This window comes from Notolepis coatsorum (genome assembly GCF_963971535.1).
Source record: "Notolepis coatsorum genome assembly, chromosome: 17".
Classification (NCBI taxonomy): Eukaryota; Metazoa; Chordata; class Actinopteri; order Aulopiformes; family Paralepididae; genus Notolepis; species Notolepis coatsorum.
The window spans coordinates 43,496,926-43,605,291 of NC_140181.1; the positions used below are offsets into that span (position 1 = coordinate 43,496,926).

The following is a 108,366-nucleotide window of genomic DNA, read 5'->3' on the forward strand; positions in this document are numbered from 1 at the left end:
CGACCAGCGAAGCAACAACATTTGAATGTGTTCCCTTAAGTGTCCGACTGTCTTGTCAAAACTATCATCTGTGCAGAAAGGTCACCGACACAGAACTTTCACATGTGGCAAATACCCGATTTTCGCCTCTCTCTGCCTGAGAATGAGAGTCCCAAGGCCGCGAGGATCAAATACAACAAGAGAGCATTATCAGAGGAGAGGGGCGTTAAGGCACAAGGACTGAGCCCTGCTATCTGAATGTGTGACGCAGGCAGGAACAGGCAGACTCCACGCTCTTATCTCCTCTGTTACTGTGTTGCTCAAGCCACCTCCATCTCCTCTGGCTTGAGAAGGCATCTTTCAAAGAGCCCAGCTGATATTTGTCTGGTTGTCTGGTTTGGACTGGCTCACACCTGCTCGGGTGTCTGTCCAGGGGTGGGAGAAAGCTGGATTAGGTGGATGATTGTGTACAGAGTTGCTTGTTTGGGCTTTGGGTTCGCAGGGGTTGCTTGTTTGAGCGCTGGGTTTGCAGGGGTCGCTTGTTTGGGCCTTGGGTTCGGCGGGGTTCATTGTTAGGGCGTTGGGCTCGGAGAAACCTTTTGGCAGTAGGTCTAAAAGCCTATGTTCAGATGACCTACATTAGTATCACAGTGTAGCTGAATTTCAGTAGGGATAATCTATGGATTTACTTTCAATGTTGAACTATGAATAATCTAATAACCATTCCCAAATGTAATAACTGTGGTTGTAATCTCATAGATATGGGGACATTATAATTATAATCTCAGACATGAAGAAAAAAACACACTTCTGTTTTTTTTTATAAAGTCTTTATACCACTCATCCTTTCTGGCCTTTAACGTTTATAGTCTTTATACCACTCAACACCTCTGGCCTTTAATTATTAGAGTCTTTATACCATTCATCACTTCTGGCCTTTAACTATTAGAGTCTTTATACCATTCATCACTTCTGGCTTTTAACTATTAGAGTCTTTATACCATTCATCACTTCTGGCCTTTAACTATTAGAGTCTTTATACCATTCATCACTTCTGGCCTTTAACTTTTAGAGTCTTTATACCACTCACCACTTCTTGTCTTTTGAGGTGCATCCAGAATGGCCAGGCTATATCACTACTGCCCTCCGGCCCAAGCAATGTCTGATAAAATCCTACTAATATCCGGCCTGAAATCCACTTTGAGCACCAGACGCAGCTCTCGGAAGGCCTTTAAATGCACTGAGAATATGTTTATAGTGCCTTCGGATCCCAGCTGGGATTTTCAAATAAAAAATGCCATAACAGATCTAAGGGGAGTGCGTGGAGTAGGCTACATGCATGGCGAGGGGGACGGTGGTTTGTGTGAGACATTAAAGGCATAGTTCACCTTTTTTCTTTTATTATAATTTGTTTTAACCCTAGACCTATTTGCTACTTACCAGTGATGTCATTATATGAGTCTTTTCTCAGCTCAATCCATGCTGTTCTTCATACTGGATACCCGCAGCTCCGCTTAGTTAGCCACAAACTAAAGCAAAGTCAATGGGGTCAAGCTCCTGTCTGTACAAGTTGACTGAACGTAACTGAACTCTACTTTGTGAGCACTGTGTAGGTTTCAGTTACTTTCCGTTGGCTTGTACAGGCAGGAGCTTGACCTCATTGACTTTGCTTTAGTTTGTGGAGAGCTATGGGTGTCCCGTATGAATGGCATGGATTATGCTGAGAAAGGACTAACGATCAACATCAACATCATTATTTGCAAGTAGGAAATAGGACTAGCTTAGCACAAACAAATGACATCAGATACGGACCACTATACTAGATTAAACCTCTGGGAGAGGTGTTATTGGCCAACAGCTAGGCTAGCTTCCATGCATGTGTGCTAAGCTGGATACCTTGCTACTGAACACAGAGAAAATTGGTATCCCATCTTCTCGTCTGACTCTGGAGAAAACGCTGTTGACGTGTTCCTTTAATATAACCGTCCTTTACGGAGAGAGCAGGAGGAGCCAGAGAAGCCAATAGTTTACAATACTAGGCTTGTTGAAAGGTGTCCTTCAACCAGACCATGCAGAACTCCCCACACAATAACCATCTAAATGATTGTGAATGAACAAAAACATGTGTATATTCTTGAGGAATAAGATCTCTGCAAGAGCATGTGTCTGTTATGTATGAAAGAGGAGTTTACTTCTATTAAACTGGAGTAGAGAGAGGGTGACAAAACAAAGAGGTCAAGGTATGGGATTATTGTATTGTACCCAGATGGGACTGAATCCAAAACAATTGCATATAGGCCACAGGTGCAATGAGAAAATTAACTATTACAGTGATCAATACCTCAGATATACATTTCAGCCATAAAAGTAGCTTTCTTTGTTTCACATGCTTCAATTCATACAGTACAATCTAATGTTTCAGCTGTTCACCCTCTAATAAATACCCAACATACTTATTTGATATATATACAAAAACACATAATAAACATACATAAACATAATACCAAGAGTCGAGTACTTTTGTGTCAGATACATTATTATACTTAACGGAATAACAAGATGTGGCCAATTTGTTACAGGGATAGTCAAATTGGATATTATACTTCCTGGACATTAAATGTTCATCTGCAAGTCCCAGTAATATTTGTTGTTACTGAAGTAGTAGGATTAATAAAGGTTCAACGTAACTTAACGTAAAAAGCTTATCGTTAAAAATATATATACATACATATAATTTACAATAAAATAATGATATAATATTTGATATGAGTGCTAGAGTGCAAGAAAGAAAACTTCTAGAGAAAATGTACATCAGCTGGCAGGTTTCTTCAGGGTGGTCTGCACCGTCACCAAGACATCTAGACCCAAAGAATCAGGGATACTATTTGCAGTTGGGCCAAATCTATAGTAAGACAGGGGCCAGAGCTTATGAGTGTATGTGTGGGGGAATCCAATTCATTATGCTCCCTCCACCCCTTTCTCAACATGCACACACACACACACACACACACACACACACACACACACACACACACACACACACACACACACACACACACACACACACACACACACACACACACACACACACACACACACACACACACACACACACACACACACACACACACACACACACACACACACACACACACACACACACACACACACACACACACACACACACACACACACACACACACACACACACACACACACACACACACACACACACACACACACACACACACACACACACACACACACACACACACACACACACACACACACACACACACACACACACACACACACACACACACACACACACACACACACACACACACACACACACACACACACACACACACACACACACACACACACACACACACACACACACACACACACACACACACACACACACACACACACACGGCAGAGCCTAATAGGTTAGGACTACATGTTTAGCTATGGTCAGGACTGGAGTGATAAGGATATTAGTGAATCTTATCTGTGTGTGAACCATATAGGTCAGTGGCGAGGACAGATGCAGTGCATCCATATTAAATAAATGTACCCCAAATCTGTCAAAACACTAGTACCTGTGCACTTGTATTGTTTAAGACTCTAGGGCTACTGTGGAAGAGGGTCTCTACTTAGTAGAGAACGTAAAGTGCATACTGTGACAGTCAAAGTCTCGCTTTAAAAAAAAAAAGTAAGGTATTTTACGTAAAGGGTCTCTCGCAAGCTTGGAAGGTCCATTCGAGTAACTATAAAGAAGTAACTCTTAAGTTAAGTTGAGAGCGTTTGCGTCGTTCCTTTCAGGGGGTTATGAGAGGTCACAGGGTTCTGAGAGGGAGGCCTGCTGGTTGACTGCTGAGCATGCGTTCTCTTGCGTGATGGTGACCCCTTGGTGTTCCTCCTGTTGGAGTTGTGCGTTTTCTTCCTGAGGCTCTGCCTCTTGTCGCTGTCGGGCGCCCCCATGTGTTCTAGAAGTCTCTTCTGGAACACGGTGCGGAACTGCTCTGCCTGCGAGGAAGAGGAAGAAGAAGAAGAAGAAGAAGAAGAAGAAGAAGAAGAAGAAGAAGAAGAAGAAGAAGAAGAAGAAGAAGAAGAAGAAGAAGAAGAAGAAGAAGAAGAAGAAGAAGAAGAAGAAGAAGAAGAAGAAGAAGAAGAAGAAGGAGGTTAGAAGATGTTTAGATTAGATTCAAATGTATTGTCATCATGCAGCACAAGTACTGTACAATGAAAAGAAGTTTGGCATCCAACCAGAGTGCAAATGTAACAGTAAAGTGCAATAGAAATATACAATGTACAGGTGATTAAACTGGGTATAATAATAACATATATAAATGAGTACTACTGAGTACTGAGTAATAGTGCTAATCTGATGTATGTACAGTGATACAGGTATAAAGACACTATGGTAGCGAGTCATACTGGCCACCAGTTTAACTAGTTGGTATAAGAGTAGATAAGGGATATGTACAGATATAGATATAGTATCACTATCTACAGATATGTACAGATATAGATATAGTATCTACAGATACTGTATGTAAAAAGGATTATTTGCAGGTATATTCAGACAGATGTGGATATATATATATATATATATATATATATATATATATATATATATATATATATATATATATATATATATATATATATATTAGGGCTGTCAGTTTATCGCGTTAATTAGATTAATTAATTACACAGAAAATAATCGCGTTATGAAAATTAACTCAAAATTAATTCCTTTTTTTTTTCTTTTTTTTTTTTAATAATATTTTTTTTTTATCTCATTCATTCCATAAGCATGTAGAATACACATTTACAGATTTTTTTTTATATGGTCCATTTGCATGTTCTTGGTATCTGATTCTAGGGACATCTATGAATCTCAGGGAATGTATTCCCAGTGTCAGAAATACTGTGGGCTAGATCCACAAAGAATGGATTGCACGGTGCAAGTTGCACCCTTACTTACAATTCATTATGAATTGAAAATGGGGGACCCTGATGTAAACAAGACGAAAGTCTTTCTCTGGTCTGCATTCCCTTAACAATTGTGTGTATTGAGCCGTACTGTATTGTACCCATTCTGCAATCTGTTAATAACATTTTCATTCAATCAATCAATCTGCGCGGTGATTGATTGAATGAACATTTTATTTTGAGTAAATTGTAATGAACCAAATGAGAATATCAATAATTTTTTTTTATCTTTGACTGTGAATAACACCATGCTCAAATTGACCAGACCTGAAAAATCTAAGCAAATTAATAGATGGAAGATGATTAAACAGAAGGTTTTGTAGATACAGTACTGAATTCTGCCATCCGGACACATGCAATTTGAAATATGATTATAGAATATAGAATATGAGGCATAAAATGGTAATGCGATTAAAATGCGATTAATTAGATTAATTAATTACAAATCCTGTAATTAATTAGATGAATTTTTTTAATCGCCTGACAGCACTAATATATATATATATATATATATATATATATATGGTAAATATAAATGTATACAGTATATACAGCATTATTGTACATGATATGCAGAATTATATGGTAACTACTAGTAAATGTACTACAGCCTTAATCCAGGATATAGCGGGGATATTTTACAGCCATCAACTTTAAAAACCCATCTATTCTTCTTCACTGTGAGACCACAAAGACCAAAACCAAGCGCTACAGACAGGGCTAGCGCATGGCTTACTCACACACTGTCAAACTTTAAAGTCTTTGAGTAATGTTTGCAATATCTCTCTTGAGAGATCTCAGCAGGCTCTCACCATGACTTGCTGTGATGTGGTGGGCTGGGGAGTGGTGGGATAGGCCGTGGTGTGTCGGCGGCCTCGGGCCTTAGGCTTGGCACAGTACATCTCCAGGTGCAGAAGGTCGCAGCCGGCTGGCTGGCAGCAGTGGTCCACGATACCTTTGCCTTTGGGCCGAGAGCCGTACCCCGACCAGGTTCCTCTTCCTAGGGCAGAAAAAACAAAACATTGAAATTGGGCGATCATGGTTTAGGTCTATCCAATAAATGAGTAGCGCAGAGTTATGACTCTGTCTGAATAATTTGATTAGATTCAAATGTATTGTCATCGTGCAGCACAAGTACAGTGCAATGAAAAGACTATTGGCATCCAATCAGAGTGTAAATGTAACAGTAAAGTGCAATAGTAATATACACTGTACAGGTGATTAAACTGGGTATAAACTATATTAATTAGTACTACTGATTGTAGTGCTAATCAGATGTATGTACAGAGTTGTAATATTAATATGTATAGTGATACAGGTATAAAGACAGTGTGGTAGTAGTCATACTGGCCAACAGCGTAACTAGTAAGAGTAGAAAAGGGATCTGTACAGATATAGAAATAGTATCTACAGATATGTAAAATGATTATGTGCAGGTACCTGTAAGTAGTACAGACAGGTGTGGATATACGGTGAAGATAAATATATGTATATGATATATACAGCATTATGGTACATGCTATCATACAGAGTTATGGGGTTATATGCTGGTGTATGAGTAACTATATAGAAGGATTATATGCAGAAGGAATAATGCCAACTTGATAGATAGATAAATCCCTACGGTTAAAGCAATATCAGTAAGGCTGAGGAACAACAAGTTGCTGACTAATTATTAATCCTGCAGTGGAGAAGATTACAGTGGAGAAGATAACTTTGTTTTGTTTGATAAAGTTAAACTACACTCATGTCTTTGATAGGAAACAGAAAGGGAGGCTATTTTTCTGCAGAAATGAATACACTTTTTGCAACCTTTTCCATTATACATTTTTTTTTAAACAGCGTCAGATAAGAATTGTTATAACAACATGATTATCACACTCCACATAGTGGTGGAGCATTCTCTGCCATCTTGGCAGAAGAGAAAACACATTGATACCAGATGGTGACAGTGGCCTTGGTTGGAACAGGGGAAAGGTGATTAGGTGAAAGGCCTTATGGGTAGATTTGTCAGCATATCAGGTGTTTTCTTTTTTAAATTATTATTATTATTATTATTATTATTATTATTATTATTATTATTATTATTATTATTATTATTATTATTATTGTAAATGGATGGAAAATCCACCCTGAAGTACAAAGCATACAAGCATCAATATCTCCTCAAAGATCTGATCGCTTGGTGCTGCACTGTGTCATTGGCTGGGAAGACCAATAATGGATAATGACTGCATTTATATAGTGCTATTATCCAAAGCGCTTTACAACTTATGTCTCATATTCACTCACACACTGACAGTGGAGGCAACCATGCATCAGGAGCAGTTAGGGGTTAGGTGTCTTGCTCAAGAACACTTCGACATTCGACATGGGAGGAGCCGGAATCGAACCGGGAACTTTCTGATTACCAGACGACTGCTCTACCTCCTGAGCCACTGTCACCCTGTGACCAAATGACAAATTATATCAAATGAGGATTCCACCATCTTTATGTACCATGTACATTGAAAGCTTAATTTGTTCCAAGGACAGGCTTATTGTGTTGTAATAATTGGGACTATTTTATCAAGTGCCCTTGTATCAAGTAATACCTATAGCAAACAGCAGTGTCATAAACATTTCAACAGGCAATTAACCCATTTAATCCCAGCGGTCACAAAATCACCAAACAACAAGTGACCTAGCAAAAACATCTAAGGGCAGACTTACCTAAATAAAATCCACGGTCACCACACACAAATATTAAATCTGCAAGAAGATCACTGCCACAGCGGAGTCTGGATTCTGATGGACTGGGCAGAACCACCAGGACCAGCATGGAGTACAGCAGACAGATACTCCGAAAACACAACACCTGAAGAAGAGGAAAAACCATCAATACACACAAGAGAGAAAGCTGCTTTAAACACAGAAGAAGAAGAAGAAGAAGAAGAAGAAGAAGAAGAAGAAGAAGAAGAAGAAGAAGAAGAAGAAGAAGAAGAAGAAGAAGAAGAAGAAGAAGAAGAAGAAGAAGAAGAAGAAGAAGAAGAAGAAGAAGAAGAAGAAGAAGAAGAAGAAGAAGAAGAAGAAGAAGAAGAAGAAGAAGAAGAAGAAGAAGAATTATTTACCTTGGTATAAATTAAGTGTACATTACATAAATTGGGATTGAATATGCACTATAAACTATATATAAACCACAGTGAATGGAACATACACTTTATTTTGGAGAAATGGACCACCTTGAGTCCCCCCTAAGTAACAACCACAGCTCAACAGAACACCCTGTGGAGCCAGAAGGGCACAGAGAGTAATGTTATGGTTTAGGGAATCAACCTTGATGTTAAGTACAGCCAATTTCAAAATATTGATTCATCTCTCAGAACTGCAGATGATAGCAGCCTTGACACAAATCATCTCCCACACTAAAGATCTCTGTGTCTCTGTCTCTCTCACACACACACACACACACACACACACACACACACACACACACACACACACACACACACACACACACACACACACACACACACACACACACACACACACACACACACACACACACACACACACACACACACACACACACACACACACACACACACACACACACACACACACACACACACACACAGATTATAGCTTTCCGTCTCACCTATGAATGATATAACTATTCCTCATCTACTTACCAAGTCTCTACGCAATTTGGTCAACAGAAGCGAAATAGCGGTAAAGGTGCCGATTTAAATGCATACCATTCAGAATCTTGATCCCATTCATACATTGTATACTACAGGCTGAGCCCTATACCAAAGCATATACTACAGACTGAGCTCTATACCAAACGTATACTATAGACTGAGCCGTATACCATAATGTATACTACAGACTGAGTCCTATACCAAAGCATATACTACAGACTGAGCTCTATACCAAACGTATACTACAGGCCGAACCCTATACCATAATGTATACTACAGGCCGACCCCTATACCATAATGTATATTACAGGCTGAGCCCTATATCAAAACGTATATATTACAGGCTGAGCCCTATATCAAAACGCATATTACACGCTGAGCCCTATATCAAAACGCATATTACACGCTGAGCCCTATATCAAAACGCATATTACACGCTGAGCCCTATATCAAAACGCATATTACATGCTGAGCCCTATATCAAAACGTATATATATATTACAGGCTGAGCCCTATAACAAAATGTATATTACACGCTGAGCCCTATATCAAAACGAATATTACATGCTGAGCCCTATATCAAAACGTATATTACAGGCCGACCCCTATACCATAATGTATATTACAGGCTGAGCCCTATATCAAAATGCATATTACATGCTGAGCCCTATATCAAAACGTATATATTACAGGCTGAGCCCTATAACAAAATGTATATTACACGCTGAGCCCTATATCAAAACGTATATATTACACGCTGAGCCCTATATCAAAACGTATATTACACGCTGAGCCCTATATCAAAACGTATATATTACACGCTGAGCCCTATATCAAAACGTATATATTACACGCTGAGCCCTATATCAAAACGTATATTACAGGCTGAGCCCTATATCAAAACGTATATTACATGCTGAGCCCTATATCAAAACGTATATTACATGCTGAGCCCTATATCAAAACGTATATTACATGCTGAGCCCTATATCAAAACATATATTACATGCTGAGCCCTATATCAAAACGTATATTACAGGCTGAGCCCTATATCAAAACGTATATTACACGCTGAGCCCTATATCAAAACGTATATTACATGCTGAGCCCTATATCAAAACGTATATTACATGTTGTCTGAGCCCTATATCAAAACGTATATTACATGCTGAGCCCTATATCAAAACGTATATTACACGCTGAGCCCTATATCAAAACGTATATTACATGTTGTCTGAGCCCTATATCAAAACGTATATTACATGTTGTCTGAGCCCTATATCAAAACGCATATTACAGGCTGAGCCCTATATCAAAACGTATATTACAGACTGAGCCCTATATCAAAACGTATATTACAGACTGAGCCCTATATCAAAACGTATATTACAGGCTGAGCCCTATATCAAAACTTATATTACAGGCTGAGCCCTATATCAAAACGTATATTACAGGCTGAGCCCTATATCAAAACGTATATTACAGGCTGAGCCCTATATCAAAACGTATATTACAGGCTGAGCCCTATATCAAAACGTATATTACATGCTGAGCCCTATATCAAAACGTATATTACATGCTGAGCCCTATATCAAAACGTATATTACATGCTGAGCCCTATATCAAAACGTATATTACACGCTGAGCCCTATATCAAAACGTATATTACACGCTGAGCCCTATATCAAAACGCATATTACACGCTGAGCCCTATATCAAAACGTATATTACATGCTGAGCCCTATATCAAAACGTATATTACAGGCTGAGCCCTATATCAAAACGTATATTACACGCTGAGCCCTATATCAAAACGTATATTACATGTTGTCTGAGCCCTATATCAAAACGTATATTACATGTTGTCTGAGCCCTATATCAAAACGTATATTACACGCTGAGCCCTATATCAAAACGTATATTACATGTTGTCTGAGCCCTATATCAAAACGTATATTACAGGCTGAGCCCTATATCAAAACGTATATTACATGTTGTCTGAGCCCTATATCAAAACGTATATTACAGGCTGAGCCCTATATCAAAACTTATATTACATGTTGTCTGAGCCCTATATCAAAACGTATATTACATGCTGAGCCCTATATCAAAACGCATATTACAGGCTGAGCCCTATATCAAAACGTATATTACAGGCTGAGCCCTATATCAAAACGTATATTACAGGCTGAGCCCTATATCAAAACGTATACTACAGACTGAGCCCTATATCAAAATCTAGTGACTTTTGATAATGCCCCTTGAAAACCAATGATTACAATGCTCACCTACTATACATTCAACTACCAGCAGAAACTCACTATACATTTTTACAGTCAGGAGAATGAATGTGCTGATCAGACACCTTGAAACCTGCTCTGTTCTTGAGATTCTGTCTACTGAGTTGAAACATTCTCAACAAGCTCACAGAGGAACAGAATTCCAGGAACTGCCATCAAATGCTGAAAAATCCCATTGCACTCTGCAGTTACATAACTGCCTCAGAACAAAAACCAAGATGAGCAGCAAATCCAAGTGCAGCGTGTTAACCCACTCCCTGACGTAAATCCACAGCAAGCCGGACCGTAAGCATCCTTACTTTCAGCATCAGTCCTCTCTCAGACGGCCAGCGTTGGGAGGGCTCGGAGGAGTGCATCCTGTGTCTGTCTCACCACAGTGGTGGACTGAGGCCTTGGACCGGCGGTCTTTATACTCACGGAGAGGCAGAGGGGAGGATCGGGGGGCAAGGCGGCTCCCTCCCTCTGTTGCACTCAGTCATAGTCGGGAGGCCGCAATCTAGTTCATCTGGTGCTCGTATCAAGTTTAAAATGTTGTCAGTGGAGGAAGAACCTGTCCTGCATTGTGCCTACTGTACCACCAGTATCACACGGGACAAGATAGGCTGAACGTAACACAATTGTAATAACGGATAGGAACACTACAAAAAAAACACAGCTAAGTCACAGTATATGTTGAATGTAATTTGAAATGCTGCCATAACTGCAGTGGGCTTACTTGATAGTAAATCCAATTAAATGAAATCACATTGAACATTACGGTATTCTCAAAACTTGGTGGCAGTGATTTTGCAAGTTGGGGACATTATGTATCTTATCAACAATTTTATATCACTTCCTTCAATCTGTGGAACATGTGTATTAAGTTATTTGCAAAGAAACTAGTCTGAATCTAATATCTTCCCTTATATTGAACACACCGTTTTTGGTGGGTGTAGCACACACCAACATTTTAATTCATAATTTCCTTCCCTGCCTGGCTACCTCTCACCCAAGAGTAAAAGAAACCTTTACATTTACAAATTGGGCAATACAATAGGTAGGCAGTGTTCCTGGCTCCAAAAGGCATAGCTAATTTATTAATTAAAGCCAATGTGTTGCTTGTATCCCCCTTGTGACATCACAATGAGCAAGAACTCTGAACAGCTTGTTAATATGAAGACTTCAAACCCATGTCCAAACGGCAAGGAGTACCTACTGTATATAATTTCCCCCCTGTGCCTAGATAACATTGCAGACTGACAAATCAATACAGACTATAGGCAAAACAGGCAAATCCATCATATGTCCCCTTCACTACAAGGAGAATTTATATCACTGTAATGTTAGTTGTACAGTAAACAAAGGAGACCGTTGCCAAATCAATTAGTAGCCTAATGCTCATAAGAGTAGGGCTCCATTCAGATCCAAACTAGGCTTGAGCACATTCCCTCCTCTCCTCTGACCTCTGGTGAGGAGAGACTGAGTAAACCCTTCTGGTTCACCGCCAGTACAAATCCAACAGCTCATTCAAATATTTGCAAAATTATGTTTTTTTTCTTTTTACAAACAGGTCGCCTTTAAGCATATGAACAGACATTGGATTTTACTTTAAATTAAGAAGCTAAAGCAGGGGCGTATCTAGACCCAGCACTCTACTGGGGCACAGGAGGGCACAGAAGTATATGAAGCGGGCGCGCACAGCTTTTTTTTAAAACTTTATTTCGGTTTTAGGGTTAGGTTAGGGTTATGTTATTTAATTATTTTGGGGAGCCAGCCCCCCAAACTCCTGAAATGCATAGAAATCTATGAAATAAATAAAACAATCTGACATTTATATTAAAAAGAGCTAGCCCCCCAAACCCCTAAAATACATAGAAATCTATGAATTTTGGAACAGTTACTATATATATAGTCAAGAAAGCATTTAGTCATACTTAAAGTTTAAAGTGCTTTCCTTGCATTGAACATTGCATTGAACATTTAACATTGAGGAGACATCATTAGAAAGCACAATGTATGTTTCCATAGTTACGCAGATGACACACAATTGTACATCTCCGCTGAACCAAATGATCACAGCTATAAACTCCATTTCCGCCTGTCTCTTAGCAATAAACAACTTCCTAAAATTAAATGAGGGCAAAACTGAAATCCTACTAGTCGGTCCTATAACAAAAAGAGAAATGTTACAGAGCAATATGGGGCAACTTACTCCTTGGATCAAACCCGAAGTTACAAGTAAGTAACCTACACTGGCTTCCGGTAACATTTAGAATTGATTTCAAGGTCCTCCTCCTTATATACAAAGTATAAACATTGTGATCATCTACTACTGGTCTATTGAAGGTTCCAAGCCACAATCTAAAGAAAATCGGGGATGCAGCCTTTGCTAACTATGCACCAAAGTTATGGAACACACTACCTATGGACATTAGGGAAGCTAGATCTCTTAATATTTTCAGAAATAAGCTAAAAACGTACCTCTTCACCATAGCCTTCTAATACACCCCGCTGTTGATTGTACTGTAGCACTATTTTACTCTGGCCATTCTATTGCATAATTTTACTATCTATTCTACTATTCTATTATTGCACTATTTTTCTTTTTGAGATTTATTTTTTGCCGTTTTTTTTCTACTGGGCAGTCCAGTAGAGAGAGACAGCGGGGGAATGGGAGACAGAGTGGGGGGAAGACATTCGGCAAATAACGACAGGTTCGGGAATCGAACCCGGGTTGGCCGTGTCGCGTGGTTCGCCACTGGGGCGCCCATTATTGCACTGTATTATTGGTGTGCAAACCAGTCAACTTACAAAAAAGAGCCTGTTGGAGGATTTCAACAAGATAAATGCGACAACAGTGCAAAATATTTCACTATAATATTTCAAAGCGAAGTAAAAAATATTATAATAATTATTTGATCATGTTAAATGATCATGTTAAAAAAGGGAAAATAAAAAAGTTGTTAAAAAAAAAAAAAAAAAATCAGTGGGGCACAGATGATCATCAGTATGGCACGTGCCCTACTGATAGTGGTCTGAATATGCAGATGAGCTAAAGTATCAAAACTGAAAGCTGCCAACAGGCTACTTAATATGCACGAGCGTTATGTTAGCCGGCATACCGTTGTTTGATTTGGTGCGGATTCAAGTGACCATGTGGAGTGTTGGATTGTGGGATACACTTCATGCTGGAAGCTCTCATTTTATACCCTTTGTGGAAGAGGAAGAGGAAGAAGGAGGGATGAAGGGGATGTAAACACTCACCTCCTTCACATAAATTGGAACAGAATCCCACTTTGTCTGGCAGCCATTTTTCACCCGGGCATTCCCTTTGCTTGCTGTTGCAAAAGAACATTTTGACGTTTGTTCGTCCCACATAGGATTTGTTTTGTAAAAAGCTTGGAAGGTAAACAGCCCCTTCTAATCTAATGATTACGCTACATAAAGATTTGATCTATAGCACCTATAGATAAAGAGATGTAGAGTTATTTTTGGAAAGGCATCCTTTGGGCCTTAATGCCATTCAGCAGAGCCCTGATGGATCCGACCAGATCACCTTTCACGCTCATCATGTTTCTGTGGTGATTCAGCCAGAGTACGGACATTGAAATGATGATAATGTTAGTGTGGAAATCTTACCATTAGGATCACTGGACAGAATAAACTCCTCCTATAAGTCCTAAAGCCATGATGACAAATGACCAAACATGAGCTACAAAGTTAACAGCAGCTGGAACAGTGGCCAGTCCACTTTTAGTAATTCGTTGATGAACTAATTACAATCTAGACAATATACCACCAAATATTGACCTTTTGACATCTGACTAGATCACAAAGTGATAATATTCTCTATCTCTATATATCTATGTACACACACTAAGTGCTTTGTGTTGTATATAAGACTTGTATCTGAGGAGAAGTGAGACCAGACAGGTGACCCTTGTTTGGGAGATAAGCCCAGTGTAAACATATACTCAACCCAACCCACCCAACCCCACCCCACCCATCCAACCTCCTCCAATGTACAGTTTCTACGCCAAATGTATATACACTCCTTTTCTGGACACTTTTGTATCACAAACAGTACTGTATTTGCAAATCTGATATGTCATAAATGTATAGATGTAGCAGTACTGTCTATCTGTATGTCATGTATGTCATATATGTTATGATGAATTGAAAATGGGGGACCCTGATGTAAACAAGACGAAAGTCTTTCTCTGGTCTGCATCCCCTTAACAATTGTATGTATTGAGCTGTACTGTACCCATTCTGCAATCTGTTAATAAACTTTTCAATCAATCAATCAAACAACTAGGAGAAATTTGGGCATTTGCATACAAACCACGCCCCCGACAGTCCTTATAAAGCAACTGGTGACGCAGCTGTGTGAAATGGAATGGCGGAAGTGCTTTGAGAGCCGCGTGATTACGAAACCTAGCGTCAGTCAGTGCCAATCAGAGAGCGTCTCCGAGAAATGCGGCTAGGTTTCATAATCACGCTTGCGCCCATCAAAACTAGATTAGATTAATGTATTGGCATCATATACAGCTCGCGGTACACACCTGCCGCAGCGCACACACACGCGCGCGCAGTACTGTATATGAATGAATGAATGACATATAATATATATAGCCTACGGGCCGGCGGGCGTAATGAATGAACGCAGTATGGCTTATTATTCAATAATTAAGCCTATAGGCTACTGTTCATTCGTAGGCGCACACAAGACTTGTTATGGAATATTAATGCAGTCTATTTCCACCGATTAGCTTTAGTTCTTATTTATTTGTCCACTGTCATTTCAGTGTTGGTGTATACTAGGCTATATAGTGTATTTCAATATAAGTTTAATTGATTAATGATATATTCGAAGGAATGCAGGTTTATAGCTATATCAACCCCCTCCAATGTACAGTAAATGACCAAGTATGGTTGTCAATATTCCAATGTACAGTTTTGCTTGTACAGTAAGTCTACCACCCCTCCTACCCAACCTCCTCCAACAGTTTCTACGTCAAATGTACTCTCTTTTCTGGACTCTTTTTGTATCACAAACAGTACTGTATTTGCAAATCTGGTATGTCATAAATGTATAGATGTAGCAGTACTGTCTATCTGTGTCGTGTGTGTCATATATGTTATGATGAATTGAAAATGGGGGACCCTGGTGTAAACAAGACGAAATTCTTTCTCTGGTCTGCATCCCCTTATGTAATTGAGCTGTACTGTACTGTACCCATTCTGCAATCTGTTAATAAAGTTTTCAATCAATCAATCAATCAATCAAACAAAGGTGTGTCCCATTGTATACCAATCAATGGGATACATTGCATGTTGACCTGCATTCTTTCAAATGTATATAATTAATCATTAAAACAGATGTGTAACAAATAAGAAATGCAAATTCCACAGATTAAATTATTTTTTTTTTGATCCACTTTTTCTCCCATTTTCTATATTTTCCTCCCATCCCAATTTCGTATCGTCCAATTCAACCCTCCCCTGTCACGAACGCTGTTTCTTGCCTCCCACAAGCCGGCTGCAATGTGGACTAAGTCATACATAGCACAAGTCCCCTCCGGTACTTGAGGTAACAGCAGTCGCATATTTTCACCTGCGCAGCTCAATCTCTCAGTGGCGAGGAGTAACGCGTGGGAGGCTCACGCTGCCCCCGACACTTCCTAATTCTACTGCGCAGGCGCACCAACCGACCTGTAGGAGTCGCTGTCCACAACGCCCGATCCCCACCCATCAGTTTCCCACCCCCTAATACGGCCAATGTGTATTAGTACGGACGACCAGCTAAACTGAAAGCAATGTGGAGCGCTGGGATCGAACAGGCGATCCCAGCGTCTCCGCATTCGTGGCGAGCGCCTTGCCCACTACGCCACGTAGCCGCCCCAGAAGGCATTAAATTATTATTATTTTCAATCATTTCACAATAATTGCATAATTGTGTTTGAATATCTGAGTAATTAAAGTAATTATACATTTGTCCAAAATAGCTGGTTCAGATATGGTTAATCCAGCTGCCCTGTGATCAGATGAATCCATATTATTTATTTTTCCGACATCAAATGCGTAATTTCTTATCGTACAAATATTGTCATATTTATTTTAATTATGATCAAGTAATTAATTCCAAGGAGGCCTGTAGCGTTAACATGAAGGAATCACTATGAGAACACAGTCTGTCAAGTTATAATAAGATTTTAAATTAGTCAATCATGAGAGTGGGCTGAGAGCATATTTAAGTGTGCTCCTCAGCACTCTTAGATCTGCTCTCAAATACGATTTCAGGAAAATTTGAGGACTCCCACTCCCAGCCCTAATATGTCTTAAATAGGCCGAAATCTGGCTAAGACGAAATATTTTGTCGTAACTTCGTTCGAGAATGAGACCCATGGTGTTTAGTTAATTAGCTGGTTTTAAGAGCTACATAGGCAGTGGATGGTGCAGCTTCGCTTCGGCTAAATCTGCATTCTGCTATGATGCCCCTAGCAGGGCCTAGCTCATGGAATGAACTCCAACAGTCAAAGCTAGAGTTTCTCCCCTGTAGTGTATATAAGAACCAGTTTCTCAGGAACCTAGCATGTATTTTTTTCCTTTACCATGCAGATCTTGTGTCTTATCCATTTAATTTTTTCCTATTTTATTATTGTATTTTGCACAATCAATGCTTGCATGACCACCTGCATTTCACTGTATGCCCTGGTATGTGACAAATAAACCTCTTTATTCTGTTACAGAATTAAAAACCAACCATTGTCAATCAAGTTGTACGTGTTTTAATTGATTTGTTATCCTTACTTATGCCTCGCCTTGTCTTATTGTTATGAAACCTCATTTTGAGTTTAAATAAACGGTTTGAAAATTATTCAAGGTGAAGAGCCTGTGTGAACTATGAGACCAAGCTAGCAGTGTTCTTTTACAAACCCATTCATTTTCACCATAGTGGAGCCCAACTCCCTTATTTGTGCAGAGAAATTAGATGCAGTAAGTAACAGTAAAAATACAGGGTTACTCAAACTCTTGCTTTAGCTGCACAGGTTGACATTTCGACCACGCCCACTTATCGAAAGTTCAGTGTTTTTGTAATTAGTCGTTTTTTTAATGGTTTTTAGCAACAAAAAAATTGCCTAGTAGTTTTCTTGGATTTTGGCATCCTTCCCCACTTTCTAACAAGGGTTTTTTGAGCTGCTGATTTGTAGATTGTTTGGTGTATCTGTTCTGAGGCCTGCCTTGCTGGCTGTAGCCTACTGCTCTGAGGCCTGCCTTGCTGGCTGTAGCCTATTCAGAGACCCTGGATGCCTAGCTCCTACTGCAGTGGGACTCACCTTTAGTCCAGGGCCCTCATTCATCAATGCTGCGTACGCACAGATATGTGCGTAAACCATTGTGGGATTTATCAATGAACGTGTGCTTGAGATTGTGCGTATATACACGCACAGCTCTGACCATGCATACATGGCACCAAGGGGTAGAATAGGAAGACTGCAACAGACGGAATTCGATTAGAGTTCCAACACCGACGTGTTCGGTATGACTAATAATTAATTATAGTCAATTGTAAAAGATAAACTTCAGAGTGAGATTGATCACAGAGGTCATCTAATTGGCTTTTTAAAGCCAATCAAAGACTCTTCTTCCTCCGCCAGCTAAAAAAATACAGAATCAAAAAACATCTCCTGCTCCGTTTTTACCAGGCCATCATACAAAGCATCCTCACCTTCTCCATAACAGTTTGGTACAGCAGTCTGGACATCCACTCCAAAAACAAACTGCAAAGAATAATCAATAAATCCTTCAAAATAATCCGCACCCCCCTCCCATTGATTGATTGAAAATTGTATTAGCAGATTGCAGAATGGGTACAATACAGTATAGCTCAATACACACAATTGTTAAGGGGATGCAGACCAGAGAAAGACTTTCGTCTTGTTTACATCAGGGTCCCCCATTTTCAATTCATCATAACATATGACATACAAATAGACAGTACTGCTACATCTATACATTTATGATATACCAGATTTACAAATACAGTACCGTTTGATACAAAAAGAGTCTTAAAAAGAGAGTATATACATTTGACGTAGAAACTGTACATTGGAGGTTGGGTAGGTGGGGTGGGGAAACTGTACATTGGAGGTGGTTGGGGTGGGGGGTTGGGTAGACAGGGTGGGGGAAACTGTACAAGCAAAACTGTACATTGGAATATCGACAAAAGCTTACTTGGTCCCAAGAAGAGGGTCTCGTGTATTATTGGGTTAGGTCCTAACCGTTAGGACATTTACTGTACATTGGAGGGGGTTGCGTTGGGCCAGTTTCGAATTGCAGTCTCCTGTAGGTGCTCTTTGAGAGTGATTTTGAAAGTGGGTAGTGATTCACATTCCTTTACAGCTTTGGGTAGGGCGTTCCACATTGATGTGGCATAATTGCGAAACGTGTTTAGTCCCTTGTTTGAGCCGAATCTGGGTTTAACATGATTTGTGGAGCTCCCTCTGGTGTTGTGGTCATGGTATTCACTGACCTTTGGGAAGTATTTTGACATGTACATGGGTACCTTAGTCATGTAGTGTATCTTGTAGACCAGGCCCATTGCAAGTTGCTGTACTCTTGTCATCTACTCTAAGCCATCCTAGGTAGTCAAAGTGGGCAGGGGTGAGGTGGGTTCTAGGAGTAAGGTCAAGTAGTAGTCTGACCAGTTTGTAATCTTGTTTTTAGCGCCTTTGAGGTGCTTTGGTACCATGAGGTGCAAGCATAGTCGTAGTACCCTTGAATGAGTGCTCCTGCCAGAGTCTTCAGGGTATTCTTGTTTACCAGAGAGGAGATCCGGTACAAGAATCTAGTTCGTTGGTTGACTTTTTTTTATTACATTGGATGCCATTTTGTCACAGGAAAGATTTGCCTCTAGGATGGAACCTAGGTATGTAATTTCATCTTTCCTTGTGACAATATTGTCACCCACTGTAACTGAGAAGCCATCGGTCTTGCTGAGTTAGAGTAAGAGAATAACCAGACTCTAGTCACGCTGCTCACGCAAGCGCTACCAGTCTCATGGCCAGTACAGAGACTCAGAAGGAGCTTCTATCCCCCAGCCATCAGGATGATCAACAAGCAACCCATCATCTACACTCAGAGTCATTGCACACACATCCATATGCACACACTCACTTTAGACACTTTAACACTACATTATATTTACCTATTTATTAAAGAGATTTGCACTACATTCATACCTCATTTGCACCTTACCTTAAAGGGGAACTATCTTATAAATGGCCTTTTTCAGTGTTTGGCATTGTTTCCTAGCTATGTGGACTTATATTAATATGATCTACGTCTCTAATTCTCATATTGGCGCATTCTTCCAATTCTCCTCTCACAATATTCACCCTCACTGAACTGAGTCATCTGAAAATGTGCCGATTTGTGATGTCAGAGAGACTCGGCTGCATGATAATCTGGGAGCGGGCGAGACTCAAACGGGCCCAGGCTCGTTTGATCTTGAGGTAGAAAAATGCTGTTTGAGTACTTGATTAGAAATACAAAACAATGAATTAAAAAAAATTAAAAATTACAGAGGTGTTCCATAAACTCACAGGAATTGTGTAAAAGTGCCCAAATAGTGAAAGAAATAGTAAAATAGTTCCCCTTTAAAGTTTTGTACCTCACTGTTCACTCATTTTTACTCACTGTACTTTAGATTGTATATTCCTCTTTTACTTACCTTTTTACTGTATAAAGCACTCTCAGGGGCTCATACAGAACCAAGCATTTCACCGTAAAGTACATGTATTTTATTGTGACAAACTAATAAACAAACTTGAAACTTGGAACTTTTCTTTATTTTTTCTTTAAATGTTATACTGTGAATTTTAAGAAATTGTGATTTGTAATCGTCTTCTTGGCGAGGTCTCTCTTGTAAAAGAGGGTTCTAACTTCAATGAGACTAACCTGGTTAACACTTTGCATGCCACGCCCGAGATTTCTCGGGTTTACCCCCCGCGGGTTGAATGCCCACTCACGAGAATTCTCGTATTTTCTCTTTTTTTAGCGATCTGAAATCATATTTCATCAACCAAGTCTACCGTTGGAAATTCAACTACCTCAGGCGCTCTGATGTGAAAAAAGCGCCCCCTATCGTCTCCCAGGTGGTAATTCACCCTTTTGGATTGAACTCAATGAAAATGAATGAGAAAAAGAAAAAAAAACGCACTCCACATTTTACTTCTCACTCACGCAGCCGTCATCTACCAGCTTCATGCTGGACTCTCGGAGCCGCGGGGAATATGTGTTTTACTGTATACACAGTGGATCACTAAAAGGAGCGATTTTTTCGAATGGCGATCAGGAATTGGAATAATCCATTTGGATACCATCTGATCTCAGGTAAGGAATCTATGTTACAAGTCTAAGGATAATCAGACCCGTTTTCACGGATATATAAGCTTTTATGTGATTATGTGATATCGCTGTTTGACTGTGCGCGCCGTCAGGAAATAGGAGAAGCGATTTTCAGCACGCGCCACGAGCGTGCATGCGTACACATATACTATCGATAATCTAGCATTTATTTGAAAACGATTCATAAATAGGCAGAACAATGACAACGTTCTAGAATATTCCAGTAAAAGGCGATTATCATGGAAACCTCTTTTTTCTGTGAAAACGAGGGGTTTTCTAAATGCTATGAAACGGAAATTAACCGATAAAAAAAAAACGATCTGCTTCGACAATGTTGACTGGAAATAGGTCATTGATAATGCGACAGGCAGATTAGACACATAGCCATAATTTAAAACATAGATTAGGCGATATTAACGTTAACATTGAAGTGGCCTTGGGCATTCAAGGGGGTAAAAAGGAAAACACGGCTGGCTCTCAAAGTGTTAAAGAAGGGGGGAAAAAAAAACACCGGTTTGTACAGACTGAAGCGTGGCCCCATCACATCAGTTTCTGTGTCCAACCAGCTGAAGCCACAGGTATCGAGTATGAAGAACGACATGGACTGTTGGACTCAGGGAAGTCATATTGCAAACACAAAAATGTTATTACCGGCAATGCCCTGACAAATAAAGAACTTGAACTTGAAGATTTTTAGTCATTTTAACACAACTTCTTAAGAGCAGCCTCGGATTCTCTGAGTTGGGCTTTCATGCAGTTGATCAATTCCTCTTGAGCCAGCTGGTCAAAGTCAAAGTCTGAGGTGAAACTGGGCATGTGTGTAAGCGCCACGCTGTCCTCGGTGACACCAAATACATTGTCCCCTTTGTAACGGTCATCGTAAATTGTCTTTGCCTCTTGGTGAGTCTCACCGTCGCTGGCGTCGTCCCCTACTTCGCCGTCCTCTGCCTCCTCTCCTCCGCTCTGCCAGCGACCCGCGTCATCGCTCACTTGTTCCATAGCTTGTTCCTCACTGGCATCCTCTTCCTCTGTCTCGCTGACAAGGGCAGAGTTGGAGGAGGGAACACCCGTCTCTCGGTTCACGGACTGCTCCTCTCCCCTGCTCTGCCAACGACCTGCATCGTAGCTCACTTGTTCTATGGCTCGTTCCTCACTGGTATCCTCTTCCTCTGTCTCGCTGACAAGGGCAGAGTTGGAGGAGGGAGCACCCGTCTCTCGGTTCACGGACTGCTCCTCTCCTCTGCTCTGCCAACGACCTGCATCGTCGCTCACTTGTTCTATGGCTCGTCCCTCACTGGCATCCTCTTCCTCTGTCTCGCTGACAAGGGCAGAGTTGGAGGAGGGAGCACCCGTCTCTCGGTTCACGGACTGCTCCTCTCCTCTGCTCTGCCAACGACCTGCATCGTCGCTCACTTGTTCTATGGCTGGTTCCTCACTGGCATCCTCTTCCTCTGTCTCGCTGACAAGGGCAGAGTTGGAGGAGGGAGCAACTGCCTCTCGGTTCACGGACTGGTCCTCGTCTTGAGACCGATTCCTCTTTGATGCCTGGAAGACAAATCAATAACATAATGTCTAATCTTAAAATGAACACATTTTATATTATATATACAGTACGTATATACATATATATATATATATATATATATATATATATATATATATATATATATTAGTGCGGTCAATAGATAAAAAAAAAAATACTAATTAATCTCACAATTTTCTGTAATTAATCTAGATTAAAAATAGCATTTTTCTATTTAAGACCGAAGCTTGTAACAGACATTTACTTGAGTAAAATCATGGAATTAATGTAAAATCAACACAAATAAAGTATATTTAGATTCAAAGACTATTTTAATAGCTTTCTTTGAATACAGTTTATCTCCTGTGAAATACAAATGTTCAACAAAACCATCAACATTGATTCCGCTAGACATCTTTCTTATATCCACGGCGCTAACATTAAAGATGTTTCACTCCATAGATTAATCTAGATTAATTTATTTTAATGCTTTAAATAATTTTAATCTCCAAAATTAAAGCATTAATTTTGACAGCCCTAATATATATATATATATATATATATATATATATATACACACACACACACAAGTGCAACGGTAGAATGAGCCCAAATTCTTGTATCACCAATATAATAAATAGCCAAAATGAGGAGCACAGAGGGAAATATGTCACAGCTGACAAAGTAGCGTAGCTACAAAAATAAACATAATTAATACGTGAGGTAAGTACTGCCGTTTAATAGTAATAAGAAAATTATTTAATCTAATCAGAATGAAACTTAACACTGAATTTCGATACAAAAATCTTTTGTATTATGATTTTTTTTTTTAAACTTTATTTTTTAGCGTTTATCGCTTTTCTGGTCAAGCATGACCGACAGAAACAGGTTGAAATGGGATGTAGAGCAGGGGAAGACATTCTGAGAAATGACGGCGGGTCCGGGAATCGAACTCGTGTCCCCCAGATCCGTGACGAGCACGGTTTTCCCCGACGCAGAAATAGCGCCGAGATATGCGGTGAGCTACGGGAGCTCCCCTGTATTATGACTTTTATGTATATTTTATGAACCCTAAATTAGCAAATATTTTATTTAGGGAAATGTGCAAATTTGCACGTTAGTTAGAAAACTTTTTTTTATACTAGGTCAGAGTTCATTTTTCTGTTTCAATGTGATGAATAACTAAATAGTTTGTCTTTTACAGAGGGGTTTTTCTACATTTTGTTTTTCATCAGTTATTTTGTATAGGCATTTTTTTTCTTCACATAAATTACACCATAAAATGAATGTTGCACGACAGCCGGCTCCGCATGATTGCCATCTTGTTAGGCATCAGGTTTATCTGCTTGTGCCCGAACCACAGTGGTTTGCACCAAACAACATCCTTTGAGGAACTACTGGCAGCTCTAGGCGTAAAGACGTAAAGGTTTAGGTGTAAAGACAGTGGCAGTCCTATTCCAAACAGTTTTAAGGGAAGACTTTGCAGATGGTTCTGTATAACAGACGGGTCAGGTTACCATAAAACATAAAAGCTAACCTCGTCATGTTCAGATTGACTATTTAGCAAGTAGGTTGTTAACAGGTTTCTGACATTAAAGTGGCAATTCTCATTTGTTTATTTTGGCGACATCTATTGGTGATATGTCATAGCTGTTGCATTTTGCACTCTACTGTCCAAACTATGGGAAACAGGGAAGCAAGCACAAATTTCCAGAGCTAGTGGTACCAAATCTGTTACGCTTGCAAAAATAATATTGTATTTTAAGGTATGACTTGACAGACACCCATAAAAGGTAATTTGTGTGTATATATATATATAGGCCATTCATTGTCATGTAGACTAGGGTGCCATTTATACAGTATTTGCCTCTTCTGCGTTTAAAGCTGCAGTATGGAAGAGTGGCACTTTCACCTTGTGCCTGTGAGAGGTAACTGCACCTTGTTTAAACAACATGGAGTATAGTAGAAAACGGCAATAAAAGACATATTTGAAGCAAGGTAACTTTAGGTGCTTTTCCACCGCATGGTACCGACTCAACTAACTTTTGATACCAGGCATTTCGTTTAACACTGCAGATAGTACCCCCTCCAACTGCCACGCCTCCAACTGCAACGCCTCAAACTAATTGGCAGGTACTAGGATGGGCAAAACTCACAAAATTGCTAATCGATAAGTCACCGGGAACTATTCGACTACTGATTGAAGATCCTCCCCCCATGTTAACATAATGATTTTGTTTTTACTTAATAGCGAATGTGAGATAATCAAACAAGCAAACTAGCTGGCTGCTGTCATTGCAAACAGCTAGTTATTTGAGAGTCTGACCAGGAACAAAAGTATTAATTCCGAAAGTTACATCATTGATGCTTTGAAATGTGTGACCTTCGTGAAACAAACTGGCAAACATACAAAACGTTGCTACAACGTAACATCTCCAGTCTCCGTTTCTTCATCTTTCTTCTCTGTTCTCCCAGCTGTTAACTCATTCCCCACCAACAACGAGTTTACTTGTTATTGGGAGCCGACGCTTGAACGCCAACAACGAGTATACTCATTATTTGATCGTCTTTCCTTTTTTTTTTTTTTTATATTTGTATTAATTATTCATCCAGGGACCTTGGTGTTACCATAGGGAATGAGTCTGAGTTCGCCAAAGTGCAATACCGGCCGCATCCAGCTAGACGGCGGTATCGAGCACCCTTTGAAATCTTGTATCTTGGCCTGTGGAACGGCCAAATGTCTCCGGTTTAATTTTTCCTTGTCGGGGAGGCGAGCGGTTCTCCCGGTTCCATTGAAGCGCGTCAAATATCCCCGATCCATATGTTTGTGGTGGGTTATGTCGTGGGCCAAATGGACATCGGATGTACCAGATGGCGATCAAACAATTGGAATATTATTTTTGGAATACTCCCGATCACAGGTAAGGACTATCTGACATCAATTGTGGCTTGATCATGCAATGTTTTTAAACCAATCGGGCTGCTAAGAATTTTTTGTGTTCAATAGGAATGCCGTTACTGCCAATCGAATAATCAGAAACGACCCCCCCCTCCTTTCATGCATTCATGATGGAACATAATACCTATGATATAGATTTGATCTGTGAATAATAGCGTGTACAGGCAAGAAACGGCATCGCTTAGAGTAGGATTCACGTATGAGGCTATAACACAGCCTTTCGGGAATTACCCCAGACCACGCTATAACGATACTTATATTCACCACGGTATGGATGGAAACATTTATTATTTTTCACATATTGAACGATAGATAGGTGATGTCAAATGGGCCATAGTATTGTATCCATAGCTATAATATAGAATATAGTTATAGCTCTACAAACAAGGTGACGCACTCCTATTTTTTAAAGCGTGGCAGTGCTATGGCTCCGTCTAATTCCCGGCGGGGAATGAGTTAACAGACTATTATGCTATCTGGCTAGCTAGCTCGGGAGTTGTGCCCAGCATGCCATTCAGCGGTAACAGTTAATAAGGGTCCCCTCTCAATACACTACACAGTGTAGGTGGTGGTAAAAACAAGGGAAAACCTATATATATTTTTTAAACAGTCGCATTAACTTTTTTTATTCTGGGGTCACTGCAAGGTAACTTTTTCCAAGTGTATTCCAAGTGTATTCCTATGGAGTCTGTGTCCGGCACGGCATGGTGCCTCAATGTGGATGTTACACAGTGCAGGTCTGGGTTGAGCAGGTCGTCCACTTATATATTGGCAGCACAGAAATGCCCATTGACATTTGAAAGACTTGTCAGGTTTTAAATAGTGTGGGTATCTATCAAATTTCAATAAAGAAACTTGAAGGTTTTAAACTGTGTGGCTATCAAACAGGAAGAAAGACTGTCAGGTTTTAAACTGTGTGGCTATCAAAAAGGTGAGAAAGACTAATTCATTGTATTCAATCTGTGCAAATGTATATATTTGTTTAAAATTGATCGTCAGTTTGGTTTTCAATATTACATTTTGTATTGTTAATGTCTGCATTGCTTGCCCCTTTTCTTATTTTCTGCATTGCTTTTATAAAAATAGGGAAACAATGTCCAGGCACGCACTCCAGGTTTTTCAAATTTAAGGTGTGTTCACACCGAAACGTTAAGATATGATTTATTTCAGGCTGCCAATAAATTTGAAAAACCTGGAGTGCGTGCCTGGACATTGTTTCCCTATTTTTATGTACGATATCAGAGGTTCTACTACTTTTTTCACTGCATTGCTTTTATTCCATCTCTTTTATGCTCATTGTATGTCTTGTGTATGGCTGTGAAGCACTTTGGGCTGCAATTCTTGTATGAAAGGTGCTATACAAAATCAAGTTTATTATTATGTGAAGCTTGTCGTAAAAGCGGTCTATTTTGGTCTTGTATCTGTATTTGGTTTGAATGAACTAGCCCAATTCTTACTGGTTGTGTGTCCTGGGGCTCTCTGGTGGAGTGAAGTAGATTCTCCAGGTCCTCCGACAGTTTGGGCAACATGACCTTGGCTTGGTGGGTCAGACACTGTCTCTTCAGTGTGCGTCTCCACACCTTCTCAAACTCGTCTTCTTCAGGTGAAGGAACTGCAGGAGACTGAAAAAGAGAAAAGATGAGAAACATTACTGTGCAGTGGATCCCAGACGGACACTGTCACATCGTACAATACTCGCTGAGTGCCAGACAGGGCGAATAAGTCCAAAGAAAAGTAAGTCCAAAGAAAAGAGTATTAAAAAAGGAACACGCCAACATTATTCTAAATACACTTACTGTCTTCTCCAGAGTCAGACAAGAAGATAGATACCGATTTCCTCTATGCGTCTCTGCAAGCTAGCCTAGCACAAGTTAATAGTAGTGAATACGGACAACTAGCCTTAGCTTAAAACCGCAGGGCAAGGTGTTTTTGGCCAACGGGTAGCCTAGCTGGTCCATATCCGCTTCCATTAATTTGTGCTAAGCTAGGTTAGCCTGCAGCCAGATAGCTTTCTACTGAACGCATAGGGAGGAAATCGGTATCCATCTTCTCGACTCTGGAGAAGACGGTAAGCACATTTCCCATAATGTTGGCATGTTCCTTTAAGAATGGAGGGATGCTTTCAGGATGCACCCGAGAAGGCCCAGGAGGTGGAAACATCTATAATCCATATATACCATAGGAGCATTTTAATATAATTACAGAGGCTCACATTTGACATGAGGCCGCTTTTTGGAAGATGTGCTCAGTGGTACCTGCTGAGATGGCGTGGCTTGGGCAGGGCCGACAGGTTTGGACTTGTGCGTCTCTCCCCGACCTCTGACGAGCTTGGGCTTCCTGATGGACACGTAGATTCGGCCACTGTAGATGACGACTGCGCCTTGGTGGGTGCTGGCCGGGGAGCCGTTAGGGAGCCGGGGGGTGTGAGTGAGTCGACTCAAGATCCTTCCAGCCGGTAGGAATTTAGACAGCACCTTGTAGGCCGTATAGTTGGAGGAGACAAAGGGCATCTGGAACGGGCCCTGCGCCGCCTCCAGCCCGTTCATCCTCAGTAACTCCATGTTCACTCTGGCTGTGTCTCGTGCACAGTTGAACTTGCCCCTCTCGCGTATGACTGCTGGAGAAATCCATGTGGCCTTTGGAGAGTCCTTAAGGTCACCGGACTGGGCCAGTCCTAGTCGCCTCAAGGTGTGGTTGGGTAAGCTCCACAGTGGGACGAGTTTCACCTCTGCCTCTGCGGGGATGTAGATCTCAAAGCCGGCCAGAGCGTTCATGGCCACCATCTCCCTGGATGTACACATGCAGAGATTATGACTCAAGGTAGTGAACTCTGTAACAAACTCAAGCTCCTGTTCAGCCTGGTCCAGAGACATAAATACAGTTACCGTACCGATATATTTAGACGTAGTTTCACAATATATGCACATGTTTTACTGACAGCACCTATTCCAATGGTAGTAGCCTTGTACATTTTTTGTATTATTATAACAAAACAAATTTGAATTAATTCACAATATAAATACAACATTAATTCGCAATACAAGACCTTACTAATGTTTGGTTCATATAATTTGACAAGGAAACAGACATTGTCAAAGAATATAAAACACCAATGGTTTTGGTCACTTAGCTAACGTTAGTGCTAACAAACGTACATTTAACGTTGAATGAATGAAAACTTTATTTAACAGATTGCAGAATGGGTACAATACAGTACGGCTCACTACACACAATTGTTAAGGGGATGCAGACCAGAGAAAGACGTTTGTCTTGTTTACATCAGGGTCCCCCATTTTCAATTCATAGACATTTATGACATTTATGCAGGGATTAAAGCAAAAAAATATCTCCTTTTTTCAGGCCATATTCTTATTTTAACCTCCACTGTATTTCTTTTTTACTAGCGTTAGCGTTTTAAGGGAGCCTACTTGTAGAGCCTACTGTCCTGACTGTGACTATAGACCCTACTGTTGTGGTTGCTGTGCCAGGCAGGGAGGCTGTGACTATAGACCCTACTGCTGTGGTTGCTGTGCCAGCAGGGAGGGAGGCTGTGACTATAGACCCTACTGCTGTGGTTGTTGTGCCAGGCAGGGAGGCTGTGACTATAGACACTGCTGTGGTTGCTGTGCCAGCAGGCAGGGAGGCTGTGACTATAGACCCTACTGCTGTGGTTGCTGTGCCAGCAGGCAGGGAGGCTGTGACTATAGACCCTACTGGTGTGGTTGCTGTGCCAGGCAGGGAGGCTGTGACTATAGACCCTACTGCTGTGGTTGCTGTGCCAGGCAGGGAGGCTGTGACTATAGACCCTACTGCTGTGGTTGCTGTGCTAGGCAGGGAGGCTGTGACTATAGACCCTACTGCTGTGGTTGCTGTGCTAGGCAGGGAGGCTGTGACTATAGACCCTACTGCTGTGGTTGCTGTGCCATCAGGGAGGGAGGCTGTGACTATAGACCCTACTGGTGTGGTTGCTGTGCCAGCAGGCAGGGAGGCTGTGACTATAGACCCTACTGCTGTGGTTGTTGTGCCAGCAGGCAGGGAGGCTGTGACTATAGACCCTACTGCTGTAGTTGTTGTGCCAGCAGGCAGGGAGGCTGTGACTATAGACCCTACTGCTGTAGTTGTTGTGCCAGGCAGGGAGGCTGTGACTATAGACCCTACTGCTGTGGTTGTTGTGCCAGGCAGGGAGGCTGTGACTATAGACCCTACTGCTGTGGTTGCTGTGCCAGGAGGCAGGGAGGCTGTGACTATAGACCCTACTGCTGTGGTTGCTGTGCCAGGCAGGGAGGCTGTGACTATAGACCCTACTGCTGTGGTTGTTGTGCCAGCAGGCAGGGAGGCTGCGACTATAGACCCTACTGGTGTAGTTGTTGTGCCAGCAGGCAGGGAGGCTGTGACTATAGACCCTACTGGTGTAGTTGCTGTGCCAGCAGGCAGGGAGGCTGTGACTATAGACCCTACTGCTGTGGTTGCTGTGCCAGGCAGGGAGGCTGCGACTATAGACCCTACTGCTGTAGTTGTTGTGCCAGCAGGCAGGGAGGCTGTGACTATAGACCCTACTGGTGTAGTTGCTGTGCCAGCAGGCAGGGAGGCTGTGACTATAGACCCTACTGCTGTAGTTGTTGTGCCAGGCAGGGAGGCTGTGACTATAGACCCTACTGCTGTGGTTGTTGTGCCAGGCAGGGAGGCTGTGACTATAGACCCTACTGCTGTGGTTGCTGTGCCAGCAGGCAGGGAGGCTATGACCAGGGAGCGAAATTAACTTTGACTCACCGGCCAGTGGCGGGTAGATGGGAAGAATCTACCCGCCAAGCATATTTCTTACCTGCCAAATTTTTTTGATTAAAAAAATATATATATATATTTTATATAAATTTTTTTTTAAATAAAATATATATTATATAATCATACTTGTAGTTGTATTATCTGCGAGACATCGCCACCACGCAATAAGTCAAAATGCTCGCTATCTGCAAACAGCTCCACTGTCTGTGTGTATACTTGAGTAGCCTCCAGCTCCAGCAAGGATTCTCCGGCCCTGCAGCTAGACCCTATATTCAGCTAGACCCTACATTCAGCATGCAAGGATTCTCCGGGGATGCAGCTGGACCCTATTGGTATAACGTTACGGTTCTTTTGTCAAATCACATTCAACATGCCCTCAGCTAGAATACGCATTCAATCAATGTTATAAGACATTGATATCAGGAGCTATCTGTAGCTACTGCTAGCCCGGTAGATAACGTTAAGACAATTTAGTTTACTGGGACAGATAGATCTAACGTGAGCTAGCTAACGTGAGCTAGCTAACGAGGGAACGGAGGTATTATGCACTCGAGTCGACTATTGCTGGAGCATTTGTTGATATCAGCAGCTATCAGTAGCTAGCCAGCTAGATACCGTTAGACAATGCCTCGTCATGTATTAAACTAAAAGTGAATAGTTGACTGGGTCATTGTTTAAACAGTAACGGTAGCTCATGGAGGTCCGCTCTTCTAGACTAGAGCAGACTGCCTGTGTTGACACGAGCACTGCGAGCAGTATCCCGCTGCAGGGCTGGGCGGATATGACTCGTTGCCATGGTTTCTTTCAAAATAAGAGTATCATACGAGCCTAATGTTGCTAACTGCCGGAGCCATCGATATTATGACTGGAGATGCGCTTGGGGCGGAAATGAGACCCGCACAGATTTTCAAAATAAGAGTATCGTTATGAACTTGATTGATTACACGCCACACGGCGGGCAGCCCTCCAAGTGTCAAGCGCCGATCGAGGGGGGCGGAGCTGAGCGATCATGGAGTAGACGTGTTTCACATGAGCTCCCTTCTACCGTGCAGAATATACGTTTCTCCCCATTAGTCTTTATTTTATTTTTATTTGTTTTTTGTCTGCTTGCTAATTCGTCGTGTTTCAAATACTGTCGTCGACTTTTTTCGACTTTCTGCGATGTCGGTGGTGGAAACCAGATCCATGAGCGCCCCAACCAGCAAACCAGCACCGGGCCCGGCCGCACCATCGCCCGGTGTCGGTGAGATAAGCGAAGCTGTGCTCTTGGTCATGACCAAGCTACATGCAGAGTCTGAGACACGCTCCGCTGAAGCACAAAAGAAAGTGCTGGCAGATTTTTGTGTCAACCTTCATCGAGAGATATCAGAGGAAATAAGGCTGGCGGTCGTCCCGCTGATAGACAAGATGGAGTCGCTGCACGCCGTCTCCTCGGCTAATGCTATCGAGCTAGCTGCGCTAACGACGGAGGTATCATTACAGGGCGAGAAGATGGTGGATCTCGAGTCCTCCCTGCTGGCTAGGCAGGCTTAAGTTACCAAACTACAGTCGGTAATTGAGGAAATACAGTCCCTGGAGAGACGCTACAACATCAGGATTGTTGGAGTACCGGAGGGCAGCGGGGAAGGCCGTCTCTCTGAGACCAATGCCGGAATTGCTGCAAAAAATACTGGGAAATGACGTCCTCCCCTCGCCTCCCGTCTGTGAGTCGGCCTACAGAGCGGGCAGGTCCACTCCTGGTGTGAACAAAGAGCCGAGGCCCATCATCGTCAAGCTGAACAGGCTTCAGCAGAGGGAACTCATCATGCGGTCGGCTCGTGCCAGAAGGGGTAATCTGAGGCTTGGCGATCACAAAGTGGCCATTTTCGAAGACTTTACACCGGAGGTTCAAGCACAGAGAGGCGAATACAAAGTGGTCTTGTCCAGGCTATGGAAACTAGGCCTGAGGCCAACGCTATTCGCTCCCGCGAAATTATCTGTGTTGGATAAGGTCGATGGTCGGCGTTCATTTTGGTCGTTGGATAAAGCGAAGGAATATCTCGAGGGGATACCCGAGAATGTAGCTTGATAACTATATCGGGTGAGTGACTTGGCGATGTGGGCCTGAATACATTGTTAGGGCCGGCTATTCACAAACACTTGCTGTCATGCCCAGACATGCTAACTGCCCACTGCCCATCCAACTAGCGGGGCTTCCCAATGACTTCTGTTACTTGCTAAAGCTGACCTCATGGTTGTACTTGTGTATCGCCTCTTTGGAAGCTAACGAGCTAGCTGAACAATGTACATAATAGACTAACGTGCTATCCGGATTCATCACTAGCTTACGCGCTAGCCTCGGGCTAGCTAGCGGGCTGCGTCCATCGTCTGCGCTGAGACATTCGAGACCCGTTAATATTTACGCACTTTGGTTGTTGTTGCTGTTTAAGTGTAATCGGCTCGCACAATTCAACGGTGATCGGGTCCTTAACTAACTTCTTGTATGCTGTTATTTTTATATCCAGGCTGTTTTGAGCTTTGGGCTCCGGTAGGAGAAGATCGGTTGAATATATATATAAACAAGATATGATAACAGGTTGTGTCAGGTATTGCTTTTTACCATCCCCGGGTTAATGAATGTGTTTAATTCTATTCTTACATAGGTTATGTCATTCCAGCCGTGGTGCCTGATCAGAGGGGAACTTACAGGTGTGCACTTTGACCATAACCCCCTTTTCCCCTTCTTCTTATTATCGTTGTTTAAATGACATTTGTTTGCAAAATTTACCTGGAACCCGATCCTACCTTAGACTATATGCTGGTATGCTCCAATTTAATTTTGTTTTGAATTTTCCTTTATCCATTTGTACTATAACATTGCGACGTTGATGCGCAGACTCGGAAATAGATGGTTGCAGGGTTGATGTTGAGTTGTTATATAATAATGACTTTTTTTTTTCCATTATAGTTCTCATGTTAGGGCCAAGGCTCACTGTGATTTTCGACCGATATCTTTATTGGAACAATATATGATAACAGGTTGTGTCAGGTATTGCCTATTACCATCCCCGGGTTAATGAATGTGTTTAATTCTATTCTTACATAGGTTATGTCATTTCAGCCATTATGCCTGATCAGAGGGGCTGTTACAGATGTGCACTTTGACCATAACCCCCTTTTCCCCTTCTTATTGTCGTTGTTTAAATGACATTTGTTTGCACAATTTACCTGGAACCCGATCCTACCTTAGACCATCTGCTGGTATGCTCTAATTTAATTTTGTTTTGAATTTTCCTTTATCCATTTGTGCTATAACATTGCGACGTTGATGCGCAGACTCCGAAATAGATGGTTGCAGCAGGGTTGCTGTTGAGTTGTTATATAATAATGACTATTTTCTTTTCCATTATAGTTCTCATGTTAGGGCCAAGGCTCACGGTGGTTTTCGACCGATATCTTTATTGAAACAATATATGATAACAGGTTGTGTCAGGTATTGCCTATTACCATCCCCGGATTAATGAATGTGTTTAATTCTATTCTTACATAGGTTATGTCATTTCAGCCGTTGTGCCTGATCAGAGGGACTGTTACAGGTGTGCACTTTGACCATAACCCCCTTTTTTCCCTTTCTTATTATTGTCGTTGTTTAAATGACATCCGTTTGCACAATTTTGCACAATTTACCTGTGACCCGATCCTGCCTTAGACTATCGGCTGGCATGCTTTAATTTAATTTTGTTTTGAATTTTCCTTTATCCATTTGTGCTATAACATTGCGACGTTGAAGCGCAGACTCGGAAATAGATGGTTGCAGGTGTGATGTTGAGTTATTATATAATAATGGCTATTTTTTCCATTATGGTTCTCATGTTAGGGCCAAGGCTCAGGTGGTTTTCGACCGATATCTTTATTGAATTTTATTTTTATTATTATTTGTGTTTATTGGACTAGTGGGGGTTTAATCAGGGGTTTATCTAGAGGGGGGTCGGAGTGGGGAGCGTCTTATTGGATCCATGACTCTAGTGGGAAATGATAGGAAGATGACCATCCTTAGTGGATGGGGCATAGGGTGGGGATTGGAGAGTGGGTATAGGAGGGCTTATAATAGGACGGGTGGGTTAGGGTTTAGAGTAGAAGGAGGGGGGGTTGTAACTGGGGTGGTATTTTTATGTGTTTTATGTGCTGTTGTCTTATATGTGTGTAATTGTTCCTCCTCTGAACTCCTGGGATTGACCGTCTGGGCCCGCCTGGATCAGCACCTCTGTACTCAGCCTGGCTGCACTGGTATGTTCTCTACGCATTTAGACAAACTCGACCATGGCTAGGGATGGGTACCGAATTCGGTACTTTTGAGGTACCGAACCGAAACACGTCGGTACTACCGAGTATCGAATCAAGTGAGAAACCGAAAAAAACTGTACTTTTTTTTTTTTACTTTTTTCTTTTCATGTCAACGTTGACACGCACAATATATGCTTACCTAGGATTTGACTTGATTCAACAACAAAGCAGTCAAAGCAATGACAAGCCGAAAACTGTCGAAATTGTAGTTATTTGAAGGTTGGATTTTTTTTACGACTGAGGTAGGTAAATTAAATTTCTTGAGACTAAAGTACCGAAAAAAGGTACCGTTGGGTACCGGTATCGATTCACAGGTACCGGTTCAAATGTGAAAGGTACCCATCCCTAACCATGGCTAAACTGAATATCTTAATTTGGAACGCAGGAGGTCTTAATGCCCCACACAAGCGTGCCAGTGTCCTTTGGTTATTGAAGAGAAGAAATATTGACATTGCTCTCCTTAGTGAGACGCATTTATTGGTGGGTGATGTGTCAAGTAGGGCTGCAACTAGGCCTGCCACGATAACACATTTTGCTGGGCGATTAATTGCCCCCGAAAATATCGCGATAAGCGATATTATTGCGACCGGTTAGAGAATTTTTTTTTTTTTGGAGAAATTTATTTCCCAAAACTTTTATTTTGAAGCCCACCGCTCCGTCTTTTCCGGTGTTTTAGACTTTTATTTTGAAGCCCACCGACCGGACCGGAAGTATTGTTGCGATTATCAGGTACTTTGGGTACCAGAAAAGTCACGTGAAACACTGCAGACCACTGATTGGTCAGAATAGAGACGCGTCTCTAGGATTTCATAAGCATTATGTTTGCAGCAGGCACAAGTGCAATAAACAAAGGATACAGTCACTGTGTATTCTGCCTCATTTATTGATTAAACAAAACCGACATCAACACAATTTGCCACCGAGCAGAGAGTTTAGTCTCGCAAAAAGATCGCTGACTTGTTAAGGCTTGTTGTTAGGTTAGGTGCTAATGTTGTGCTAGCGTTTTAGCATGGCTATCGTACATAGCGTGATCAATATAACTCGCTATTGATTGTTTGTATGAGTAACGTTAATGCTAGTAGAATAGACACAACGTGAGGTAATCACCATCCATTTTAAACCGGTTATTACCTAATGCTAACGTTAGCAAATAGACGCGACTGGTAACGTTAACGCTTGTAGAATAGACACAATGAGAGGTAACGTTAGCGTTAGCAGAATAGACACAACGAGGGTCTCGTTAATGTTGTTATTGATTGATTGATTGAAAACTGTGTTTACTCTGTTTGTATGAGTAACGTTAATGCTAGTAGAATAGAAAGCCAGCGGCCCGCCTCCCAACACGGACAGTGACTGACAAGGGGCACTGGGTCCGCCTCATTAAAACAAACGCGCAAATAGCAATTAATCGCGCCCGTCAAAATCATTGCATTCATTTTAATTATCGCTGCAATTAATCGATTTATTGCTTATCGCGGCAGGCCTAGCTGCAACTAATGACTAATTTGGTAGTCGACTAATCTGCCGATTATTTTTTCGATTAGTCGACTAATCGAAAACCAATGTAAACAACAAAAAAAAAAAAAGGATTTTTTTTTTTTTTATTACCTATCTTTGTGAAAGTGGCTTCTCAGCTCTGGTCCAGCTGAAGACAGAGCAGAGGAACAGATTGGACATTGAGCATGACCTCAGAGTTGCTTGTCTACCATCACCCCAGACTTTGAGACTCTTGTCAGGACCAAACAACAACATCATAACATGATGATCCCATAGCAAATTAAAATAATGACTCATGAAACATTTGAATTTGGATCTTTAAGCCACTTTAAATGAAAATGTATTTGAAGAACAATACAGCAATCACTCATAACAAGATAAATAAATTAAATAATACAAATTAAAGTGGAAGTGTACTTTAAATAACTTTTGTTTGCTGTGTGTGAGAGGAGTCCGTGTGTGTGTGTATGTGTGTGTGTCTTACTCTGATCGCTGTGTGAGTGAGAGGAGTGTGTGTACTGTGTAATTTGTGTGTGTCTTACTCTGATCGCTGTGTGAGTGAGAAGTGTGTACTGTGTAATTTGTGTATGTGTGTGTGTCTTACTCTGATCGCTGTGTGTGAGTGAGAGGAGTGTGAATGTGTGTGTCTTACTCTGATCGCTGTGTGTGAGAGAGAGGAGTGTGAATGTGTGTGTGTCCAGGGGAGGAAACTAACTTTTTGGCTTACCAGCCAACTGGCGAGTAGCTGATTTTTTTTACCAGCCAAACTGATTTTTTACCAGCCAAAAAAAGTTGCTAATTGTGATAATTACTTCTTTGTATGTCTTCGTCTAAATTGATTTTCAATCTTTAGTAATAATCACACCGTGTCTCTACTATTTAAAATATTTATTAACATAAAACATTAATAACAGTGTCTCTACTCTTCACAATATTAGCATAAAACATATTAACATGAAAGAGGGATCTATTCTGGACTGGGTTGGGCTGAACTGGGCAGTGAAAGATGCTGGGTTGGGCTGAACTGGGCAGTGAAAGATGCTGGGTTGGACTGGGTTGGGCAGTGAAAGAAAAAACCTGAAGTATGTTGTGAAGTGTATAGATAGATGTGAAATGTATAGATGTAGCAGTACTGTCTATCTGTATGTCGTGTATGTCATATGTTATGATGAATTGAAAATGGGGGACCCTGATGTAAACCAGACTAAAGTCTTTCTCTGGTCTGCATCCCCTTAACAATTGTGTGTATTGAGAATTGAGCCGTACTGTATTGTACCCATTCTGCAATCTGTTAATAAAGTTTTCAATCAATCAATCAATCAAGTTAACTTTGAACCTCGGTTGTCAAGCCGCGTCAATGTTGTGTATGCATCTGGGTAGGCATCACAACGGTGTTCACTGTGCCTTTAAGGCGGCACGGTGGGCTGGACGACAGGGGCAGGGCTGTGAAATACAGTCAGTGTTGTGGTATCGTCAGTTCGGTTGGTGTGTTGTTGTGCACTGGTTGAGCATGCAATAAAACATGTAACCTTACGTCGTAGTCCGGTGCGTTTTTGGAAACATTATAGTCATAACAAATACACCTAGCTAACATGGGGCTGGCTGCTTTGAGCACACACACACACACAGGGCTAACGTTAGCTAGCAAGCAGCTATATAGCTAAAACGCTAACTAGAAGCTAACTACTGTATACTGTTCAAATAGACTAACATACACCTCTGTGATTTAAATGTGTCCTTGCCTTATACTCGAGGGTTGTACTAGGGTTGGATGTAGTTCCCCGTTGGTCAGTCTGTCTGTTTTCCATCTTCTGCTGTGTTTAACGTTATCCGTTTGCGAGTGCTCCCTTGACTGATGGCTAGTACCGCGGGACTTTTATTCAACATTATATATGTCCGCCGCGGGTTGGCCAGTACTGCGGGAACTTTTATTAAACATTCTATATGTCCGCGGGTCTTGTGCAGTGCTCTCGTGACACTGTCAACTAGAGCGAGCACTCAGAAGACGTGCACCGTTTGCCAGTGACCGTGATTGCAGAATGTTTTTTTTTGTTTTGTTTACTAGTCGCCAGACTGGCGAGTGGTCTTCATGAATCACTCGCCAAACCTAAAAAATACTCGCATTTGGCGAGTAAAGTGGCCTAATTTCCTCCCCTGTGTGTGTCTTACTCTGATCGCTGTGTGTGAGTGAGAGGAGTGTGTATGTGTGTGTGTCTTACTCTGATCGCTGTGTGTGAGTGAGAGGAGTGTGTATGTGTGTGTCTTACTCTGATCGCTGTGTGTGAGTGAGAGGAGTGCGTGTGTAATGTATTGTGTGTCTAGTCTGATCATCATCTCCTGCAGGGGAACAATGTTTTCAATGTCCAAAATTTGCTATGGGATCATCATGTTATGATGTTGTCTGGAACCCTGAGAAGCCACTCTCACAAAGATAGGTAGTGCACCAAAAAAAAAAAAAAAAAAATTAAATAAAATTTTTTTTTAATGACTAATCGACGCAACAATTTCTCGTCAACGATTTTTTTATAATCGACGTCGTCGATTATGTCGACTAATCGTTGCAGCCCTAGTGTCAAGGCTAGCAAATCGACAATATCACGTTATCTCCTCATCCTCAGCCGATGATAAGACGAAAGGAGTCGTCATAGTTACAAGACGTAACCTTGATATCAGGGGAGGAAACTAACTTTTTGGCTTACCAGCCAACTGGCGGGTATCTGATTTTTTTTACCAGCCAAATAGATTTTTTACCAGACAAAAAAAATCGCTAATTGTGATAATTACTTCTTTGTACGTCTTCGTCTAAATTGATTTTCAATCATAGTAAATTAATCACACTGTCTCTACTCTTCAAAATATTACATCATTAAATCACATATTAACATGAAAGAGGGAACTATTCTGGACTGGGTTGGGCTGAACTGGGCAGTGAAAGATGCTGGGTTGGGCTGGTCTAGGTTATACTGAATGATGAATTGAAAATGAATTGAAAATGGGGGACCCTGATGTAAACAAGACGAAAGTCTTTCTCTGGTCTGCATCCCCTTAACAATTGCATGTATTGAGCCGTACTGTACTGTACCCATTCTGCAATCTGTTAAATAAAGTTTTCATTCATCACAGCTCAACTACTAGGAATGTGTGTCTGACTCTTAAGTGCAGGAAATATTCATCAGAAAGGGGGGACATGATGGAGGGAATGGAAAGAGCAGGTTTGACAGGAGCAGGGTTGAAGGGATTGATTGATTGAAAAGTTTATTAACAGATTGCAGAATGGGTACAATACAGTACAGTTCAATACATACAATTGTTAAGGGGATGCAGACCAGAGAAAGACTTTCGTCTTGTTTACATCAGGGTCCCCCATTTTCAATTCATCATAACATATTGGAGTGTGGAGGAAGTGGACAAGGCATTAAGCAAACAGGACTGAAATGGGGGACCCTGATGTAAACAAGACTAAAGTCCTTCTCTGGTCTGCATCCCCTTAACAATTGTGTGTATTGAGCTGTACTGTATTGTACCCATTCTGCAATCTGTTAATAAAGTTTTCAATCAATCAATCAATACTGGGTTGGGCAGTGAAAGAACCAAGCATTTCACTGTAATGTAATAGCTAAATAAAACAACTTGAACTTGACTTGTTACATTTGCACTCTGGTTGTATGCCAAATGTATTCTGGTTGTACTGTACTTGTGCTGTAAGATGACAATACATTGGAACCGAATCGACAACGCTAGGGGTTCAGCAGGTGTGTTCTGAATGCCAAATATGACAACATCACCGTTGTGAAGGGCATATGGGCGAGTGGTGATATGCTGGGAAACACGGTAATAATAAAATGTCACTCGGCTGCATTTAAGCAAAGCCGCTCAGTATAGTCGTCCACTATGTTGAATGCGCGTTATGGTAGCTTGTTACATGCTAGGTAGCTAGCCGGCTAATGCTGGTTGACTTGTCATTCTCATCCGACTCGAAGGAGACGCGTCGCGTGCTGTTGTTCGCCCCCATGTCAGACCGCACCGATATCCGAAAGCGACGACTCTACATGCAATTATTTTCATCCACTCATGTGTTTTTGTAAGTTTGTCTACGTTGTCAAGCCGGTGACAGGAGTCTGTAGGGCCGCACGCAGTGGTCTGTCCACTTCCCCTAGATGGGCGGCATCTTCTAGAAAACGAGTGTTCATTGGAGGAGCTTAGAGCGCATCTGTACAACGATGATGTTCATTGGTTATGGTCTGATTATTATGTGGCGCAAATGGGAGGAATCAAGGGGGGAGTCAGAGTTCGGTTTGTGCCAGTGAGCGAATCAGCAGATTGCAGAATGATTTTTTTGTTTTGTTTTGTAATTACTAGTACTCGCCAGACTGGCGAGTGCTCTTCATGAATTACTCGCCAAACGTAAAAAATACTCGCAATTGACGAGTAAAGTGGCCTAATTTCCTCCCCTGCTTGATATCAAAGTCCTGGATGTGTGGTCGGACACGGAGGGAAGGATTACTATAGCAAAAGTTGAGTTCTCTCATAGGAAGATGGCAATAATAGCATTGTATGCCCCCAACACATTTGATTCAGCGTTCTATAATACAATCACGAAGAATATGTTGGAACTTACTGGATACGCTCTCATTGTGGGTGGCGATTTTAATGCGTGCTGGGATGCGGAGATGGATAGGTCCGGATCCTCTGAAACAAGCGACCAAAAACGGTCCTCTAAGGCCTAACAAAATTAATAGTTGGTTTCAGGTTGGTTGTCAGTTTGGCCATGGGTAGGTAGGGAATTTATTTTATTTAATTTTTTTATTTTATTCTTTCCCACGGCGACTATGGATAGGGAATTTCTTTATTTAATTAAAATGTTCACAACAACATGGATGCATGTACTCTGCCAGCATGTTTAATATCCATAATACTAAATGTTTGACTAAGATTTCTATGAAACTTTATTAAAAAAAAAAAAAAAAAAAAGATTTTTTTTTTTATAATTTTTTTTAAAAACTCATAAAATATATTGGGTCGCACCTAAATCGGCAGGGTCGGTCGGCAACCTGAAACCAACTATTAATTTTGTTAGGCCTAAGGCCCTCAGGATGTGGGCCCAGGACACTGGGCTCGCAGACCTATGGCGCTTATCCAATCCCACCCTCAAGGATTACTCTCACCTGTCTGCAAGACACAAAACCTTCTCTCGAATAGACTATGCATTCGCATCCCCTAATTTGTTTGATAGTTTCGACGTCTCATTGGTTCCCCTGGCTCTCTCGGATCACAAGGGGATTTTCCTTGTGGCAACCTTTGGCAGGCTCTCCACGAGAGCTCCCAGGTGGCGTTTTAACTCAACCTTATTAAAGAACGATGATTTCTGCTCCGAGTTCACGAGTAAACTAGCTGAATTCTTGCAGATCAATGTTGGCACGGTCGATGACCCCAGGGTCCTATGGAACGCATTGAAAGGATTTATCAGGGGTCATGTCACACTTTTCGCCTCCAACTTACGTAAATCCCGGTCAAAAAAACTAGAAGGACTGGAAACATTATATGCGGATCTATACGCATCTTTGCAAACTAACTATAGTGATCGACTAAACACACAACGTAAGAGTCAAGAAGGAAATAAACTCCATACTTAAACAACAGTCTGAGTTCTTGATACATAGGACAAGGCAAAATTACTACTTTCACGGCTCCAGGCCTAGCCATCTATTGGCAATAAAAATACGCTCGAATGATCATTTCTCGGATATCCCCTCGATCAAGACGCGACAGGGTACAATCACTACTGATTCGAAAAGGATCAACGACACTTTTAAAGAGTTTTACTCGCAGTTAGTTATATAGCTCAGAGGTTAATCTCGACGACTCTAAATTTGAATCGTTCTTTGGCGGGCTTGAGATACCCCACATTTCTGAGGAAGAGGCCAAGGAACTGGGGAAACCGATCACTGTTATGGAGTTGAGGGAGACGATTGCTGAAATGCAGAGGGGCAAGGCACCAGGCTGGGATGGTATTCCACCCGAGGTGTATTTAGCTTTTTGGGACCAACTGAGTCCATTGATGCTCGATATGATCAATTATGCTATCGAGCAAGGAGAGTTCTCAAGAGATGTCAACATGGCGTTGATTTCCTTACTTCAAGAAGGACAAAGATCCCAATGATTGTGGTAGCTATAGGCCCTTGAGTCTTCTCTGGGCAGATTAAAAGTGTTTGCCAAGGTGCTGGCCCGCCGCCTGCAGAGATTTATGACGGTATTGGTACACTGCGATCAAACTGGTTTTATCCCAAGGCGTCTGGCTACAGATAATCTTAGGAGGCTGTTGCATGTAATCGATAACAGTAAAGACAATACAACTCCGTCCACAGTTCTGTCTTTGGATGCCATGAAGGCGTTTGACAGACTTGAGTGGTCATACCTGTGGAAGGTACTTGAGGTCATGGGTCTTGGGAAGAGTTTTATTCATATGATTAAAGTCCTGTATGCCTCGCCGTCTGCGATGATACTGACAGGCAAAAACTGTTCCACACTCTTTCCAGTCTCCAGATCTTCTAGACAGGGTTGTCCTCTGAGCCCAGGACTGTTCGCGCTTTCCTTCGAACCTTTGGCCCAATTTATTAGGCAATCGGAGGACATCGTCCCCATAATGGTCAATAATACTCCACACAAAATTGCTCTCTATGCGGATGACCTGCTGATTTTCATGGACGACCCTTCCCGGTCGGCCACAAAATTATTGAGAATAATCGACGACTTTGGTAAAATGTCAGGCTTTAAGATTAACTGGAACAAATCAGCCTGCCTACCTCTTAATGAGCTGGCCAAGGCGGTACGACTACCAGCTGATATCCCCATAGTAGAACATTTTAAATACTTGGGCATAGATATATTCCCCACGCTGAACCAAACTACTAAGTACAACTTCACGGGTACTTATGATAAAATACGCCAGGATCTAGACAGGTGGTCGCCCCTTCCTAACTCCTTACAAGCCCGGGCTTCCATAATCAAAATGAACGTCCTGCCTAGGATAAATTTTGTTAGCTCAATGCTCCCCCTGCCCCCTCCAATAGACCACTGGCGCAAGGTACAATCGATGGTATCTAAGTTTATCTGGAATAACAAACGCCCGAGAATCAAAAGGGCTACTACTCAACGTAGAAAACAAGATGGGGGCCTCGCAATCCCTGATTTTAAGCTTTATTTCTGGTCCTTTTCACTGAGACCTCTGATTTGCTGGCTAGACCCTGTAGAGGCTGTATCGTGGCGCTCCTTAGAAGCGGCGGCGGTCTCACAGCTAAGATTGCAGGATGTAGTGTACTCCACTGTCTCTATTTCGAAATGCCGGCTGAGGTATGGACCGATCATAACTCACGTGATCCAAACGTGGCGTAATGTACAGAGGTCGCGTGGGGTTAAATGCCCATGGCACCTGGACTCTCCAATTTTTAATAACCAGCAATTACTTGTTGGGCACAAGCCGGTTAATATTCCTCAATGGCAAAGGAGGGGAGTGCATACTCTGGAGGATATTTATGATAAGAACGGCCTCCGTGCGTTTCAGGACTTAAGAGAATTTTATGATCTTCCCGGCGAGTCCTTCTTTCTTTACCTTCAACTAAGGTCAGCACTGAGGGCGCATGGCGTGCCGTGGGCTCAAGCTTTGCACCCACACCCCTTCCTCAGGCTCATAGTGGACAGGACGACATCCAGAGGGTTTGTCTCAGACTTTTATATGCTCTTAATTCAATCCACGTATAAAAATGTATCATTGGATACAATCTGGCATGTGGATATCCCGGAGTTGGACCCCGAGTTGACTGGGATGATGTTTGGGCAAATGTAGCATTATCTTCCCGCAACCCCAATCACCAGCAAATTAATTTTAATTATATTCATAGGACCTATCTTACACCTAGGAAGCTATTTGCTATGGGACTGATAACCGACTCTCGGTGCACTTTGTGCTCTCAAAAGGCCACTGGCACTTATATGCATATGTATTGGGATTGCCCACCAGTGGCCCGCTTCTGGAGGTCAATAACGGACAAACTTTCAGACCTGTGTGGCTTAACTATCCCATTCACAGCTGTTACGCTACTCCTGAACGATATAACGACACTACCTGCGTCCGTTCAACTAAAAAGGGTTGTCCTAGCGGGTGTCACAGCAGCGAAGAAGCTAATAGCAATGAGATGGAAGGAGCCTGAGAAGCTTACAGTGATTAACTGGTCCCTAACACTATTGGATGTGATTTATCTTGAGATATCCACGGCGCGGGTGATTGGGGTAGGACAGGCTGGCATTGACCAGTGGTTCGCAGCAGCTGAGAAGGTAAGGACCGCCGTGTGCGGCTGAGCGGGGTTGGGGTGCTTGATCGGGGGGGGGTTCCGGCGGTCTCTTGGGAGGGGGAGGAGGAAATGTTTTGTCTGTCTTGTCTTTTGTCTTGTCCTCTTGAGTTTAGCTGGGGATTTAATGGGGGGGCAGCTATTTAACTATTTCTTCACCGTTTGGTCACTTTTACACGGTCTCTGAGAGTCTATGGAACACCTCTACAGGTTTTTGTTTTTTCATGAAGGTTCATTGCTCCGTTTTCGGGTCGTGTTCTCAAAAAGTGGTCCTTGTGGTGAATTGGAGATGTACGTTTTATTAATATAAGGTCACACGGCCGGGAATCGGGGCTGAACACTGGGAAAGACCATTTATTAGATAGTACCCCTTGGATTTAGAAATTAGAAGGTTGAACTCTGTTTTCTTTTCTCTTTGTCTGTATAAATTGTTATTCTGTATTATTATTGTTTTTGTTATTTTCTTGTGAAGTTCTATGTATTGTGATTGTGTTTAATGTGTTTTGTTTCATGTGAATAATAATAAAAAAAAATTGATCCAAAAAGAAAAGAAAAAAAAAGTCTCAAGCGCCAAAAGGTAAAAACTGAGCGCCCCTGGCGGGCGGCGGGCTTTAGTTTCGGTCCCTGGGTGCAAGCATAGTCGTAGTACCCCTGAATGAGTGCTCCTGCCAGAGTCTTCAGGGTATTCTTGTTTACCAGAGAGGAGATCCGGTACAAGAATCGAGTTCGTTGGTTGACTTTTTTTATTACATTGGATGCCATTTTGTCACAGGAAAGATTAGCCTCTAGGATGGAACCTAGGTAGGTAATTTCATCTTTCCTTGTGACAATATTGTCACCCACTGTAACCGAGAAGCCGTCTGTCTTGCTGAGTTTGTTATTTGAACCGAAGAGTATGGACTCTGTTTTGCCCATGTGTAATGATAGTTTGTTGTCGGCGAGCCATATGCAGATTTTGCCTAGTTCCGAGCTGAGGGCTTTTTCAACCTGTAACTTGTTCTTGTCAGAGACCAGCAGGGCTGAGTCGTCCGCAAACAGGAACAAGTTGCAGTCACAAGCTGACGACATGTCATTTGCATAAATTAGGAATAGTAGCGGTCCTAGTATGTTTCCTTGTGGAACACCACAGCTCACTGCACCGAATGGGGAATTCTTGGCCGAAACAGATACCGAAAATAGGAAACAGTTGGCCGAAAACCGAATGCCGAAAATGATTAATATAAATATATATATATGTTTTTTTTTTTTTTTAGCTACCTGATTATGGCAAAAGACATGATTATGGCTAAACTTAACTTAAATAATATTAATAATCACTATTATGGGCCCATAAAACATTTATTCAGCACTTTTGAATGCATACATTAATTCCAGACTGTTAAGACTAAAAGACTACAACGATTGATGACGACTTCCTGTCCTCGCATTTCCATTTCCGGTTTAACGATACATTTTCAACAACGGATTGTTGCTAATTAAACACTTCATTTAAACGGAGTAACGTTAACGTTATGTCGAGTTCATACGTGTAGTGTAGTATGAACTCGTCAATGTAGTATGAACTCGTCAATGTCGTCATAACGTTAACATTACTCAGTGTCCACTGTTGCTGCCACCGTTGCGTCGCAGATGGATGGTACACTGTTAGCTCCGTAGCTAATCCGCTCCTAGACTACTGATAGCAGTACCGTTAACGTCGGAGCTGATCAATACTCCGGTTTTTTCTAATTTAGTTTAGAACCGGGTTTCGGGGGGCAAGAAGAGTTAGTTATCACAGGCTGTAGAATGCAGGAAGAGCTGCCAAGCTGCTCACGTTACATGTTGCGCATGCTACCGGTATGTCTGTAGTCGCGTTTTGATGACGTCATCACAACAACACGTTATTTGACTTTCGGTCATATATTTTCGGTGCTAAAACCCTTTCGGCCGAAAGCCGAAAGAGCCTTTTTAACCATTTTCGGCCGATAATTTTCGGTAGCCGAATTTTCGGTGCATCCCTAATCAAAACCTATTGCTTTTAGCTTGTCAATCAGAATGGTGTGATTGACAGTGTCGAAGGCCTTTTGTAGGTCCAGCATGACCATGCCGCAGTATTTGCCCGCATCCACCTCTTGTTTGATGTGGTCGTTCAAATAGAGAAGGCATGTGTCAGTGGAGTGGGATGTTCTGAAGCCAGATTGGAATTCGTAGATTAGATTTTTTTCCGCGAGGTACTTTTCTATCTGTTCGTATACTATTTTTTCCATGACTTTCGAGATGGATGTAAGGATAGAAACAGGGCGGTAGTTGCCTGGGTCTAGTTTGCTGCCCTTTTTGTGCAGGGGTGTTACTCTCGCAATTTTGAAGTCCTTGGGGACGTGTCCCTGTTTTATGGAGAGGTTTATTATGTGTGTGATGACTGGGGTGATGGCGGCTGCTGAGTCTCTGAGGAATTTGGAGGGGATGTTGTCATGGCCAGTGGCCTTGTTCGGTTGGAGGGCGCTCAGTTTTTTGAGTACCTCATCTGTAGTTACCATTTCCAGTTTGAAGTCGTCTTTGTGGACGCCTAGGTTCTTGTAGTATGCTACTATGTGTTCTACCCCATACTGCCCTGAGTGGGAGGGTAGTTTGTTTACCAGTGTTGTGGCTATGTTTGTGAAGAAAGTGTTTAAGTAATTGGCTACATCCAGTTTGTCTGTAATGAGCGTGTTGTCCGTCCGTCTTTATGTTTATGTTTGAGAACCTGGTTTTAAGTTTTTTACTGCAGCCTAGTTGATTGTTGAGTAATTTCCAAAGTTCACGTGGTTTATTTTTGTTTCTCAGTTGTCATTGATGAATTTTTTTTTTGCAGTTTTGATCACGGAGTTTACGTCATTTCTTAGTCTGTTTCTTTCTAGTTTGAGTTCAGTCACGTGGTCTTGGAGTTCCCTGCTCGTGCTTTTGGCAAGCTTTGACTGACTTTTACGAAACTCATACCCTTGTGGGTTGGGTGATTAGCTGGCTGAAACCGTGCAAATCACAAAACCTACTGAAGGCCTTGAAGACGGGTGCACGCAGCATATCCGTGTTCCAGTCCCCAATAAGAATTTTTTCTACGCCCTCCACCCCAGCTAAACACCCATGAATGAATGAATGAATGAATGAAAACTTTATTTAACAGATTGCAGAATGGGTACAATACAGTACGGCTCAATACATACAATTGTTAAGGGGATGCAGACCTGAGAAAGACGTTTGTCTTGTTTCCATCAGGGTCCCCCATTTTCAATTCATATAGACATTTATGACATACACAACATACAGGTATTTAGTACTGATACATTTGTGACATAAGCGGTATTCAAATATACAGTAATGTTACCCCTAGATCCTGACAGAGTATATACATATGATGGGGAGGGGACTGTACATTAGGAGGGGGTGGGTGGGTGGGAGGGAAATATACATACGGCGGGGAGGGAATATATACATGCGGTGGGGTCCGGGGAGGAGACTGTCTATTAGGAAGTGTTCAAGTTTCTTTAATAGTTGTCATACAGAAGTACAGAATACTTTCATACAAAATGCTTCTTATTGTTACGCTCCAGAGACTGTGCTAGACAAGATAGTATCAAATAACATAGTATAGCATGTAATTTAGAAGAAAATGAGGTCAGTGTTCGGTATAGACATATGTACAATGTTCTGAGTTACCATATAATATACAATACTATGCAGTGTACTAATGTACAGTACTATATAGTGCAAAGCAGAAATGGGATGAGGTACAATTTAGGTACAATTTACAGTAAGGTGTACGAGTTGTAGTGCAATCCTTCATCAATAAATATAAAGTGTGGGGAGTGGGTGCTACAGTGTGTTTGTTTAAAGTGGGTGTGTGCTATAAAGTGTGTGGAGTGGGTGCTACAGTGTGTTTGTTTAAAGTGAGTGTGTGCGTGTGGATGTGTGTGCTATGTGCGTTTGGTGGTTGTTGTGTAGTGTTCATTGTTCGTTTAGCAGCCTGATGGCCTGGGGATAGAAGCTTCTTCTGAGTCTTTCTGTGCTCGCCTTGAGACTCCGGTATCGCTTGCCTGACCGCAGCAGTTCAAAGAGGCAGTTGTTCGGGTGACTGGAGTCTTTAATGATTCTCTTAGCCTTGCCCTTGCAACGCTTGTTGTAAATGTTCTGGAGGGTGGGGAGCCCCCCTCCAATTGTGCGTTCGGCTGAACGTGTCACTCTTTGTAGTCTGCTTCGGTCTTGTGCAGTGCTATTCCCAAACCAGGAGGTGCTGTTGCCAGTCAAGATGCTCTCTATTGTACATGAGTAGAAGTTCTTAAGGATCTTCTGACTGACTTGGAACTTCCTTAGGCGCCTGAGGAAGTAGAGGCGTTGTCGTGCCTTCTTCACAACACTGTCAATGTGTGTGGTCCATGTCAAGTCCTTGGATATGTAGGCTCCGAGGTACTTAAAGCTGTTGACTCTCTCAACCGGTGCCCCGTCGATGCTGAGGGGGCTGTAGTCCTTGACCCCCGACCTCCTGAAGTCCACAATCATCTCCTTTGTTTTGCTGACGTTCAGGGAGAGGCTGTTTTCCTGGCACCATCCCGCCAGGACCTTGACCTCTTCCAGGTAGGCCCTCTCGTCGTTGGCAGAGATCAGGCCCACCACCGTCAGCAAATTTGATGATTGTATTGCTACTCCGCTGAGCCACACAGTCGTGTGTGTACAGGGAGTAGAGGAGGGGACTCAGAACACAGCCCTGGGGGGGCCCTATGTTGAGGGTGATGGATGAGGAGGTGCAGTTGCCTGCTCTCACCACCTGGGGTCTGCCAGTCAGGAAGTCCAAGACCCACTGGCAGAGGTCATAGCTCAAGCCCAGGTCCCTGAGCTTGGCTCAGGGTTTCCGTTAGAAAAAATTGTTGCCGGTCTCCGTGACCTGCAAGATTTCAATCTACCGGACAAATGAGATTAATTCCGGTCATAGTTTATTGAGCTTTAAAACAATTTATAGGCAGACTATATAAAGAATGTCATCCTCAAGGCATGTAGATTTATAATATTATTATTTAAAACTAGGCTACTTTTGCGTATACAGTCATTAATATATTCCAAATAAAATAAGTCCCTCGATACTCCGTGCTGCTGCTGACTTGAAATAAAATAGACCGCGTATGTGGGCAGTCGGTCCGACACTAAACAGCAGTCTGTTATAATCACATTTTTATGAGCTAACGAATTCCGTTATATTGGACATTTGTATTAATTATATCAAGCGAAGAACTGAGAAATTTTGCAGAGAGAGACGGCAACACTATCGTGGCCGGGTTTGCGTGATGTATATCTCCACCTCCCAATGACTTGGTGCTGGTCATAATGTCCGGTGAAAACAACTCCCTCCAAGCACAACTTGACCACCCGAACCGTACCAAAACAGGCCAAAATTAAATAGCCCATGCGACGAACGATTCATTACATTCGTTTCATCGTTGCTCCACCAAGCAGCCGGTCCAACAATGAAAGCTGTTATCAGCGCGAGCCGGCCGCAGTTAGTTTGCAAGAAGCATCCAGCTGCAGACCCGCAGAGCAGCTTTCCAGGTCTGGGGACCGCACTGTGCCAGCAAAGCTGGTGGGTTCTGTGGGTCTGCAGCTGCATGCCTTCCGCAAATCCAGCAGCAAGCTCTCGCTGAGCGAAGCAACGACAACAAACGCAATGATTGTTTCGTTCATCGCATAGGCCACCCAACTCCAGCCCATCCAAATACAATTCAAATAATCAAACTGTGCCCAGAGGGAACTATTTTCACCGGACACTATGACCGGAGAGATTAAATATGTCGGACTTCAACAGATTTTGCCAGTCAAATACCGGTAATTACCGGCTAACGGAAACGCTGGCTTGGCTATGAGTATGGAGGGGACTATGGTATTGAATGCCGAGCTGTAGTCGATGAATAGCATTCTCACATAGTTCCCCTGCCTCTTGTCCAGGTGTGATGCTGCTGTGTGCAGCACATGGGCTATGGCTAGGGGTGGACGGTATGGTCTAAAATTTATATCACGGTATAATTTGAAGCATAGACGGTAACGGTATATATCACGGTATCATCGTTTTTGATAATTTTTTTTTTGTATATATATATATATATATTTTTTTTTATAAAATATATATATTATATAATTAGACTTGTACTGGTATTATCTGCGAGACATCGCCACCACGCAACAAGCTCCACTGTCTGTGTGTACTCTAGTAGCCTCCAGCTACGGCCAGGATTCTCCGGAGCTGCACCTGGACCTATACTCGAGTAGCCTCGAGCAGAGCTACGGCCAGGATTCTCCGGCGCTGCACCTGGACCCTATTGTATTGGTATTATAACGTTAGCAAGCCCTCAGCTCGAATACGCATCGAATCAGTGTTATAAGACATTGATATCATGAGCTATCTGTAGCTACTGCATATATAACGTTAATACAACGCCTCAGTGAATTATTTAGTTCAATGGGACATTTCGTTTTGAACGGTGAACTAACTTGCGTTAACGTGAGCTAACAGGTAGCATACACGTCTCTAGTACTAGACTTTGTGGAGCGTTTGTTGATGTCAGGAGCTATCGGTAGCTGGCCGACTAGATACCGTTCGGTTAGACAATGCCCCATCATGTATTAAACTAAAAGTGAATAGTTGACTGGGTCATTTTGTAACGGTAGCTAAGCTAACGTTAGCTCAGGGAGACGCCGACAGCTCCCGTGTCCCGTCCCACTAGACTACTAGACCCGTGTTTACATGCGTGCGGTAGGGGCTGGCACGCCCACTGCGCGAAGCCTCCTAAATAACTTTTTCCAGTTCGCACATATCTATTATCTATGACTAATTCTATCTATTTTTAGGGGCAAATGCGAGTGAAATAGTCGCGCTGTGGTTACATGACGTCATTGCTATTTTAGAGCTGCACTACCGGTTACACGGTATACTCAAAATCCATACCGTAGAGCAAATTCATACCGTATACCGTTTATACCGTCCACCCCTAGCTATGGCGTCCTCTGTGGACCTGTTGGGGCGGTATGCAAATTGCAGGGGGTCCATGTTGATGGGGAGGGAGGAGCAGATGTAGCCCTTTACTAGCTTCTCAAAGCACTTCATGGCTATGGAGGTAGAGTTGTTCCGATACCGATACTAGTATCGGAAATGCCGCCGATACTGCCTAAAATGCTAGTATCGGTATCGGCGAGTACACGTAAATTCTAGCCTCCGATCCCATGATGTAATTTATCTCCTGCCGAGTCCTGCGGAGAGTGAGGATTATAAAATGAACATGTTTTAAAGTGTGATGCTGTGTCATTTTAACAGCAGATACACTTTCTTAAATTCCATTGTCCCCGACAGTGCGGTGTGACGGGGAGCTCGGACGGGAATCGGGATGTGTTTGGCTGGTGTTATGATAGCATTAGCTGGAAAGATAGCTAGTTGGAACAACATCCGCTTTTAACGTTACATCAAATCAGATGATCGCCTGTCCTTTCTCCAGGACCTAACACTGTCCGTGACCGTCTATCAACAATAATGCACCCACGGTGAATTGTATTTAAGTTAAGTAGCTACGGACTAGCGTTAGCTGACTATTACTAACGTTATCTTAATGTCGATGCGGGAAGGCGAGCTAGGTCAGTTAGCTTAGCTTGATAACGTTACCGTGTCTAAAGTTGGTGCTATTCACATAATCCAGCAATAATGGCTGCAGACCTGCAAGCAAAGTACAGCAAGTGCCAAAGGATAAGAGTCTGAGGCGGAGTTTCAAAAGAGAATGTTGAATATTTATTTTGCATCAAAAATCACAACATGAACGTCTGCCACTAGCTTACAGACTGAATAGGGTATATCTGCAGAGCCACTGAGTAGCGAGTGCAACACCGTTTAATGTCCGTGTGGATCATTGGAGTAGGGTATATCTGCAGTGCTGCAGCCCATACTCATTGATTAATGATACTAATACAAATCTATACAATCACCTGTTGTTGAATAAATACCATACGTTCTAGTTATTACTAAAAAACAGTATAACAGTATCTGAAAAAAAAAAAAAAAAAAAAAAAGTATAATTTATATAAATTTTTTTTTTATGCACTGGTATCGGATAAATATCGGTATCGGCCGATACCCAAAGCTTAGGTATCGGAATCGGATCGGAAAGGGAAAAATGGTATCGGAACATCTCTATATGGAGGTGAGAGCTACACTGGGTTTCCGTTAGAAAAAATTGTTGCCGGTCTCCGTGACCGGCAAGATTTCAATCTACCGGACAAATGAGATTAATTCCGGTCATAGTTTATTGAGCTTTAAAACAATTGATAGGCAGGCTATATAAAGAATGTCATCCTCAAGGCATGTAGATTTATAATAGTATTACTTAAAACGAGGCTACTTTTGCGTATACAGTCATTAATATATTCCAAATAAAATAAGTCCCTCGATACTCCGTGCTGCTGCTGACTTGAAATAAAATAGACCGCGTATGTGGGCAGTCGGTCCGACACTAAACAGCAGTCTGTTATAATCACATTTTTATGAGCCAACGAATTCCGTTATATTGGACATTTGTATTAATTATATCAAGCGAAGAACTGAGAAAGCAGAGAGACGGCAACATTATCGTGGTTTGCGTGACGCCTCTCTCCACCTCGCAACGACTTATTTGCAAAGAGTATGGCGCTGCAGAGCAGCTGATCCAGCTGTTATTGGCTCTTTTCTGGGAACCGCACAGCAGCGCCCCCCACCCAACATTGGCTGAAAATGGCTGAATTGGAGTACTGCTGGAATACTGCATTGGGCTGCTGGTGCTATGGCTCTGCAGCTTCACAAAAGTTCGCACACCCAGCACTAAGCTCTCGGTGACAACGTCGTTGTTATTATTAGAAGCAACGAGGAAACAAATGTAATGATCGTTTCGTTCATCGCATAGGCTATTTAATTTTAGCCTATTTTAATACAATTCAAATAATCAAATTGTGCTTAGACTCAGGGAATTATTTTCACCGGACATTAAGACCGGAGAGATGAAATATGTCGCACTTCAACAGATTTTGCCGGTCAAATACCGGTAATTACCGGCTAACGGAAACGCTGAGCTACAGGGCGGTAGGTGGTGGGGGTTTTGGGCATTTACGGTGGCCAGTTTCAAATTGTAGCCTCCCGTAGGTGCTCTTTAACTCTTTCAGTGCCACTCACGAGATTTCTCGTTTTTTTTTATAGGTGGTTGCATGCCACTCACGAGATTTCTCGGAATTATTATTATTATTATTTTTTGCGATCTGAAAAATTCTTGCATCACCCGAGCCTACCCGAGTATAGCCGAGCTGCGCCGGTGATCACTGTGGAAAAAAGCGCCCCCTGTCGTCTCCCAGATGACGTAAGTGATTTTGGAATGGACTCAATGAAAATGATGGGGAAAAAAATCCGGTACTCCACATTTTCCAGTTCACTGATCCAGCCGGGGTTACCACAGTTCATTCTGGAGCCTCAGATCCCCGCGGATCATGGAGATCTATCGTGTCTAAGGCTGAGCCCGAACCCTGTTTTTAGGGTTCGAACGTTCGCCAGGGTTTATCGAACGAACGTTCGTTTTTTTTAAATTTTTTAATACATTTTTCTTTTAATAATTTTTTTTTTAATTTTTTTTAATAATAATTTTTTTTTTATTGTATTATTATAGATCCTACGGAGGGCGGCATTGCATAGTCTATTGGTGAAAAACATGTTGTTTACAGTGGTGGCTGTTCATGTAAACATGTAATTAAACAAAGCACTCAGAAGAAAATAAACAAGCTACTGAATCAAAGTATGATAAACAATAGCCCTTGCAGTCACGTAAGGGGCTAGATAAACAAATGCATTCGTTTTGTGGCATTAACGTTATAGTTAGTGTTACACGTTCAATAACAGGTATTCACTCTTGGACGACGGGGAGGGGAGCCGGGAGGAGAGGCGCACGCCTCGGCTCAACAGACCCGTCCACCGTCTACCTCGGAACGGCCGGGCTCCCAACACGCCTGCCGCCCGTCCGCCCTACCACCGTTCCGAGGTAGACGGTGGACGGGTCTGTCCACCGTGCGCCTGCTGTTGTTTCCAACGCAACCACCTCCCGCCATGAAGCTCGCGCTCCGTGGCCGAAAAAGGCTGGTATGATCCTTCTGCAGGTTCACCTACGGAAACCTTGTTACCGATTACTTCCTCGGCGGGGAGCTAACTACGGCTCCCCGGTAGCTACGGTAAGTCTGTTGAGGCTTGCCGATTGGTGGTAACAGCAGAGGCGGGTGCAAGCGGTGTGACGTAATTGGCAGAATCGCCTGTCAATCAAAATAGAGCTCTGGTTGAGAAATAGTATCCCGCTGCAGCCCGGCAGACCATACTGGTTGAGCCGAGCACCTCGCATTCACATCACCTCAACCCCGTGCGCATCCTTTATTTTTTTTTCACCGAACGTTCGAACCTATTAATTAAAGTCCGAATGTCAGCGTAACGAACGAACGTTCGAACGTTCGGGCTCAGCCTTAATTGTGTCGCGTTGGATCCATACACGTATCGATTTTTTCGAATGGTGATCAGGAATTGGAATATACCAGTTGGATACCATCTGATGTCAGGTAAGGACTCTATGTTATCAGTGGTAGGATAATCGGAGTAAGTTTGATGAAGTTATAAGCCGTTTTGTGAAATGTCTTCTTTCGGTTTCACTGTAAAAGTCTGTGAGGAAATCAACGGAGCGATTATCAGTGCGCGGCCGTAATGTGCTTGCGTGCACGTATAATATTGATCATCTAGCGTTTATTTGAAAACGATATAAAAAGGCCGACGAATATCAACGTTGTGGAATATTCCACTAAAAGACGATTTTCATAGAATGCTCCAGAATGAGCTGTTTTTTATATCAAAACGGGGGCTTTTCTAACTGCTCTGAAACGGAAACGACGCGATAAAAAAACAATCTGTCTCCACAGCACTGACTGGAAAATAGTCTTTGATAATGCGATGGGCAGATTAGACACATAGCCATAATTTAAAACATAGATTAGGCGATATTAACGTTAACATTGGCGCCGATGGTGGCATTCAAGCGGTAAAATGGAAAACCAGGCGTGGCACTGAAAGAGTTAAGAGCGGTTTTGAATGTGGGCAGGGATTCACATTCCTTTACAGCTTTGGGTAGGGCGTTCCACATTGTTGTGGCATAATTGCGAAACGTGTTTAGTCACTTGTTTGAGCCGAATCTGGGTTTAACATGATTAGTTGAGCTTCCTCTGGTGTAGTGGTTGTGGTATTCACTGACCTTTGGTAAGTATTTTGACATGTACATGGGCACCCCGGTCGTATAGTGTATCTTGTAGACCAGGCCCATTGCAAGTTGCTGTACTCTGTCGTCTACTCTAAGCCATCCTAGGTTGTCAAAGTGGGCAGGGGTGAGGTGGGTTCTGGGGTTCAGGTCAAGTAGTAGTCTGACCAGTTTGTTTTGTGATGTTTGTAATTTTGTTTTAAGAGCCTTTGGTGCTTTGGTACCATGAGGTGCACGCATAGTCATAGTACCCTTGAATGAGTGCTCCTGCCAGAGTCTTCAGGGTATTCTTGTTTACCAGAGAGGATATCCGGTACAAGAATCTAGTTCGTTGGTTGACTTTTTTTTATTACATTGGATGCCATTTTGTCACAGGAAAGATTTGCCTCTAGGATGGAACCCAGGTAGGTAATTTCGTCTTTCCTTGTGACAATATTGTCACCCACTGTAACTGAGAAGCCGTCGGTCTTGCTGAGTTTGTTATTTGAACCGAAGAGAATGGACCCTGTTTTGCCCATGTGTAATGATAGATTTGCCCATGTGTAATGATAGTTTGTTATCAGTGTGTCATAGAAGCCACTCTGTTCTGGCGGTCTATAGATTGTGCCTATTAGTACTGGTTTTGCCCTATCGAATAAGATTTCAATCGAAACAGTTTCAATTTCGTCATGGTTAAGGTCAGTACGGTTGATGAATTTGGTATCTTTGTGTATATACACACAGACGCCACCTCCTTTTTGACAACTTTGATGAACATTGTTACTCAGCTGAGAGTTGTCCCCTTCCTGATGACTTGTCGTACAGAACTTGTATCGCCGTGACGTTAAGTCGCTTTGGATAAAAGAGTTTCAGCTAAATGTAAATGTTAACTGAAGAGTTAAAACCCGTAATTGTTGCATCATCGTCATCTACTGGGCTGTCGCCACTTTCTTAATCATACAATAGTACACAGGTAACGTTATATATGAACATAATTGTTGTGTGCTGTGTGCAGTCCTCTTAATCCCGTGTCTCTCTACTAACGTTACCCAACAAACCCCTTGGAAGTCTGGTTAGGGTTTCTTCTACCGTTAACTTACCTGTTGTGCTGAAAAGTACTTCCCTCTTCTTCGCTACTCTGCCAGTGCAGTTCATCACCATATAGCCGTCTTTTTACCAACCAGATACTCTTTGATTGATTTGAAACTTTATTAACAAGATTGCAGAATGGATACAATACAGTACGGCTCGATACACACATTGTTAAGGGGATGCAGGCCAGAGAAAGACTTTCGTCTTGTTTACATCAGGGTCTCTCCCCACTCCGGCCCCTTTCGTGAATGTGCGTCACAGTCCCCCATTTTCAATTCATGTCATCTCTTCATGTTCTCCTCTTTAACTGTTTAACCTGACCTGGCTCCCTATCCTCTTCTTCGCTGACTCAGCATATGATACATTATAATGACCCTGCTTTGTTTAACTTACCTCAATTTCCTGGACTTTCAACGAAGAAATCTCGCCTCAAATGCAAACAAACATCAGCGGCCGAGTGTTGCTAATGCTTTGCTAGTTTGCTCAGCTGATTCGTTGATATGCATCCTCTGACGGAGTCACAACCTGCGGAGCCCCATCCGGTCGGGTATTTTTCATAATAAAAGCACATATTTTGCCTGAAGAATATTTGATTTAATTTCATTTTCACCACACAGTGATTTTAAGAATGCAATTTTCTAAATCGTTCCATACATTCAACCAGCTCATACTATATTGTGTAACTACACTTAAAGGATAGAAAAACATTTAAAACTATTATTAAAGGTCCAAGACTTTGTAGGACAATAGTCGATTGTCGAGTTTTTTTCCACCAGTTCCATGAATTACATGTGATGGTTTGGTATATTTTTGGGGTCCCGAAGGTGAACGGATCCCTGAGATAATTAATGTGTAGTTTCCATAGACAGCCTTTTTGTTGACAGTACTAGTAGTCGAGATATGAGGCTAGTTACTATAGCATTTTACAATAATTTAGATATTATATATTTTATAATAATTTCAAATGATTCATACATTTTTGTTAATCTGCCACATGGGGTTGGCCACTGGCTGATCCCACATATCTCAGAATGCCAGATATTTGCCCAGTTAATCAGTCACTAATTGACAGCCATCTGTCGCTTTCCAATAATTTCCTACACATTTTTCTATATAATTCATAAATCATAGGTGTCGCCAGTGACAAATCTAAGGGCTTAAGAGTGGAAGCAGCAGCATGTCTATAAATTACATCTCCTGAATATACCTGTACACCCCTCTGTATTACTGCTGAATGATGTTTTTGAGTGTGCAGTACATCCACAGCTAAAGAGATTGGTTTTATCGGGTATCACAGTGGCTAAAAAGCTGATAGCATCACGATGGTTCCAACCGGAAAAAATTTGCCGAAAGGTCTGGATTATTACATATCTCGATGTGATCTATCAAGAAATATCTACAGCAAGAATTTTGGGTCTCAATGAATCCAAAATTACATTGTGGTTAGAAGTGGTGGAGAAAATAAAAACTAGCATATAATGGTAATGTCTGGTTAGGAGCGAGGGAAAATGGATGGATTATCCAATGGGGGGTCGTACGAGCTAGAGCATATGTGTGTAGGTTTTTAGATAACAGGTATTAAGGGTATATCCTATATAAGACAATTAACTAAAATGTGATTTCATTGGATGTGCACTGTCAACTAATGCTTGTATATCTTATCGTGTGTTGTCATGTTTGTTTATGTGTTTGTTTAAGAAATTATAAAAAAAATTACATCTCCATAATCCAAAACATATGAAAACTTGTTCAACGACCCGCTTCCTGCTCATCATTTGGAAGCTGGTTCTCTACAAGCCAATTTTTTTTACAGAGAAGATTGTCTTCATGGTATTTACATTTCTCATCAAGCCAGATGCCAAGATATTTGTATTCTGTAACTCTCAATGTCAAGACCCACTCAGTGGATATGCTAATTATTGTAAACAATACATCTGGCTCTAGAGAAGAGCTTGAATTTTGTTTTATTTACAAGTACAAAGTCTTGTAGCCTATTATTTTTCAACAAAAGTATGTTCATTGCTCATAGTGGAAGGGTGCCAGTAAGATGGGTTGGGCAGTACCCTGGCCTACCGACACCAAGCAGGGGTGACTAGAACGGCAAAATGGTGGCTCACACAACAGGAAACTAAAAAATAAAAGAAACACCATCAATTGCCACTATATCATAAATAAACACAAGAAAAGGGTTCCAATTAATAACTAACCCAGTTAGGGCTTAAGTGTCTTGGCCGGGAGGAGTGGGAATCCGGATTACCAGACGACTGCTCTACCTCCCGAGCCACTGTCGCCCCAGATGCATAGCCTATGCGCCCGCAGTAGAGGGATGGATGGATGACATGTCTTCTGCCAGGAAGAGTCTGCGATGTTGACTGTGGGCTCACATTATAAAGCCCGGGTGTGTCTCCACGATCTCATCAAGCACCTATAGAAAACTAGCAGAGCTGGGGGAGACGTCCGGGGGCCACCAACAGCCAATCCCCAGGTCCCCTCCCGCCATAGTCGTTTGTCCACAGCTGTGCCCAATCATGTATCAATTAGTCAACAATGTCCCAAATGTTCTGGGCACAGCTGTGGAATAGATAGATGTTGCAACACAGTTAAAAGTTGCATCTCAAGTTATGTAATAATCGACAGCATATATAAATGTTACTCCACGGCACTGGTAATCCAAATGGGGGCATATTCCAGTCTTAGGTGTCAAAAGAAAAAGCGCTCACTGGGAGGCTCACGCTGCCCCCAACACTTCCTGATTCTAATGCGCAAGCGCAACAACCGACCTGTAGGAGTCGCTGTCCACAACGCCCGATCCCCACCCATCAGTTTCCCACCCCCTAATACGGCCAATGTGTATTAGTACGGACGACCAGCTAAACTGAAAGCAAATGTGGAGCGCTGGGCTCGAACTGACGAGCCCAGCGTCTCCAGCATTTCGTGGCGAGTGCCTTGCCCACTACGCCACGTAGCCACCCGCAATTTGAATATATTCATAACATTCAAAATTGCAGTGCAAAATACAACTCTTATCATTTTAAATTACAGATGTTAGATGAGTACAAACACCTTGGGATTCAAATGGTTTGTATATCAATGTAACTATGGTAAAATCCCCTTTAATTGAGACTGCTCTAGGTTCACTTCCTATTTGAGAAAGGTCTAAAGATATTTTATATTTATCAATGGAGACTTTCGTCAGGTGGTACTTAGCTCTGGCACATTTACATGGAATGGATCCATTATTTATGTTATCAATTACAGCTGTTTTTATCCATCTATGTATGACATCAAAATGTCTGCTTATGGGCAGTTCCAGAAAGCACACATGCAGAGCTGCCTACCCCAAGTGCCTTATTACTGTAACAAAAACTGACCTCTGCACCAAATTAGTTTGAAAGAAAATGTGGTAATGACTTTGAACTGCATGTACACGTATATCACAAATATTAAACGGTTAGTTCAGAATTTTGGAAAACTAGCCTTATTTATTGTTTATCGATGGTGTTGATTCCTTTCTAAACACAATCCAGGCCAGACTGTTCCTCATACTAGCTCTGGCTAGCCACTAACCAATACAAGTCAATGGGGTCACACTCCCGCCTGTACAAGCTGTCTGAGGCTCACTGAATTGTTGTGTGGCACAATGTAGCACATTTCAGTGGGCTTCGGTCAGCTTGTACAGACAGGAGCATGAACTCATTTAATGTTTTGAGCTCCACCAATCAGTTAATGTGTATAACAAGCAGCTGGGGGCAGGGGCGGCTATGTGGCATAGTGGGCAAGGCGCTCGCCACAAAATCTGGAGTCGCTGGGCTCGCCTGTTCGAGCCCAGCGCTCCACATTTGCTTTCAGTTTAGCTGGTCGTCCGTACTAATACACATTGGCCGTATTAGGGGGTGGGAAACTGATGGGTGGGGATCGGGCGTTGTGGACAGCGACTCCTACAGGTCGGTTGGTGCGCCTGCGCAGTAGAATCAGGAAGTGTCGGGGGCAGCGTGAGCCTCCCACGCGTTACTCCTCGCCACTGAGAGATCATGCTGCGCAGGTGAAAAGATGCGACTGCTGTACCGGAGGGGACTTGTGCTATGTATGACTTAGTCCACATTGCAGCAGGCTTGTGGGAGGCAAGAAACAGCGTTGGTGACAGGGGAGGGATGAATTGGATGATACGAAATTGGGATGGGAGAAAAATATAGAAAATGGGAGAAAAAGTGGATAAAAAAAAACAAGCAGCTGGGGGCAGAAGGGCATAGAGGGTGTCGTTTCCCCAAAAATCAACCATTGTGCCTTTAAATAAAAATGAATCTAATCATATTTTCTATATTAATCACAAAAGATTAAAGTCATAACATGAATGTATAAGATCAATTTATTGGTAGGCTACATAACCAAATTTTCCTACAAACAAAATGTAAATATTACATTAGTCCATCATAAATATGACAGTGCAAATATTTTACATCTTGTATTAATACAATTTAATTTAATCGAATCCAATCTTTGCTGTACAAAAAAAAATTTAAATCGATGTACAGGTTTAGTAAGTAAACATTGCCATTCAACAAGACAGATCATTACAATTCTAAAACAAAATAATAAGTCAAAGAAAAAAGTAAAACTTGCATGTGAACAAAACTAAACGTGGCTTACTTCACCCTTATTAAGAAAAATAAGAAAAGGGCAAATGAGATTCAAAAAAAATAAAAATAAAATAAGTTAGTATAAGGCAAATATAAAAGTGAAGGAAATGAGGGAATTCTACATTCTAGGACCATGTAGATTATGTGACTAACCTTTAATAGCCTTTTAAAAATGTTAATGGCGGGAGGTTTTAAAATATAGACTAAAATTATTACACAGGTGAGAGCCTCTGTAAATGAAAAGGTAAGAGATATGTTTAATTCCCATGTAAGTTTGTTATCAATTATTTATAACCCCTAGAAGATTTGCAGAGGAAACATGAATAAGTGTATTTTGAGATAATAATTTTGTTTGTGAATACAGATCCAACTTAGTTTTTTGGTTGAAAAATCATTAAAGTATTTTTGTTTATGTTTAAGGATAGTTTATTGCTTCTAAACCAGGTGTCAATTTGAATTAGTTCAGTATTTAGATATGTTATTGAATTGTCAGCGTTATTATCTGATAGAAAGACATTAGTAGTCAGCAAATAAAATGAAAAACAGACTGCAAAACAAGATGGTTGTTAATCTAGACAAAAACAGAGTAAGACTACGTGTCCACAGCCAGCTTTTTATGAGTTGCCAGCTCCTTTCTGTCATTAATAAAATAAAATTAAGATTTAATTTTTTTTTTTAGCATTTATCGCTTTTTACTACTGGGCAGTCCAGTAGAGAGAGAGAGGAGGGACGGGAGACAGAGTGGGGGGGAAGACATTCGGCAAATAACGACGGGTCCGGGAATCGAACCCGGGTCGGCTGTGCCGCGACTCAGCGCGTTATGTGGTTCGCCACTGGGGCGCCATTCATTTTTTTTTTTTTAAACTTTGACCAGTCACCTGGTTCTTTTAGCGTTTATCGCTTTTTCTTCGCATTCATACTTGGTCAAGTTCGACCGACAGAAGCAGGCTGAAAGGGTTCAGATGGGGGGGAAAGACACTCTGGGAAAGGCACGGCTGCCGTCCGGGATTCGAACGCGCTCAGCCCCAGATCCGCGCGAGCGCGGTTGTCCACAGCGCTGAAATAGCACTCGCGGTACGTGGTGAGCTACTGGAGCTCCCCTTGTCATTCATTTCTATGCTAAAGACGCGCCAGGCGCGCTCCTTTTCCCAGCGCCGCACCTCGCGTTTTAGCGCTCTCGGCGGCTAGCGTTTTTGGGCTGAGCGCTCCCAGCGCATAAAGTTGAAAATAGTTCAACTTTTGGAGAGGAGCGCCGCTCATCAAGGTCACTTTTTTCGACCGACCAATCAAAATCGAGCAAGTGGCGGAGCCGTGGGAGTCGCTCTGAGCATGCATATTTTTGATTTTCAAAGCGGTCCACCTTGAAAAAAACGTTGTCTGTGGACACGTCGCCTAAGGGACCAAGAATGGATCAAAATACAAAAGTATTCAAGAGAAAATATAACATGTTTGTCAGAGACTTGTTAATATTCTTTCAATATATAAATTGTACAAATAAGATAAAGTATTCTAAAGATGTTCTTCGATATAAAAACTGACATTAAACTTAAAACGCTAGAAGACTTAGACTAACGCATTGGTTGTATAAGCATTTTATACACTTGTAACATTGTAAGGAAAATAATATTGCATGTTATGGTCATGTCTGAATTCCAAGTCAGAAAATATGGAAATGAAATAATAATTTCACTTAATAATTAAATAGCATATAGTATATACAACTATGAGAATCATTTGGGTAAAGGGGTTAAACAGCCCCCTTAAGAAGGATGCCATGTTTTTGTAAAATTAGAATAGAAGGCAAAGGCATTAAACCCTTAAGGTCAAAAACTCTAAATACATTATCATCATAAACGATGACCTGATGGTATCTCAAAATTGACAAAAGCATTTTTGTGGAATAACAAAATGACATCATTCAAAATGTAGTTCAGGGTAGAGCGGAGACATTGGAGCGATGTATTAAAATAACATTTGTCACAACAGTCATAAGAAGCTGTCTATTGTATAGTTATGAAACCCGACATTTCAGAATATTTTAATATAATTAACAAAAAAGAAAAAACCTGAATGAGAACACATCCAGGGGAATAGAAAATCAGACTAAAATCAGCCCATGCTCTTTCTCATCATCTCAAGAGCCGCATCCTTCTCCTTCAACAGAGCTTGCAGTCTTCTGATTTGCTCGTCCCGTTTTATTTCCTCAGAGTCCGTGGATGTCGTGGACAGGTGGTCGTTGCTGGCTGGAACCTCCCCCGGAGCTCTGCAGCTGTGCTCGCTCCTGGTTGAAAGGCACTGTATTCCCACAGGTCCACTTTTCTCCTCCCTCTGTGCCTTTGAAGACTGTCCTCTCTTTGCTTTAATTACCATTACACTTGGTGTTACACTTGGTGTTACACTATGCTTTTCCAACTTCTTTTTACCCGGTTTTATAGAGCCTTTTTGTTTAGCCAAATCCGGTTCCTTCTGCTTAGTTACAGAGTGTTTTGCAGAGTTTTTGACTGGAGTTCCAGTCGTCCCACACGGACACACTGTGCATTTCTTTCTCCGGCCCCTTCTCCTGGGCTTTGTATTTTGATCAGTGCAACAGGCCCCAGGAGAACCATCTATACCTGAAGTTTCAGTATGCAAACGTGAAGATTTATCTTGCAAGTTGGGGATGTGGTTTTCGTCTGCCGTGGAGGTGAAGTCTTCATCTAATGGTTCCTCGTAGTCAAACACATGTTCAAATTGACCGTCACACAGTGATTCCTTTGGGGGACTTTGAGTCACAAGAAACTTGCTCTCCATCTGAGGGCTGGGACTAATGAGAGGTTTCGTCTCCAATTGAGGATTTGATTTAATAAGAGGCGCAATATCCACCTGCAGACTTGGAGCGACACTGCCATCTGCGGAGTCTTCAGATGCACCAGGAACAGCTTCGAGTTTCAGTAGTTTGGTTTCTACCGGGCAGCTGTCACCGTTCCTTTCCTGTGACCCCTGTGTGAAAATACAATTTATAATGTACATTTAACAAGAATACAAAGTATTACAGATGTGAGGCATTCATAGGGACATCAAGATGCATACTTCAATATTACTGATTGCTTATTTTTAGATGGTACAATAGGTGTAGCCTAAATTACTTTTGATTTTACCGTTTAAATTGTACATAGTCATGTATATTGTGTCCTATATTTTTACTTTTGTCGTTTATATTGTCTATATCTTTTATTTATATATACACTGTGGGGAATGGGGGAATGCAATTTCAACTTTCTGTATGTCTTGCACAAATAATGAATTTACAATAAAGTTGACTTTGACTAAATATGTATAACAGTATATAACAGTATGTTGGACATACAGTGCAGTCCAAGTCTGAGTCCAGTGAAATGTTTTCTGTTGTTTTGGTTCTGTACTCAGTCTCCAGCACATTATATATGAAATGAAACACTGACTAAGAAGTTACAGTGCAGACCTTGAGCTCTAATGAGGGTGTTTACATCCGTATCAGATGAACCATGCAGGAATTGTACTTGTTTTTATTAGGGCTGTCCCCGACTAAGGATTTGGATAGTCGACTATGATTGGCCGAAATTAGCCGATAGTCAACTATGAACAAATGTTTTTGAAAAAAATAAAGTATATATATATATTTTTTTATCATTCCATTTGGGCTGTGGGGGGTGCTTAATGTCTGAAGGAGTCGACGGAAGGCTTCTTGTCCTCTGCAAAAGCATGCAATTGGTCCACTGATGGATACATCTTGATATTTGTCTAGTCTAGTCGTGTGTTCATTAGATGGGTTACTTTAAATCCTCTTTCAGTGCCTCTGTGCCTGTTTTCTTAGGCAGTTAGCCTCTGGTATGCGTGCCATTAGCGTTAGCCACACTTCTAGGCCTCTTTTCTTTTGGAAAGAATGATAAAAATACAAAAAATACAAAAAATAAAAAATAAAATATATATATATATATTTTCTTTTCTCGACTAAGAGGTTGGCAGTCGACTACGGCTCCTTTCGATCGATTATCCGACTAATAGAAGCCCTCATTATTGCTCCCGACCACATCATCCCCATTATAAAAAATTCTATTGGACCCTTAGGTCAGTGTGTCAAACCCAGTGGTGCAGTCGTGGTCACACCCGGTTACACGCCGTGTTACCAGATCACTGAGGCAGAAGTACGCGCGATCGCGCGCGGATGTGTACTCACGTGTACGCGCACACAAAAATGCGCTGTATCCATTCGTTGTGACTAAGTACCCGGCCACCGTTTTACATAACAAAAAGCGCAGGTAGACTAAGTGTCTGGGTGTTGGCTATCTGAATGCATCTCCCCCTTCATTCTGTGTGACACAGGCAGTGGAGGTGAATACTAATGTGGCTCGGAATTCGTGATGGGGTCTACCTGCTTATGATATTGAATCAAGCGTCTGTGCTGCGCGCCAGCTTTCCACGCGCACATTCACACAAATAGAGAGCAAGAAGAGCTTGTATGATAGAAAGATTGCACTTGCGTATATGCGCTTGTGTGTGTGTGTGTGCGTGTGTGTGTGCGTGCGTGCGTGCGTGTGTGTGTATAAATCAGTTCTGTGCGCATGCACGTACCCGCGCGCGCGCGTGCACGTGGCGTGTTACCAGTTCCCATATTACGACTGCACCACTGGTCAAACCTCATGTGAGGAACTTAGGTGTAATTTTTGATGACTGTCTTTTAACAGCCATGTCACCCAGCTCACACGGTCATGTTTTTATCAGCTCAGAAACATTGCCAAATTAAGATTTGTTGTTTCTAGAGCTGAAATGGAAATGATCATCCATGCTTTTATTTCATCACGCCTGGACTATTGCAATTCAATTTGTACCTGTCTGGATAAATCTGTGCTAAACCGCTTGCAAATCATTCAAAATGCAGCGGCAAGGCTTTTAACTGGGACAAGTAGGCGTGCCCACATCACCCCCATTTTATCCACTCTACATTGGCTCCCCATTAATTATCGTGTCCATTTTAAAATTCTTGTTTTAACTTTTAAAGCCCTCCAAGGTAAATCCCCTGTGTAAATTTTTTTTTATTTACTGCGCCAAAATCTCCTGGTTGTCCCACGGACCCGGTTAACACATTGACCGCCGGGCATTGTGCCCCTCTCATACCACTCTCTGCCACCACTCTAAGCATATGGAGATGTTCACCTTCTTTGCAGGGCTATAACTTTTTAAATTGTATTGCTAAATTGACATTACTATGGCCCATTCAACATCGATTTATCTATCGTTCAGGATGTAGGAACGTTATACTTTTTCATTCATAGATTCATACGAAAATACCGTCTAGAATATAAATATGTTTCATCATTTTCTGCAGTAATTCCTAGAACGCTAGTTATAGGCCTAAACGCATAATATAGATTATAGATTGCAGTTTATTCGTGATACACGATATATTAAAAAATCCAACCGAATACGACCCTAAACGTTATGACTCATGCGCGGATGAACGGGGGGGGGGGGGGGGGTCGTTTATAATTCCGTGATTGTCAGTAAATGCTTTATGTAGTATGGGTGATATATTGATCAGAGCAGTTTGCATTAATAATAATAAACAAACACGCTGAAAGTAACGTTACTGTCCTCTTACCGATCGCCGATGAGACTGGAGGAAAAAGATCCCACTTATTTGACGTGGATCGACTAGATCCATTTCCGGTTTGTATAATAATAATAAACGCCCAAATCATATCGATTAGAGTTATGGCAGCGATCCATATACACGGATGCGTGTCTAGAGTCCCGCAACAATATGTGACTGCCGGACGCATTTCCCAGATGCACGGAGATCGACTCGATCCATTTCCGGTTTGGTAACTCGCCCGATCATCCACCAGGCGGCGGTATTGAAGCGTTGCACTGTTGTGCAGGCTCCCACTGTATCAGACCAGGCTCGGTGAGGGAATTATGAATACCATGGCGAAAAAATGAAATATGATCTCAATAACGTCGTACGCCGTCGATTGGCGGAATTCGCATGACCTTGAAACACGTCGTAAGCCGTTTCCGGCGGTGGATGTGTTAATAACAAAAGGTGACCGGTCCTTCCAATTTATGGCCCCTACCCTTTGGAACACCCTCCCCCTTTCTATGCGTTCACTTGACTCCCTATCCACTTTTAAGGAACAGTTAAAAAGGTTTTTATTCAGACAGGCTTTTAATTAATTCCTGGTTGTATACGTTGTTTATTTATTTATAATTGTTGTTTTGTTTTTAGGACTGACATTTATGTTGCACTCATATTTAGTTATTTAATTGTAATTATGCCTATGCTTACGATGTGTCAGAATTGTTTTATGTGTAGTGCGTTCATCTCTATGTTGCTATGTTTTACTTCTGTGAAGCACTTTGTGATTTTATCTGTGAAAGGTGCTATACAAATAAAGTTTACTTACTACCTGAAGTCTGTGACCCCTAGGTGCTAATTTGTGAAATGTGACTTTTTCCTGTCTGATTTCTCCATTGACTTCCATAGTAAAATTTGACAGGAGAAAGTCACTGAAATTGCATACCCGCACTTTCACTTAGTGACAGGAGGGCGATTTACCCTCACAAACTGGACAATAGAACACTCAGGTCAACTACGGAAATGTGAATATAATAATATACCTTCAAATCAGGATGCATACCGATCTACATAAATACTGCACCTATACTAAATTACTTGATAAACACTTTGATTAAACAAAGATATTCACTGAAATTGCTCGCTTGCCATAGAAAGAGAATTGAGGCATACTGGCAGCCTAGCAAGTCATAGTCAGGGGGGACTCAAATATTTTTAACAGAGTCTTTGGTGGGACTTTACCCCACTATCAGCTGCAACAGCCCATCTTGCTGAGGGGAATCCTTGCTACCGTGGCTGTGAACAGCCACTAAGGGCAACAGAGTTTGAGGACCTCAAAGCATAAGCTTGAACATCAATTAACCACTAAAATGGGGGCGCAGTGGGCAAGGCGCTCACCTCTAACGCAGGAGACGCTGGGTTCGAGCCCAGCTCTCGGCGTTGCTACCGGCTGGCCGGTCGTTCATACTAACACAATTGGCAAGTGTTAGAGGGTGGGAAAGCCGTTGGGTGGGGATTTGACGTTGTGGACAGAGACTCCTACAGGTCGGTTTGGTGACGCCGGTGCGACGGAAGCAGGAAGTGACGGGGGCAGCGTGAGCCTCCCACGCGTTACTCCTCGCCACTGAGTTCGAGCTGCTGCGGTGAAAAGATGCGACAGGCTGCCTCCTCGTGTACCGGAGGGGACGCGTCCTATTTTTCTACAACGGAGTTCGGCGATTTGCGAATCCGATTGGCCACTGACGTTTCTGGTCATGTGACATGTGCGCCCAATAGCGTGACGAGCTGTGTCTTTGCCCATTTCCGCGTCGAACAGCCTGCAAAGCACCTGGCGTTCTATCGCCTAACCCTAACCAACTTCGAAAGAGTGCCTAAGCTTAACCGTCGGAATCAGGGCAGGCGTTCTATCGCCATGCTCTAAGACAAACTCTAACTTTAACCGACTTCGAACAAGCGCCTAAGCCTAACCAGTGTAGAAACTTGCGGTCCCACGATTGGGCGTACATGTCACATGACCAGAAACACTGGCCAATCAGATTCGCAAATCGCCGAACTCCGTTGTAGAAAAATAACAGGCGGAGGGGACATGTGATGCAAGGCTTCTGTCCTCACTACAACCGACCTGTGGGAGGCATAGTCTAGCAACGTTCAAGACAGGGGAGGGAAGAATTGGATATACGAAATTGGGATGGGAGAAAAATAGAAAATGGGGAGAATAAGTGGATAAAAAAAAAAAAAAATGAACCACTAAAACGGATGGCTACTAACCTGTGATTAAAACTGATTGCTACTAACCTGTGATTAAAACTGATGGCTACTAACCTGTGATTAAAACTGATGGCTACTAACCTCTGGTTCTTCATGTCGTCTCTTTTTCATCCCACACGTTGATTCCTGAACCATTTTAGGAACACCCTCCAATGTACAGTCAGATGCAGTCTGTCTGGGTACCTCGTGGATAATGTCCAATTTGATTTTAACTTCAGACGTTATCCCAAACATTTTTCTCAGCAGACGATCTGTAGAGATCTAAAACAGGGGGAAATTACAGTAATGAATGAATACAATATCTCAACAAGATAGAAATGCTAAGTTATAGTTGCCACAGGCATCCTAAAGGCTGAATTGGGTAAGTACAAATTATTTAACATACAGTATGCATGGCTGGTACAAGTGGGTGAACTAGTGTAAGAAAGAAACAAATGTGCTCTTACATCCACTGTGTGCGTTTCCCCCTCCAATTGAATGCATGGTCCACACTGGCTATTGGTGTTGTCATGTAGACTATTCTCCATGTCCTCGTCAATGGGATGTGTGTCCATGTTCTCCGTCTGTTGGGTGGTGACACTGTGGTGATTGATCTTCTGGCCATTGCCATCACTTTGAATGCTCCCCATTTCTGGACCACTAATGTTTGCTTGGGTGTTGCCTGAAGTCTTGTCATCATGCAGACTATTCTCCATGTCCTGATGAACGGGATGTGTGTCCATGCTCTCCATCTGTTGGGTGGTGGCACTGTGCTGATTGTTGATCTTCTGGCCATTGCCATCACTCTGAATGCTCCTCAATTTTGGACCACTAATGTGTACATGGGTGTTTGGAATATTGTTATCATGCAGACTGCTCTTAATTTCCTGATTGATGGAAGGTGCATTCATGCTCTCCATCCATTTGGTGGCAACACTGTGCCTATTGTTGATTTTCTGGTTATTGTTATTACTTATTACTATTGTTATGTTCTTCCTTTCTGTACAAGAAGCACTGACTGACTGACGTGATTGGTCTGTGCTCATCGGTTTGCTCAGACTGGGTTCCTTCTCTTGACCAGTGCTCATCGGTTTGCTCAGACTGGGTTCCTTCTCTTGACCAGCGGTCCTTTCCTGTGTGTGATAAACCTCTTCACTAACTTTACTGGGACGGGTCGGGCCAATGTTTCCTTCTGCATGGTGTGATGGACGGGTCGTGCCAATGTTTCTTTCTGCATGGTGTGACGGACGGGTCGTGCCAAAGTTTCTTTCTGCATGGTGTGACGGTCTCCATGCACTTCCCCGAATACTAACCACTTTCAGGCCTCTCCCGTTACCATGGCTCCTTGTGATTTCCTGGACAACCTCCTTTTCAACTTCCGGTTCAGTTACTTTTTTATTTACCTGTGCCACTTCACTCTGATGTTCACCTGATGTAGATGCAGTTTTGGGTGGGAGATACGACACAAATATGACATTGTCTTCATCACCTCTTGAATCTTGAATCTTGAAAGGCTGACTACCCGCTTGGTGCAGATGATCATCTTGAGGGTCATCATCACAAAGGTCAATCACTTCATCTGATCCATCCAGAATGATAATTTGTGAAGACTCTTGCCTCGTGTGTGAAGCTTGAGATGCAGCAGACAGGGAGGGCAATGATTTGACTGAATGGTTTGTCTGACTAAACTCATCACTATTCACTGCCCCTGCGTTTTCACTGGCCTGTCTGAATGGAAGATTGCATTTCTTGGCAACAAAATACACCTTTCCGTTGCACATCACCAAGGCATTGTCCTTCCCTTGTCCGCCTTTTGGAGGACTTGACTGAGGTATTGGTGTATTTCTTGTTGTGTTCTCATGCGGCTTGTTGGCATTTTCCCTCTCCGCAACGGCTTTAAGTATCTCAGAAGTCATGATGGGAAAGTTTGCCGGAACAAGACATGGAGCCAAGGAACCATCTCCCTCCTCAATCACCCATTTTAAGGGGCCATTAGGCCTGGGAGATTCCTTGGCAATGGACCTTGAACCAGATGTTGAACCAACTGATGAGGGTCCGAAAGATGTCTGGTCAGATGATTTGGAACGGAACTTGGGTGAACGAAGTGGAGTTGGAGGTGAAGGTGGGGTGATGCCTTGATTCCTGGTTTTCACAGGTGACACATAGAGCACTGTTGGTGGGCTTGAATTTGAAATGGAGTTAGCTGATGAGGTAAAAATCTGTCTCTTAATGGCCGGGGGGAGTTCAGATGCTGAAAGAGTTCTAACTTGGGCGTTTGGGGGTATCTCAAGGTACTGCCCGTTTGGGAGCACTGGAGATTTCACAGTCACTGGCAGACTTGCAAGAGTTAACAACCTCTCACTGTTAGGTGTGGTTGATGCAGTGTGAGCCATTTTTGACAATAAATTAGAGGCAAGAGCTCTTCCTGTCTCACCCACTCGATTAGTTGAGCCATTTGTGTAGGAATACGGCTTCTTAACAAACTGTCCATTAGCCGAGGGAGCCAAAGATGTCACGCTTTTTATCAGAATGGGTGCAGAGGCATAATTTAGAGTTATAGGCCTCTGTGGCTCAGCAACCTCCCGTCTGGAATGGCTCGTTTGAGATTGTACAAACTGTCCATTGACCTTTTGCACAGGAATCAATTTCATGATGTTTCTCCCATCAGCTCCAATAGCTGGCATTGCCTGGTAGAAGACACCAGTCCCACTGAGGAAGAGGGAAGAATGTAGTCAGTCAAAAACAAGACAGAATAAAGAAAACATAGATAAAGGAGGGTGCGAGCACAACTCAAACCGCTTCCAATAGTTTCTTACTGGGTGCATGGTGTAGATAGGTTATTTTACCGGCTATGCAGTCTAGATAGGTTAATTTACAGTTAACGGAACTGCCAGCAGCCCAGCACTCACGGAAATGTCCTTTAGGTACTTTTATTTCATGGGAATGGGCAATCAAACATACATGTTTCCTTCCTCAACATTGGCTAGCCAAACACTGATGAAGGAACCATAGTTCCGAAACATGTATGTTTCAGGCTGCCATTAAAAAATTATTGAATCTGCGAAAGTGCTGGTCCGGCTTCCTGCTTTCTTCAACTTCCTCAACATTACAATGGACAAAGCAGAAGTGTCCTCTTTATATATAGTAATCTACATGTGAGGCATCTTAAACGGTACGTATGGACAATCCATCCGACTTCTGTATCTGTAGTGCTTACTTTGATCTTTAACGTTATGCGGCTAGATTGATCCACTGTGTCTGTCGGTCTACGTTTTTTAAATACATTTTTAATGACGAGTATTGATTTGTTTGACAGACAGATTTGCTGTAAAAAAAATAAACCAACGGAGTGAACGGACAGTAATGACTTCTGTTAATTTTCTATGCGTTCATTGATGGATTAATGCAGCCGCAGCCTTATTTAGTGCTGCAGGGTTTAAATCCGAAAGATTGCCATATCCGCCATCGTTGTTGTCTCTAGTCTAGTTAAATCTACTCTAAAGGTTAAAGTGGAAACTACTCTGTGCTGCAACCTAAAAATAGCTCTGCTGTTGTCTGACTAACTATTGAACACACTTAGTATTTTCTGAATTCAAGTTTTTTTATTTGATGAATGTGGGGACAGAAATGCAAACATGAACTAAGTGGGTTTCATTTCTATTTATTAAAAAAAAACAGCAAGTAATGTACTCAGTGGACGCCTCAACACATAGTAACACCGATATCACCGCCTAATACTGGTATGTTTGATTGTTTGCTGCCTGCTTCGGTCATTGAAAAATCCATGCCGGCTGACAACTACAAAAATCAAAACTACAGTAAAAAGATACATTTCATCATTGTCCTTCGAAGCTTTTTTTGGCAATCGAAGCTTCGGGGCCGAGCTTCGATTTTAATTCGAAGCTAATTTTTTTTTTATTTTTTTATATTTTTATTTTTTTTTATCTTATGTTGTGGGACTTGTACAGCACTTTGGTAAACTTTGTTGTTTTTAAATGTGCTCTATAAATAAAGTGGATTGGATTAATGAATTAAGTAGCCCCTTTCGTGACTGTGACGCAGCCAACACGGCTGTGTGATTTAATTCAAGGTGGATCGCTGTTGTCGTTTGAACTTCAGATTTCATGGGAACTACCAATCCCCCAAATCAAGAATGTTTAAGATGAATGAAGTAAGATTTTGATTATTTGAAATATGGCCTGTGTAGACTAAACTATGCACAGAATTATGTCAGTCTACAAGGTCCGGATTCTACATGGTCCGGCAATGTAGACCTTGTAGACTCCACTACAGACCAATTATCAGTGAATGTTCATGCATTTTTAAGAAGGGCTACTTCCACAAAAAAACAAAGAACTCACCAAAACATCTCAGTAGCACCATATCTAAATGTTCTATTTCATATATGGAGATTCATATTTATTTATGTATTGCATGCATTTCTACATTTTATTTCCTATTTTGTTTATTCATCCCAGTATCTTTCTTTCTTATGTGTGGAATTCTACAAGGCATTTACATTCACATTTACATTTAGTCATTTAGCTGACGCTTTTATCCAAAGCGACTTACAAGTTCTGTACGACAGGTCATCAGGAAGGATACAACTCTATCAGCTGAGTAACAATATTCATCAAAGTGTTGCGTGTTACAGTGTAGGTTAGTTTATTAGGACAAGTGCATGACAGTAAGGTTAGTTAGGGTTAGATTTTTTTTTTTTTTTTTTATTTCAGATAATGGTTGAAGAAGTGAGTCTTTAGTCGACGGCGAAAGATTGGACGGGATTCGGCTGTCCTAACTGGGGTGGGTAGTTCATTCCACCATTGTGGGGCAAGGACTGAGAATAGGCGTGTAGTAGGGCTGGGCGATATGGAAAAAAATCATATTGCGATAACGATATGATAATGTTATCATATTTCTCGATATCGATAATTATCGAATTGTTATAAGTATTATATAAAAAAAAAAAAAATTATGTATGTTTATTTTGCAGCAATTCTTTGTCATTGCCGCCATCTTTAGTGTTACATCCCCTCACACTCCAGTTCTCAGGCTGCAGCTGGTTTGAAAGCAAAAGTAAACCGGCTTCTCTGCTGGCTGTGGCTCCAGGGGAGTTGAATAGTTCTGGCTCTGCTAGTTTTTTTTCTCTCGATATTTTGGCGCTTTTTTGGTGGACAAACCACCGCACATGTGCACCGTGACTCGTGACTGGAGTCTAGTTCTGCTAGCACACATAGCCTACTGTGTACAGATGGTTTCAAACTGTATTTTAAATTAGAAAGCAAACAAAATAAATGGACAAGAGAAAAATAAATCTCAATTTGGTCAGTATTGTCATTTGGACAAGCAAAGCCATTACTTTAAGTTGCAGGCAAGAAAGACAAGTCTGTCCACTGTCTCTGGTTTTAAAACTGCCCTGTTGCAGGTAAAAAATAAATAAAAAATATCGAAAATATATCGCGATATTTATCGTTATATCGCCCAGCCCTAGAGTGTAGGTGGTGTATATGTGTTTGAGGATGATATCTTTCAAACAGGCAATAGTGATGATATAATTTGGGCAGTGCTGAGCTGGGTTACTTTCCTCCAGTGTATTTGTCCCCCGGCTCCACACAATGGCCCCATGCCCCCCACCCACCCCCACACACACAAATCGAAGTAAATAAATAAAAAATCGAAGTTAAAAAAATATATATAATCATTTAAACTGTGCAACGTGTGGAAGGTCACACTACCTCCCTCCAGATCCTTCCCTCACTGTGCAGGCGCCCCGACCGAACTGTAGGAGTCGCTGTTTTTTTTTTTTTATCCACTTTTTCTCCCATTTTTCTATATTTTCTCCCATCCCAATTTCGTATCATCCAATTTCAACCCTCCCCTGTCACGAACGCTGTTTCTTGCCTCCCACAAGCCGGCTGCAATGTGGACTAAGTCATACATAGCACAAGTCCCCTCCGGTACTTGAGGTAACAGCAGTCGCATCTTTTCACCTGCGCAGCTCGATCTCTCAGTGTCGAGGAGTAACGCGTGGGAGGCTCACGCTGCCCCCGACACTTCCTGATTCTACTGCGCAGGCGCACCAACCGACTTGTAGGAGTCGCTTGTTCACAACGCCCGATCCCCACCCTTCAGTTTCCCTCCCCGTAATACGGCCAATGTGTATTACTGCGGACGACCAGCTAAACTGAAAACAATGTGGAGAGCTGGATTGGAACACGCAAATCCTAGCGTCTCCACACTGGTGGCGAGTGCCTTGCCCACTACACCACCTAGCCGCCCCTGTAGGAGTCGCTGTTTACAACGACCAGGACCCACCCACCAGCTTTCCCACCCCTAACACTGCCAATTGTGTTAGTATGAGCGACCAGCCAAGCTGGTAGCAACGCCGAGAGCTGGGCTCGAACCCAGCGTCTCCTGCGTTGGTGGCGAGTGCCTTGCCCACTACACCACCTAGCCGCTCCTATTTTTATTTTCTAAAAAATAAACCAGTTCAACACAGGTAACCACTTTTGCTTCATTTCTTTGATGGCTCAAATGTATGCTCTAGTCCAGTGGTTCCCAAACCTCTCCTCGAGACACCCCAGCCGTTCCATGTATTTGTTAAATTCCACCACCAGCAAGGTTGTCACGATACCAACATTTTAGTTTCGATACTATACCAATATTAATTTTGATACTTTCGATACTTTTCCTCAATCAGGGAAACACTCTCAGATGTCATATTGTTCTTTATTTTAAAACACAACAATGAACAATGACAAGCATAAATAAATTAAATTAAAAGCAATGGCATTCAAAATGCTGGAGAACTTTTTTTGCACTCAAAACAGTTGCTGTACAAGGTTTCTGAACCCAGCTTTCTCAACTGTATATATATTGGAACTTGGTCCATACAGATGAACTCTACGACTGCCCTGTTGAGCCTTTTATCATCGTTGGACTAATTTGTGTACTTAATATGCTGCTCAAAAAAAGCGGTGGTTAGGTTGCTTCTGAGTGGGGGGAGTCTACAGCAGACTTCTGTAGTTAAAAAAAATTCAAGGGATAGGAAAAAGTATGGTATTATTATACATTTGTCATAGCAGATGGCGTAATTAGTTTGAGATACCATAACCTAAACCTAGAAAACATTTTGATGAGTGAGACTGATTATAGCCTACCATAATCTAGAACTAGGTTATGTCATATTGTAGGCTGTTTAACAAAAATAAAATAGATTTCCGTTGTCTTTATACAGTAGTATGAACCATTAACACTTTCTTCGCCAGGCTTATGTACATCATTATACCATCCTCTGCCAGCTCTATTTGTCTATGGAGAAGTTCCCCTTCTTTGCAGGGCTATAACTTTTTAAATTGTATTGCTAAATTGACATTACTATGGCCCATTCAACGTCAATTATCGATCGTTCAGGACGTAGGAACGTTATACTTTTTCATTCACATATTCATACTAAAATACGGTCTAAAGTATAAATGTTTTTATCGTTTTCTGCAGCATTCTCCAGAACGTGATTTATAGCCCTAAATGCAATATATTGATGATCAAATACAGTTTGATAGCGATCTGCGCAAGATAAAAAATGTCAAATGGACGTGCTTCTAGAAGTTACTACTTATCATCCGATGTTGACCGGATGGGGGGGGGGTCGTTTATAATTCTGTGGCCAACGTTAGATGATTCATCTAGTGTGGGTGATATGATCATTAGAGCAGTTTGTATCGAACACGGTAAAAAAAAACGCTGAAACTCACCGCAGCTTCCTCGTAGCGTTGGGCGATGAGCGTGGAGCAAAAATATTCCTATTATGGGATGTTGAAATATGCGATCCATCTCCAGGTTGTATAATAGTATATACGTCCAAATCATGTTGTTTATCGAGTTATTGGTAACGGATCACTATCCATTGTGTCGCGCTCGAGTCCCGGCACCTATAGCGAGTGATCGGACCGAATTTGGATGAGCACCAGTTTCCGTTTCCGGTTTGGGCGATCCGCCGATCGGCCACCAGATGGCGCTCTTGAACCGTTGGAGAGTTGAGAGGGGATCAACAGTAGATCAAGTCTCCGGGGGAGAAATATGATTGCGATCACAGATTTTTGAAATATTGATCTCAATGACGTGTTACGGCGTCATTGGCAGAATTAGCATGGCGGGGAATGACGAGTTTAGGCGTCCTTGGCAGAGAAAGTGTTAATGGGCAATTGTCAAATGTCTCTGTATAAATCACGTTTGTGACTAAGCTATAGAGATGCAGTGTGCATCAATTCATTTCTGTTGTGGGTAGGCAACAGGGGATGTGTGTTTACTAGCTTTCAGCACGGCAGTTTAGGCTATGTATAGCTTATTATTAGGCTTTTCAATTTATTTTCCATTCTTGCCAATAGCATTGTGGACATTTTCTAATGCTCGTATAAGGAACTGTAGGTACGAGAGCTAGCATAGCTTGTCCAACGAATGTTGGCATCAATGACATGACTACAGTACTGATAGGAGCTACTGTAGCATGTAACGTTAGTTATCATAACCATCGGCAATCGCAGTGAGGATCTTTATTGATTAAAGTTAGCTAACCAGGTTGCTTCCGGTAAACTAGCGCAACGTCATCACTGACGGCAGCGCTGTGCTCCAATAGGAAGGCATTCGCATGCATAAATGAAGAAATAAATAAAAATAAAAGAAGAGTACAGTTTTTTCCCAAACGCAGTATAGTATCATTTCGAACACTCTAGTACCGCGGTACTATACTAATACCGGTATACCGGGCAACCCTACCACCAGCACACCTTGATTCAACTAATAAAGGGCTTGTTAAGTTGAATCAGGTGTACTGGTGGTGAAATTTAACAAATACATTGAACGGCTGGGGTGCTTCGAGGAGAGGATTGGGAAGCACTAGTCTAGTCGATTTTGTGTTTTGAGCACAAAGTTCATCATAGATCTAGCCTCTTTATTTTGCTCTCAAAGTGCACCAGATTGATGCATTTAACTTTAAAATGTACCAAAAAAAATCCAGGTGAGCATGCCCCCAGACCCCCCTAGAGAGATGGAGGTTCACCCCCCCATAGTCTCTGAAAATCCTGTGGGAAACACTGAGTCGAGTACTTTTTTGCTCTGCCACTGACCTATGCAGGGGGGGATTGAACTACCAGCTTGTAGGATGTAATCTTTACTGGCACATGTGCTCCTAAATTATTTTTGAAACGCTTGCAAGCCCTGAAAAGTAAACAGTATACACAAAGGTGCAGATGAGGGTCTGTCTGTATACTCTATCGGTCATAATATACATTATAGTCTGTGCAGGGTTGAGGAGTAGTTAAGAGTCAAATATTTCTAATAGTGGTCATGTTTTGCCGCTGTTAGTTCTCCAGTCCATGTCCCTAAATAAGGCTGCAGCTACACTGATCCATCAATGAACTGATAGAAATTGTACACAAGGTATTACTGTCCATTGGTTTATTTTTGAATTAGAACCCAATGTCAACTCTGTCTAAGAAATGGACACTGAAAATGAATCAAAAACAGACAGACGGACAGACACAGTGGATCAATGTAGCCACAAGATCAAAGTAAGCACTAAACAGATATTGAGCATCACTTTGTAAAATGTCCGGTGTCACAGGTTGTCATGAGTTTATTAATCATGGGAAATTACACATCACTACAAATGCCATGTGCCTGCCACAGAAGCTACCTGTTACACAACTGCCAGTGCAAACTACTAAAAGGTTTCATGTTTTTGTATTTTCATATCCTTGTTATCTGGGATAACTGTGTTAGATGATTATATGTTGATATTTCCACCAGGAAGTATTTAGAGTCTACCAGTCTATAAAGTAAAGAATATATTTAACCTAACGTTATGTAGTTAGTTAGTTAGTTAGTTAGTATGTAAGGAATCGTTCTCAGCTTACCTGCCAACCGCACCGTGACACTCCATGTCCTTATTTGTCGGATTCATGGCTGTTCTGATACACCTGTAGTTGTATCGTTACATTGTACCTAAAAGTAGGAACAGCCGGCAGTCAATCAACTCACATGAACTACAGTAACAGCAGCCTCGGCTGTAATGGTAGCACTTGTATGCCATTACACAGTGGCGTTATCAGATTGAAAGTTGGCTGGTTACCTTAGCTACCAATCTCGTAACGTTAGGTTAGTAACGTTATTAAAAAACGATAATCCAGATGAACTCCTGATATGAACGTGTAGCATTGCAGATCGAGATGTATGCATCCAGCTACATCTTTGTCTCGACAGCTGCGCCATCTAGGTCGACATGTTAAACACGCCCATCGTCCTGGAGAGTTACACACACTGGTAACGCTGCTAACGTTAGCTAACGTGCGCTGTTCTCACTAGTAAAGTGGTTTTATTTGACCGTCGGGTTTCGGCCGTTGGTTATTATAAAGGTACGCCACGGCTGTTTCGCTATGTAACAAAGAAATATACGATTTGCACTCACTAAATATTCTTTCTGACTCAACCTTTTCCCCGTCCCTCAGCTATCCCTGACTTCCGTTCTCGAGTCACGTATGTTACATTGCTCTTCCGCTCCGTTACAAGAGTTGCATTCAAGAACAATCAACCGATTCAAGTTAGGTCGATCGGGTTTTGGCTCAGGTGTGACGTTAATGTTTTGTCTAGAAGTGTCTCGATCACGGATTCTTCTTTTTTCATTTAAATACAACTATACATTATATTTATCTGCCACCATCGGTTCCCGATAATGATATATTAATAACACAAGACTTTTCACAGCGTCAACAAAACCATGATCGTTTTGAACCACCCATTTGCACATTTCCGGTTAAACATACCATCTTCCGGTGTGCATTGGTGACATCTTCAGGTTCTCTCGGACAACAACAACCGAGAATGTCGTCCTCATGCAGCCACTTCCCGAGACTGGCCATCTTGTTTTCACCATGTTCTTATAGAACTGGATTATCTTCCACCGCGTTACTAAATTCATGACTCAGTGACCAAAGTACTATTCCTCATTTGTTTTATTTAATTACAAAAATGGCAGACAAACACAATACTGTATGCAGATACATGACATACACAGCAACATTGCCAAAAAGCCAAGTTATTTTCAGGCACAATATATGGCAAGCATAATAATTTAGGTATAGTTTTATAAAAACAGTCTTTTATGTAGTCTGTCTTTTTCCCCCCACAAACTGGAAGTCCTTTCAGTGAATTCCAAAAACCGCTTGCAGCAGTGTGGGATTTTGAGATATCAGATAGGCTTTTTCTATTCCATTTCCAAAAGATGACACACTATAAATTGAACTACAGCTTCTAATCTAAACTTTGCGAGAGACTGCAGGGTATGCCCATTAATGTGTTCATGCTTTCCCATATGGAAATGGACTATAGAGATAAATTCAGAATTAATCTAAATAATACATGTGTGATAAGTCATTTTAAAATGAAAAACTATACACAAGTGTCATCGGCAAACTCATAAGAGCAATATGATTACTGAGGAGTGGTGCAGTTTTATGTATGTGGTAATAATGTGAACATGCAAAATGTCCATTTTGCTAGGTCACAGAAATGGTCATCCCTCAAAATGGGATCACCTGCCAAAAAAGGTAAGGAACGCCTGAGCGTTTGGTTTCTTTACTGATATCTCATTCCACTCCATTCTTTCATCCTCTTTCCAAATGACAATGGGCAATTCAAAATCTTTAAATCTTTTGCTTGCATCTTATTGTTCATCCTTTTCTTTTTTTCAGTTCCATAGAAGTAGTTATTATTGAAACTACTCATACTCCCACAATTTGAACAATAGATCCTCCAAGCTGGGCATACAGTAGGGTGAGAATCTCACAATTCAATATGATTCTTGGGGTCAGGATTCTATTTAAAATGTATCATGTGTCTTTTTCCTGATAATCTAATGAACAAGCTAGCGTTGGTAAAATCGCACAATATGGGTACATAATTAACATGAGTTATTACAGTAATAAGCATTAATTAACAGTTAAGTAATGCCTCAATAATAATTTACTAATGGTGTGCATGTTAACTAAGGTATACATTTATATAGTAAATAGTTGATAAAAATGACCTCTTAACACTTCCCCCGCCAATCACGTTGTACGACGTGTTTCAAGTTCATGCGAATTCTGCCAATCCACGGCGTACAACGTTATTATGATCATATTTCATATTTTCGCCATGTTATTCATATTTCCCTCACGGAGCCTGGTCTGATGCTGTGGGACTCGGCACAACTCTGCAACGCTTCAATACTGCCCCCTGGTGGATGATCGGCGAGTTGCCAAACCGGAAATGGCCGGTTAGATATCGGTGCATCTCCTAAATGCGTCCGGCCACTCGCAGTCGCATATCGTTGCGGGACTCAAGACACACACCGTGGATATGGATCGCTGCCATAACTCAATAATCGTCATGATTTGGGCGTGTATTATTACTATACAAACCGGAAATGGATCGACTCGATCCCCATCAAATAACTGGGATCTTTTTGCTCCAGTCTCATCGCCCAACGGTAAGAGGACATTGACGTTACTTTCAGCCTGTTTGTTTATTATTATCCATGCAAACTGCTCTGATGTATATATCACCCATACTACATAAAGCATTTAACGACGATCACGGAATTATAAACGACCCCCCCCCCCCTCCGTTCATCCGTGCATGATCAGTCATAACGTTTAGGAGCATGTACAGTTGACATTTTTAATATAGCGTGGATCGCAACAAACGGCATTTGATAATCTATATATGCATTTATGCCTATATCTCACGTTCTAGGAATTACTGCAGAAAACGATAAAAACATATTTATATTGTAGATGGTATTTTCGTATGAATGTATGAATGAAAAAGTAAAACGTCCCTACATCCTGAACGATAGATAATCGATGTTGAATGGGCCATAGTAATGTCAATTTAGCAATACAATTAAAAAAGTTATAGCCCTGCAAAGAAGGTGAACATCTCCATAGACTTACAGTGCTGGCAGAGAATGGTATAAGATGATCAAAGTCCGTGGCAGTTAATGTGTTAACAAGCAGGCAGAAAAGTGGCATTTTTTTTTTAACTTAAAAACATGAGGACTGCATACTTTTTTTGCAAACCAAAACAACATACTTTATACTTGGCCTGGTCTCTTTTGAAAGATGACATTCTGAAGTTTCTGATTCCAGAAAAAAAGTAAATTTTAGTGCTAACGTAATAGAGTTACATAGGTCTGAACTTGAGTTGTAAAAAAACATGTTACTCAAGTTTTTCTGTAGTAGTTAGTAGTCCAGAGGTAGTATTTGCCCAGAAGGTGGTATGGCTTACAAATCCAGACAGAGCCATAGCCTGAAGCCTTATGTAGTACATATCCAAATTTCATAAAGATCCATTAAGAAAGGAGTGATTAGGAGTGATTTTGGTAAACTGTGTACAAAGAAAAACTCAGTTTTCTCATAGACTTCAATTAATTTGGCTTCCTGTTAAATAATTTAGTTGTTCACCTAGATCCCTGATTCACACATCCCCACATGGGGTATCATTGGAAGCCACACTCATTGGCTACAACGATCCACAATCATTTTCGAGATCGGATCTAGATTGACGGAACTACTGCAGCCTGAGTCGGGAGTGGTATTTTGTGCAATACCGTGTACTTTGCACAAGCCTCAAATACCGGCATGTAACTCGAGAACCACTGAATGGATTTTGTCGGATTTTGTCGCTATTCACAGGCAACAAATAAGCCTTCAATTCTATATATATATATTGTATTACAAAATATGCAGACCGAGCCACTAGGGGTCGCCAAAGTGCCAGTCGCAAAAAGTCTGAAAATCTGCCCTGATATGGGCTGTCGCAGCTTAAGAGGTGTTGTAATTGTAAAGTTGCATTGTAGACATGTATCCCTTAACTCAATCTGCGCCAACAACGAATATACTTGTTATTGGGCACCATGCGTTGAACGCCAACAACGAGTATACTCGTTATTAGATAGTTTGATCTTTTTCCTTTGATCCCCGCTCTACAGACTCGCCCGGAGCACTCTGAATCATTTTGGCACAGCCACATACGCTGGAACTGCAATGCCGATCGAATATCACCAGATGGCAGTATCGTCTACCATTTGAACTCAGATAGGAAGGCTATGAGGGGTGGAAGTCTCATTGGCAATGAATGCACAGAGACATCGAGGCTCGCTCTGTGGGGGAGGAGCTCTTCCAAAGCAATCTAAAGCAGATCTGCTTGCCTACACGTCCAGTAGACGTGTAATTAATTACATATAAACTTGTAATCGCGATCGCCGATGGGATCATTGGAATTATTCTTTTTGGATTACCTTCTGGCTAAGGTAAGGACCCCCTGTCTATTTTACCGAACGTGAAACGTGTTTATGTAATGATCACAGTGCTTACTGTACCGGTCATAGACAAGGCTTTTTCTAACGATCGGATTTTCGGGGTAAGACTACGCCCCCCCCCCCCCCCCCCCTTGATGATTTTGTGAAGGTACATATGTACATGTTATATACCTTTGATTTGGGAGTATTTAGGGGTTCACGGAATCAACCCGAACGATTCAGGCTTATTGCACATAAAGCATCCTATCTCGCGATCTATGGAAAAAGACTGGATTATTTCGGAAATGGGCGATGTTCAGCGTGTAATAAACTACAAACTACAGTGCAGCGTTGCACATGAACTCCGGCAAGCCTGGCTCATGAAATTCAGATCAAACTGTCAAACTAGGCGTTGCAAATCAACCATTTTGTACATCATACATTTTTCACATGCACACACAGAGTCAAGGGCCGAGCATTGTCTATGAGCCCCCACTTGATGTATATGACGGAGAGGCAAATCTGAATGGCTTGTTGAATCACATGTTTGGGAGTCTAGAAAATCAGACCGTCTGATTTGGCCCATCAGAGACGCGCACAAGCACTGTAAAAAATATGGGACTTTTAGATTATATAAAAAATTTCAATATTGTAATGTAAATATAAAATATTTCCCAGCCTCTGATCAGTAGGCAGTTTTGTCATAGGTACTTTACAATGAGGAACACTTTTTGGAATGTCTGATTTACAGGGCCTCCATCTATCAAATCCAGTCAAATCCACCTATCCTAAAGGAACACAGCAACTTTTTGGGAAATTAGCTTATTTGCCATCTACCCTGGAGTTAGACAAGCAGATATACCCTTTCTTTCTCTGTGCATGCATTAGGCTTAGGGAACAGCCGCACCGTTAGCCTAGCTTAGCGTCATTCACTGGAAGTAGGTGTGCCAGTGTAGCCTAGTTCCCAACAGTCACGAAATACACTCCAAATACAACTCCAAAACTTTCCTGTGACCTGTGTATTTACCACGTGGAGATTTCTTTTGTTTGTTGACATTTTCGTTTTATAAGCAGATATATACTTGGAACTATTGCGTCATGTGTAATGAACGGATCTTGGATCCATTTTTCAAATTGTCAGTGCTCTTTCTTTTGGGAAAATAGTTCAGAAATTGTTCAATGAGCCCTTCTATGTGGCTACAGATAATGGGCTTCAAATCATTTTGTTACATTCTGTTCCTCCAAAAAGCCATCAAGCATGTAAACACCCCAAAATCTCTGCTGATGATGCTGGAGTGCCACAAACTGAGTTCTTTAATCCAGCTCTCCATTTTAGCTGCAAGTCCAAACAGGTCTGTGTCCCGACCTTGTAGTCCCAGATTCAACGTATTGATGGGGGTGGGGGGGTAACTGTACATTGGATTATCGACGAAACCTTACTTGGTCCCAAGAAGAGGGTCTTGTGTATTATTGGGTTAGGACATTTCCTGTACATTGGAGGGGGTTGGGTTAGGACATTTACAGGGGCCAGTTTCGAATTGCAGTCTCCCGTAGGTGCTCTTTGAGAGTGGTTTTGAAAGTGGGTAGTGATTCACATTCCTTTACAGCTGTGGGTAGGGCGTTCCACATTGATGTGGCATAATTGCGAAACGTGTTTAGTCCCTTGTTTGAGCCGAATCTGGGTTTAACATGATTTGTGGAGCTCCCTCTGGTGTTGTGGTCGTGGTATTCACTGACCTTTGGGAAGTATTTTGACATGTACATGGGTACCATAGTCGTGTAGTGTATCTTGTAGACCAGGCCCATTGCAAGTTGCTGTACTCTGTTGTCTACTCTAAGCCATCCTAGGTTGTCAAAGTGGGCAGGGGTGAGGTGGGTTCTAGGAGTAAGGTCAAGCAGTAGTCTGACCAGTTTGTTTTGAGATGTTTGAGATGGCCCCCCCCCCTTTTTTAATTTTTTTTAACACAGAAATGGGTCATTGACGGATAAGACTTTTCAATAGGCCAATTTTAAAATACAAAAAATAAGGATATATTTGGCCATTTTTCAAACATTTGGAATGTAGTGTATACATGCATTTATGAAAAAAAGAATTAAGAGATTTTAGTGTTTTTAAAGTTGAATTAATAGGACATGGCCTTAATAAAAGTCATTTGGGGCGACCGTAATTTATCTCAAAATTAATATATTTCCTTAACATTACTAATATTTTAACAGGTATCAGTAATTAAATATACATCTTAAGAAAGACAGGCTTGTGTGCCCTTTAATTTTTTGTAAACCATGATTTCACAAGTTTATTCTATAATGGCAGTGTCTCCCTCGTAATGCAGTTACAATACCCATATTTGCTCTAAAACCCATAAAACTGATTTAAAATGTGTACATAGTATCCACTTAAGCATAGTATACCAGTGATTAATATTTGAGCCAAAACTGATGGATATTCTATTTTGAATTTAGTACAGTTATTGACAATCATTGGTTACCCCGCATGACAAATGGTCGCCCCAAATGATGAGAGTAGTTAAAAGTCTATTTAAAATGTTACACAATGCAGTTCAGACAAAAGAAAACTGAACAATGTTTTTATTACAATCTTTTCAAGTGGTCAACAAAAATATTCTTCAATTCATTCAAATATCACAAAAGTAAAACATGTTAACATGCGAGGGCCCACATGTGGGCCCTCTTGAGGAAGATTTTCCCACCTGCACTTTGGCGACCTCTACCGGCTCGGGTGTGCATATATTTTAATACAATATATATATCGAATTAAAGCCCTATTTGTTGCCTGTCGATAGCCATTTCAGGTGACACAATCCGTTCAGCGGTTCTCGAGTTACATGCCGATATGTGAGGTGTGCGCCGAAGTACACAGTGTTGTACAAATACAACACCGACTCCCGGGGCTCTAGCTCCGTCAATCATTTGGCACGGTAGGTTACAAGCTTCGTAAGGAACATTCAAATATTACAAATGTTAAAAACATTAAACATTCAAAAAGTTAAAGTGCAATACACATTACATGCTTCAGGAACTTGAACATTTCACAAATGTCCATTTTCATGTCCTCATATCATCATTGGTTTTGTCAATGTATGAGAGCGAGAAGGTGGGTTAAGTAGCATCACTTTTGTGATGGTAGTCACATTGGACAGGGATTAACAATTTAAGTCAATAATAAAAGGTAAACACAGTTGCATGGATGAAATCAACGCTAAACAACTACAACACAGTTGTATCAGTTCCTTTTAGGGATGGCACGATACCACTTATTCATGTCCGATACTGATATCACAGCCTTGAGTATCTGCCAATACCGATACCCATCCGATACTCCCTTAAAAAACAAAAACCTGTGTTTAACCTAGCCATCTATAAAACATCAAAAACTCCGCTAAAGGAAGAAATACATACCACACATGACTCAGTTATGCAATAGTGCTGCTGCTTTTTATTTTGTTCAAATTATTTAGTTAATACGTTAATAAGACTACAGCAATTTCATGACGGCTTCCTGTCCTCACGTCTAAAACGTCTGTTTACCGGTACAATGCGTGGAGAGTTTCCAATCATTGGTAAACAAACATAGTGCTGAAAATATACACTTTGACTGCTGTGTTGATAGGGTTAGGGTCTTTACTCTTGGCTACATTTGAAAAAGAAACACAACATTGTACCTATTTAAGATAGCCGTGTCAGAGATAATGACGGTTTGGCAACATGAAGTGAGGAAACCTACATTTTCAACAACAGAAAGGGGCTGGTCGTCCAGCACAATAAATGTGGTTATTTTCTCGGTTTTCTTCAGCTTTGCTTTGTTACTGTCTGCAGAGTTTCTCTCGCTTCTGAATGGTTTCCAGCTATGTTAGCTGCTGCGACAAAACTTTTCCTCTTGGCATTCGTTGCACTGAACTCTGCATACTCCCTTTCCATGATTAATCTGCAAGTGTTGTGTGGTGTTGAAGTTTCCAGTGTTGCTGCCACCCCTAGAAATACTTGCGTCGCAGATATTACACTTGGCCGTGTCGTGTTATTCCACAAGTATACCCTCTGTATTTGTTTGTGCGTGTCTTCATTCTGTTAGCTCCACCATACAGGTCCGTTATTATCCGCTCTTAGTCTACTCTGCCCTGCGTACCTGTCTGTGACCCCAGTACGGTGGCCTGTACTCTGTGTCGTATTAATGCACACACATTAGCATAACACCACAGGCTGTTTTGCCTTTTTCTTCTTTGAGCTTAAAATAACTCCACACAGCTGACATGATCGCGGCACGCTGCTAACAAGTTGACTTACGTTTAGCTAATGCTAACGTTGTTGTCACGCTACTACTGTTCACGTGATGGCATGCTTTACGGCCTGTATCGGATCGGCCGATATCCAATCCTGTGAATTTGGCCAGTATCGGACCAATACCGAGACTGAGTATCGGATTGGTGCAATCCCTAGTTCCTTTTATATTATCTCATGGTAAACTGCAGGCATTTCAAATTGAGGTACATGTGCATGTTTTAACAAATCAGGCAACCTGAACACCTAGAATAAGAAGCACACCAAAAAACAAAACACTGATATTTTTTACATTTAGTTAAATTATTAACGTTCGGTTATGACATCATACGGTGACATCATGAATGTTCCAGAACGTTCGATCATGACATCACACTGTGACATCAGAAATGTTCTAGAACGTTCGGTCATGACATCATACTGTGACATCACAAATGTTCCAGAACGTTCGATCATGACATACTGTGACATCACAAATGTTCTAGAACGTTCGGTCATGACATCATACTGTGACATCACAAATGTTCTAGAATGTTCTATTATGACAAATAAGCCGGTTCAATGACTTTATCTAAATCCAATCAATATTCCTAATGCCGTTGTAAGGTTATAAAAATAAACATATAAACATTCATACAATACAATATAGCTTTGGCTCCTACAGTCAACATTCCCCAAAGATATATCAAACCCGAAACAAACTTTGATCAGATTATAATGGAGATGTTGCACAGTGCAATCCACTGAACATTTATTGTTGAAATATGTCACTGTTGATCATGAGCTGGATATATAACCTATGGTTTCAAGGGATGTTAAACCTACTGTAGAATCAAAGTAAATGTTAGTGATTCAAATCCTCATTTAGAGGTAGGGGATCCACCACAGCTTGCCCTGCTGCTCTTCTCTACTTCTACACCAGCCAGAACTGGTGGAGTGTTCTCCATGGATGGTGGTGTCAGGTCCAGCATCGCCTTTTCCATCTTTTTCCTTCTCCCTGTAACCTCTGGATGCAGCCTTCTCCATCTCCGATAGCTCATCTGACTTCACATGGAATCTTGCCCTGTTGTTTTCTTCTCGCTGAAACAATAGTGTATAATGTGATACTAATTCTGGTGGGCTAAATTACATACAAACTTAAGTTCAAGATATTACAGAAAAGGTCATTCCTAATCCTACTAACATGACAGTTTGAAATACACCAGAGAAAGATATACTGCATGTTACCTATAGTTTTTTTTACCTCTCTCTTTTCCTGGCAAGATAGTCTACATTGACCCGCTGTCTGTAGTGAGTGTCTGTTTGCTTGTTTGTGCCATCTAGAAAATAGGTTAAACTAGTTAAACATGACTAATACATGTACAATTACCTAAATGGAATGTCATGCTATACCGTTTTAAAAATGTTCTCATAAGATGGATGGTACAATACTCAAAAAGAAACGTTAATTCCTAAATAGGAATGAAAAATGACAGAAATGTTGAAAAATATATGTTAAAGTATACAGAGTTATGCTAAAACAAAGAACTTTATGTATATAAAACATGAATAAAATATAAATATACAGAAACTACAAATACAGGACATATATCTATCATCTAAAACACTCAGCAGTGGTCGCCCCACATGATACTCGGTCGCCCAGATGATGTTTTTAAGGTCAGTCAAATATTACATGTCTATCAAATTCATCAGCAAAATATAGATTTTCAGATAAAACGTATTATTCACAGTTTTGGGGCGGTCGTCCCACAAGACATCCAAAAGTGGCAATTACATTACAGCAGTTAAAAAAGAGATTTATTTGCCAATATGAAAGAGACTTACTAACCTGCTTGTTTCTCTGAGTCCCTCACATGTGACTGGCTGATGCAACATCCTGTCCTTGAGGTGGTTTCAAAATAAAAGTCCCACAATTGTGTTTTCTTGATGGTCGCCCCAGATGATATTTCATAAAATTAACATATGCGGACAACATTCGTTTGTATATTATGATGGAAGTATATGTGCAAATGCTTCATAATTTTGTCAATGAATGCAAAACATGTTTGAAATTATGCCAAATAGGGCAAGGGAAATATTTAAATAGATTTAAAGTGATTTTAATCCGGTTGTCCAAATAGAAGTCAATGCTGGACGGTCGCCCCATATGGACATTTGACACTTCAGATAGCAGAAAAATTACCAATAACTCGAATGTTTGGAGGAGTTAGAGTGGGTCTGTATATGGGGAAGGTATTAGAGATACATGTAATCTTTTTATGAATTTTAATGTTTTTTTTAAGGTAAGAAATTCAGTGGGACAGAAAAAATAGGTGTCACGTCATTGACCCAAATACGCAATTTTAGAGTAATTAGAGATGAATACTGAAGAACTAGAATCATTAGAGGTTCTCAAAGTGAGGTCCATGTCCATGAGAGGGATCTGGGCAGTCCCCATAGAAAATTCAAAGTTAACAGGACCAAATCAAGTTTCTTATTTATTTATTTATTTAACCTTTATTTAGCCAGATAAAACATTGATCTGGTCCAAGAGGCCACAACAGGAGTACAAATATACATATATACACACATATACATATAATATATACATAGGCCTATACTGTACATACATACACACATATACACCAATAACAAAATAAAAACACAGTTAAGAATCATACACATAAGCAAATAAACAAACAAACATATGCACAGCCTATGTACAAAAGAAATAAACAGTTCATCTCTAGTCTTTACAGCATAAACACTCAAATCAAAAGTATTACACAATTATCAAAACCTTACACTCAAGGAGCAAAACATATAAGGCCCAGATTTGCACCCCTATAAGCACAATGTCAGCCTCACACTTTTTGCAAAACAATACACAGTGATTTGCAAAACACTAAACACACTTGCATTACATTAGACACAGAATGTCAAATTACCACACATATGAGCCAATTGGTTAAACACAGCCATCAGCTGCACAAACACACCATTGCTTAATTGTAGATACACCAATCAGGTTTAAGCACTATAAAAATGCAGCAGGTGAGGTCACCTGTCTTCAACCAAAATGGAAGGAGAGTGAAGTACTGTACACAGAGAACGTGAAAATATACAATACATTCACCAAAGACTACACAAGACTACACAATGATGCAGACTGATGAAAATATACAGTTTCTCCCATTTTCCCAAATCAGTCAACATGGAGAATCGCAACAAAAAATGATCTTGCCAGATCCAGCTAGGCAAAGAGATAATGTCTAGTATTTTCTGTACTCTATTTAAATGTTTTCTAAATTGTTTTTGTTTTACTGTAATTTTAACCTGTACTGGATACAGTATTTTATGTTTGTCTGATATTTGCTGAGCTTACAGTGTTATGCACATAGTAGCATGAAAACTGGGACATGTTTTGTTGTGATTCTCCATGTTGAAATGTTGACTGATTTGGTTATATGGAGAGACAATATATATTTTCATCAGTCTGCATCATTGATTTGGGTATATGGAGAGAAAATGTTTTTTTTTCATCAGTCTGCATCATTGATTTGGGTATATGTAGATAAATAAATTATATTTTCATCAGTCTCCAGCATTGGTCTTGTGTAGTGTTTGGTGAATTTATTGTATATTTGCACATTCTCTGCGTACTTCACTTACAGTACTCTAATCACTGAGAAGTAGAATAGCTAAATGTGTTTTAGTTTAAGCACAGCAGTGTGTGTAACTGGTTCAAACAGAATTAAGTCATATGAAACGTGTGTTTCATATGGTAACAAAATGTTTTTTTTTTTTATCCACTTTTTCTCCCATTTTCTATATTTTTCTCCCATCCCAATTTCTTATCATCCAATTCAACCCTCCCCTGTCACGAACGCTGTTTCTTGCCTCCCACAAGCCGGCTGCAATGTGGACTAAGTCATACATAGCACAAGTCCCCTCCGGTACTTGAGGTAACAGCAGTCGCATCTTTTCACCTGCGCAGCTCGATCTCTCAGTGGCGAGGAGTAACGCGTGGGAGGCTCACGCTGCCCCCGACACTTCCTGATTCTACTGCGCAGGCGCACCAACCGACCTGTAGGAGTCGCTGTCCACAACGCCCGATCCCCACCCATCAGTTTCCCACCCCCTAATACGGCCAATGTGTATTAGTATGAACGACCAGCTAAACTGAAAGCAATGTGGAGCGCTGGGCTCGAACAGGCAAGCCCAGCGTCTCCGTCATTCGTGGCGAGCGCCTTGCCCACTACGCCACGTAGCCCCCCCACAAAATGTAGTTTTTATAAATTAGTGTATGGTTTTGACAAGTGTTTAATTTAGCAAAGGATCTGAGGTGTTCTGATAATTGTGTGTGGTTGTGCTAATTGTGTTTTGAAACACCGGGCCCCGTTTTCAAAATCATGCTTAAGCAAAACTGTATTGTGTGTTTCATATTATGTTTCAGTCTTCTCATAAAAAAAATATTAGATTTTTGGGTCTTTTCCTGCCTTTGGTCTGCTTTGCATTCACATCTCAAATGAACTGCAGCAGGGTCCACTTGCAAGAGTGAATGAGCTTTCACACCACCCCAAACCAACCGGACTATCCGAGGAAATGAACCAGGGTTCGATTAAAGCTTATTATAGTTTATCACAGTATCATGAGCATGTCTTTGTCAGTGGACACTGGACATGGGTATGGATGGCTCCAGGTGCTGCTGCGTTAAAGTGCACATCTTCAATTAGGGCTGGGCGTTATAACGATAACGATAAATATCGCGATATATTTTAATAATCGATATCGAATATCGAAATAAAAAAAAAATAAAAAAATCGTTTTTCTTTTTCTTTAATATTTTTTTCTTTTTTTTTGTGACCTGCAACAGGGCAGTTTTAAATCCAGAGACAGTGGACAGACTTGTCTTTCTTGCCTGCAACTTAAAGTAATGGCTTTGCTTGTCCAAATGACAATACTGACCAAATTAAGATTTATTTTTCTCTTGTCCATTTATTTTGTTTGCTTTCTAATTTAAAATACAGTTTGAAACCGTCTGTACACAGTAGGCTATGTGTGCTAGCAGAGCTAGACTCCAGTCACGAGTCACGGTGCACATGTGCGGTGGTTTGTCCACCAACAAAGCGCCAAAAGATCGAAAATAAACTAGCAGAGCCAGAACTGTTCAACTCCCCTGGAGCCACAGCCAGCAGAGAAGCCGGTTTACTTTAGCTTTTAAACCAGCTGCAGCCTGAGAACTGGAGTGTGAGGGGATGTAACACTAAAGATGGTGGCAATGACAAAGAATTGCTGCAAAATAAACAATAAAATAAAATAATCTGTTGTTAAGAATTTTTTTTTTAATACATATAACAATTCGATAATTATCGATATCGAGAAATATGATAACATTATCATATCGTTATCGCGATATGATTTTTTTCCATATCGCCCAGCCCTATCTTCAATACCTATCTGTACTATTTAAAAGCACAGTGCAGGACACACTCAAAGGTTATCGCACCTCAGAGATGGCAGTGGACATGTATGACAGGACAAAGGCCATATGTAATGAATGAATGAATGAATGAATGAAAACTTTATTTAACAGATTGCAGAATGGGTACAATACAGTACGGCTCAATACATACAATTGTTAAGGGGATGCAGACCTGAGAAAGACGTTTGTCTTGTTTCCATCAGGGTCCCCCATTTTCAATTCATATAGACATTTATGACATACACAACATACATGACATTTATGGCATAGGGACATATAGGTATTTAGTACTGATACATTTGTGACATAAGCGGTATTCAAATATACAGTACTGTTACCCCTAGATCCTGACAGAGTATATACATATGATGGCTAACCAGAGGGAAACCTAATGGCCTTGGGATTGAGGAACATACTACCAGCCAAAGGAGGAAGCAGAAAAGGATGGACGAGTATGTAGTCGAGTCATCTTGTGGCACAAGCTCAGACCTCAGCTCAGGAGATCAGCTGAGACAGAGACTGTTCTAGTCCTCGGCAGAATGCTGCAAGAGCTTGAGAGCAGGTTCTCATGAGTTGGAGAACAACTTATGAGAGGCATACAGGCATGTTATCCAGCCTCAGACCAGTTTCTCTCAGTGGAATTGCTGCAACCCCTCGCCACACATTACAATATCCAACTATTGCCAGAGGAGATCACAGTTGCAAAGTGTTTCCTGTCAGGACAGGCAGAGATGCAGTCCCTACTATCCAAAGTGTCTTTTCCCTCCTGGATGATAATAATAATAATAATAATGCATTTGATTCATAAGGCGCCTTTCAGGACACAAAAAAAAAGTCCACAAATCGGTGAATGAAAAAATTATAGGATCAAATGAAAACTACTAAAAAACTACTAAAAACCAACAAAAAATACCAACCACTAACAAACATTCAGCACAGACAATGGGGATGCTGATATCTTAAAAAAAAAAAGATGTAAACAATTTTTTTTTAAAGCTCCGGGGCTAGGATAAAAACATCCGGGGCGCGTGTATGCTTTTACCAACACGTTCGTGTTTCCGGGTTCCCGTTTTGCGCTCTGATTGGCCACTGACCTACGCGCGTACGCCCCCCTCGCTATGAGCGGCTGTGTCTGTGCGCTATTGTTTATTATTATCCGGCCACAGTGTGGGTTCCCTGGTCGGTGATGATGAGCTCAAATAGGTTATTATAATAAACACTGAATGGAGCAATATAGCCTTGTTGTTAGTTAGACAGCAGGCTATACGGTCTTCTTCAGTTGAGTTACACTTTGAAACATTTATAGCGAGTCTTGCTCTAGCGATGCATCATCACAACAACACGGGCGGCTCTACAACAACAATGGCTTATTTATCTATAAAGACAATCCCATCGCTGACAACAAGTACTATAGTCACACACAGACAGGCCTGCCGTGTTTTATGAATGAAGTAGATTTTCATTTAATCGCCTTTGGGGCGTGAGATATGAAGACAGATTTAACTGGGTATAGGAAGGAAGTACAGTACGAGCCGCAAATTGAACATGCAGTGAGTCTGCGACAACCCAATTTCAAATGTCACGTATTATAGGCTATAAGCCTGTGTAGATCTATTCGGAATAATAAACATATACACCCTCTAGCAAAACATGACACAATGTGATCCTATCTCCGATAGAGTGGCTGGTCGCAGAGACGCGAGTTGAACGAACACATCGGGAGGAGAATGAATGAATGAAAACTTTATTTAACAGATTGCAGAATGGGTACAATACAGTACGGCTCATTATACAACGGCATGCAAATTTCTCGATTCTGATTGGCCATTCACACGTCTTTATTGGCAACAATCCACGGTCCTGGGCTCAGGACCCGCCCACAACCGAATCACATAACCCTCCCCGGCTCACTCCGGGAGAAAACAAGATCGCGGACAACAAATGGTTATGTTGAAAGCACCATAACGACTAAATATGAAGCGATTCTGTCAAGGGGAATGTGTTAGTCCTTTAAACAATGTTGGATGATGTAATTGATGGGTCTTGACTCAATCTAGAACAAAAGAAAAATCGCGGATTGATTGATAGATTAATTGATTGATTTAAATTTCTTCCTTCCTACTTTCTACTGACTGCAGCGTTCTCTCTCACACACTGTCCGACGCTGGCGTACCCACAAACACACACACACACATACACACACACACACACACACACACACACACACACATACACACACACACGCACACACACACACACACTGTGACACACACACACACACACACACACACGCACACACACACTCCTGTCTGCAACAGCGGGGGAGTCAGACTGAGAGAGAAGCAGCGCTGTTTTAAGTGAGCATGGTCTATTGAATTGATTGATTGGTTGATTGCTAATTTTATTACTGTACCCCTGGTTTCCAACTGGTTAAGTTTAGGCTAAAAGAAATAAATAAAAAAATAGGGCGAAGAAAACGTTTTTTTCCTATAGGGCAAATAAAACGTTTTAATTTGTTTTACCTACTTTATATTCTGCATCTGGTAATAAAATTTTCAATCAATCATTCCAATAATACACAGTTGGATGTGTTAGTTGGTTGGATGCACTTCAAGCTGCTTCCACATGAGGCAACTTCTCTCAATCATTCCAATAATACACAGTTGGATGTGTTAGTTTGGTTGGATGCACTTCAAGCTGCTTCCACATGGAGTTGTGGGAACTACTTTTTCTGGCGGATGGTTTTTTCAATAAATCTTCGATTAATGTGTGTTTATTGTATAGAAATAAGGTTGGATGAATCTGGCAGTTGTATAAAAGCTTTACACCACGTGCAGTCGTGATTTGTGACCAATAAACCATGCCTAGGGGGGTCTAACGACCCTCGGCTGCGCCTCGGGCCTAACAACCACCCCTAGGCATGGTTTATTGGTCACAAACCACTCCTGCGTGTGATGTAATGCTTAAATACACACAATTGTTAAGGGGATGCAGACCAGAGAAAGACTTTTGTCTTGTTTACATCAGGGTCCCCCATTTTCAATTCAGTGAATTGTGACCAGGAGAATAGACCAGACGCGCATCATCCTATAATAACCTCATGTCCCCAAAGGCGATTAAATGAAAATCTACTTCATTCATAAAACACGGCAGGCCTGTGTGACTATAGTACTTGTTGTCAGCGATGGGATTGTCTTCTTTATAGATAAATAAGCCATTGTTGTTGTAGAGCCGCCCGTGTTGTTGTGATGATGCATCGCAAGAGCAAGACTCACTATAAATGTTAGCCCCGGAAGCCCAGGGCTAACGACGGCACTGCTGAGAACCACTCCTGGAGGGTCATTGAAACAAAGCAGCCTATTCTCTGTCCTGGCTCCACGGTGGTGGAACAAACTTCCCACCACAGTCAGGACAGCTGAAACCTGCCCAATCTTCCATGTTGACTAAAAACTATTTTTCAATCAATATCTCAATAAAAACAAAAAGACAAACATTCTTACCGTCTATAGTACTATGCTACTATGTCTATACACCTACTATGCTACTACGTCTATACTAGCGGCACGTCACGTGGCGTAGTGGTTAACACTGTCGCCTCACAGCAAGAAGGTCCAGGGTTCGATTCCCTCTTGGGGACCAGGTTTCCGCGATGCCAGGTACCCAGGTGGGTGATCTCCCAGGCCTTTCTGTGTGGAGTTTGCATGTTCCCCCCGATAAGAGAAACCCAATGGAAAAACATGCACAACAGATCGCTGATGCTGTCGCGTCCCTGACGAAGACGGGCAGGAGCACTTGGATTGGTCCCCAGGCGCGGTACCTCGCAGACGCCCTGTCTGCTCCCGGCAGCCCTTGGGGGGAAGGACGGGATGGGTTAAGAGCAGAGCTCAATCGCATTGGCGACCCTGAGAAAGACAATTGCATGTGTGTGTGTGCATTCCTTGCTCTGTGTGTGCCGCCCATTGCATGTTGTTGTGTCGTTGCATGCCGAATAAAGAGGTCCTGGTCCTACTACTATGCATCCAAAGTGAAGCACTCAAATTTGGCCCTTCTAGATGAACAATACCACTTACCGTTAGGCCTTAGCCACCAGAGGTGTACCCTCTTGCTGACTTATTGTACGCAATTTGTAAGTCACTTTGGATAAAAGCGTCAGCTAAATGACTAAATGTAAATGTACATATTAATGCCATTGCCCTCGACCAAGGCACTGGTATTGGAACTGGAGTTGGTCCCCAGTGTGGTTGCCCACTGCTCCTAAATAGTCAGGAAGGGTTAAATGCAGAGGACACATTCCATGGTATGTAAATGCAAATGGCAAATGAAGAGTTATATTCCTTTTCCTTTCCTTTAATAAGAATCACAAAACTATGGTTAATGTTGTTGTTGCTACATAAGCATACAAAAGCTGCAGTGGCGAATCCTTATGGAAGCCAACGGAAGCCAGGCCTCCCTATCAAAATATGAATTAATATCAAATATGAAATATGAAAAAAAATATATATATATATTTTTTTTTAATATAGTTTACATTCTTTTTCATGTGTTATATATATATTTTTTTAATGTCTCCCTCTTCTCCTTCTTACTCTCTCTAACACACTGTCAGACTCACTATGCTCACTGCAGCTAAAAAAGAGGCAGGGGGGAGGTGTCTTTCTCCAGCCTCAACCATGTGATTCATGTATGTAGAGTCCAAAACCGATACTAGCCAATCAGATTCGAGCTGACTGCCACACCTTAAAAGTTTAAAACAGGGCTGTGAGCAGAATAATTAGTCTGGCATCCCCTCTGCACACCTCCCCTCTGAACATTTTATTAACCCGTGACTGCTCCCACGGGCCGAATATTGCCCCGATCCTCGCGAGATTAAATCCACGGGTACCTCTAGGCGTGCCGAAGCTTTTCCTAAATCACTTCCATCATCGAAAACGAGGGGAAAAGGTCGGCTTGCGACCCTGAAAATGTCGCGTGATTTTAAAAACGCTGTATTAAGTGAGCCTATTATGGGATCCACGCGAGCTTTCTATCGTGGAAACATCTGGGCGTCCCGCAACTTTTACTCGTTCACATGTAGCCCCGAAAATGCTTAGAAAAGGAAAGCCGAAAGCGTGGAATAAACTCACCGAAACGGAAAAGTGTCCCACGGGCGCGCCGTGATTCCGATCCGCGTGTGTCTCGAATTTGCTCCCACGCGGCGCACAAAATCGTGCAAGGAAAAATCGGACCAAAAATGAACCAATGCTCCAGCAGTATTAACTGTTGTGAAGGGCCAGATTAACACTGAGAATCTACGTTTTATTGTTTTATATAACTTGTATATTATTTATATATATAAGCTATATCCCTTTAAGCCTCCGTTTGAATCATAGTAATATTCGCTTTCCTCATTGGATAATGCCCTTGACGTTCGCGGCGCCAAGGACCGCGCCCCTGAGTCAGGTTCAAAGGCGAGTCTGGACAAGTTGGGACATGCCTGGTGCCGGCGCATTGATTCCAGACAAGAGCTGCGGCTGGGCTCTAGAAAGCCCCTTAAGTATATATATCGTGGAAGGCGCAAACAGTAGTGTGTCAGATCTAATGCAGTAACGTGAAGTTCGTCTAAGCAAGCAGTGTACGTCTAAGTAGCAGTTGTATTAAGTAACGTCAAGTTCGACTTAACTTAATGTGAAGTAAAGAGTCGTCATTTAGTGTGAATCGTATTACAGCAGTTCGTTCGGTGTGCAGCATTAACAAGCAGTTCGTTCGTTTAGTAGCTAGTGTAAACCTTAGCAAGTGTGTGTGGACTTAGTAATTAGTGCCAGCACACGAGGAGGGCCTAGTCGCAGAACTATTGGACATGTGCATATTGGAACCTACCGCGGCGATATTGTAGAACCATTATTGGTTGGATTATAGTGATTGTGGAACGTACTACCGTGGAGAAGAGCATCGTTAATACCCACTGTCGTTTGGATTTAACTACCTTGAAGATCTTACCTCGGGCTAGCTTCGAGGACGAAGCTGGCTGGCTATCATCATTGCTATCGAGCATTGGATTACAGCTATTACCTTGCTACTGAGCACTTGGATTATAAGGACCGGATCCGTATGAGAACCTGTAACTGAGGGGTACAATTCCCTGACTGTATTGAATAAGTATGGTATCATTAAACCACTACTGAGTTATGTACATTACTACTGGCCATACAGTACACATGTATATGAGATGAACACCCCCACAATAACACGGCTTCACAAGAAATACTGTTTATAATAATATTTATTAGAAGAGCACCAAGATTATCTTACATTATTTATCAAGATTGAGAGTTGCGCTTGTAAGGCGAAGAATGTGCATGAATAAGTCAAGAGCGTAAGTCCATGAGCATATTACGCAGGGGATAATTAATACCACCTGTATCATAAGAATTATATATGGTACACTAGTAGGTCAGCTGGAGATACTAAGGGGGTTCCCTCCGGTTGTAAGCCAGCAGGGGAGAGGATTTGTCGGTAGCAAAAGTCTGGATCAACGAGGAATAAGGAGACTCCAGGTACAGGAGTAGTGTTGTCAAAAATATCGAAGTATCGATACATATCGATACTGAATATTTAAAACGGCTTCAATACTCATTTCCCGAAGTACCGATACTTTCTGCAGTATCGGTACCAGCTGGCTTGCTCCCGCAAGTTGTTGACAGACAGACGCGCTGCCAGAGCCTTGCCCTTCCGCCTCCTCCTCCTCCTCGCTCAGAGCAACAGACACAAGCTGCTGCTGCAGCCTCCTCCTCACAGCCGGGCAGCGCAGCCCTGTCTTCAGTTTGTAAACAACGCTATTATTAGCTAACGTTAGCTGTCGTTCCTCCGTTAGCTTAATGCTAGCTAGCTGGCCACCTATTACTTCATGGAAACGGAGTAACGTCAAGCCGAGCCCACTACACCAGTACACGGCACGCATGAACTCGACACAACTACCCCGTTTCCAACGTTAGGTCTAGCGGAGCCGGAGCCCATCCTACACCAGTACACACATGAACCCGACACAACGTTACCCCGCCTCCATGAAGTGTCCAATTAGCAGCAATGTTGTTGAAAATGTAACGTTAAAAGCAAAATTTGTAAAAAAAAAAAAAAAAAAAAAATTATTATAAAAAAAAATTTATTATACTTTTTTTTTTTTGGTATTGAAAGTATCGAAAGTATCGATACTTTTCAAGGTATCGTATCGAAGTCGAAATTCCAGTATCGTGACAACACTATACAGGAGACAGTGCAATAATCCCTTGATCCGTAGACAAAGCAACAGCTATTCTCCGGTGTGCAGTGCCGCATGGAGGAAAGCTAGCCAGCCTCAGAGTCCTAGAGGCGGGCTCGACGGTGCTCCTCACAGGGTAAATCCCACACGGTAGTGGGTGTAGACGATTCTCCGCTCCAACAGCCACAGGACCAAAGCAAATATAATCCAGCCGAAAAGGGCTCTGTAGTCGTCGGTGTAGGTTATCCAGTGTACATATCCACACGGTTCTCGTCTAGGGCTCCTCGGATGACGGCACAAGGTTAGGCCGCCCAGCCTGGATAAGCACACTAGCTCGGTACGATGAAACGTTGGTAATGCTGGTCACTGTAGAACGGTAGCCGCACGATACACTATACATAATAGACTATTACTTAATAATAGAATAGGTCGAACTCGACGATACAGCGTTAAACTCTGACACTTCAGCTATCAATTCGCACGCGGTCTCAAGGCTCTATTTCGGGGCAAAACGGGCCCACTTCACAGCACGTTGTATCGTGGTGAAGGCTCCAACTTATTGGGTTAACACGTTTCGGGTAACTAACTGCTGTATCCACCTGCAACGTATTTATACGTAAGGTGAACAATCTAGTACCAGCCTTATTTCTGTCTCGTATTCCTGCGCAGAACCGGGCATGTCCAGGCATGTCTTAGCGGTGACTTTGAACTAGACATTGGGGGTATGGCCGTGGCGCCTAGGGGATCGCTGTCCAATAGGAGAACGAATATTATGGTCTGGCCTGTACTAGGTAAAGGGATATTCCGTGTATATGTACAAAGAATATACAAGGGATATCAGACGATATACAAATACTATACAATATATCTCAAGTAATAAATATATATATTCGGTTTAATCTGACCCTTTGTAACAGCCGCCTCCTAATTAGTCCGCACCTAATTAGATAAGCAGAGACAGATTAACCGCACTGTCCACTACTCAATGTCCGTTGTGAGGAGTAGAGCAATTCACAAAGTCAGGGGGTCATGGTCGTCATCAAGAGAGTCGGGGAGCCTTGGCAACTCTATCAGCCTCGCCACGGGTCGGGTGTATGTCCGCCCTTGGACGAGCACTTCTGCCGCTCTGACCTTTCCGTCGGTACCAGTGATCACTTTGCTTACGCGGCCGGCCGGCCACATAGCTCGGGGTAGTGACTGGTCGATAATCATGACGACTGTGCCTTCCGTCAAATTGTCTCTTTCTTTTACCCATTTCTGGCGGGTCTGTAGAGACGGTAGATAGTGGAGGAGGAAACTGTTCCAAAACTTGTCAGCCAATACTTGACTGTACCTCCACATTCTTCGGCCGTTCGCTTCTTCAGGTCTGTACACTGTCTGTGGGAGCGCGGGGTCCAGCCGCGCCATCAAGAGAGTGTTGGGGGTGACTGGGTCGACATCTGCTACATCACTTGAGACGTAACCGAGGGGCTTTGAGTTCAATACTCCCTCGATCTCCGTGAGGACTGTCGTGAGGACTTCTTCCGCCACGGTCTGGGCCCCAAGCACGGCGTACAGGGCTGTCTTTATTGAACGTACTTCTCCAGGGAACAAAATTTACTTTTTGACTTACCAGCCATTTGGCTGGTAGATTTTAAAAACGACCAGCCAGGCAGATTTTTTACCAGCCAAAAATTAAAAATAGCTTTTTAGTATATCGCCATGTGTTATTATTACTATATAATACTCTCATATGCTATTTTCAATTAATATCATAAACAACATAAGGAATATTAGCATAATTTTGAGTGGACTGAAGGAATGAGTCAGCGTTAATAGTTTTAAATGCAAATAATTTATTGAAACATAGAAGTGGGGTTGGGGACACACACACTGTTTCAACTCACCACCCCCGCATCATATTGTAGTCTAGTCTGTCTTCAAACTTCCACTCCTCTCGAAACCTTTTTATATTTGAATATCAACATTATCTGTGCATCCTCAGTAATCCTCAGTTTACTACAATATACTCCTCTCCTGAGTCCTGACTAGTGACTTCATCGTCTTTCCAAACGCACGCACACACACAGAGAAAGGGAGAGTGCCCCCCCCCCATTTCCCTTTCCCCAGTCCACACTGTCTGCTGTTCTCTATGGCTCTGCCGCTGATCAGGATTAGCTTGTTAGCTTACGCTAACATAACGTTCATTTCGGGCGATGTGGGCATAAAGGAATGGCGACGATGCAATGCATGTTAGATGCATTTGACCCGTTGTGAGAAGAAGAAAAAACCACAGACTTATTTCGGCTCGCAAAATAGGCGCACTGCTGTGTAGCTCTGCTCTCAGGGAACAAACTTAACTTTTTGACTTACCAGCCATTTGGCTGGTAGATTTTAAAAACTACCAGCCAGGCAGATTTTTTACCAGCCATTGGCGGTTGGCTGGTACTTATTTTGTTCCCTGTACTTCTCGTTCCCAAGTTCCACCGAAGTGAGGTGCATTCGGGGGGTTAAACTGGAAATCAATCTGAGAGGGAGCGAGGTGGGTCTTAAGTTCTGGGCCCATAGCTTGGAAGCTCTCTCTCAGCTCTCTTTCTCCGCCTTTGAAGTTTGTCCCGTGATCAGACAATAATATAGACGGTTTTCCTTTCCGCGATGTGAATCTCCGGAAGGCCATAAGGAATGAGTCCGTACTCATGGTCGGAAGGAGTTCTATGTGTATCGCTCGGGTGGTCATGCATTTGAATACAATACCCCACCGCTTCTCCGTCCCTCTTCCTTTCTTCACGTACAGCGGGCCGAAACAGTCCATACCGGTGGAGTGAAAGGGCTTGTCGCCGAGTCGGAGGCGACAGGGGGGTAGGTCAGCCATCCGGGGTATACTGGGCTGTGCTCGCCACTTGCGACAGTCTAGACAGGTCCGCTGGAAGCGTCGTACTGCTTCTCTTCCTTGCAGTATCCAATAGCGACGTCTGATCTCCGCGAAGACTCTCTGCCCCGGCGTGGTGCACGTCCTCGTCGTATTTCTTTATGATGAGCTCTGTGACCTTGTGTCGGCTGTTTAAGACTATCGGGAACTTGACGTCATCCGTTAAGTCTGGGGCTCTCCTCAGACGACCACCCACTCTGATGAGATTATGGGCGTCGCTCTCAGGGGCCAAGTGGAGCAGTCTGCTGTCTGACGGGACTGGCTTTGATCCCTGCAGACAGTCTAGCTCGTCGGGGAACGAGTCTCTTTGGGCTCGCTGTAGCAGAAGGAGTTCTGCTTCTTCGTAGTTAGCTGCATTAATGTCAGTAGTGGACGGAACCTCAGGGTGGTGCCACAGGAATGTCTTTAACTGAGCACTCTCAAGGGTGGGGCAGTCGTCTATGTTGGGATCTGTGGGGACTAGTGTGTGTGTCAACCCACAGAACATAGATTTCTTCTTCTCTGCCTCCTCTTCACTCGCCTCCCGTGGGGTGGGTGTAGGCCACTCTTCTTCCGGGAGCTTGAGGAACTCGGGACCGTCACTATAGAGATTGTGACGTGTGAGGTCATCCAGGGACATTCCCCGTGTGATGACGTCGGCTGGGTTCTGCTTTGTGTCCACATACCTCCAGCATGCTGCTTCTGTTAAATCTTGGATCTCTGTGATTCTGACTCCCACGAAGACCTTGTATCTACACGAATCGGACTGGATCCATGTGAGTACGGTCATGGAGTCTGACCACAGGATTGTTCTTTGCACCGGGATGGTGAGTTCACGTTGGATTAACGTGGCGAGTTGCGCTCCTACTAGGGCTGCGCAGAGCTCTAGACGCGGGATAGATTGTTGCTTGCGGGGGGCTATTCTTGAGCGAGCCAGGATGAAGGCTGTATGTATTTCTCCTCCCTCCTCTCGGGCCCGCAAGTAGGCCACCGAACCGTAGGCTACTTCGGAGGCGTCGCTGAAGACGTGCAGGTCCATCTGACACGTCTCCGGCCTCACTGTGGGTGGGAAGTAGCTGCGGCGTATGTTGACACCTGGGAGCGATCTGAGTTCTGTCTCCCACTCTCTCCATGTGGAAGCAAGGTGGTCGGGTATGGGATCGTCCCATCCCTGGTCCTTGTCCCATAGCGCTCGTACAATCATCTTTGCCCTGGTGGTGTAAGGTAGAATACATCCCAACGGGTCATATTGTCTGGCGAGTGTTCTGTATACACTCCGTCTTGTGGTCGGTAGTGAAATCGACCTTCCCTGCTCCTTGGTCAGGGGTGTGTGTCTATAATGGAGCGAGTCTGTTTTGAAGCGCCAGACTAGTCCTAATGTCATTTCTTGGGCTTCTCCTGGGATGGTCGCCATCCAGGTCTCGCTTCTTGCTGCCTTGTCCTCTGGGGAGAGGCTGCGCAATACTTGAGGGTCGCTGCTGGCCCACTGCCTGAGATCAAAGCCGCCTTTGATCAGAGAGGCGCGGAGCTTGAGTAGGAGGGCCTCGGCTTCTTCTGGCGTCGAGACGCTTTGCAGACAGTTGTCCACGTAGAAACTATTTCCTACACTTTGTCGGACCTCTTCATCAGCTGTTGGGTCCTCTGCGACGTGTTTTTGCAGTGCGAACGTAGCACAGCATGGGCTGCATGTGGTTCCGAAAGGGAGGACTTCCCATTGATAGATGGATGGTTGCTCATCCCCGATCCTCTCTCTCCATAAGAACCGCAGCAGGGGCTTGTCCTCTTCCACTAGTCGCACCTGCAGGAACATCCCTTTGATGTCGCCGCTGATGGCCACCTTGTTCTGGCGGAAACGTAGCAACACGCCTAGTAGAGAGGGGCCGAGTGTTGGGCCGGGCAAGAGCTCTTTATTCAGATTTTGTGATCCGATCTGGTAGCTGCAGTTAAACACAATACGATCCTTGCCGTTGTGGTGGACTTTGTGGTGCGGCACGTACCATGATTCGGTCGTCTGATCGGCCTCTTTAATGTCAATTCTCTTTATGTGTCCCGCTGTGATTAGCTTGTCAATCTCAGCGCGGTACACAGTAGCTTGAGCGGGGTCTCTGGCTAGGCGCCGCTCTGTGTTCGATAGATACCGCTCCGTCGCTTCTTTTGGGGCGTGGAAGGTAGGCATACCCTCTCGCCTCAGGAGTGGAGTTGCGTATCTCATCACTCCGTTGACTTTGACTCTCTTTGTCCCCTGCTCGAGGAGGGCTATGGCATAAATGTCTTCCTTGGAACGAATGTGTTTCTTTTCGTTCTTAAAGGGCATTGTCTCTAGTGTCCATAGCCTCTCGACGTGCTGTAAGAGGGCGGTGTCTTCTTCTGTCACTCTGGAGTGGAGGCAGCGAGTGGCTGCTGTTCGGTTGGGAGACCTGGAGAGGGGGCCTTGTAGTGTCCATCCTAGGCGGGTCTCGACTGCTGCTGGACAGCCTCTGGGCCCAGTGTGGACCCGGTCCATCGGGACGATGAGGTGTGCGTGGTCGGATCCTATCAGCAGGGTCGGGGTGGCGCCGTCTATGAGCGGTATAGGTAGTTGACGCAGGTGCACGTATTTGTCCATCAGCTTGGCAATGGGGTAGGTGTACTGCGACAGGCCTATGTCTTGGCTGGTGAAAGCGTTAGTGATCCTATACCGTCTCTCTGGCTGCCCGCTTGCTGCGATAGTGAAGGAGACGTTCTCACCCTTGATCGTCTTCAGGTCTCTTCTTATAGTCCGAATCGTCATCGTTTCTTCGCTCCCCCGCAGCCCCAGCTGGGCCGCAGCGGACGCGAGGAGAAGGGTCTTTTCTGACCCGTCGTCAAGGACGGCGTAGGTGTCCATGACCTTGTCCTCGTAGCTCAATGTTACGCGGACCACTTTCAAGAGCACCCGGGCGCCCCCGCTGCTGGCGGGGTCAATGTACATAACACTTGCCTGTGTGCTGCTTGAGGGTGCGGGCTTTCTTCTGTTACTGTCATGTAAAACGTCCAAGTGGGCTCCGTCACACCGACTACACCTCTTCTTTAAGCGGCACTCGGCTGCCATGTGACTGCGCGCACAGCGGTAACAGCGGCGGTTGGACTTTATCCATTGACTCACCTCGTCGGCGGTCATCTTCTTGAACGTGTCAGTGTGACAGCCAGTGTCCCTTTTCGCAGTACTGGCATACAATCTTCCACTTCTCTTTCGTCGAGGGGGTGCTGTGGTTCTTGTTGCGCGGTACTGATTCGGCTTGGTGCATGACGGTCACCAGCCTGCGGTTATCGTTTGATCTCCTAGGTCCCTCTCTGGAGCTTGGTACGCTCCGCACGAAGGTATCCAGTCGTAGGCTGCTGACTTCTCTCGCCAGGAAGTCGGCCAGGTCTAGGAGGGATGGCTCGGGACCGTTGGGATCACGGTGGTCCTTTTGCCGCCTGAAGCGCTCTTGTCGGGCGGGCGGAAGCTTCTCTAATATTCTCTCAACATTAGAGTTCGCGTACAGTTCGTGCCTACCCTTTTCCTTTTGTGCCCCCAGCATCCCTACCAGGGATTGTACCTTGATAGAGAGGTCATCTAATGAGCGATTGTCTGTGGCTGGGGGTAGACGGTCAATATTCCTTATCTCTTGTATTACGTAGTCCCATATGCGTCCATAACGTTGGTCGAGGGCTACTAGAGCCGCTGTGTATGGGGTACTTGAGTTGGAATATGCCAGCGCTATATTATGCGCTCTGGGCACCTTCAGGTGCTTGAGTAGGATAGCATACTTGTACGTCTCATCGGGGACATCGGACATCATTGTCTCTAAGCACATTCGTAGCTCTGTGTACTGTGCTCTGTTCCCGTGTGTGAAGTCCGGGAACGTCGGTGTGCCAAGGTACGATGCCATGGATGGCTGGCACATCGGTGAGCGTTGGGGGAGAGGCCTCCTAGGCGAGTCTCCTCTTACGTGTCGTGGTGGGCTGGTACCTGGTGGGTACCAAGGCCCGGGTACCCAGGTGCTGTTCCTCAGGGCTGGTCGTGCGTCAAGCTCACCCGTGAGTTGAGTCGGGGGTCTGTAACGCAGGGCCTCGGGGGTAAAGTCTGGGCTGTACTGGACCTCCTGGTCCTGTGGAGTACGATGCTGCCGTTGGGCTTGACTTTCCTCCTCTTCCTCTTCTTCTTCCTCTGCCAGGTCTTCTAGATCCTGTAATCGTCTATTTAGTCTCTCAGCGGCGTAGGCCGGTTCTTCCCTGTTGCTGGATCTCGCATGGACTGGTCGGGGAGGGGGTTCGGAGACGTGTATAGGCTCTTTCTGTTGGCCGGGCTCCGGGTCGCTTGACGAGGCCCTGGAGCTCCGTGCGGAGGGGTTGCCCTGGCAATCAGTTGCTCCATTATCTGCGCTTGTAATCGGTCGCGCTCGGCTTCGCGCTTGATGTGAGCGAGGTCGCGCTCTGCTTCGTGCTGGGCTTGGGCTGCGTCGCGCTGTGCATTGGCGGCTCCGCGCTGTGCATTGGCGGCGGCGCGCTGGGCTTCGGCGCG

At 42.5% G+C, this 108,366-nt stretch overlaps 2 protein-coding genes across 4 annotated transcripts; both read right to left on the reverse strand.

Annotated features, from left to right (window-relative positions):
• Positions 1-20,751: 20,751 nt before the first annotated feature.
• Positions 20,752-57,657, reverse strand: LOC311243640 (uncharacterized protein). Its single transcript, XM_084332943.1, has 4 exons — positions 57,536-57,657; positions 28,095-28,626; positions 27,297-27,461; positions 20,752-22,903 (listed from the first exon to the last, which is right to left on the reverse strand). Exons 2-4 carry the CDS (start codon positions 28,620-28,622, stop codon positions 22,061-22,063), a joined length of 1,536 nt encoding a protein of 511 aa, XP_084189069.1. The 5' UTR covers positions 28,623-28,626; positions 57,536-57,657; the 3' UTR covers positions 20,752-22,060.
• A 3,833-nt stretch (positions 57,658-61,490) lies between these two features.
• Positions 61,491-80,130, reverse strand: lrif1 (ligand dependent nuclear receptor interacting factor 1). 3 transcript variants are annotated; one of them, XM_084333277.1, is made up of 5 exons: positions 80,085-80,130; positions 79,534-79,621; positions 70,087-72,328; positions 69,722-69,901; positions 61,491-64,758 (listed from the first exon to the last, which is right to left on the reverse strand). In XM_084333277.1, the coding sequence occupies exons 2-5, from the start codon at positions 79,578-79,580 to the stop codon at positions 63,889-63,891; spliced, it is 3,339 nt and encodes a 1,112-aa protein (XP_084189403.1). In that variant the 5' UTR covers positions 79,581-79,621; positions 80,085-80,130; the 3' UTR covers positions 61,491-63,888. The 3 variants fall into 3 exon arrangements, with proteins under 3 accessions (XP_084189403.1, XP_084189401.1, XP_084189402.1); XM_084333275.1 differs by having other exon boundaries at positions 79,749-80,114; XM_084333276.1 differs by having other exon boundaries at positions 79,534-80,114.
• Between the last annotated feature and the right edge of the window lie 28,236 nt (positions 80,131-108,366).

Excerpts from the sequence above, each read along its gene's own strand:
- lrif1 (XM_084333277.1), bottom strand. The coding sequence starts at position 79,580 with ATGAATCCGACAAATAAGGACATGGAGTGTCACGGTGCGGTTGGCAG. Across the intron at positions 72,329-79,533 it reads TGTCACGGTGCGGTTGGCAG|TGGGACTGGTGTCTTCTACC; the intron begins GTAAGCTGAGAA and ends CCTCTTCCTCAG. Across the intron at positions 64,759-69,721 it reads GACGACATGAAGAACCAGAG|GGGTCACAGGAAAGGAACGG; the intron begins GTTAGTAGCCAT and ends ATTTTCACACAG.
- LOC311243640 (XM_084332943.1), bottom strand. The coding sequence starts at position 28,622 with ATGGTGGCCATGAACGCTCTGGCCGGCTTTGAGATCTACATCCCCGCA. Across the intron at positions 27,462-28,094 it reads AAGCCACGCCATCTCAGCAG|TCTCCTGCAGTTCCTTCACC; the intron begins GTACCACTGAGC and ends TCTCTTTTTCAG. Across the intron at positions 22,904-27,296 it reads AGCCCCAGGACACACAACCA|GCATCAAAGAGGAATCGGTC; the intron begins GTAAGAATTGGG and ends TTTGTCTTCCAG.